Here is a 143188-nt window from a genome sequence, read left to right on the forward strand (position 1 = left end):
TCAGGAGCTGCCTTCTCCTCTGGGGGGCTGCGGCAGGCTGAGGCAGAAGCCATAGAAACCCAAGGGGGTGGCTGGAAGAGAAGGATCGATTCAGAGCAAGGTCATCTTTGTACACCCTCCCTCTCTCTGCTGGAGAAGCTGCTGCCAAATTTGGGGAGGGGTGCAGGGAGGGGCTTGTGCCAGACCCCCCCCCCCCACATTTAATTTCTGGTTTCCCAACAGCTGGGACTGAAAGGAATACTGGGGTGGGGGGGCCTGGCTTGGGGAACGGTGGTGAGATGATGTCCTCCCCCAAGAAACACCCCAGAATAGAATGGTTGGAATGTGGACCCTAGAAGAGCAGCATATAAGCACAGCTGTTCTTATTATTGTTATTGTTTAGAAGTGTGTTGTTTTCTTGCTTGGGAGGGGAAACAAGCTGCAGGAACAAATGGGGGGGGTAAGAGGAGAGCTGAAGGTTTGCAAAAAGGCAAGCACAAGGCTTGAGTGAAGGGGGGGGAGGGAAGCATATGGCCCTGGAGGGAGCAGCTAATCCGCCTTTCTTGTTGGAGGGAGGGGGGCGCATCAAAGGGAGGGCAATGGAGGCAGCAGCTGTAACCTTGCAAAGAACAGGAAGGAGAGACAGCCAGGCTGGGGGGGGGGGGGGAGGAAAAGGGAATGCACAAGACATGGGGCAAGCTAGGAAGTGGGACTGGGGGGAGGTGAATCCCTTCCCCGCCTCGGCACAGTCTTCCCTAGAAGAGAATGCAAAGGAGAAGGGAAGGGGGAGGCTTTCCTGCCTCCCCCCTCCTTCCCTTCCCACTGGCGCGCTCCCTCCTCCTTCCTTCTGGCATTTTCAGATAAGAAGAGGTTCTGTCTCTGCCAGGAACTCTGCAGTGGAGGGGGTGGGGGGGAAGGGGGGATATGGGCAGAAGACAGGTCAGTCCTGGGGCCTAACTGGCTTTCAAAATGATAACCTCCCTCCACACCTGACTCCTTAGATTATTCCACCACCACCCCTCTGCAAGCCACCCCTATATTCCTGCTTGTGGCAGTCTCAGGTCCTGGAAGGGGGGGCTGGATCCAGTCTCACAGTATGCCCTACTCTAAGGTTGGAGGGGAAAGGCATCCTTGCACAGCTGGCATGTCTGAGCTGACCCCCCCCCCCCGTTTCCTCCCAGAGAACCCTGCAAAGGGAAACCAGCTCTCCCCCCCCTGAGTGAGAAAGGCAGGAGGAGGGGGTTGTTCTTTGCCCTCCTTCCTCCTCCTCCTCCTCCTCTGTGGGGCTCTGCGGCTGGTGAGCCCTGCTGCAGCGCTGGCGCAAAGCCAAAGCATCCGTCGCAACGCTGCAGAATAAGGGGGTGGCGGTCAGTCACGACATAGCTGGGGAGGCCCCAGGAGCACCTGGTGGGGTTCAGCACCCCAGAGATGCCCTTACCTAGAGGGGCTCTGCCATAGCAGCCCCACAGTGATGCCACTAGCCTTGGAAATGCGTCTCCCAGAGGCGCATCAGCAGGCTCTCCCCACAGCAGGGAACCGGAGGGAATCCCCATTTCTTGACTGGCCCCCAGATCAAAGAGCTGTTTCCGTCTCTGTCCTGCAATGCACCCCTAGAGCCGAGGGATGGATTGGAACTGTAGTTTGTAGAGTTTGACCCTCTTCCTCCCAATTAGCCATGGAAATTTATTTGGTTCCAGTTCCCTCAAGGCTCTTGGGGAAGGAGGGAGGGAAGGAGGGAGGGAAATAGTTGCGAGTGTGCAGTTTCCCCCAACCAAGGTGAAATTTGGTGCAAGCAATGAATTAGCACTTAAGCAGACAGCAAAATGTGAGCAGGTGATTGTGCAGAGATGGGTGCATACAAGGAAAGGAAGCAAAGACATTAGACTTGTGTATGTATACATATTCGACTGTGTGCACATTAGAAAACCTTGGCGGATTTGGGGCTGCATGGCAGATACACAGTCATCTGTGCAGGTGGTGGTGTGTTTGTGTGTGGATGTGTGCAGTGTGCACAGCACTATGAGGGCTTCTGAGTGTGGGGTGAGCAAGGTTCCAAACACAACTTCAGGGCTTGCCCCCCCTTTGTGTGTGTTTTTATCTTTGGTGAGAATATCTGTACACATGATGATCAGCATGTACAGTATATATGTGGGCGCCTCTTCACATGTCCCTGTATGTTTGTGTGGCTTTGAATGTGTTTATACCAGTTTTTTTCCCTGTATCCCGGTTCCTTGGCAAGAGTTTGCACTGTGATAGGCCTTGCTTGCCACGGAGACAGGAAATGGGGATGGTTGCCCTGCATTTCTCAGGACTCCCTTCCACAATGACCCAGAGGAGAACGTCCTAAGCTTTTGGATCCATATTGGCGCCAGAGCTTTTCACCCAAGGAGGCCTTTTGCCTTCTGTCAAAGCTAAGCTGGGAAGGACATCTCAAGGTCAGTCAAGGTCATGGAGATATTCTTTGGGCCTTACATGCAGAATTATTCATTGCTTTTTATAACCCATCTTTCCTTCTGTTCAGGTAATGGGCAAGGCCAAATCTGTGTAGCTTCAGAGGTGGAACAACATCAGGTGCCTTCAGGCTGCAAAAAACTGATAAACCCCCTCCCATTAAGTCTTGTCTAAATCTCCTTCTGGGAGCTAGAAAGACAAAGAGGGGAAAGAGTGGTTTGTATATAAATGGTTGCTTTCAAAGTCTTGAAGGTGATACGATGGAATCATTGTTTTTGGTATGTGTGGTCTTCTTTTTTGATATGCAGAGACAAATGGGTTTTGCAGGTTTTTGTATTGGTCAAAAAACCTCCAAGACCTCTTTGTCTTAGAGACCATAGTAGGACTTGGTTGAGGAGGGTGAATATTGTGCAGCTGGCAATGATGGTTTGACCATACCACCTTCAAGTCTCTGAAAAATATCTTTATACTCACAACTGTAGACTATGTTCTTCCCCTGATCAGACAGAGACTGCTCTTCAGACTGAGCGAAATCAGAGACAAGAAAAGACCTGGCTGGGCTCTCTCTCCATTCGGTGCCTCTTTTCTAGTATGGGGAATCACATGTAATTTCAGTTGCCAACAGTTATGGAAAGAATTAAATACTTCCATTGATTTCCCTGAAGAGAGGGACAGACACTTTGCACATGCTCATAATGTTCTGTTCCTCACGTGTTCCAAAGGTGAAATGTTCCTATAAGGTAGGCTGTTCTTGATGGAAGTGCAAAGGCCGGAACTGTATGGCTTGCCTAAGACTATTGAATGAGTTCTTTCCTGCTCTTGAGCAAATAGATGCTACTCTGTTAACCTACAATCAGCAAGGGCAGTGGGCGAGTGGAAATTGGCTTCCCTTGTATGCCAGCCAGCTGTGCACCAGGTCCCAAAGACTGGATCGTGGCCTCTAGAATCAGCTCAGTTCTGGAAACTGGTCAGGAAACCTTGTCTTCAGGTTGGAAGAATCTGTACTCCAGGGGCACAGATGTGCTCAGAATCTTCTGCAGAGGAAGAGGTGCTGGGGCAGTGTTGGCAGAAGTTTATATTCCTCGTCCATCACTTGCCATTACTAGTGCAGTGACGGATGTACAGAAACGCCTTCTGCTCCCCCAGAATATAACTACATCTAGCCTAGAAAACGCTAGGCATTTTCTCGAGCAAAGGTCTTTTCCCAAAATGGGAGAGATGCTGAAAATCAAACATGGGGCCACCCCACATTTGGAGCATGTACTTGACCAGCGACCTGTGGTCTAGTCAGCTGCCTAACAAGAGACCTTCTTTTCTGCACCTCCCTCTTATCCCCCAGAATCGAGCAGGGATGCTCTTTCTGAGGATGAAACCAGAAAGTTCAAATTTGTGTCTTTTTGTTGGTGGCTGAATGGAAAGCCGCAAAGCACATGGCTTTTTTAAAATTAATTGATTCTTTAAGAATGACAACAGTACCAGAATTGTAAATAAAGTACGAAGTATGTGGCTGTAGGGTACAAATACCGCACTATTACCAACAATTTAATAGTCCATACAAATAATTTGTTGTGAAATAAAATACAATGATATACCTGTAGTTCAAGCCATCAAAATAATAATAATAATAATAATAACAACAACAACAACATTCGATTAATATACCACCGTTCAGGACAACTTAACACCCACTCAGAGTGGTTTACAGAGTATGTCATTATTATCCCCACAACAACAATCACCCTGTGAGGTGGGTGGGGCTGAGAGAGCTCTGAGAGAGCTGTGACTGACCCAAGGTCACTCAGCTGGCTTCAAGTGGAGGAGTGGGGAATCAAACCCGGTTCTCCAGATTAGAATTCTGCAGTCTTAACCACTACACCAAACTGGCTCTCACAGGTTCCCTTCCTCAAGAATAACATATCAAGTGTAGAAATTCCACATATGTGGAATTCAATTGCTGTTAATATTAATAGTGTTGGTATTAATAGTAATAGTAATTGATATTTAATATTAATTTAATATTTAACATTAATAGTTGTGAATAGTGCGGTATTGGTACCCTACAGCCCCGTACTTTGTACTTTATTTACAGGTCTAATTGTGGCTTGGCTACTGTCATTATCAACAGTACCAGAGAACCACAATCCAATAAATGGATAAACAAACCCAATGAATCTAAAGGAAAAACGTACTAATTCAGTGCCTGCTTATGGCCATAAGAATCACCAGGAATGGGCCAAACCAAGATTCCTTCTTTATTGCTTGGTTCTGCACCACAAGTTGCAGGCTGCAAGACACCTCTGGAAACTCACAAACAAGGCAAGAACTAATGCCCAGGGCTTTTTTTCAGGGGAAACGTGTGGGAACGGCGTTCCGGAACCTCTTGAAAATGGTCACATGGCTGGTGGCCCCGCCCCCTAATCTCCAGACAGAGGGGAGTTGAGATCGCCTTCCGCACCGCTCGGCAGCATGGAGGGTGATCTCAACTCCCCTCTGTCTGGAGATCAGGGGGCGGGGCCACCAGCCATGTGACCATTTTCTCTGAGGGCAACCCACTGAGTTCCACCACCTTTTTTCCTCCCTGTTTCTAGTATTTAGAGGAATACTGCCTCTGAACATGGAGGTTTGGTTTAGTCACCATGGCTAACGGAGACTGATAGATATCCTCTGTGAATGTATCAAATCCCTTTAAACACCACCTACACTTGGGACTATCAGAGCATCTTGTGGAATGGCATTTTGTCACAGATCGGCCTAAGACCTAGTCAAAACTGAGGCCTTATTTATTACCTGAGTAGGTTTGCCAGCCTCCAGGTAATGGCTGGAGATCTCCCAGAATTACAACTGGTCTCCAGGCCACAGAAATCAGTTCACCTGGAGAAAACGGCTATGTTTGAGAATGGACTCTATGGAATTATGCCATGCCAAGGTCCTCCCCCCCCCCCAAACCCCACTTTCTCCAGGTTTCTCCAGGTTTCACAACCCCCCCCCCCCAGATCTCCAGGAATTTCACAACATAGAGCTGGCAACCCTATACCTGAGCATAATATGTAGGACTTATCAGTTAGAAGGGGAGATGCTCTTTCTACAGCATAAACTCCAACAAGGAAAAAAAATCGAGGTTTGAGGCAAAACATCTTTCTAAATTTTATTAAAATAGGATGGCAGCATAGGACTGACACACATGGGTTAGGCAGTTCAAGTAGGCTCCCCCGCCCTTCTGTGTTGAAAATCACACTTTGCCCTTCGTTTAGGGTTGCCAGCTCCAAGTTGGGAAATTCCTGGAGATCTGGGGGGTGAAACCTGGAGAAACCTGGAGAAAGTGGGGTTTGGGGAGGGAAAGGACCTTGGCATGGCATAATTCCGTAGAGTCTACCCCCCACCCTCCCAAAGTAGCCATTTTCTCCAGGTGAACTGATCTCTGTGGCCTGGAGACCAGTTGTAATTCCGGGAGATCTCCAGCCACTACCTGGAGGCTGGCAACCCTACCTTGCCTTGGCTCTCAGAAATTCACTTTTTTCCTTTAAGGAATGAAAAACAACATCCAGAGCAGATAATCAGGTCTTAGCTTGTTCTTCTGTTCCCTAAAGTTTAGACTACCGTGGTTTCGCCAGGGTGAGAAAGTACAGTCAATCTTGGCTTTGTCTCAAGGCTAAGAAACACCATCAAAATTTCCAAACATTTCAAAATAGCAAGACTTCTGACGGACATCTCTCCATCACAATTTTCCAACAGTGAATTATGTCCTGTGTGAACAAGAAGACACTTGTGGAAGATGTTTAGGCTTTGGCAAGGCTCCATGCGAATGGAGTATCACAGCTCCAAGAGTCCCATCAAGTCACTTCTGTTTGCATGGATTCAGCATGCGAAATAGGATGGTTGATCTTCCTGGTTGTGATAGAATTAATGAAGAAACAGTCTGACCACATGGGTGTTAAGAAAGATGGTTACTTTCTTAGATGGCTGGAGATAATGCCTGCATCAGGGGTACTCCCCAAGTTCAAAACATTTCCCCGAACAAATTTTGGGAAATGAGTGTTCCTTTTTGGGATAGATCAGGTCTATCACATTCCCAAGAAGACATTTCTAAACATCCTAGATCCAGAGGAGTTAGCCGTGTTAGTCTGTAGTAACAAAATCAAAAAGAGTCCAGTAGCACCTTTAAGACTAACCAACTTGATTGTAGCATAAGCTTTCAAGAATCACAGTTCTCTTCGTCAGATGCATGGAGGGCAGAAAGAAACTGGTCAGATATATAGGTGGAGAGGGGAGGGCAGAGTAGATGCAAACAGTAGCTTCTGACATGGAAATCAGTTTGCTTCTGTTAAGGAAGTCAGTTACTTCTGATAATGAGATAACCATTCATAGTCTCTATTGAATAGAGACTATGTATGGTTATCTCATTATCAGAAGTAACTGACTATCTCATTATCAGAAGTAACTGACTTCCTTAACAGAAGCAAACTGATCTCCATGTCAGAAGCTATTGTTTGCATCTACTCCTCCCTCCCCTCTCCACCTATATATCTGACCAGTTTCTTCTTGCCCTCCATGCATCTGATGAAGAGAACTGTGATTCTCGAAAGCTTATGCTGCAATAAAGTTGGTTAGTCTTAAATGTGCTACTGGACTCTTTTTGATTTCTAAATGTGTTTGCACCAAGGATGTTGGTGCTTGGGAAATGCTGAAAGGAAGCAACTCTGCACTCCTCATCAATGCCTTGATCTTTGTCCCCCCCCCTTCCTGTGCAGTACGGCCGCTCAGACAGCTATCGTGTGGCGACCACGCAAGATAAAAATGACCAGAAGGACTCGCCTAAAAAGGGCAAAGACGCCAAAGGACAAAAAGCCCGAGACATGGATGATCTTAAGAAGGAAGTGGCGATGGTGAGTGAAAAAGGGGTGCCGGCTTCAGGCTCATACTTGACTGGGACTAGCAGGGACTATGGGGCTTAACCCCTGAGTCATTTAAAGTGCAATTAGATGCCGACTGTCTCAAGTTTAAGATTAGTGAAATCAATGCATAAAATCTGCATAAAATTGGAGGGTGAATCTGGTGGCAGAAGTTTGTAGAAGGGCAGAAAGGCCATTGAATTCTCACTCTACTTTTGCATTTTTTCAGACTGAGCACAAGATGTCCATTGAAGAGGTGTGCCGAAAATACAATACAGATTGTGTGCAGGTAATAGATCCAGAGGAGTTAGCCGTGTTAGTCTGTAGTTGCAAAATAGTAAAAAGTCCAGTAGCACCTTTAAGACTAACCAACTTTATTGAAACATAAGCTTTCGAGAACCACAGCTCTCTTCGTCAGATGCATCTCATGCATCTGACAAAGAGAGCTGTGGTTCTCGAAAGCTTATGCCTCAATAAAGTTAGATAGTCTTAAAGGTGCTACTGGAGTTTTTACTATTGTGCAGGTAATGACACCCTGGCAGCAGGTTTTTCTCCCCCCTTTACTAGGTGCTAGAGTCTCTCTCCTCAGGGACTGGGGGAGGTTTGGTTAGAACTGGAGCACCGCATGATGCTGGTAGTTGGGTTCTATCTTTTGGAGAGGTTTGGGGCGGGGAGTGAACTGGCTGCAAATGACTGCAAGATCAAGCACCTCTGAAACAGGACTTGACAAACAAGTTTGGGAAATCCATTTATACAGGATGAGGATCGAAAAGAAAAGGAAGATGGAATGTGGGCTGTCTGGGCAAGCCTTGTGTAGGACATTTCTGCATGTCACCTAGTACTTTCTTGGAAAGAGTAGTGGTGGTAGAAGTTGTTGTCAAGTCATAGCTGACTGATGGCGACCTCTGCAGGTGCTTTCAAGGCAAGAGACTAATAATAATGATTGCTATGGCTGTTGTGGGTTTTCCGGGCTGTATTGCCGTGGTCTTGGCATTGTAGTTCCTGACGTTTCGCCAGCAGCTGTGGCTGGCATCTTCAGAGGTGTAGCACCAAAAGACAGAGATCTCTCAGTGTCTGTCTTTTGGTGCTACACCTCTGAAGATGCCAGCCACAGCTGCTGGTGAAACGTCAGGAACTACAATGCCAAGACCACGGCAATACAGCCCGGAAAACCCACAGCAGCCATCGTTCTCCGGCCGTGAAAGCCTTCGACAATAATGATTGCATTTATATACCACTCTTCTAGACAGATCAGTGCCCGACTCAGAGCGGTGAACAGAGTCAGTGTTATTATTATCCCCACGATACAGCTGGGGAGCCGGGGCTGAGAGGAGTGGCTTACTGAAGGGCACCTACTGAGCTCAGGGTAGTAGACGAGTGCTGATTCGCAGCCAAACCACTTAACCATTGTGGTCTCTAGTGGTTTGCCATTGCCTACTTCTGCAGCCCTGGTCTTCCTTGGAGGTCTCCCATCCAATTACTAACCCAGACCAATCCTGCTTAGCAGCTTCCGAGATCGGGCTTGCCTGAGCTATCCAGGTCAGGGTAGAAAGATTAGTACACTTACCATAAACAAGCAAGTTAAGTTCAGTGAAGCTGAGCTAAAAGGATACCACATCCCCTCCACTATCTCTATGCAACATCTGAACTTAAGAATTTATGGCCCAGGTTCCACCATGCCTAGACATGGAAAGTACACTTCCTGGTACAGAGTTCAGTTTGCTTTTGGGCCTCTTTTGGGTGGACGAAGGCATGAGAATTTGGCTGTACATAGAAATTGTTGGACAGCTCCGTCCACGTGAGATCACACGTGAGCAAGATGCAAGCAGGCAGCTGCAGCTCCGTTGCAGGCTCATGGAAGAATGAGCTTCTCTGTCTCCCCAACAGGGCCTGACCCACAGCAAAGCCCAAGAGATCCTGGCCCGCGATGGCCCCAACGCACTTACCCCACCACCTACCACTCCCGAATGGGTGAAGTTTTGCCGCCAGCTCTTTGGAGGGTTCTCCATCCTCTTGTGGATCGGGGCGATCCTCTGCTTCTTGGCCTACGGCATCCAAGCTGGGACTGAAGACGACCCAGCTGGGGACAATGTGAGTGCTGGGGGACAGATTTCTGCAGTGTGTTAGGGGTGCCTGGGAGGGCGAACTGGGTAAAATGAGGGAATCCCACAAGGTTTCTGAGATTCCAACTTCCTGTATCTGCTGCTACCCTCTGACAGCTGTACCTCGGTATTGTCTTGGCTGCTGTGGTCATCATCACCGGCTGTTTCTCCTACTACCAAGAAGCCAAGAGCTCTAAGATCATGGAGTCCTTCAAGAACATGGTGCCACAGGTATGAACTGTGAATAAGGAGTGTGCCTATAGAGTTGCTAGCCGATTGCAATGGGAAGAGCATAGTTTCATTCATTAGACTGGCAGTGTTCTATCCAGTAACTAATATTAGGGTCTGAAAAGGCAATAGACTCAAAATTCTGCCAGGCAGTCCATGATCTCACCAAACGATGCCACGTTTCCTGCATAAATTGCCAGGTTCATCCCCTAATGTCTCTGGATTCTAGTTTGGCTCCTCCCCTAATGTCACTGAATTCTAGCCTGGCTCCTCCCCTAATGTCACTGTATTCTAGCCTGGCTCCTCCTTAATATCTCTGGATTCTAGCTTGGCTCCTCCCTAATGTCTCTGGATTCTAGTTTGGCTCCTCCCCTAATGTCACTGAATTCTAGCCTGGCTCCTCCCTAATGTCTCTGGATTCTAGTTTGGCTCCTCCCCTAATGTCACTGAATTCTAGCCTGGCTCCTCCCTAATGTCTCTGGATTCTAGCCTGGCCCCTCCCCTAATGTCTCTGCATTCTAGTCTGCCTCCCCTTTTGCACCCCTCCCCAAATTCCATTTTGACTCCACCCCTGATATGAACAATACAAGTGATTAGAGAAAAGGGAACAGCCCCGAACCCCTCCTGGTTCCCTGGGACTAGATCAAGGGCTGGAGTTGAAGTTGGTACGAACACCTTCACAAGGCTGCCACTTTCATCCTATAGCAAGCTCTGGTGATCCGGGAAGGTGAGAAAATGCAACTCAATGCTGAGGACGTGGTGGTTGGGGACCTGGTGGAAGTGAAAGGCGGAGACAGAGTCCCGGCAGATCTGAGGATCATCTCAGCCCACGGATGCAAGGTGAGGCCTTGGAATGTGCATTTTTGTCAAAGGGCTGTCTGAAAAATGGAACATTTTGTGACCCACACTGTAAGATCTGTGAAGTTCTCTCCCTTCCTTAACCAAAACCAGCGGGGAGGGGAGCTTGTGCTACCAGCCCTGAGACAGATCGTTCACAATTTGTTCGACATCAAGTGAGATGATTCACATTGGCATCAAAATGGCTATTTCAGATATTTCTGTGGAGAATGATCTGGGCCATCTTCACACGATCAAAGCCTCCGGAAGATCATGTGAAACTCACGGAACGAAGCGTCTTCCTAGTGCAATTTCCCGGCACGATCCCGTTTAATGGTGCAATTTCTGACATCATTGCGCCATTAAAGGGGATCGTGCTGGGAAATCAGGCTAGGAAGATGTTTGTTCCATGAGTTTTACGCGATCTTACAGGTGCGTGTGAAAACGGCCCTAGTCTGCAGATATTTCTCTTCCTTAGTAGGAAGGAGGAACTGAGAGGGACTTGTAGAGAACATTTCAATGTAGAAGAATTAGACATTTATTTTAAGTGCATGATACATCAGGAAGCACCACTGTAGAATTGTATCTCACCTTCTGTAGAGATCTTGTAATATGTCATACTGCTCCACTTCAGAAACTAAGGTTCAGATTTGTTATTTGTTTATTCATATATTCCTATACTGCTTTCCCCCATAGAAATGGAAAATTTGAGGCAAGAGGTCAGAGATGCTTGGATTTTCTATAGTTGCATGCTGACTTTGAGAATCTTAAAATCTGAAATGTGAAGTCTTCATCAAAGTTTAAAATGAGAACGTTTGAATATGAAGCTTTTGACAATCCATTTCCAGTTCAGAGCAGTTTTTAACTAGCAGTTTATAACTACATGTGTGGTTCTCTTTCTATCCAGGTGGATAATTCCTCCTTGACTGGTGAATCAGAGCCCCAGACACGATCTCCTGATTGCACCCACGACAACCCCTTGGAGACCAGGAATATCACCTTCTTCTCAACCAATTGTGTGGAAGGTAGGACCAGAGCCTAGGAGGAATGGGGGTATAGATTGATGGAGATTGTGGAAGAGAGCCAGTTTGGTGTAGTGGTTAAGAGCGACAGGACTCTAATCTGGAGAATCGGGTTTGATTCCCCACTCCTCCACTTGAAGCCAGCTGGGCGATCAGTCACAGCTCTTCGGAGCTCTCTCACCCCCATCCACCTCACAGGGTGATTGTTGTGGGGATAATAATAACATACTTTGTAAACTGCCCTGAGTGGGCATTAAGTTGTCCTGAAAAGTGGTATATAAATTGAATGTTGTTGCTGTTTTGATTGATTGACTTATTTTAACTTACTAAGAGTGAAAACAGATATAACATGTTTAGCATGTTAGAAGAGTTTGAATACACACTTGATTTCAGGGCTACTGGTGTGCTGACGGACGACTTATATATTATAAGTCTATATACATATATAAACCTAATATTATATATTAGGTTTCATTACTGGGGCCTGACTGTATTACAGTCCTAAATGGGATTATTTATTTATATCATTTATAGTTCACCTTTCTCTTTGAGACTCAAGGTGGATTACATAGAGTGAGATTAGCACAGTTAGTTTCAAGGCCTTTTCAATAAATGCCATAGGATAAATACATGCAAGTTTACAAAGACATAACATTAGCAAAAATCCAACACAAAGTTGAAGAAATTCTGAAACAGAGCATAAGCAATTCTAGGACTGACATTAGACAACATTGAACTACTCAGTAGGGTTATACTTAAAGCAACAGGTAGTACATAGGAGCATATACTTAAAGCAACAGATAGTACGTAAGGCAACATAGGGGTGAAGTCTATGGTCCCTAACTTGTTAGTGAAGCGTCTCTTTGAGTCATTGTCTTCCCTGGGGAACTTCGGGAGAGATAGGATTCTCTAAAAGATTGTTCTCATTCTTATTAAATTAAAATTCCCAGGATTCTTTGGGGGAGGCTCATGATACTTCGGTAAACGAGCATGAAACCAACGTAAGTTTATAGTGCAGATAGGTTTGTGAACCTGGTCTTTCATCCTACCAGGCACAGCACGGGGCGTCGTCATAGCTACTGGCGACCGAACAGTGATGGGCCGAATTGCCACCCTCGCCTCAGGCCTGGAGGTTGGCAAGACTCCCATTGCCGTAGAGATTGAACACTTCATCCAACTTATCACTGGCGTGGCTGTCTTTCTGGGGGTCTCCTTCTTCGTCCTCTCCCTGATTCTGGGCTACTCCTGGCTCGAAGCCGTCATTTTCCTCATCGGCATCATTGTGGCCAACGTCCCCGAGGGGCTTCTGGCTACAGTCACTGTAAGTGCCTTCGACTGCAGGCGTGCGGGCCGAAGAGAATCCTGAACTCAAGTGGCACAATTGGCCGTTTCCACATGTACTGGCATAGCACCGCTAACCTCTTGCAACAATGCCCTCATTGCGAGAGGTTAGCACTATGTCGGTACGTGTGGAAACAGCCATTGTTTTCAAGTTATTTATTCAAGAATTTTGGTAAAATAAAACATGACAAGTGCCTAACTGCTTTTCAGTCCTGGGGAAGTGGGAACTGGTTGGAATATTGCCTACACATTTCCCTTTATAAGTATCAGGACTAGAGACATACAGAGTTTTTCATAAAAGCTGAAAACTCAGGGAAGGGGGTTGTCATATCCCTGTAGGACCTGGGTTCTGATATCAGGTTGAATATCCAAAGAACAGGAAGTCGTGAGTGTGGGGAATTAACCAGCGTTGTCAATTCTGTCTGGGATCCTATATTCTGTCTGCGCTTGCAAATCTGAAGGAGCCCTGACTTGGATGATTTCCTGCAGTCCATTGCCTCGCTGACTTCTGCCTTCCTACCAGGTGTGTCTCACCCTGACCGCTAAGCGTATGGCTCGCAAGAACTGCTTAGTGAAGAACTTGGAAGCCGTGGAGACGCTGGGCTCCACCTCAACCATCTGCTCGGACAAAACTGGAACCCTGACACAAAACCGCATGACGGTTGCCCACATGTGGTTTGACAACCAGATCCACGAGGCTGACACCACCGAGGACCAGTCTGGTGAGGGCCGTTGGGGGAAAAGGTAGCCTTCATCTGTCTTGGGTGGTGGGAAGTCCTTGTTTCATCTTGGGCAAAAGAGTGGCTATTTCCCCTTTGGGATCGTCTGGTTTTTTTTCTTTCTTTCTTGGGCTTCCACAATCCGGTCTCTAGAATTTCACACTGTGACTTTTTATCTCCCTTTCTCCTCCCTGCAGGCACGGCCTTTGATAAGAGCTCCGCCACTTGGGTGGCCTTGTCTCAAATCGCGGGGCTTTGCAACCGAGCGGTGTTCAAGGGAGGTCAGGAAAACATACCCATTCTCAAGGTGAGAGTAGAAAACCCAAACCTCTGTGAAAGAGTGTGTAGATAGGGGGAAAGGGAGGCGAAGGACATGCTGCAGAAATGTTCTTTCAAGGAGAAAAACGGTGTCAGGAAACCTGCTTCCATTCCTCTTATCTTCTTTCCAAACAAAACAAAATAATATGGAGGTTGGCAACTTGGGGAGACTGTAAGATTTATACACTAAACAGGGACCACAGGTCCAAAGAGACCAATATCAAAAATATTTTTTTAAATTTTTAAAAAATATATATGAAAGTGCAAGCGCTATTGCGCAGTAATTAGAAGAAGATTCTCAATTTTGTTCTACTCCATACATGTTAACAAAAATACAACACCGATGCTTAACAATTCAGTTTTCACAATTGCATCATCTGAACAGGTAATTACTAAGTATATTCATCCCAAAGTCCAGTGATGAATTTGTTTTTTCTGTTGGGAAGAAACTAAGCAATGCTGGGTTGTAAATATATTTATTGAAGATGATGCTTTAAATGAATGGCTTGATAAAGCAAAACAATGCGGAACGGGCTGTTATAACTGCTGGCGCACCCACTGCCAACTACCCGGGAGACCTTCGTTCCATCTCCGGCTCCCACGGTGTCCGTTCCATCTTCTCCAGCCGACGGCTTTTGCCTGCAAAAGGAAGAAAAAACAGATTAATCGTTGGACTTTGGGATGAATATACTTAGTAATTACCTGTTCAGATGATGCAATTGTGAAAATTGAATTGTTAAGCATCGGTGTTGTATTTTTGTTAACATGTATGGAGTAGAACAAAATTGAGAATCTTCTTCTAATTACTGCACAATAGCACTTAGACTTTCGTATATATTTTTTTAAAAAATATTTTTGATCTTGGTCTCTTTGGACCTGTGGTTGTTGTTTAGTATATAGGTTGCTGAGACCTTCCCTCTATCTTGTTGGAGACTGTAAGATTACCACGCCTGAGCAAAAGGGTGTTGTGGGTAGAGATGGGCACGATCCACATTACGAACGAAAAAAACCCACGATAATGGCGATTGCGCGATCGTGACCCGGCAGATCGTGATCGTCCACGGCCAACGATCCAGCGGTTGGGAGAGGCCTAGATCGGGGCATTCGGGCTCAGTTTGGGGATCCAGACACTCAGGTGCCAGCAATCTATTCCCCTGGCAACGGAGCCAGGGGAATGCCTGAGCTCTGTTTGCCCTCCTTCTGTCGCCCTGGAAACCCGAATGGAAGCCCAGCTTTCCTTGACCAGCAGGGCTTCCTTCCAACCACGGAGCAGCAAAGCAGTCACCAGTTGGGAGAAGACACCCAGGGGAGGGAGGGGGAAGGGGGTGTTCTGTAGCCACGGGCGCTCCAATCTCATCCCTGCAAACCCTGATAGGCAGCTCTGATGGCCAAACACAGACCTCCTGTGTTGTTGAATGGGACCCATGCTTATAAATAGCCGTGGTCTCCCAGGCTGGGTTTCATTTTCTGTGAGCAGTGGAATGGAACAGAGCTCTTGCTTGCTACTTGCTAGCCTTTGGAGAGAGAGAGAGAGACTGAGAGAGTCGGCCGCCGCCACAACCCACCTTCCCACATAGCTGGGAATACCAGCATGCCCCACTTTGGCATCCACGATCCACGGTTCGGGAACGGGAGATGATCGGTGTGGATAGTTAATTTGGGATCGTCGCCAGCGCCGAACCACGATCCGCTGGCTCGTTAATTTTTTTTTGGATCGTGCCCATTGCTAGTCGTGGGCGAGTGGAATCTTGTTCAATCTCTGTGTTTTAGACACTTTCCCCCTTCTTCCGACAGCGTGACGTGGCAGGGGATGCTTCTGAGTCGGCGCTTTTGAAATGCATCGAGCTCTCATCCGGATCGGTCAAGCTCATGAGAGAGAAAAGCAAAAAAGTGGCCGAGATCCCCTTCAACTCCACCAACAAATACCAGGTATGGACTCTCAGGCTGTTTGGCCAGACCTCAGAATGAACATAAGAAGACCCCTGCTGGATCACCATAGTCCCAGTTGTCCAGCATCCTGTCTTGCACAGTGACCAACCAGTTGTTCTGGAGGGCCAGCGACAGGGCCGAGAAGCTGAGGCCTTCCTCTGATGCCCCCTCCCAGCACTGGATTCGGAGGTGGACTGCCTCTGAACGTGGAGGTTAATAATAACAACATTTGATTTATAGATCACCCTTCAGGACAACTTAATGCCCACTCAGAGAGGTTTACAAAGTATGTCATTATTATCCCCACGACAATAGTCATCCTGTGAGGTGGATGGGGGTGAGAGAGCTCCGAAGAGCTGTGACTGATCACCCAGCTGGGTTCAAGTGGAGGAGTGGGGAATCAAACCCGGTTCTCCAGATTAGAGTCCCGTGCTCTTAACCACTACACCAAACGGGCTCCCTTTAGTCCCCGTGGCTAGAAGCCACTGACAAGCCTTTCATCCTATTGAAAGCCAGTTCAGTGTAGTGGTTAAGAGCATGGGACTCTAATCTGGAGAACCGGGTTTGATTCCCCACTGCTCCTCTTGAAGCCAGCTGGGTGACCTTGGGTCGGTCTCAGCTTCTAGGAGCTCTCTCACCCCCACCCACCTCACAGGGTGATTGTTGTTGTGGGAATAATGATAACATACTTTGTAAACCGCTCTGAGCAGGTGTTAAGTCATCCTGAAGGGCGGTGTATAAATTAAATGTTATTATTATTATTATCCATGACACTGTCTAATCCCCTGTGCTTCTGGCCATCTCTACATCTTTGAAGCAGCCAATTCCACGTGTTAATCCCTCAGTGAGTAAAGAAATACTTCCTTTTGTCTGTCTGAATCTACTCCCCATCAATTTCATTGGGTGCCCTCAAATTCTACTGTTCAGGGAGAAGGAGAAAAAGTTCTCTCTATCCACTCTGTCTGCCCTGGGCATAATTTTATAAACCTCTATCACGTCCCTCCTTGGCTATCTCTTTTCTAAACTGGAAAGTCCCGCACTCTTCAGCCTTTCCTTATAGGAAAGCTGGTCCAACCTCTTAATCATCACAGGGCCAAACTACAAGTGACGAATGACACTTGAACGTCAAGTGTATTCCTCCCTGTTCACTTGCCCTCCACTTGCTCTCCACTCGATCCACTTGCCGTTCAAGTGTCATTCGTCACTTGTAGCTTGGCCCTCAGTTGCCCTCTTCAAGACTTTTCCAAGCACTGCAGTGTGAACTTTCTAGAAAGGACAACAACGGGTGACATTTCAGATTAGCAGAGCAGTTCCCTGTCCCGAAATTCTTCAATGTACACTTCAGCTGTGTAGCTATAGCACAGTGGTTAAGTGGTTTGGCTGCAAATCAGCACTCTACTGGTTCGAATCCCACTACTTCCATGCGCTCAGCATGTGGCCTTGGGTAAGCTCCTCCTCTCAGCCCCAGCTTCCCAGCTGTATTGTGGGGATAATGATAACACTAACTTGTTCACCGCTCTGGGTAAGGCACTAATCTGTCTAGAAGAGCGATATAAAAGAGCAGTTATTATTATTATATTTGTGCATAGGCTCCTCATGAGGAGTGGGATCATGTTCAATAGTATTGACCCCCCCCCCCAGCCACATTCAACCCTCCATCAGCACAAAGAATGCAGATGCAGGCTCCATCCATGCAGCTGGGTACCCTTGAAAAGCAACATCCTCAGTCGTGTGAATGGAGCGCATGAGCACAGTCTTTAGGTTCTGTAGACAATTGTGCTGATGTGGGGGGTGAATGCAAATAGGTAGGGTGTGCAGCTAGTGGTTGGTAGCCCATTAGAAATGCCAACCACCCTCCCCAGGAATTTCCTGGCTAGGAGTTGGCAACCCTACAGCATATGCTTAGGTCTCTTCTGTGGGGAGAATGGGGTGCAGACATTTTAACAAAGTCCTTGCTGCTCCTTTCTAAGCTTTGCTTTCATGCTGTCTAAAATCTTCTCTCCAACATGTGGGGATGCCAGGTTCCTTGGTGGGGGAGGAGGATCCCCCGTTCTCACCCTCTGCCCCCCCCACCACTCACCTGGTCGGTGGGGGGAAAGACAGGAGCCTTCTGGGTGCGCTCCCAGGACAGTGTGACAATGTCACTCTCGTGAGTCATGTTTTCATGCTGCCCCAGGAGCGCCCTGCACTCCTGGCCCCTGCGCGATGACATCACTTCCCGGAAGTGATGTCACCATGTCATCCCAGGAGTGCGTGAATGCTTCACATATGCACACAAAAACATTGAAGAAGGTGAGTGCCAGGTCTCCCTGCGTGTGCGCTCCCGGCACTGCATGATGACATCGCTTCCGTGACATCATCATGCAGGGCAGAGCGTGCCGCCCGCGTGGCAAGCCGGGTGCCCCGACGCGCCGTGGAGTTGGCAGAGGCAGCGCAGGGGGCTGGAAAGCTGCCTGTGCCATTCGCCTGCCCTGCAAGCCTGCCGCCCCCTGCCCTGTGGGGCAGGCGAAAGGCAGTGCGGGGGGCTGGGAGGCCGCCTGCGCTGCCGCCCGTGCACTCCCGGTGGCTGGCAACTGTGCCCAGCCCCTCTTCCTTGGCAGTGCCGGGGGCAGACTACCCCCCTGCCCCCCCTCTATCCAGCCCTGGGACCTGGCAACACTACCAACAAACCTTAATACATTCACCTGTAAATAACACTGAGGCATTATCTCCTCCACTTCCAGAATCTTCCTTCATGTAATTTTTCTCTTCATTCAAAATGGCAGCCATAAGTTCCCTTCAGCTCTCTCGAAGTCTCTAGAACTTTCTTCTCTGTGAGAAAAGAGGGCTGTGGTCGTGTGTGACCCTGCACTCTCTGGCAGTCTCTAGAAACCTCTATGAGGGGGACCTGGGCCCTTTGTTTTTGATAAAAATGCTGTATAAAGGGGCCTTGTCCGGCCTCCTCTCCCAGCTGAGTCATCCGTCAGGAAATGTGATAGCAATAATTCTGCCCCTTGCTCATGTTATTCTTTAGGAGGAGCCTCCTTAGCCCATTTCGGATTCATATAGAAACAACACATGGAGGAGGGAGGGACTGGGAGCAGAGCAGCAGGCGCCGCCCCGACCCTCCATGCGCCTGATTGTTCTGCGGTGGAGCACATGGTCTGCTTGAGCGTGTATATCTTGCATGTGCGTAGGCACAGAATAGCAATCGATGCATGGCGCTCAGGGACTGGGCTAGCAGGCATAGCTGATTCCTCCGCCCAAACCGCCATGCATTGATTTTGTACACTTGTTAGAAGTCAGAAAGAGCTCTCCTTTCAAGCACCTCCCTGAAGGGATGCAGAACCAGTTCTTTGTTATAATCCCAGCCCCTCTCATGCACTGAAACTCTTGTTCCTCTGAGATCCTCCAAGGAAGTCAGAGCGGATATCCTGGAGCTACCAAGCAGGCTGAGACCTCCGTAAAGTAATTGTCTTTCTGTACCCTCAGCCTAATCTCTAGACAAGACTCTTCAAGCCCCCTCTAAGGGCCAAGCTACAAGTGACAAATGACACTTGAATGGCAAGTGTATTTCTCCCTGTTCACTTGCCCTCCACTCAATCCACTTGCCAGGCAAGTGTCTTTCGTCATGTGTAGCTTGGCCCTAAGTCAGATCTGGGCTCTTCCTGGTCTCCAGCCTCTTCTAGACACCAATCAGGCCCGTCCTGGCTACCAGAACTGTTGCATTCTCTTGCATAGTATTCTTCATACCCATGAAGAAATGCTGCACGTGTGCACACTCCCCAATGGTTGAAAAGCCCAATAGCTTTTCCTTTTCACCTTCTAGACCCTTCCGTTGTGTTCTGCTTATCTTAGTCAAGAAGTACCCCATAAATGTTCCTTTCAATTTTCCCATTGTCCATTTTCCAAGGCTACTCAAACCAATCTTTTTCTCAATTGTGCAGCCTAGTGGTTGATTTTAGGTTGGTAGCCGTGTGGCTACCAAAGTAGAACAGCAGGATTTGAGTCCAGTGGCACCTCAGAGACAAACTAGATTTTCAGTGTAAGCTTTTGAGAGTCAAAGCTCTGAAGAAGGGAGCTCAGACTCTCGAAAGTGTACACTCTGAAAATCTTGTTGGTTTCTAATTTATTTATTTATTTGATTTATACCCCGCCCTCCCCACAGATGGGCTCAGGGAGGCTAACAACATTAAAAAAACACATTAAAATACATTTTTTCTTAAAATGGTACCACTGGACTGAAATCCTGCCACTCCAGTGATTGTGATTCATCAGGTTGCTGGTTCAAATCTCGCCTCTGTGACAAACTCATTGTGTGGTCTTAGGAAAGCCAGTTTCTCTCCCCCATCTGCAGTATGGGACGGGGGGGGGATACTAACAGTGGCCTACCTTACAGGGCCGTGGCAAGCGCGATAATGTGTGTGTTCTTTGAAGTGCTACCCGAATGCGAAATGTTATCATCTCTGATACTGGATGCTAAACTTCTCACTGCCTCTAAAAAATCTGTCAAAAGTGACATCTTCCCCCTTGTTTGTCCCCAATCCTGACACAGGGTGCCTGACTATGGAGGGTTGCCAACCTCCTGGTGGAGACTGGAGCTCTCCTGGAATTACAAATAACAAAGATCCGTTCCCCTGGCAAAAATGGCTGCTTTGGAAGGTGGTCTCTATGGCATTATACCCTGCTGAGGTCCCTCTTCTCCCAAAACCCTGCCTTCCCCAGCCTCCACCCCAGATCTCCAGGAATTTCTCAAACTGGAGTTGGCAACTCTATGGAGGTTCTGTTTGGCTGTCATGAGGATTCACCATCAACATACTACCCATCCCTGAAGGAGTCTCGTGCTTTTGTTAAAGTTGTCTAAGATACTTTGGTGTAGTGGTTAAGAGGGACAGGACTCTAATCTGGAGAACTGGGTTCGATTCCCCACTCCTCCACTTGAAGCCAGCTGAGTGACCTTGGGTCAGTCATGGCTCTCTCAGAGCTCTCTCAGCCCCACCCACCTCACAGGGTGTTTGTTGTGGGGATAATAATAGTAATGACATACTTTGTAAACTGCTCTGAGTGGTCATTAAGTTGTCCTGAAGGGCGGTATATAAATCAAATGTTGTTGTTGTTATTATTATTATTATTAGGGTTTGTCCTTGCATCCAGTGTCGGTGAATCCCACACGCCTAGTTATGCTTCCATTAGACCACCCTGAATGTATTGCTAAGAGAACAGATCTCCCTTTTTTGCATTCTGGACTTTTTGCAAGCACCCTGTAGTTTTTTTAAAAAGCGATTTGTCCTCCCCGGTTCCCGTCTACTCCTTCCTTTCAGCACTGCTGATAACAGAGCAGGAGCTCCCTTTCCGCCCCAGATGGGAATGGCCTGGGACGGCCCTCTTGGAAACCTTTGTAGTAGGGGGATCCCAGCCCGGTATAGCTGTGAACTTTGCTGTTCCCATGGAGAGGATGACATGATCCCAATACAGTCCCCCATTTCTGGATTCTCAGGCCAGTCAACTTTAATCCCATCTCTGTCAATGACAGCTGGGAAGGATTAGACAGGATTCCTGACGGGCAACAGTCCGGAATGATCGGCCTTGGGAAACAGTGCCAGAAAGGGGGGTGGCGGCTGTATTTGCAGGCCAAAAACGTTTCTGCTCTGAAGGGTGTTGAGAATGGTTCTCCCCTCCCTCCGGCTGCGTATTCCCCAGGCACCTGGTCCCCGGTATCATCTGCCTGCTGCAATGTTGATGATGATGCTGGCAGGTTTCATTTGTCCACATTTCCTAGTTCCATTTATTAGCCATAATCCACCACAATATCCAAATAAAGTCGGCCCAAACCAAAGCATTGCTTCCTCGAGCAATAAAAAAGGGAAAACGGAGGGAGTGCGGTGTAACTCGGACACAGATTGCATTCCCCTCTTTCCAAGCGCCTGCATCTTTCTTCACACATTAGTTTTTAAAAATCTACCTGTACAAACAAAGTCAGGCCTTGGTGTATTTTTATTATCTTGACTGGAAATGGCCAGTTAGCAGTTGACAAGGCTGGTCTTGAGGGCGAGTCTGTCTGATCTCTGGTGGCCAAAAGACATTTTAATGAGGAGTAAAAATTAGGCTCACATTTTCACTAGTACAACAAAGAAGCACATCGGAGACTCTGGGTGTAGTTCATATAAATTACTATTGCGGGTCTGACTCTTCAGGGGATCTTTCTAGAAGCAGTTGTTCCTCAGGCCAAGCCCTTGATTATCTCATGCAGGGCTTTTTTTCAGGGGGAACGTGGTGGAACAGAGTTCCGGCACCTCTTGAAAATACTCGGCAATAGTACTTAAAATAATATTATTTCAAAGAATCTCGTGTGTTTCTTCCTCATTTCCTTCTTGAGAGTTCTGCCACCTCTTTTCCCAGAAAAAAAACCCTAATCTCATGCATTCCAAATTGCGCACTGATATGATTCTGAATTGGTAGCAGACTCCAGCGCTCTCTCCCCTTTGGATGTGCCCAAGAAGTATGTGAGCTGAAGGACAATCTCAAGACTTCCTGTCTTGTTGTGTTGCATGTAGAAAATGTAGTACTTAGGGGAGAGAGGTTTAGCATCGCTCTCTCCCTGATGAGCTAACTAACTGCATGCAAGGATTTTTTTTTTACATGGGGGAAAACTATTAAAATATAACACTTTCCCCCACCATCTGAAATGTGAAGTGGAACCATCTGGAATATGCACCTGATTCTGCATAGTTTGCCAGTTTGGTGTTAAGAGTGACAGGACTCTAATCTGGAGAACTGGGTTCGATTCCCCACTCCTCCACTTGAAGCCAGCTGAGTGACCTTGGGTCAGTCACAGCTTCTCAGAGCTCTCTCAGCCCCACCCACAGCACAGGGTGATTGTTGTGGGGATAATAATAAGACACTTTGTAAACTGCTCTGAGTGGGCGTTAAGTTGTCCTGAAGGGTGGCATATAAATCGAATTTTATTATTATTTGAAATGCATATTGCATAGGTTGTCTATCAGTCCCCCACCCCAGTGGAAGGAATTTCTTGGAGAGAGAGAGTCTCCCTCTCAGTTCAGTCTGTAGCATGTGTCACTTGTGGAAGTGGAAGTCCTGTTTGAGTCTGAAGAGTATTTCCCTCTTCCCACAGCTCTCAATTCATGAGACGGAGGACCCCAACGATAATCGCTACCTGTTGGTGATGAAGGGCGCCCCTGAGCGCATCTTGGACCGATGCTCCACCATTATCCTCCAGGGCAAGGAGCAGCCACTCGATGAGGAGATGAAAGAAGCTTTCCAGAATGCCTACCTGGAGCTGGGGGGACTTGGCGAGCGTGTGCTGGGTAGGGAGAAGGCTGGGCAGGGGTGCCACAGAACCTGGGGGAGGGTGGAGAGGGGCTGGAGAGTGCACGGGGGGAATAATGCTGTGCTGATGAGATTTTTCTATGAGATTTTTCCTATTCTTCAGAAGAGAAGCTTTTATTTTTCTTTTTTTCTTCCTTTCTTTTTCTTTCTTTCTTTACGTCATTTATAGTCTGCCTTTCTCACTGAGACTCAAGGGGGATTACACAGTATGAGGTTAATACAATCAGTATCAAGTACATTTCAATGCAATACCATAAGGTAAACAGATACAAGTTTGAAAGACATAGCATTAGCAAGGATCCAAGCCAGAGTAGAAAAAATACTGGAGCAAAACATTATCAATTCTAGGACCAGGGCTTTTTTTCAGCTGGAACGCGGTGGAACGGAGTTCTGGCACCTCTTGAAAATGGTCACATGGCCGGTGGCCCCACCCCCTGATCGCCAGACAAAGAGGAGTTTAGATTGCCTTCCAGGGCAATCTAAACTCCTCTCTGTCTGGAGATCAGGGGTGGGACCACCGGCCATGTGACCATTTTCGCTGAGGGCAATTTAAACTTTAAAAAACTCCAGCTGACCCAAAGTGACATCATTGTGTGGTACTGAGTTCCACCACCTCTTTTCCCAGAAAAAAGCCCTGTCTAGGACTAACATTAGACAACATGGAGCGCTGATTGTACATAGGACTACATATTTAAAGCAGCAGATACTATATAAAGCAAAAATAGTGATGAAGTCTATGATCCCCAACTCGTTAGTGAAGCATCTGAGACCCCATCCCTACAATACAGCCCTCCCATTTGAGTAAAAAGCCTCTTTGAATAGTTCAGTTTTGCATCGTTTATGGACAGCCAGGAGAGTGGGGGCTCTTCTGACTTCCTCAGGCAGGTCATTCCACAGGATAGGGGCCACCACAGAGAAAGCCCTTGTACGGGCTGCTGCTGACTTCACCTGTGTGCAGCCTGGCACCTGCAGGAGACCCTGTTCAGATGAACGAAGCTGGTCTTTGTAGCAACTCAAATGTCAGGTTTTTGAAGAGGGCAATGGCTACTGGCTCGCCTGTATTTTTGCACCCATAAATGCGTGTGTGTTTTCCAAATTCTTAAAGATAAAGGCAGAATCTCTGGATTAGCACCTATCCGAAGCTTTGACGGGCCTCTTAAGATTTCTATCTTCTCCTTGTCCAGGTTTCTGCCATTACTACTTACCTGAGGAGCAGTACCCCAAAGGGTTCGCCTTCGACTGTGATGACGTCAACTTCACCACCGAAAACCTCTGCTTCGTAGGGCTCATGTCCATGATCGACCCACCCCGAGCTGCTGTGCCTGATGCTGTTGGCAAGTGCCGAAGCGCAGGCATCAAGGTAGGGAGGCTGAGCTCATCTGGAAGCCAAATCGTTGGTGTCCCAGTGCTAAAATCCGCTTCCTCCCCAAGCAAAGTTGTTTAGTTTCTTTGCTCAGAGCAAAGGAGTATCTGCCGCAGGGGTTTGGTGCTGTTAATGAAGTCTCTCTGTCAATGCTAAGATGCATGTGTCTCTGCAGAGAGACTCATGTCAAAAGACTCCAAAGTCCCTGACTAATCTACTCCTGGAAGGTTATTCAGAAATCCGTAGCATACTTTCTGGTGCTTTTCAGTTAATCCCAGGTTTTCCATGGTCTGCAGAGCTCAAGGCATCTCTTTTGCTCCATTGTTGTTTGGCCCGAGGCTTGCAAGCCTTCTGTGACATCAGAGTAGCTGAGCCAATGGCAGCTGAGGGGCTGTGACAGCTTGGGCTCTTTTTTGGATAGTCTTTGTGCTAGAGAGATACACTCACCAGCTGTCTGCTCCCTCTTTAGAACTCACATGTCCAGACAGCCTTGGTCTGCCTTGGTCAAAGGTACTTCCCTGAAGAGTTTTGTCTCCAAATTCAGTAAGGGACTCTTGGCGAAATATCAGCTTATGTCAGTTTGGAATTCTTACATTAAACTGCAATTTTCAAGGAGCGGTGTGGAAACCACCCAACAAATTACAATTTTAGGTTTTGGGAATGCACGTTCATTTATGATTGAAGAATGAAACTGTGTTTAGGTGTTAGATCCAGAGGAGTTAGCCATGTTAGTCTGTAGTCACAAAATAGTAAAGAGTCCAGTAGCATCTTTAAGACTAACCAACTTTATTGTAGCATAAGCTTTCGAGAACCACAGTTCTTTTCATTAGATGCATGGAGGGCACGAAGAGAACTGTGGTTCTCAAAAGCTTATGCTACAATAAAGTTGGTTAGTCTTAAACAGGGCTTTTTTTCAGTGGGAACGCAGTAGAATGGAGTTCCAGCACCTCTTGAAAATGGTCACATGGCTGGTGTCCCCGCCCCCTGATCTCCAGACAGAGAGGAGTTTAGATTGCCCTCCGCACCACAGTGCAGAGGGCAATCTAAATTCCCCTCTGTCTGGAGATCAGGGGGCAGGGACACCAGCTATGTGACCATTTTCGCTAAGGGCAATTTAAACTTTAAAAAACTCCTCCCTTGTTCCAGCTGACCCAAAGTGATGTCATTGTGCGGTCCTGAGTTCCACCACTGAGTTCCACCACCTCTTTTCCCAGAAAAAAAGCCCTGGTCTTAAAGGTGCTACTGGACTCTACTATTTTATGTTTAGGTGTGTGTCGGTAAGCAAAAGGGGAGCGTACATCTTCTCTGGCAATTTTTGTCTTTTGGGCTGCTAGGGCCTCCTGAACTTTCTAGCACTTGAAAAGGAACCCAGGCTGGTTTTCTTGGATGGTTTTCCTGGCTTCCTTTTCCTTCAGTGGTTGACCTCTTTTCCCCCACCGTTCTCCTCCACTAGGTGATCATGGTAACTGGAGACCACCCAATCACAGCAAAGGCCATTGCCAAAGGCGTGGGCATCATCTCAGAGGGCAACGAGACAGTGGAAGACATTGCTGCCCGCCTGAACATCCCTGTCAGCCAGGTCAACCCCAGGTGAGGGCACAGGGCGGGGTCAGAGGGGAGGAGCCAAATACGGTGTTGCGATAATGAATCAAAAGACCCACAACAGTAAGGACTAGCAACTTAACATAAAGTCTACAAAGTACAGCACACACTTATGGTGTAAGTTACTAACCACTTTTATGAACAATATTAATCACAAAGGCCACTAGCCTGTTCCTTTTCAATATAAAATGAACACAAGGATTGCACAAACAGAAAGTCCACACTCCCCTACGGGGAAGACGTCCCAAAAGTGTCTCTTAATGAAGCGAGTCACTCCTTTTTACTTAATCACGGTGGTCAAATGATGAACACATTCCAATGACCAGACCCCAGTAGGGAGATTCCACAAAGAGGACGCCAACCCTGCAGGGAGGACGGAAAGCCACCGTGCACGGTGTTGCAGCAAGAGGATGGTGAAACAAGTAGAGTTGCCATCTCTGGGTTGGAAAAGTTCTGGAAATTTTGGCTGGTGGGTGAGTTTGGGAGAGGGGGGATGGACTTCCTCAGGGAAAAATCTGAAAGGGAAAGGGAAAACTTTACAACTTATATGGAAAAACTGCAGCTTTCTGATATAACACCTACAGAACTGCAAAAGACGGCATTACTTGGAACAGTGTACATTTTACACCGATTCCTGGCTGATACTTAGGTTTCTGGTGGAAACTTGTATCAGCTCAGCAAGGCCAATCGATGATAACGTGATCTTTATTATTGATTGTGTTGTGTGAAATTTGAATAATAATAATATTAATAGATTTATATACCGCCCTTCAGGACAACTTGATGCCCACTCAGAGCGGTTTACAAAGTATGCTATTATTATCCCCACAACAAAACACCCTGTGAGGTGGGTGGGGCTGAGAGAGCTCTGAGAGAGCTGTGACTGGCCCAGGGTCACCCAGCTGGCTTCAGGTGGAGGAGTGGGGAATTAAACCCAGTTCTCCAGATTAGAGTCCCGCCACTCTTAACCACTACACCAAACTGGCTCTCATCTATCCACAAAGATCTCTGACAGAGATGCAGTTCTAAGGGGAGAGGGAATGCTATTAAGCCTGTTATATAAACGCACCCTCTGAGTTTTCTTCGAGGAAAGTTGGGCTAGAAATGTAGCCAGAGATGCTAAAATGCCCCCCTCCCTTCACAAGAGTGTGTTGCTGTCCCTCACGCATCACACCTGGATTGCTGAAGATACACAGAGGATTCAAATCGGATTTATAACATCCTTTTGTCAGTGAAGCTGACTATTGCCTTCCCATGCATCTAGCCCAGGCCCAGGCCCTGGGGCACTGAACTCCATTTTTCTTATTTGTTTCAATGGAGGGAGGTCTCTTCTGCCTTCTCCCCCTGTCGTTCTTGAGAAATAGAAGCACCAAGCAGGCCTGAGGAAGCTACATCTGTTAAAGCACTACCCTTTCCAAAGAGTTGCCCTAGGTGGGATTTCCTAGTGGCAGGGCCAGGCCTTGTGCCTGGGCACAGAAAGGAGTATCTCACCATCTCTCGCCCACGCAGGGATGCCAAAGCTTGCGTGATCCACGGCACGGATTTGAAGGACATGACCACGGATCAGATTGACGAGATCTTGCAGAACCACACCGAGATCGTCTTCGCCCGCACCTCCCCACAACAAAAGCTCATAATTGTGGAGGGTTGCCAGAGGCAGGTAGGAAGGAACTCTTTTCTAGGCACATGGTGGAGACCATTTCTATGTTTCTATGTTATCTGGTGAGCCTCCCCCCCCCCAGTATCTTATTGGGAGGGGGTGATAATGTCATCATCTTGGCTTCTCTATAAACGAACTTGAGTGATATGTTGCCCCTCCCGTCCTCTCCCCTGCCTTCCCCTCCCTATGTATTATAGGCAAAGGGATTATTGTTGGTGAAGACCGCTATCTTGGGGATTTGCAATTTGTAATTTTACGATTGTACTTTCTTAATGTGATTTTAACTTGGATTTTATGTTTGATGTAGCTCGCCCTGAGCCCACTTGCAGGAAGGGCAGAACATTAAATAAATAAATAAATAAATAAATAAATAAATAAATAAATAAATAACACCCCCAACTGGTCCTAAGACCACATCTCCCCCTTGTGGGCAACCCCTGTTAAAATTGCCCTTCTCCAAGCAGTGGGATGCACAGGGCTACCCCTGTCAGATTCGACTCTGTCAGGGGAGAGAATATTAATGGCCGTGCATGTTTCTTACTGCCCTGAGCAGGATGGCCCAGGCAAGCCAGATATCATCAGATCTCAGAAGCCAAGCAGGGTCAGCCCTCGTTAGAATATGGATGTAAGTCCAGGGTTGTTACACAGAGGCAGGCAGTGGCAAAGCATCTCTGAAGTCCCTTGCCTCAAAAACCTTACAGAGTTGCCGTCAGTCGCTTGGGTGTTGATGGCATTTTCCACCACTGCCGTGCTTCTTTCCCACACAGGGTGCGATTGTGGCCGTCACAGGGGATGGAGTCAACGACTCTCCAGCTCTGAAAAAAGCGGACATTGGGGTCGCCATGGGCATTGCTGGTTCCGACGTTTCCAAGCAGGCAGCTGACATGATCCTCTTAGATGACAATTTCGCATCCATCGTCACTGGAGTTGAAGAGGGTAAGCCACAGAGGAATGGATCAAGGGCAGGGTCCATTGTGGGAGTATGATCAGCGTCTAGGGTTGTAGGCATAGGGTAGTTAAAATCTCGCTTCTGAGGGGAAGACTTACAACCATATCAGTGAAGAGGGCTTCAGGACAATCGCATTTCAGCCCCTCCCATAAACAAGGATGTTCTTTTTGTAACAACCTCCCATTGGTTGTCTGTCCAACATCCCCACCCCCCTCCGGAAATCTCCACAAAAGAGGATTATATCGGCTTATCCATACAACAAACACACATCTGTTTTGCAGCCATTTAACAGCTGTGGCTTCTCCCAAAGGATTCTGGGAGATGTAGTTTGCGGCTGGTGATTAGACATCTCAGATAGAGACTTTCAGCCACAACCTCTCTTCTCTAAATTACAACTCCTAGCTTTCTCTGCGAAGTGGAGATTGTTGTGAATTCGTTTTCAGATTTTTGTACAGATATGCTCCCACTGACAACTAGAGATGGGCATGAACAGCAATATGAACAAAAAAAGCCATGAACAGCCCAATCCGTTGTTCTCGAGCAAGCTGTTCGTGAGGCCCTGTTCCCGGCGAACATGTGTTCGTTCGAAGCCTTCTTTGGGGCGTTCGTCAGCCGTTTGTAAAGCCAGACAGTCTGGCACCTTTCAATCAATTCCCCTGGCAACATAGGCATGGACTGTCTGAACTCCTTCTGGCTTTCCTTCTGGCTTGTAACCCCTCAAAGTAGCTTCCAGCAGACAGTCCAGTTTTTGCCACTGTGAAAAGAAAATGACAGGAAAGGGAGGGACCCATGGATCATGGCTTTCCCAGGGTGCAATCTCTCTGAAACTTGGGGGGTCTTCAGAGGACATTGAGGACTATGTCCCCTGCAAATTTGGTGGGTATTGGACATTGAGAAGGTCAGTTTGTAACCCCTCAGAGTAGCTTCCAGCAGACAGTCCAGTTTTTGCCACTGTGAAGAGAAAATGACATGAAAGGGGGAGACCCATGGACTCTCCTTTCCCCGGCTCAAATTCAGCTAAGTCCCAAGGGGCCCATTTTGCCCCCCCCCGAACCTCCAACTATGAACATGTTCGTGAACGTGCAATGTCCCTCGATTTTCGTGAATCCCTGTTTGTGGAGGGCAACGAACAACGAACATCGTGTTTGTTTGTTTTTCCTGTTCATGCCCATCTCTACTGATAACCTCTGTAAGTGGCTTGTCCCATTGCCAAAAAAAAAAACTTTCAAAAAGTTCTTCCTACAATTCAATGAACGTTCTGTAGACAAATCCATTGAATTTTTGTCCTGGCCTCCATGGACTAGCTTAGCAAGTTGCTTCCTCCGTTCTTTGTCGGAGGGGAAGCAGATATTCAACCCCCCCAAAAAAGATCAGGAGCAGGTGAGAGAGGAGAGGTGGGGTGCAGAATCTAGCACAGAGTGAGGGAGGTACCCGAAACCATGCTGGGGGTGCCGAGATCTGCCTGGCTCTGACATTTGGGAATCCTGCTTTCCCTGCCCCCTAGTTGTGCCCCCCGTCTGTCCCCTTTATGCCCATGTGTCTCCCTCCTGCCAGGACGACTGATCTTTGACAATCTGAAGAAATCCATCGCCTACACCTTGACTAGCAACATTCCCGAGATCACGCCCTTCTTGCTGTTCATCATGGCGAACATTCCACTGCCCCTGGGTACCATCACTATCCTTTGCATTGATTTGGGAACCGATATGGTGAGTCATCCCTTACCCTCAGCCCTCCCTGTCCAAATGTTCCCCAGATCTTGCTCCTTGGCTGCCTCATTGCCGTTTGTGCCAATGAGGTCTTGACGGAAGTTTGTGTCAAAGCTTGATCCACACAAATGGATGTGGTAAAAAACTGTTCTTGGACTGTACCAAGCAGACTGGAGATGCTCAGATTATGCAACAAACACCAACCAGGCGTATCTGGGCTTTAATTCAGACCACTTTAGGAGGTTACCTTATGGTGGCTGTTTAAGATCTCTGCTTCCTAATTTTAAAGTGTTTATGCGGGGCTATATTTATATTTATGAAAACTGCTATAAGATATGTGATGTATGCTACTTAGATTTTATAATATCTATATTTGTACTATTTTAACTGAAGTTTTAACTTGTATAATTCTTACCAAATAAGGGAATGTCTTATTTTACTTGTTCAAAGCTGGTCGTGAACTGAAATAAATAAATTCAGACTGCAGATGGCATGATTGAATCCATCTACGCATACCTCTCGAAAATAATAAGAAACCCTGCGCATAAAACGTTAGCATATCCAGGGGAAGGCTAGTCTAGATCCCATTCTCCTACACAACTAGATTTCTACATACAGAGTTTTTGACAGTGAGACTAGTTTTCACCTTTAATAGCTTGCCCAGGTAATATATATTTCTTACAAGAGTGCAGAAAATTCTCTTGTTGGAGTGTAGAACTGTAATTCCTGTAGTTCCTTTATTTTGAGTGGGAGAAGACAAGACGTCAAACTGGTTGACATCTGTAGGGTAAGCCAGCTCTCAGGGTGAATGTTGGAGCATTTTCAGCATTTTTTACTATACCAGCATGGAGACAGAGGCTCAATGCCTTATGGGACCAGCTTGACAAAATGGCTGCCTCTGAGCATCCGTCTCATGCCTAGCAAAGAATGCTGACACTTCTCAAGCTTCTTTCATTTGATACAGCCGGAATGGTTCCTGTGCGCAGAAATGGTTATCCCCCTGAGTTCTGCAAGTAACAATGTGATAGAAATGTTCTGGTCCCACCAGACATCCCCCCCCCCCCAATAGGACAACTGGAAACATCTTTTTTTCTGACTGTTCTCTCCCTTTTGCCTGCAGGTGCCTGCCATCTCCTTGGCTTACGAAGCAGCCGAGAGCGACATCATGAAACGTCAGCCACGAAACCCCAGAACTGACAAGCTGGTGAATGAACGGCTGATCAGCATGGCCTATGGACAGATTGGTGAGTGGGGAATGGCGGGGAGGCAGCGTGCTGTGCCACAGAGCTAAGGAGAGTACCTGCTCGTGGGGATGCGAGCAAGGAAGTTATAGAAAAAAACAGGTCATCATTTGAGACTGGGCTTTCAGCTGTAGAAAGACTGGATATTTAGGTGCATTCTCCAGGCCAGAGATAGAAACGTCGCTGGGAGAGGCATGAACCAGCCATGAGGTGGCTGCTCCAGGGGAAATATAATCAAGGCCTTAGTCATCCTGCTGCATCTTTTAAGGGTTGGATTATACTGTGACAGAAGCCCATCCACGGTATGTGCTAAGTTATCTTGAGCTCCCTAGCTAGAAGAATATGATATGAACAATACAGGTGTATTTCTGCTAATCTTCTGCAAGACATTTCCCTTCCCAAATTCATTTATTTGCAGAACTTGGATTTCTTTCTTTTTGCAGAGATGGAGGGAATGGAAGGAAGGAAAGGGCTGGAGATGGGGGGGCAAGTCTGAGGGCAAGAGCAGCCATGGAAGAGGGCAATGAAGGCCCATGAAATACCCACCTCACGGTCCTTTGATTCAAAGGTGCTTGTAAAAATGCAAACCTCACAAATTATTATGCACATTGAAGCATCCAAACTACCAATAGAATGTTAATCGTAACAAATGGATATAGTTATAGTTTATTATTATGGTCAAAGACCGGCACAGAATGTCCAAAAAGTGTTCCTTTGGGTAGATCATGTAAAATGACAAAACATAACTTATACATAAATTACAATATAAAAATCCCCGGTAATGAATATTGTATAATATACTACTTGCTTTTACAAACCGCTGCAAGGAAAGTAGCACAGGGAGCAATAATTACCGGTTTGATGCCTAGAAGAAATTTACTAATAAATGGATATATTTTGCTTATATACACCAGGAATAAATTTTAGCACATTCTTAATCTTTAGGATCCTGGAGAGTAATGCAGATCTCCTCATGTCGCCTGATATGTATCGTTGCAAAACAGGGTAAAAATAGGATATATAGATAAAAACGTTACTGCTTTAGCCACAGCCATAAGAGCGGTGTTGCACAAAATCAAGCATATGTTTAATATCAAAACAGCTCTACAATATCCCCAGCTAAATTGGGCAACAGTTCTACACCTGTATAAACAGATACAAATCCAGTAAAATAGGTTAAATAAAAATATCCATAAAACAAAGCACTCCCCCCCTCCCCGCCAATGACTTGTCAAATTGGCTTAATTTCACCCACAAATTTGCAACTGTTTTACAAACTCAGGTCAGTTAAACTTCTGGAAAAAATCTTAGCAGGTGCATACTCAACCTGTCAGTAGAGATCCCAAAATCTCTCTTCCAAAAGTGTCTTATAAAGAACGTATGAAAATATATTGTGTTGCAGCCTCAGGTGCTTTGACAGGGGCGGATTGTGTTTTTATAAAAGATCTGCCTGTCTCTTCCGTTTCTTCCCATATACTCCCCCAGAGGGTGCTGAGATCAGCCGGTAAGCACCTACTGGTGGTCCCTGGCCCCAGGGAGGCTTGATTAGCCTCAACCAGGGCCAGGACCTTTTCGGTCCTGGCCCCGACCTGGTGGAACTCTCTGTCTGAGGACACCCGGGCCCACCAAGATCTTGTCTCCTTCAGGCGGGCCTGTAAGACGGAGATGTATGGTTGAGGCCATCAGGGTTTCCACCAAATTAGCCTCTCTCCTGGTCTCCTCTATGTCTGTAGGGGGTATTGACTGTCTACCCCTCATATATGAGCGACCATGCATGGTTAAGCTGCACCTCCACCTCTGTCAGATGTTATATGGTTTTTATATGGTGAGCAGGTGTTTTATTAGAAAGCTGTGTTAATTTATTGTGATTTCATCTTGTATATTTTATCTTCTGTTGTAACCCGCCCTGAACCTGCTTGCAGGGAGGGAAGGATATAAATATAATAAATAATAATGATAATAATAATCCATCTCATATTGCAAATTTCATAGTCTAGAGAGTAAGTGCTTATTTTTCTATTTAGATAGAAACCATGTGCCCTAAGCTCCTTGGATAAAAGGTACAATACAAATACGATAGATTTATATCAGCTGAACCTGTGTTTTTTGATCCTAAAAAGTGAACTTGGGACCCTAAGAATACAGTTACCAATCTCCAGGTTGGGCCTGGAGATCTCCTAGAATTTCAGTTGATCACCAGAATACAGATTGGTTCCCCTGGAGAAAACGGCTGCTTTGGAAGGTGGACTCTGTGGCTTTACTGTCTGTGGTTTTACACCTCCCTGCCCCAAAATCCACCCCCAAATCTCCAGGAATCCCCCAAATCAGAGTTGGCAATCCTAGTTGCGATGGAAAGGTATGGAGAATTGGACTTCTCCAACTCATTCTTTTGCAGGGATGATTCAGGCACTGGGCGGTTTCTTCTCCTACTTTGTGATCCTGGCTGAGAATGGGTTTCTTCCCTCGGTGCTGGTTGGCATTCGACTGAACTGGGATGACCGAACAGTCAATGACCTGGAGGATTCTTATGGGCAGCAGTGGGTAAGAAGAGGGGAAAAGTTCCTTTTATACAGTAGCCATTCGGTGAAACGGACAGATATTGAAATATCTCTGGGGTAGTCCTATTAGTCTATTGCCAGAAAACAAAACAGAAGTTTAGCGGTACGTTAAAGAGCAATAACATCCAGGGCTTTTTTTCAGGGGGAACGTGGTGGAACGGAGTGGCACCTCTAGAAAATGGTCACATGGCTGGTGGCCCCGCCCCCTGATCTCCAGAGGGGAGTTTAGATCGCCCTCCGCGCCAGCAATCTAAACTCCCCTCTGTCTGGAGTTCAGGGGGTGGAGCCATCGGACATGTGACCATTTTCACTGAGAGCGATTTAAACTTTAAAAAACTCCCCCCTTGTTCCAGTTAACCCAAAGTGATGTCATTGGGCGGTCCTGAGTTCCACCACTGAGTTCCACCACCTCTTTCCCCAGAACAAAAGCCCTGATAACATCTATTGCAGTATGAGCTTTCGTGTGCAATTTCTGTAATTGTCTGTTTCTGTAATGAATAAAGGAGTTTCTTTCTTGCCATTAAATATGAAGAAGTGAGCTCTATCTCATAAAAGCTCACACTGGAATAAATGTTGTCAATCTTTAAGGTGCTCCTGAACTTCTGTTAAACAGAAACCTAGTACTTACTGAGTACCCAACTTATCGGAGCAGTTGAGGAAGACCTGATACCTGACGGAAATGAGAAGCATGAACAGTTTGGGGTTGGTGCCAAACATGGAAATGTCACAACTCAACATTTTAAATATAATTGGTCACCGTACATTCTGTTCTGGAATAACTACCCTGGTAGCCCAGGAGAGCCTGAGCTCTAAGCAGGGTCAGCCTTGGTTAGAAATTGAATGGGAGACCTCCAACAAAGCCCAGGGTTGTAGGGGCAGGCAATAGCAAACTCGCTCTGTTAGTCTCTTGTCATGAAAACCCCACCAGGGGTTGCCATAAGTCAGCTATGACTAGAAGGCAGGATTTCATTTCAATCAAGCTAGTTGTGTTTCTAACAATTTTTTTCCAATGGTATTTTGTTGAATGGAGGGAAGGTAGCATGTTATTTATTATTTATTGTTATTTATATTTTTTTATATTCCGCCTTTCTCACTGAGACTCAAGGTGGATTACATAGTGTGAGATTAGTACAATCAGTAGCAAGGACAAGGGCAGGCATTTCCATACAGTGTCAAGAACATTTCCATAAACAATGTCATGGGGCAAAAGAATATAAGTTTACAAAGATATAGTATTAGCAAGGATCCAGTATGGGGTTGAGGAATTGCTGAAACAGAACATAATCAGTTCTAGGACTTACATTGAACAACATAAAGCACAGGTAGGATATAGGAGTACATATTTAAAGCAACAGATAATATGTAAGGCAACATAATGATGAAATCTATGCGAAGCATCTGGGACCCCTTTCCTACAATACCACCCTCTTAGCTGAGAAAAAAGGCCTTTTTGAATAATTCAGTTTTGCATTGTTTGCGGAAAGCCAGGAGGGTGGGGGCTCGTCAGCTCTCGAAAGCTAAGCAGGGTCAGTATTTGGATGGGAGACCACCAAGGAAAACTCTGTAGAGGAAGGCAATGGCAAACCACCTCTGCTTCCCACTTGCCTTGAAAGCCCCTTTGCTGGGGTTGCCATAAGCTGGTTGCGACTTAATGGCACATACACTCGCATTTTGTTGAATGTTGTGCTACAATACTGAAAAACAAGAGAGTGCTCTATTTTGTACCAAGGGCAACATAATACCTGAGGTTCATCTTAGCATAAACAACAGCTAGGGTGGCTCTAGGATCACTGCCAGCACCAGGGTTTCTGGTGCCCCCGGAATGCGTGATGACATCACCACGTGATGATGTCACCATGCAGCAAAGCTGGGCCCATTGGCCGGCGGGTGGCTGGGGCGGTGCGCAGAGGCTGCCCGCGTTCTGCATGCTGCCCCAGCCACCTGCCGTGCCTGGCCCGCGGCTGCTGTGCTCACCCAGGGGCATGTGGTGGTGGCAGCAGCAGTGTGGGGCTGGCTGGCTGTGTGCCAGGCACACCAGCTCCATGGAGTGCACCTCCACCCCCGGCACCCCCTCCGGCACCCCAGCACCTGCGGCACCTGCCTCACCACCTCAATGGTGGTGCCGGCCCTGTCTAGGGTTAACGGGTGAACTCTCTGAATGAAACCAAGAAAACTGGTTTGAAGTCATAGGAAGTCTTTTGCACACACCTTTCTTTCAGCCTCAGCTCCCTTTTCTGTGAAATGAGAATCATAATAAGCGAGACCTTCTTAGCAGAGCTTTGAGAAAATCTTGCCAGGCAATTAGAAAACAACTCTATAGAAACGATTCAAAGTTAGAAAAGTTGTCGTTATCTCTCTCAAAAGAAAAGGATATCCGGGAAGCCGCTCTTTCCTTGGCAGCTCTTTGTGGTTACCCTACTCAAATCAAAACTGCAGAATCTGTGATGGATTCATCACCCAAAGATCTTGAATTAATTGTAGGTTTTTGACCTAAAGTGGTTGGACAGTTGGCATTCTGGGAGGAAGAGAAAAAGGCTTGATTTGCCCCCTGCATTTCTGGAACAAAGATCATTTTCTTCATCTGTGAAGCCAAGTTTCCTAGTAAAATTCCATGTGAACACTTCCTAAAAGATGCTTATCACATGGAAGTGCTAAGAACCATCATGGGCTTCTAGACAAAGATTTGCATCGCACACCTTCACATTCAGAAGCAGCCCCCACCCCCCACCCCCAGAAGCACCGTTAGAACCATGCTAGTATCTCCCTGTAACACCTAACTTGGCTGCCAGGGCAAACTGGAATTTTGTCCCCTATTTGGAAGTCAGTTCTAAATGGAGGAAAGATGCTGAGGGATTTCAAACCTGCTCTTGAGAGCAGTGCTCATTTTGAGGAAGAATGCACAGGAACGCAGTTCCAGCAGTTCCCCAAAGAGGTCACATGATAGGTGGCCCCACCCACCTGACTCTCGGCCATTTTGGGCCCATTTCTGCCTGGATTGGGGCTGAAACGGCCCGGATCGGGCCTCTTATGGGTGGTGGATCACTCTCCCGCTCAGCAGCGGCCTGATCCTGACCGTTTTGGACCACTTTTCGGCCATTTTCAGCCCCTTTTTGCCATTTTGGGCCCAATTTCGGCCCTGAATGGCCAGGATTGGGTCCAAAACAGCCAGGATAGGTGATGTCAGGGGGTGTGGCATATGCAAATCAGTTATGCTAATGACATACTTCCAGTGATGGCAAGGGGTGTGGCATATGCTAATGAGTTATGCTAATGAGTCCCTCCAGCTCTTTTTCTACAAAATAACCCCTGCTTGAGGGTATATTAACCTTTACTTCTGTGGGGCATGGATCAGTCCTGAGGGACAGACAGACAGCGATTTTTTGTTCCTGCCTGACTGGAATATTGATTGTTGTCCTCCTCTGCCCTTCTTAGACCTATGAGCAGCGCAAAGTTGTGGAATTCACCTGCCACACAGCTTTCTTCGTCAGCATCGTGGTAGTGCAGTGGGCCGACTTGATCATCTGCAAAACCAGAAGGAATTCAGTCTTCCAGCAGGGCATGAGGTAAGATCTCTGGGGATTTAAAAACACAAACCGAGCGCTGCAGTTCTGTTACCAGAAAATGGATTATGGACGGATGTCGTATGAGCAGGGCTTTTTTTCAGCAGGAACGCGGTAGAACGGTGTTCCGGCACCGCTTGAAAATGGTCACATGGCCGGCGGCCACGCCCCCTGATCTCCAGACAGAGGGGAGTTGAGATTGCCCTCCTCTGTCTGGAGATCGGGGGCGGGGCCACTGGCGATGTGACCATTTTCACCAAGGGCGATTTAAACTTTAAAAAACTCCCGCTTTGTTACAGCTGACCCAAAGTGATGTCATTGTGCGGTTCTACCACCTCTTTTCCCAGAAAAAAAGCCCTGCTTAAGACAGAAACTGGCTAGCGTTAGAACATGATGGTGGCTGTGGGAACCTGTAAAGCTAAGGGGAGGGGCATAAGGCATGAAGGAGACTTCTGAGGATTTGTGGTCCCACTTTATTTCTCTCTCTCCCCAGAAACAAGATCCTTATTTTTGGTCTCTTTGAAGAGACTGCCCTGGCTGCTTTCCTGTCATACTGCCCCGGAATGGATGTGGCACTGAGAATGTATCCCCTTAAGTGAGTATGGGTCAAGGACAGCCTTCCAAAAAGGATGGAGCAGGCTTTCCATCTGGCAGGGGATTTTGGCTTCAGCCTCTGGTCAGAAGCCCCATCCTACCCTCCGCTCCCTCTGGCTCCCATGCCAATCTTCTTTCCTTCTCTCCTCAGGCCTAGCTGGTGGTTCTGCGCCTTCCCATACAGCTTCCTCATTTTTGTGTATGATGAAATCCGCAAACTCATACTACGCCGTAACCCAGGAGGTGAGTGTGTTGCGAAGAAGCATGGGTGTGCGTGTGCATGCATGCACAGGAATTGGGCAGGTATGACATGTCCTTTGTTTGGGATGCTAAATGAAGAAAGTTTGGGGCAGTCCAGGGCTGCATCCATGCATTGTCAGATATTGTGGTATCCAGGGCTGGCCCGTCCATTGAGGCCAGTGAGGCAGCCGCCTCAGGGCGCTAAGGCGCAGGAGGGGTGCCGACCCGGGGGCAGGGGCGTGCGCCATGGAGCTGCTGCCGCTGCCGCCAGCCAGGAGCGTGGCTGCACCTGGCCCGCAGAGCAACTGAATGGGAGGGCTGGAAGGCTCTCCACGTGCGCGCACACACACACAGAGGTAGCATTAAGCTGCCTCGGGTGCCGGCGATGCTGGAGCCGGCCCTGGTGGTATCATTGCACTCTAGCGTCATGCAGAACTCGATTTTTCCTGAGTGAGCAAAGTAATCTGTTTGCCACAGTAAGAATGCAATACTCAGTGATGTGCGGATGCAATAGAACTCTGACTTGAGAAGAAAGGAGATGACCCCGCCCCCAGAGATAGCAAGAACTGCGCTTATATAATGCTCTTCTAGACAGATTAGTAGCCCGCTAAGAACAGTGAACAATAGAGCTGGGGAGTTGGGCTGAGAGGAGTGGCTTAGCCAAGGCCATTTACTGAGCTCATGGCAGTAGTGGGATTCAAACCAGCAGAGTGCTGATTCACAGCCCAACCACTTAACCCCTATGCTACAGCAGATGATAAGAGGCCACAGCTATCCATCGCCCACAATCCAGAGTAGATCAGTGGTGCCCCAAGCACAAAACTAAAAATATGTGTAGAGGCAACAGCTCAGGAGGCTGTTTAATGGTCTCTGTGTGATTAATATTAAACTGAAATTTCATTTTTCTAACCATTTCTATGGATTTCTGCTCACCAAACTGAAGGAAGGGGTTAAATATGGAGAGTTATCATGAGAGCCTGATCTCGTCAGATCTCAGAAGCTAAGCCGGGTTGACCTTGGTTAGTAATTGGATGGGAGACCTCCAATGAAGACCAGGGTTGCAGAGGCAGCCAATGGCAAACCACCTCTCTTAGTCTCTTGCCATGAAAACCCCACCGGGGGTCGCCATAAGTCAACTTGAGGGCCAGATTTCATTTCACCATAAGTCAAAGTTTGACTGAGACCCCAAGATGACCTTAGCTTGGTAGTAAAGTCCCATCTTTTAAAATTACCCCTCGATCCAAGCTCTCTCTGCACTCTGCCTCCCCATGTAGCCTTTTTTTAATTTTAAATTTTCATAGGAAAGTAAAGAAAAACAATAAACAACAAGGACAATAAACAACGGATAAAATAATATAAGCAACATATATAACAATACACAAAACAATAAAATATATAACCGCCTATTATATTACAAAACTATTTCTCCTCTCCATCTCCTTACTTACATACACTCAGCATTTATTATCAAAGTTTTAAAATGTTAATTTTACAGTTGGTCCACTTTAATAATAGTTATCCTTAGTTTTTCTCTTTCACATAGACTTTTAACTAGTTGTAAAACAAAGACGGTTTTCTACCAGTCGTACAATTCAGAGAACAAGACTTCCCTCCCCACTTCCCCCCAACCATTTGGCCTGAAAATCTTCTCTGGTTAGCCTCAACGTTATGGGGAAATCTAGATCAGGAATGGGCAGTGTGAAGAGGGGAATATTGCAACGAGAATTACAACCAGCGCTTAGGAAGAAATCTGGGATGTTTGAAAACTGTTGGGAGAGGTGGCATACAGGACGGGGGAGGGGGCTGGCGTTTTTGAAAATGGGGGTGTTGAAAGAGGATCGGCACTAATACCTCTCTCTTGTTGATTTTTCTTTTGCAGGATGGGTGGAGAAAGAAACCTACTATTGAGCGTCTTCCTTGGTCCATTGCTGGTGTCTCCCTCGCAAGGGGGGGCACACACCCCTCCAAAATTCCATCTATCCCTCCGATTATGAGAGTAAGGCCAGATGTAGAAACAACAAACCCTGTCCCCAACCTCCGTTTCCCCAGCTTTGGGTGGCTGAGATGGGGGATTTGTCTTGTCTCATCCCGCCTGCATTTCCTAGGCTGGAGGCGAGGGGCAGGAATACACCCCTCCCCCCTCCCTCTGCTCTCTGCCCGATTCTTCCTTTTGTCTGGCAGTAGTGGGCGAGGGGAGAGAGTCCTGTGTGCCACAGACAAGTGGGGAGATGGGGCGAAATGGATTCACCCCTTCAAAATGCTCATTTCCACCCCCTCCTCCAACACTTTCAAATGTCCTTCCCTAGCTGGGGTTGAACCTGGGACCAGCAGCCACCCAGAAAAAAAAATGCCTCGGATATGTGAACCAATTGTGACAGGGTGGGGGGATTTGGGTGTTACCGTTATCTGGTTAGCAGTAGTAGAGACTCTGAGGTGACCCCTATTCTCTACCATTGTCATTCTCCTCACCCTGGGGAGGGGGGGGGGTTGAGTGTGCGAGTGCGTGTATGTGTGAGAGTGCGCGAGGGGAACAGAGGCCAAAAATGGGTTAGCCCCCCTCCCCTTCAAAGCTTCCTCGGCCTCTCCCCTATTCACAGCTTTCTGGGGCGGGGGCGGGGGGGGCGCTGAGCACAAAGGGGGGGGGAGAACCCAGCAAGAACAAAAAGCACCAGGATTCCACCCCTCCCCGACTCTTGACTCCTGCTAGATGTGTAAATTAAACTTGGGAGTTTTGAGTCTCCTGTCTGTGCATGTACAGAATTGCTCTTTTAGGACCAAGGCAGCCGCTTTCTCCCATTCTCCCCCCCACTCTGTGCATGGGGAGCGGGGAGTCAATGTCATCCTCCCATTCCAAAAAAAAAAACCCACTGAGGGAAAGGGGGATGACCTGCTGGTGGTTTACACCATCTTCTCCCCCGGCAGCCATTTCCCCAGTGCTCCTGTTTTGCCACCTGGCTCAACGGTGGAGACCACAGCCATAGCCCCCACCCTCATCTATCTTGGGGAGGGAGAGGAGGGGGCTCTCTGTCTCCTGGCAGGGTGAGGGGCTGCACCACCCTGTTTCCTCCCCCCCCCCCATATACCCTCCTATTTTCTTTGTGTTTTGGGGGTGGGGAAGGGGGACAGAAGGTGTCCATGTTTGGAGGGGGATGTATACTGTCCTGTCCCATCTTCCCCTTCCCGTTTCGGGATTGTGTTGTCGTGTGAACCAACCAAAACAAGGAGAAAAAAAAACAATTTAACAAATAAAAACCAGAAGTGGAATATTTAATACGAGCGATGTGGCAGTCTTATTACTGGCAATCTGTGAGGGTGTGGATGTCTCTATCCCAAGGGGAAAAACGGTTTCTGAATTAAAACTGGTGTAACAAAGAGGCCATGTACCCATTACGCAGAATGAAGGGGTCGACTGAGTCCATGAAATTCAGGATTGTACCAATTCAGATGGCAAGGGAAGGGTATTGCCTTCATAATTTAGAACAGTCTCTCATTTAAAAAAAATCCTCCCTACCTGAAGTAAAAATAGCATGTAGAAAGGTTTAGCATGCTAATTTGCTACCTGTAGAAAGCTTGGGTTTAAAAACAAAAAACATGGAATGGCAATAAAAATATGTGTCGTCCCCCCCCCCAGACGCAGTCTGAGGTGGTACATCCTGGAATCTTCCACCCCTCATTTTCAGCAGGGAGGAGTAATGTGTGGCGTAGGAGTTAAGAAAGTGAGCAATGAGCCAGTATGAATCTCACTTTAGCCACGATTCTTAGATCTGTCATAAGGCTTGAATATGAAAGTTTCGGCGGGGGACGGGAAGGGACCAAAACTGGCCTTTATCCCCCCACTCTATTCAGCAAAATCACTCCAGCATAAAAAGCCCCCCCCGCCCCCCCTCCTTAAGTGGCTGTTCTGCTGACAGAAGAACCACTGAAGATGGAAGAAGATGTCAAACTCTGCAAAAATCAACTTGCCTCCCCGAAGCATCCTAGCTGGGGAACTGCTGAATTTTAAAAAATCTGCCTGTTGTACCCTTTGAAATGAGGAATGGGGTGTGTGTGTGGGGGGGGGGGCTCTGCAGCTGTGATGGCAAAAGAGCCTGAAATGAGAATTTAGCTAGAGTTAGCCCAGGGGGATCTTTTTAATAAAAACAAACAAACAAAAAAAGCTGATATAGGGATACTGAAAGAAAAGGGGAAAGGGGAACAAAAAAGAAAAAGTTGAAGATTGTGTATTACAGGGGCTGTCAAAAGAGAATGACTAACATTTAAAATATAGTTTCCAGATAAACAGCACAAACAAAACCTCATTAATTCAGCCAATATTTAGTAAACTATATAGTCAAGTTGACTGAGATGAAAAAATTATTTAGCATTAGGTAATATTGATTATACATTTTTAACATTATATATATATATATATCTTGGCTGCTTCCACACACATTGGATAATCCACTTTCAATACTCATTAGTGAACATTTGAAACCGATTTTCCATGTGTGGAACAAAAAATCCACTTCTAAAGGATTACGAAAGTGCATTGAAAGTGCATTATTCAACGTGTGTGGAAACGGCCATCGTCATAGTTATAATTATCATAATAAAAAGTTAAGATTATTATAATGAAAGTTGAGATACCTCTTACAAAGACTGTTGAAATACACTACAATATAATAACTTTATAGCTTTTAAACAGCACATTCAAATTATAACACAATAGATTTCATTACCGGCTATAATAGATTATATTATAGCCCAGGCTGCTCTTGTTCTTCCGCATTCGGCCACAAGGGGGAGAGCAGCAGCTTTAGCCAACACTGCAGCAGACAGAGGTGAGGGTGGGCGAAGAGGGCTGCGCTTGGGAGGTTCGACCTGGAATGGCCCTACGCCTCCCCTCCTTTCCCCAGGTTTGTCTCTGACGCTTTGGCTCCGTGCTAGTTCCTTCCCCGTCTGGCACTGTCCTCTATTTCAAAAGGTGCCACCTGATGTAGCTAATTTAATCGGATTGTTTTTTTCCATCTGGCTCCCTTGGAGGGGAGAAAGGAGGAAGAGATCGTTGTCGTAGCGACTGAAGGCTGCAGAGAGGATATTGCCATGGTGACTAACGCAGAGGAAATCCACTGATGGTGTAAAAGGGGGAGGCAAGGACCAGAATACAGGGCAAGGGGCAGAGTGTTCTCTTCCTAGTTGGTCCTGCATCAGTTTAAGGTTATAATCCGCTTAGGTCCCTCCCTTTCCCAGGCTCCACACTCAAATCTCCAGGAATTTCCCAATTCAGAGGTGGCAATCTTGGGGTATTCGCTACGTGGCCGGAACACAAAACCCCAACCTAGGCAGCCCGGAGAGAGCTGTAGCAGGTGGCAGAGAGATGCGTCACTTGCCAAATTTTTGCACATTGGTTAAAGGACCAAGAGCAGGCTAAAAGATCCTGGAAAAGGTGGCATTTGTAATCCCTTTTGCCACACAAGCTGTGCAGTGCGTGGATACGGGTAGACAGGGACATGCATCCATGCTGAGCTGCGCTGCCGTTTTTGACAGCTGTGACTCCCACCCACCCCCCACCCCGGCGTCCAGGCACTGTATTGGAGCCCTGTTTTACTCATGTGTAATTGGTCACAGCCAGCCTTTGCTGAGGCTAATTCCAACCTGTATTGGGACTATCCAAATGAGCGATCCGATCAGAGGGCCCTGCAAAAGAAGAGAGGGCGCTACAAGGAATCCAAGGATGTAGCTGGCTGTTGGCAGGAGCCAAGAGCCAATTTCTCAGGCGATGTAATTTAGGAACAACCCTCCAGAAATCAGGTTTGGCAGGCCAGGCTGGTGAGAAACCTGCTGGCTTGCCCCCTCCCCCATACGCATGAACATATAAAGTTCCTTGAAAGAGTCCGGCTTTTGGCAACTCTAGCTCAGGATTTACTCTGACTAGCAGCCACTTTCCAGGCAGAAAGAGTCCTTTCCCATCTGCAGATTCTTTTGATTCATTTATGCCACACCTTTCTCCCCAACAGAGACCCACGGTGATTTACATAATTCTCCTCTCCTCCAGTTATCCTTACAACAACCCTGTGAGGTAGGTTAGGCTAAGAGTGTGTGATGGGCCCACAATCACCTAGCAAGCTTCCATGGCAGAGTGGGGATTCAAACCTGGGACTCCCGGATCCTAGTCAAACACTCTAACCACTACGCTATGTTGTCTCTCTAAGCTTGTCTATCTAATGAGTTTTTATTCAGCTCTTTGTCTAAGGAGCTTCCTTGACACTATGATTTGAACTCAGGCCTCCCACATCCTAGCCTGACACTCCAAACCCCTATGCCACTCTGGCTCTCAGTACATGGAGATCTCAAAGATTGGACCAACCTTCTGCATGCCAAGAATTTTGCCTGCAACCGAGGCTTTCCAGCCATCCAGTCTTCAATATAACTATTCTCCTGCCCATTTCCGATATTTGAGTTCCCCACTGCATCAGCCTCTCCCTTGCAAGAGGAGAGGCCTTAAAGTCCAGACAGCCAAGAGATTTTCCCGGCCCCACAGCCCAAGCGGGTCACGTTACAAACATTCTCACAGCTGCTCCCTTTCATCTGGACCCCCCCCCCCCCGCCGCCCCATTTCTCAGTAGAGCACAAGAACTGTGTAGTTTCTCAGCAAAGCAGCCACATGAAAGGCTTTGAAAGAGCGAGGCAATTTTCCACGAGGAGCAAATCACCATTGCTGTTTTATGCATGGGCGTCTCCTAGCCGAAAGACTGACGTTCAGCCCTATTTGTAGCAAGATCCAAGAATCTTACACAGCTGCTCACCCGGAGCACCACGGACTCTTCTGCTCTTTTGTCTCACCCTAGCCACGATTTCATGTAGATTGCCTCCTTCAGCAGCAGATATTACGGGCCTTAAGAGCAGTGAGATTGGGACCAGAACTTGGTAGCGCCTGCACACATCACGAGTGCCCACACAGGAGAAGTTGCAGGCATTCTGTGAGCTTGGAAGAGTTAAACAGGTTGGTTTCTGTGTCCCAAAGTCCACCGTTAAGCAACACACAGTGGAATTATTTTGGATGCTGGCGAGATGAGACGATTGGGGAATTTTCATTTTGATGCAACTGGATAGAATTTGGGGCTTCTTGCATCAGGGACTTGGGGTGATTTTGCGTGTGCCTGCCCTTGCCAAGCAACGGGCAGGCACGGTGGCAATTTACGAGGCCGAAGGTTACTTCCTAGAGATTCTGGCCAGCCTTGAGGAGCTGGCCACACAGGGCAGTTGTTGGACTTGTGCACTGAAGGCAGGCATAACACAATGTGTGGTGATAACCTCTCTTGTGACATGGATTAAGACACCTGAACAACAATCTAATAACATTTTTTCCCTTTAATGTTACTGGTTAGAGGGGGGAAAAAGAGGCTGCACTCAGATATTGGTCTGAAACCTCCAAGGCTTGGCTGTTATGAAATGAATTCACGTGTTGATGATCTCACCATGGGGGGAAAGTAACAGCAGCGTTACAGCATGTCCCAGAGAAGAAAATCCAAGAGAGGATCTAGGAACTTGTGGAAAGGGAGGGTCTAGCAATGAGATGTTAGTCTTAAAAGAACAGCACCAAGATGAGGTTTAAAGGACCGGAAGGGAGCCTGTAACTTAGGCTCTTGCTGAGAGAAACTCAGTAAAACATCAACAGTATATATAGAGGCAATAGAAGAATAACATCGAGGCAGAGGATGCACTAGGGAGAGGAAGGAGCCAGCTGACGTCCACCGGGCTCTTCACACCGGCTCCATCTGTAGTTCGTCGGTGTCTCCAGATTCCAGCTCGTGAAAGGCAGCGTGGGAGCCGATAACTACCAAGGTGGCACCTGCAGTGAGAGACAGAGAGGAAGGGAGAGCTGTCACAGCCCTATTGCCATCTGTAATGATGGGAGCAGAGAATCTCTCCTCCTCCCTTTTCCAAACCTGGCCGTTGCAGACAGTTTTGGAAACTCAGGCAGGGCAGAGAAAGGGAAGCGGGAGAGAAAGGGTGGGGGGTGCGCAAGTTGGGACGAACAGCCTTCGATCTGCTTCTGCTCCCCAAGTGGACAAGAGCAAGGTGAGAGCTGCCATTCTTACTCAGGGAAAAAGCACATGGGGGGGGGGGGCTCTTGGTCTCCTTCGCTCACAGTGCGAGGCAATGGGGGAACCTGTCCACCATCCTGTTTTAAATGTGTATTAATAGAAATACACTGCTGTTTTAATGTGGATGCATTTTTATTGCATTTTAATATGTTGTTATCCGCCCTGAGCCCACCCGCAGGGAGGGCGGAATAGAAATTTGAAATAAATAAATAAAATAAATAACCTGGATCATGTGCCAAAGCCTTGGCACCAAGGTGCCATTGCAAGACACAGCGTCGCATTAGGGCAGCAACCCGAGCGGCATCGTGCAAAGCTGTCAGCTATCTGAGTACAATAGCCTAGAGAGGGAAACCTCCTAATTACCAGTGAGACCGAGAGAGCAACAACTCAAGCAGGCACAACCGGAAAACGTATGTCAATTTCACTGTGATTATTCAGAAATGATATATAGGTTATAACCACACCGACAATTGAAACGGTTGAGAAAGTATCTGGTGTTAATGACGCTGAATGAAACAAACGAAACTTTGGCCAGATGAAGACTTCTTCGAAACGAGCAAAATGTATTTAGCCGGCAGGCTCGAAGCCGACTACCTTTAAGACCGCTGCAGTCAATCCTAGCTACTGGGAAGCAGGAACCTACGAGCGGCGTTGCGAAAAAATACTGAGGAAATTTCGGACGTTTACTCCAAGAACACCCATAAACGAGACAGTTATTTACTATAGACTTCAAACGGACTTTCCATTGTGAATTACTAAGAAAGTTTGTGTGTTATAACCTATATATCATTTCCGAATAATTACAGTGAAATTGACATATGTTTTCCGGTTGTGCTTCCTTGAGTTGTTGCTCTCTCGGTCTCACAGCTATCTGAATACAGCAGTGGGGAAGAGGAAGGATACCTAAAGATTAAAATGGGGCACGGTGATCATAATGCAAAGCCCATCACAGAAGGTAAGCCCCCCCCCCCCAGGCAAAACATGAGAACTGAATGGAAGGACCACAGGCCAAGCAATTTGCCCCCAAGACTCCTGAGGCTAGACGGCTCATCTGAATTTTGCCATCTTGCAGAAGCCGGAAGAGCCGGCCAAGAGATTCCAACAGAGGTTCTTAAAACACAGTTGTGTTGAATGCATTCTTCTTTGCTTGAAAAGGGATTGGGGGGGATTTGAAAAGCAACTAATGTGATCAAATTAAAAATTCCTTTGGATACCAATGGTCAATTAAGGTTGAAGTATTTTGACTTCACACACAGCGGTACATAAAATTTCGTTGGTGATATGGGACAGAGTCCAACATTCCAAGAATCTCATCTTGCAATAAAAAATAAATAAATAAGGTTTCCAGTCCTTATGATTGCAAAACACAGGTTTAGAACTGTGGGGACAATATGAGGAAGAAGCTTGGAGCCGGAAAGGTGCCAATATTAATTTTCCAGTGCTTTAAAAATGGAGGAGGAACATGCAAAGAGTTTGCATGGCTCCTTGGTTCTCTCCGAAAATAGCAAAAGCAGAATAAATAATGCAAAAGAAGAATAATCTTATGCTTAATTTGCAATATATATATATATATGAATTTAGGATTTAGCAGTTCTAAATCCTTCATAATTTAGTGTGTTTTAAAGCACAGGGGAAACATCGCCATCTAGCTTCTTCCGAAAGAACGGCAAGGATTCTCAGGATAGGTTCACCAAAAGCCAGTCTATTTGGGCATGTATATGGAGACAACAGATGCAGAACAGTCAGATATTCATGCCTGTAATTATGAGAGGCAATAGGGGGCAACACTCCCCCAGAAATATGGCATGCTCCACCACTGACCCTCCTGTTTAAAAAAAATAAGTCTGTAGCCCTTTCCGTTTCAGAGATGTAACAGAAAGTGTGCAAGGAGGGGTTTTTTTTCTTGATTGCCTGGGAAGACAGAGGAGGGGGGAGAGGAAGCTGCAAGCCAACTACAGCTGGGCCAGCTAAACCCTTCTTGGTTCTCACCTTCAGTGCCCCACACCTTTTCTCCCAGGGCCCTGTACTTCTTTCTCGTTTGTTTCTTGTATTCTGCCTCTACAGGCTAACCCAGAAGAGTGAAAATGGGGGCGGGGGATGATGACGATGACAAGTTTGCTTAAGTAGAAGGTCACCTTTATTTATGTATGTATGTATGTATTGCCAGCCTTTCTCACTGAGACTCAAGGCGGATTACACAATGTGAGACCAGTACAGTCAGTTTCAAGGACATTTCCATGAAAATGCCATAGGGTAAATAAATACACGTTTACAAAGACATCGCATTTGCAAGAATCCAATACAGAGTTGAAGAAATGCTGAAACAGAACATAAGCAATTCTAGGGCTGAGATTAGACCACATGAAGCACAAGTAGCTCATAGGAACACATATTTAAGACAACAGGTAGTACGTCAGGCAACATAGTGGTGAAGTCTATGGTCCTTAACTCATTAGCGAAGCACCTGAGAGCCCCTCCCTACAATACAAAAGCCTTTCCACAGGGTAGGGGCCACCACAGAGAAAGCCCGTCTATGGACTGCTGTTGATTTCGCCCATGTGCAGGCTGGCACCTGCAAGAGTCCCTGTTCAGCTGAGTGAAGCTGGGGTGGAGGAACATAGGGAGGGAGGTGTTCCTGTGGGCACGCTGGGCCCATGAATGCTAGATTCTGCATAAGCTGTTCAGAACCAGGCCAGGACACTTCTGGGCCTCAGTTGATGGGAACCAACAAAGTCTTAGCTAAGTGCCAGCTGTTATTTTTTTCCTTCAAGTTGGCTGCTCTATAGTCCTTACTGTAATTCATAATCTCTATTTTTTAATTATCTTTAATATTGTACTGTTATTGTTGAAATGAATAATAAAAATTTTTAAAAAAAGTTGGCTGCTCTAGATTTCCCAGTGTTGTTAAAAACAAACCATTGTTAGAAGAAGTTAGGGGCTTTGTTGCCAAGTATAAAACAGTCTTTCTTAACATTTGCAATGACATGTGAGAATATTAGGCAGAAAACTGGAGTGAGATTTATGCAGTTTTAGGGTTGGCTCCTCTTTTTCTGATGGGAGGTTTGCCTGGTATCTGGTTTTAATCACTAATTGCAAATTACCTTGCTGTAATGTGCCTGTGTAAAGGAATGCATGCCTCTGAGCATGCGCAGAATGCCAATGAAGTCTCAGGGTTTAGGATGATGGGGACCTACCAAGGCAGAAGGGAAGAACTACGTGTGCTACCCTGAGTTCCTTGGAAAGAAGGGCAGGATAAAAATGCAAGAGAGCCTTAACATTGTTTGCTCTCGGTTGTGTGAACATGCCAAAGAACGAGGATCTGTGGCTAGGGAAAAAGAGGGTTATTCAGTGGTCCAAGTGAGAAGAAAGTTACACCCCACATCTTGAAAAGAGTGAATGCTGAAATTACTCACCCAGCACCCAGAAAACAGCTGATCCAGCTCCTGCCAGCCAGAAAAATGGAAAAGAAATGCCTCCAGCCAGGCCATACTGATGGGCTGTACTGAGTTCCCGCCCTAGAGAAAAAGAGACGGGGGGGGGGGGCAGAAGCAAAGGAGCAACAATCAAGAGGAGCCTTACAGGCACCATAAAGACACACAGCTTTCTTGAAGGTGTCCCAACGCTCTGTTTTGTTTTGATTTTTATTCCCCCCTCTCTAAAGAGAGAATCTGCATACAGGGTTTGTTTCCTAATTTTAGAGCCTCTTCCAGGCTGCTTGGGAAAATAAAACACCTTGTTTAAACAGCTGCAGTCCTGAGACCAAGGTTTCCATTCAAAGGGACGGGAGAAATTCTGCCCTTTCCACAGTTTGCAAATTGCAAGTCAGGGCTCTGAAGCCTAGGAGGAGCCAAGACTGAAAACGACATAAACAAACGATCCTCACTCATTCTTGTTGGCACATTGCCACCTGATGGCCACTTTGGGAACTGCAACATCCAAACTCCTTTCTATTAGGTAAAAAGGTAAAGGTAGTCCCCCGCATGGGGGACGTCGCATCATGACGTTTTCTTGGCAGACTTTTTACGGGGTGGTTTGCCATTGCCTTCCCCAGTCATCTACACTTTACCCCCAGGAAACTGGGTACTCATTTTACTGACCTCGGAAGGATGGAAGGCTGAGTCAACCTTGAGCCGGCTACCTGAACCTGGCTTCTGCCGAGACTGAACTCAAGTCGTGCACAGAGCTTGGGCTGCAGTACTGCAGCTTACCACTCTGCACCACGGGGCTCCAAGTATAGATGACTGGGGAAGGCAATGGCAAACCACCCCATAAAAAGTCTGCCAAGAAAACGCTGTGATGCGACGTTCCCCCCAAAGGTCAGTAATGACTCAGTGCTTGCACAGGGGACTACCTTTACCATTCCTATTAAACCCAAGGGAAAAATTACAGACGATCTCCAGGGCCCATATAAAGGACAGATATAAGGAACTGCAAAAGGGGAAGAGCTGCTGCCTTCCTTTTCTTGGCGTACAGTAGCCTATGCGTCATCTTATTTGCTACTGATGATTCATGAAGATGCCGTTTTTTGCAGTCTTCCCAGACTAGATTGGTAATCTCATTCTCACATGCAGTTCCTGGTTTGGTCCTTTTAATCCAAGCCTCCAGCTTGCAGTTCCCTGATTTGGTATTTGGTGACAGCCTGCTTTAGTTTGGCACATTTTGCTATTGACAGGCAGCTTTAATAAAATAATTCTGAGAAAGGGATCTATATGTCAGGATGCTGTCTGCCATACTCTGCAAGGCCCTGTGTACTGCTTGACTATGATGACAGGGGCTGTTCTCTGATTAGAATGTGAAAATCTGCAGGGGAGGGGGCTGCTCTGCGGTTATCTGTGTGTTTTCTCTTTAGCCTGGGAAGCTTGAGAAACGGTGCCTCGTGGCCTTGAAGTTTCCAACACATCATCTCTGCTTTGTCCTGCTGCTCATCTCTTGAATTTAGCTGTTTCCTGAAAGGAGTGGGGACTCTGGGGATTAGGCTGTGCTTAGAATCCTACATATGTTATGTGCTTGTAGAGAAACACCATTCCTGGCAAGGAATGCAGTAGGGGTATGATTCCAGTAGCTTATCAATAAAGTGCTTTAACTCATGCAGTTCCTGGACTCATGCAGCGAAGTCTTTTAAGAGTTATTTAGCATCCATACACTAAAGCAGTCCGGTATGCTGTTGGATCTGAGTCCTTTGGCACAAATGAATTCCTTCTACCCTAAACAGGGTGGCTTAATGCAGATCACAGGGGGAACAAAATGGGGCCATTTCCAAAGAAGAGGGAGATTTTTGTACGGGGTGCCTACCCCAAACGGGCAAAGACTACCTGAGTGTGCTTCACCCCTGGAACTCTTCTAGAATGAGACTGTTCAGCCTCAGGGAAAGAGCACAGAAGACTCTCCCTTCTGTCTCAGGATGGGGTGTGGGTCCCCCCACATACTGTATATAGTTGTTTCCGCTTATGGCCCTGCAGTCTGAGAGTGAATCTCTTTGTCTGGAAATGTGCACTGTACAGTCTCAGAATCAGGGGTTTTTTTCAGCGGGAACGTGGTGGAATGGAGTTCCAGCACCTCTCGAAAATGGTCACATGGCTGGTGGCCCCGCCCCCTGATCTCCAGACAGAGATCAGGGGGCAGGGCCACTGGCCATGTGATCATTTTTGCCAAGCGCGATTTAAACTTTAAAAAACTTTTAAAAACTCCCCCCTTGTTCCAGCTGACCCAAAGTGATGTCATTGTGCGGTCCTGAGTTCCACCACTGAGTTCCACCACCTCTTTTCCTAGAAAAAAAGCCCCGCTCAGAATGCATAATTAAATACTGTTCCATGCCAAAAACTCCCTCTCTGGGGATAGCTAAAACATCAAAATTCTAAATCTGGTTTCCTCTGACGTATGTTTTGTGTTTAAGGAGGTGTCCTATTTTTAAAGTGGGCCATTAGGCATTCGAACGTGCACATGGTATTTTCTCCAAAAGTCTGTACCGTATGTAAAAGTCTAGGATGGCACTAAGTCTGTTTTGTGCAGTTGTTATTTTGCTTCACTCGCTGCGGTGGGACTTAATTCACATAGATTAGGAACTGGCATGAATTACACGCATCACACTCATCCCCAGCAAATCAGAGTCACTCTAGCCTTACCAAACACAACGAGTTGTGACTGCTGTGTTTTCAGGTAGATGATATAACAGGCCCCAAAGAAGACAGCGAGAGCGATCAGGAGTAGAGGGGATGTGATGCTGTGGGGAGAGAGGAAAGCAAGGAGGTTAGATACCTGGGCAAGGGAGAACTTGTGGCTCAGTGGCAGAGAACCCATTTTGCATACAAAGAAGTTCAAGGTTTGATTCCTGGCATCTTCAGTTCAAGGATATCTGGTATGGGCCAGTGGTTGGAATCATATGAAACACAAAACAGTGCAACGTTCCTCCCATTTCATGGATTCCAAACAAAAGATCTGTGAACTTTAGGGCTCTTCAAAATGTGAGTAAATCAATGGAAGATGGCAAATTTCCAAATGTACTTTGTGTCTAACACCCTTTTGCAGTACATGACACACTCAGCAGGCTTTCCTGCAGCAATATCTCTGAGCATGAAAACAGGCAAAGAGAAGCTCCACAGGATGCATCTGTACATCTGTACATCATGCTGCAGGTACAGGATTCAAATTCTTCCCTGCAAAAAAAAAATCCTTTCCCCCACTCCCATCGTTCCAAATCACTGTATCAGTGTTAGCTCTTCAACATGTTCATCTGGGTTAGTTTTCTCATCTGACCAAAATATACAGATTTTAAAAACTCTTTTCAGACATTTCTTGCCCAACAACCATGTTGCAAAATCAAGGGAGGGAGGAAATGTTTCCAGCCATAAGGGCTAGAAATCTGGTTTTTTCATCTGAAAGCCGTGAATCTCAGGGTGCCATGTTTTTACCTAACCCCAGTTCTGTTACTGCTCGGCAATCTGATGGCAAGATGCTCCCACTGCAAAGTTAGGAGGGCTCCCCCTCCACTCCTGCTACTCACAGGCAATAGACGATGAGTCCCAAGAAAACGAAGACGTAGTTGCTCTGGAAATACTCAACGTTGCGCACGAGCCGTTTGCACAGCTCCCCAAAATTCCGGGGCTTCCCAAAGCGGCGCTGGTCCAGAAAGTTGGCCCAGGGTCGGATGGTGGCCCGACGCTGCTCCAGCCATTCCTTAGCAGGGCCTTGGGGCAAGAGAGCCGGGATGGAGATCCTGAAAGAGGGCAGTGGAGGGTGGGGGGGAAGGAGGGCAGAGAGTGCTTTAGAAAGCTGAAAGCCACAACAGGATCCACACCTTTCAAAACATGACCCCTCCCCACAAGCCCTTTCCCTAGAATCAAAGGCCATCACCCACGGCCAAGGCTTGTCTCACTAGCTTCTTACTTGGTACCCAAAACTGTTCCTGCTGCCTCCACTTCTGTTCCTGGATTGAAGAGATGCTCTGGTCCTATTTTGCTAGCCATCACACTCCGGACAATTTCAGGCCAGACCGAGGTGCTGCAGAGACAGGGAGGGAGAGAGAGAGCGCTGGAGCAGTCAAACACTCTCTTGGGTGGCTTGAAGGGAACAATTGTGAGTGGCCAGGCCCTGGCAAGAGGCAGATCTCACAAGCTCCTTGACCGAGGATACAGAAGCAAAGGTGATTTCACACATTATGAAGAAGCAACTCTGTAGGGAGCTCCGGTCGATCGGGTCTCTCCGCACAATGTGTTTTGCATGCCCACAATTTACATTTTCAGGTGCACAGGGGGAAAAAAATCTTGGGTATATGCCTGAAAATGTGTGAAAGACAACATAAGCCTAGTCTCCCTTCTGGAGGGGCAGCACTGCCCAGTTGAATTTGTATGGATTGCAGCTGCCCTCCAGCCCACCAGTGCCCCTGTAAACTGCACGACCACAATCCAGGAATCCCATTGCCGGTTTCTGATGTCCTGTTTTTCTACTTTTGCAATGTTCCTCTTCTTTACGATAAAATCAATGGCAACATCTGACCTATTTTAATTTAGAGGTGAGAAACACGTGGCTTCATTCTAGCCAGCAACTGCTTTAAAAAAAAAAATCCCGGCAGAGAGATTTCCTTCTACGCTTCTGCAAACAATTACATCCTGGGACAAAACCCCAGTTCCTGGTATTACTGAGCAAATCAGAAGAGGATCTCAGTGTGGGAGGGGGGATTATTTTTCTAACATGATTATCATTATTTGCTTAATTATGATTTTTAAAAAAATACGTGTAAAGGCCTGTGGAGCAAGTTATGCTGAGATCAAAGTTCAAATCCCTGCTCACTCAGGGTGACTTTGGGCAAGGGACAATAACCTTTCACAGGGTCATTGTGGGATAATATGGAGTTTGGTGTAGTGTTTTGGTGTAGTGGTGGAGCCAGTTTGGTGTAGTGCTTATGAGCATGGGACTCTAGAGCGGGGTTTGATTCCCCACTCCTCCACTTGAAGCCAGCTGGGTGACCTTGGGCTGGTCACAGTTCTCTGGAGTTTTCTCAGCCCCACCCACCTCACAGGGTGTTTTGTTGTGGGGATAATGATAACATAATTTGTAAACCGCTCTGAGTGGGCATTAAGTTGTCCTGAAGGGCAGTATATAAACTGAATGTTGTTGTTGTTATATCCAGCTTTGAGCTCCTTAGCAAATGGGTGGGATAGAAATGTCATGACATGCACAGACCAGTAAGAGACTCACATTTTCATTAAGAAGATGCTTCCCCCACCCACCCGCTCCCAAAAGACATACTTTGAGTGGCTGATGATCTTGCAGTCAGCCTAGTACGTGCCTCCCAGTGAATATACAATGTTTGAAGATGAGATCTGTATTTGTTAACATAACATGGCCCTGCTACAATTATAATGCCTTTATATAAACCTGGAATACTATGTATAGTTCTGGCCTCTCTCTCTCTCAAAAAAAGATATTTCTGAAAACTTGAAATGGAGCAGAATGGGACAGCCACTATTATCTAAGAGGTTGCAGCACTTTTTCTATGAAGAAACACTAACACTTTTTTTGGGCGGGGGGGGGGGATAATGATGACTAAGGAGAGATGATAAAAGTATGCACAGTCTGGAGGAAGCTGATAAAGAGACATTTTTCTCTTTCTAGATCACCTGGTGGCCAACTGGCAGTAATCGTAGGACATAAAAAGGAAAAATATTTCTTCACACAATACATCATTCATAAAATTGGCAGCCACAAGCAACAGCAAAGTACAGTCAGGCCGTTTTTAAAAAGGATTACACAAATTCATGAGGATAGTTTCAGGTGGGTAGCTGTGCTGGTCTGTAGTAGAAGAGCAAGATTTGGGTCGAGTGGCACCTTAAAGACCAACTAGATTTCCAGAGTGTGAGCTTTCAAGAGTCAGAGCTCCCTTCGTCAGATACAAGGAGCCTACAGACTAAGGGACCTCCACTTCTCTCTGTATCTGATGAAAGGAGCTCTGACTCTCAAAAACTCATACCCTGGAAATCTAGTTGGTCTTTGAGGTGCTATTGGGCCCGAATCTTACAAATCCATGAGATACGCGTCTATCAAGAGCTACGATCTATGGCAGTTAGATGGAACCTCCAGCTCCTGAGGCAGTATACTTATAATTGAATACTGAACTGCTGGGGAAAGGGAGAAGGGGAGGATTCTTGCTTTCCTGCTCAACTTGTAGGCTTCCCAGAACCATCTGGCTAGGTTGTGGAAAAAAGGAGAAACGCTGTGTATTTTGCCCCCACCCCATAATGCTCACCACTAGACCCAGGATGGCACGCAGGGTGGGATCTCCCCAGCTATAGCCCACAGCGCCCTAGGGATGCCTCCCATATCTCAGCATCTCTTGGGTGGGGCTCAGCAAAAAGGGCCTCCCCAGAAGAAGCCTCTGCCTCCTCGCCTCCAAGAAGGTCCAGGCCGGAGCGAAAGATGCCCAGCCGGCGCCGCAGCCAACTGTCCCCCTGCATCCCGGGTTGCCCCTAGCAACAGAACGTTCACCGCTCACCTGCCGCCTTTGAAACCTGGTCCCGGAGCCTCGCCGGAAGCGCAGTGCCTGCGTGGCAAGGAGGCGGGACAAGAAGACGGATGTTGACCTTGTAGGCGCGGAGGCTGCTGGAGAATGTAGTCTTGTGCGTTTGCGGCTCCCCTAGCCAAGGAATGGGCGGGTAGAAGTGGGATTTCGCACGCTCTTTCCAACTGGGATTATTTTATGTAAATTTTGCATGGTCTTTCCAACAGGGCTTGTTTAATGTAAATTTTGCATGGTCTCTCCAACTGAATTTATTTAATTTTGCATGCTTTCTCTCTCCCCAACAGGATTTATTTAATGTAAATTGTGCATGCTGTGTCCAACTGGGTTTATTTAATGCAAAGTGTGCATGCTGTCTTCAGCTGGGTTTACTTATATAAATGACACCGTGTGTTGGAAATCATCAGTGAGCATTCACGTGACATTTAATATGGGAGAAACCAATTCAACCCTTTCTAGTTGGCCCGAAAGAATCGCTGCTTTTGCTGCAACATCAGAGCATCAAGATAGGTAGCCGTTTTAGTCTGTAGGAGTAGAAAAGAGCAAGAGTCCAGTAGCACCTATAAGACTAACAAAATTTGTGGTAAGGTATGAACTTTCGTGAGTCACAGCTCACTTCTTCAGAAGAGAGCATCGGTTTAGGTCCATGCTTTCCCCCCAGCGGCGGCTATTTCATAAGTCTTAATTCTTCAACTCTGCATTACTTTTCTGCTGGTTTCAAATCTTTGCACATTTATATTGCATATTGAAATGTCCTTGAAATTGACTGTACTAACTCACACTGTGTAATCCTCCTTGAGTCTCAGGGAGAAAGGCGGGCTATAAATAGCATAAATAAATAAATGTTCAGTGAATGTCCTAGCTGTTGATTATATTGTATATGTTCACTTGCACTGTGTAATCTGTCTTGGATCTCAGTGAGAAAGATGGAATAATAATAATAATAATAATAATAATAATAAATTGAAATTCATTTCTCTGCCAGCATAACCTACCTCATAGGGTTGTTGTAAACATGAGAAGGAGGAAAAACTGTGCTCCTTGAAGAAAGGGGAGTGAGAAGGGGGAAACGAGGTAGCAGTTCTAGTATCCATGAAATGTACGTTTTCATTTTGCCTGTGTGGGGGGCTGTGTCTTAGCAGGAGAGCACCTGTTTGGCATGCAGAAGACCCTGGGTCTACTCCGTGGCATCTCCAGTTAAAGGATCAGGTAGTAGTGGAATTGGCGGAGAGCGCCCTCCAGTTATAGCTGACTTATAGCGACCCCTGCTGGGGTTTCCATGGCAAGAGACTAACAGAGGTGGTGTGCCATTGGCTGCCTCTGCAACCCTGGTCTTCGTTGGAGGTCTCCCATCCAATTACTAACCAAGGCCAATTCTGCTTAGCTTCTGCGATCCAATGAGATCAGGCTCACCAGGGTATCCAGGTGAGGCAGTAGGGGATGTGACAGTCCTTGACCCAAGACATTGCAGGGCTGCTGACAGACCCATGGTGGAAGGCAAAGTCATGTCGGTTGCTGAAGTGTGTAGAATGTCTACTTGAAATACAAGTGTACCGACCCAGCCCATTGTTGCTACCTGAGAGTCCTAATATTGATTTTGCTTTGCAGACCTCAGCTTTGAGCATAATAAGAACATCCTGAGTATGAGAGTGAAAGAGAACAAGCCAGGTACACCTCACCTTGCTAGTTTGTATGATTGTAGGTTTGGGATCTGATACAGGGGGGCACCTTTAACAATTTTGTCCTGGGCCCAGAGAAACAGCACTGGGGTTCTGATATTACTTTATAAATCACTTCAAGAAGATACCTTTAAACTGGATTTAAAATGGATTTATTCAGGTGCTCATGCTCAGAATTCTGGGAATTGTAGTTTTTATGAAGGTACAAAGATTTCTACTCCATCAAATTAGAGGTCACAGAACTGCTGAGGAGTGGGGCAAATCAAAAGAGAGAAAGATTTTAAATTTGGATGACAGTGGACACATTTATTTATTTAGTTACTTATTTATTAGACTTATAGTCCGCTCTCCCCGCAATATTCATGGGATGCTTTACAATTAGGGCTTACTTGATCAACTGTTTTGAGTTTTTGATGATATTGGCATACATTTATATAGGTGTGGGAATGAAAGCTCTGAAGAGAAATCATAATTTGTATTTAGGAGATGGAGGCATGCTTACCAGCCAAACAGAGATGGGGAGAATGCATCTTCTAAGATGGCACATGCCACCTCCCCCAATTTTGTGTTAAAATAGTTAATACCTTGTTTAAAACTGCTGTCTAATTGAGATGGCCTTTTTAATAAATAGATTTTACAGGGCTTTTTTTCTGGGAAAAGAGATGGTGGAACTCAGGACCACACAATGACGTCACTTTGGGTCAGCTGGAACAAGGGGGGAGTTTTTTAAAGTTTAAATTGCCCTCGGCAAAAATGGTCACATGGTGATCAGGGGGCGGGGCACCAGCCATGTGACCATTTTCAAGAGGTGCTGGAACTCCGTTCCACTGCGTTCCCGCTGAAAAAAAGCCCTGGATTTTGAATTGATTTATCTAATGGGTCAATTAAATGCCACAGCCCTGTTTACAATCTTTAAATCATAACACTTCAAGGCTCTTGACACTGCTGTCAATCTATTTAAGATGACCAAATAAACTCAGAGCCAGCCAAGTCAAAGTTCTTGAAGCCAGCCCTTTCCAGCACGTCCAAGTGCACAGTTGCAGTACATACTGGTTTCAATTCCCTCACAAAACCACAATTCCCGGTTTTCTTTTGGTTGGGAAGCCCTAACAAATCAAATCATTTTCTTTTGTCAGGCAGACATGCTCCAACTCTCTCCAAGGGGGTTGCATCTGTCCTTGGCTGTCCCGCTCTTGATCTAAGAATTCCAAACAAATTAACACCCAAAGAATTCTGAACAAATTAACACCCAGATTTAAAGTTGTTTTATTAGAATACAGTTCCCGTGGTGGGATTATCATAGGGCCTAAAGGGAAGGGGTTCTATTCCTTCATGGTTGCTCCGGCAAAGATGAAAAGTCTTTCTAGTCTAAGAATGTGTCGGTACCATTCCAAAATGGTTCTTCCTTCTTGCCCTTCTGTCTACTTGGTGCAAAGATTCTGCACCTCTCCATCCATTTCAATTTCTGTTGTTCAGTTCTCGTGAAAGTTGGCAGAGACCACAAAGGGGACAGCATGACATGACCATCCAGTCTTCGCAAATGGAGCCCTGCATAGAAACAAAAGTTGGAGTGAGACAACATGGCCCAGTGAATGAAGAATTGGCCTTTTATGTACAAGACAAGGAGATTTGTGGCACCTTAAAGGCAAACAGATTAATTCTGGCATGGGCTAGCCAATGGAAGTTGATGCCAAATGAGGTTTTTTTTTAATCAGGCCACAATACTACTTTTTGGGTTCGCTGCAACCCAATTGACTCAGCTAACCCTCTGGAATTTGAAGGCAAGGACTGAAAGTCATCAGTTTAAGATGGTCATTTCCAGGCTTTTAGCTTTAAGGTTCTTTCACAAAGGCCTGTTCATTCATTCATTCCAGCATCACTGATCCACATGTACTGATCATCATAGAGAAGGAACTTTCATAAACTCCCAATATCTGTTGGAGTGCAATGCTTGTTACTGGAGCCAGCTCACACTTTTGGCAGGGTATCACGAGTGACGCACATGCATATGTGAATCAGTTTTGGAGGTTGCCAATTGGCCAGAAAATGGCAGTCACTCCTGTTCTTGCCCCATAACAACTTAATGTATACAAAAGCAAAAGGTGAAGTTTTTCACAGCTTATAGAAAAGCATTATCACCTGCCGTTGCCTACAAATTAAGATACTGGGAAAGATGCAGCTATAGTGGCTGGTTGATATATTGCCAAACTTGATCAACCTTAATCTGTGATAGGAAAAACCCTGAAAGGTTGACTTCCCCCTTTTCTTTTAACAATTGGCCTTCAACAACTCTATGACAGGCAGAAATTCAACAGGTGCAACCTCTCCATCCTATTTCCCATATCATGAAAAACTTCACCGACAACTTCTGAGCCTATAGTAAATATTACTGAAACATTTTGGGAAACATTTCTTGGACTGGCTTGGTAGACCCATATGTAATTAATGCCTGACACACACACACCCCAACCCCAGTTCCCATGTTTCACCTCAATGTGGTATTTCTCACGCACACCAGTGCGCAGCGCAATCAGAGTGCCCGGAAGACAAGGGAGGCAGTAACACTCGCCGGCCTGCTCCGACACCCGGCATGCAAGGATGCAGGGCACAAAAGTGGCACAAAGACCTGTGGGATGGAAGAGGAGAACATGGTATACAATTAGAGAATCCTGGGAGACTGTTTGGACCCCCAGGGGAAAGAAGTCCTGCCTGCCCCCGCCGCCCTTCTGTGGTCCTCAGTTTCCACCCTTGTAATCCTCCTGACCCAGTTTTACTTTGTACCACTCCTATAGTGGACTTTATAGGAGAGTCAGTGTGTGGACAGGGAAACCCTCAACGGCAGGTACGCACATTCCTCCTCTCCATTTCCCTGGACCCAAGCCCCACAGCTAGGAGACCAAATTCTACAGTCATGGATATTAAAGCACATAAATGGGTGTCCTGCAGAAGAGTGCTTAACTTTACATCTCTCATTCCCAGGGCTTTTTTTCTGGGAAAGGAGGTGGTGGAACTCAGTGGGTTGCCCTCGGAGAGAATGGTCACATGGCTGGTGGCCCCGCCCCCTGATCTCCAGATAGAGGGGAGTGTAGATTGCTGGTGTGGAGGGCAATCTAAACTCCCCTCTGTCTGGAGATCAGGGGGCGGGGCCACCAGCCATGTGACCATTTTCAAGAGGTTCCGGAACTCCGTTCCACCACGTTCCAGCTGAAAAAAACCCCTGCTCATTCCATTTCCTGGAGTTGCATTTTTAATGGGATTCTTCTTTTTTTTAAGGAGTGGAGTTAATACTGAGGAAAGAAGGGATGGAGGGAAAAGGCCATTTCCCAGACTTACTAGTGCTAAAGGCTAGAAACATTTCAGGATGAGAAGTGGGTTTCATGCGCACTAAAAGACACATGCCCTGTATTTTTCTCTGCTGGGGTATCTGTATGCTCCATATGTGCTACATGGGTGATTACAGATTTCTTCTCTCCATTGCTGCTCCCAAAGGAACTCTTTTGCCAAAATATGCCTCAGCCACTGAACCGGCTTCTGGCATCTTCTGCCTTGCAAGAATAGAATTCCCCCAGTAGAATTCAGCTCAGAAATGCTTTGTTGGCCTTAAAAATCTAAAAGGAGGGGGATGTCGAACCAAAATAGATCAGTGCCTGCAATGTTCAGCATCTAGGATCTGCAGCCAAGAGTCCAAGGCTGCTACTTGATAGCTTAGTAAAATCTCAGGTTGACTGGATTTCCAGAACAGCCCAGTACCAGTTAACCAGCAAAATGGGTTCAGTGTGCTATAGCCGATAGAGGAAGATTCATCCTCACCTTGCCATGAAGCTTGTTAGGTGAGGTTGGACAATCACTCTCTCTCAGTTTGGCCTACCTCATAAGGATGTTGTGAGAATAAAACGGGGAAGGATGAACCTCATATACCACCTGAAGCTCCTTGGAAGAAAGGCAGGATAAGATTCTACGAGATAACCCTGGTTTTACTAGTCAAAGGCTGTAGCATGGACCATCCCGTTCAGAAGTGGAGGGGAGCCCATCGGGACTCGGTTACTCACAAACACCCATGTCAGAGCAGCAGTCGCACAGATCTGAACTCCACGCTCCCTGGCTGCTGAAAGTGTAGCTGGTACCCATGGGCTGAGGCTGGGCGTCTATGATCATCTCAGTCTGATAAGCCATGTCTGCCACTGGAAAGGGGAGAGGACAGGATGAATTGCCTACCCCCAATTAGGCAGTCATTCAGCTACAGGAGTTGGGCACCTTTGGCAACAGGATTTCAATGGGCCCTTCTGACAGCTCACCCCACTGGGGACTGTTCCATCTGCAAACATCAGCAGGGGATAGAAGTTGCCCATTTTTAAACTCTTCCCTGTGACTTGTCCCTTTAATATCATCTGATCTGCAGCAGTTATCAGGTGATGTTATTTAGCTCCATGCCTGTGAAAACTGCCCACAGTAGAAAAGTCCAGTAGCACCTATGAGACTAACAAAATGCGTGATAAGCAGGACTTTTTTTCAGCGGGAACGCAGTGGAACGGAGTTCTGGCACCTCTTAAAAATAGTCACATGGCCGGTGGCCCCGCCCCCTGATCTCCAGACAGAGGGGAGTTTAGATTGCCCTCCGTGCAGCAGCGTGGGGGGTAATCTAAACTCCCCTCTGTCTGGAGATCAGGGGGCAGGGCCACCGGCCATGTGACTATTTTCACCAAGGGCGATTTAAACTTTAAAAAACTCCCCCCTTGTTTCAGCTGACCCAAAGTGACATCATTGTGCGGTCTTGAGTTCCACCACCTCTTTTCCCAGAAAAAAAGCCCTGGTGATAAGGTATGAGCTTTCGTGAGCCATAGCTCACTTCTTCAGATACCATTTCTACACATTAAGCCTCTATTCATGGACCAGGATGGTTTTCTCCTAGCTAGTTGATGACCAAGGAAGGGATCTTGCATCTTTCCAAGATGTGAAAAGCTTGACTGGCTGATGTTGGCGGAACCAGCAGATGTGAAAGGCACTGGGGAAAGCTGCTTTCCCACAAAGTCAGTTGGCAACCCTGATCTGAAACCCCAATCAGACCCCTCCCCTTACTATTTAAAAGAGGGCAAAATCCACCAGCAGTGACCCCAGCATGAGCTTGCTTGCAAAAAGCGATGGGGCTCTTGCATAGTTCCAATTCATTTGCAGAGCGCTTGCGCGAGAGACTCTCTGGATGAACTGTGCCCCCAAAGTCAGATCCGTCTCTTATCCGTGGTGGCACCCATTATATCTCCCAGTGCCTCGTGGGAGGGCCTTTGCTGCACAGCTTGGGATGGGAGAATGCAGGCTGGCCTGGCAATGAGGACTTCTGCACCAGTTTGTTAATCAGCACAACCAGCTGCGTGGGGTAGTGGTTACTGTGTTGGGCTTGAAGACCTAAATTCAGTCCCTACTCTGCTGTAGAACTTGCCGAGGGCCATCTCTCTCTCTCTCTTGGCTTAGCCTACTTCACAGGGTTGTTGTGAGCAAGGGCGGACTGGGAGGAAAAAATGGAAAAGGCCCTCCCCCGTCCCTCCCTCCACCACCAACTACTCAGCCAGCCCTGCTTCACCATGACTGAGGCAGGCCAGGCAGCGTTCTGCACATGCCCCATATCTGACGAAAGGAGCTCTGACTCTCGAAAGCTCATATCGTGGAAATCTAGTTGGTCTTTAAGGAGCAACTGGACTCAAATCTTGCTCACATGCCATGTGTGACTCAGCTGACGGTGCCCTTTTTTGTCTCTGGGCTGGGAAACAATTGCCCTCCTCCCAGAAAGTCCCAGCGATTGCTATGGCCAATCTGCCTCTGGATGTGAGGATGAAATGGAGGACGGGAGACCGGTGTAACCACTTTCAGCTCCTTTGGAGGCAGGGGAAGATGAAAATCTACTAAATATTTGTTTATGTATCTCTGCTTCTCATCCACACTACATGTATGTAGGCTGCATTCACACAACTGCTTCCTATTAGGGTTGCCAGCCTCCAGGTAGCAGCTGGAGATCTCCTGGAATTACAACTGGTCTCCAGGCCACAAAGAACAGTTTACCTGGAGAAAATGGCTACTTTGGGGGGTGGACTCTATGGAATTATGCCATGCCACGGTCCTTTCCCTACCCAAACCCCACTTTCTCCAGGTTTCTCCAGGTTTCACCCCCCCTCCCCCAGATCTCCAGGAATTTCTCAACTTGGAGCTGGCAACCCTACTTCCAATTAACAAGTCTCTAATGCCGGGCAGAGGCTATGTTCTCATGAAACTGCCTTTGGCTTCTCTTCCTGGAGAGTTGCATGGTGATATTTCAAAGAGTGACATTTTCACCCAGCCCATGTGAGTATTTTGCCAAAGTGACAGCTCTCCCACCTTCTCCAAACAATCCAGGGCAAGTTCTAAGCTGCTTTGTTTTTCTTTTGCATGAGCGGAGGGGAAGTGCCTGGAAAGGAAAGAAATCTGGAGTTGCCACCCACCCGGCGCTCACGCCCTCAGAGCAAATAAAGTCGGCCCAGGGTAAAGAAGGTTTTCTGCTGAGAAATTCATGAAAGGGAGATGGTGACAGGAGGGAGGGAACAGTACAAGATGAATGGGATTCCAATGGAGAGCGTCATTGGATGGGGGGCCCATAATGGCCAAGAAGCTAGTGGGTATCAACAATGCTGGATGTAACCAAGAAGGCAGAGAGGTGTATGGAGCCCATAGTGTGTACCTTTCCATTTGTTCTTATCGTAAGTTTCGGCCACACAATGTTGATAAATTAATGAAACACCCTGCACTTGCAGGTGGGTTCCAACCCGGAAGAGGCTATTTAGAAGAAGGGCTGGTCCAAACGGAAGGATTTTCCAGCCTGGATAGAGCATTTTTATATCCTCTTTATGAACAAAATGTACCTTGGATCCAGAGGAGTTAGCCATGTCAGTCTGTAGTTGCAAAATAGTAGAGTCCAGTAGCACCTTTAAGACTAACCAACTTATTTGTAGCATGAGCTTTCAAGAACCACAACTCTCTTCGTCAAATGCATCTGACGAAGAGAGCTGTGGTTCTCGAAAGCTTATGTTACAAATAAGTTGGTTAGTCTTAAAGGTGCCACTGGACTCTTTACTAAAATGTACCTTGTAAGTATATTTTGCCCTTAAAATGACTTCTCTCAAGGTTCTTGAGAAAGTTTGGAGTCTAATAGCCAAAAAAACACACACTCCTTCCCCGCTGCTTTGAGACAACATGGTTCCCTATGTTTGGCAGACATTCTGCGATTCGAAAAATGGGGTTGCCTGAAGATGCCCCCTAAAAAAGATCTGGAGGCAGCAAGCCTTCCCATCACAGTGAACCAGAGAAAGTGAATGGCAAATCCTGTTCAAATCAATAGGGATTAAGCACTTAAGCGTGCTCTGGTGCCACCAAAATCAATGTGCTTAAAGTCCAATCCCTAAAAAAAAAACAGCACTTACTTGGAGGTAAATCCCATTGATTTCAATGCAGCTTGCTTCCAAGTATGTATGCATAGAATCACAGGTTTAGTTAGATTTTTGATGATTGCATCCTGGCTTCTGGCTGGAATGGACTGACACGCTTTTGGAATTTGCCTTGAAAGGGCTGGGCCATACGACAGGCAGCTCAGGCAAACTAGCATTTTTTAACTTTTTCGGCTGCTCATCTGTGACACATTTGGTGTTTCACAATCTAGTTCTTGTTTGCAGTCACAATGTAAAGTTGACTCTTACCCTTTGTCTTCTACCAATACATGGAATTGAGGTAAAAGCCAGGCATGTCCTTATGGGTTGGGTTGCCAATTTCCCCCCTTCTAGCCCTGCTCCTCTGCCTTGAATGGCAGCCAAACTCGGGGGGGGGGACTTCCCTTTCCATGGTTTCTCTACATCAGGAAAAGCTTCACTTCTTTAGTTTGTGGGTGTCTGCCGTTAAAAGTGCAGGAATAACTGGGATTTGAACCCAAATTTCAAATCCATTAGTTCAGTAGCTCTATGGTTTTTTCACCCCTGCTGTACCAGCACATCTACCGGATCTCAAATCTATTATGCCATCTCCCTGCTAGCCAAATTTGGTCTCACTGTTTAAGTTATAGCTTTTCTAGTACCCAGAAAGAGTCACAGGTTAACTTTATCCCACCTATTTATTCTATTTGGGGCCCCTTCTTTCGGATGATCAGTAGAAGCTCATTTTAAAAACTACTCTACGAATTCATGCCGCTTCACCCTTCATTTGTTTAAGATGGCAACGTAGGTCTGTCCAGACAGGGTGAAGCACAAATCAGAAAGCAACAGCATCACCATGGAACCCTTGATTGCAAAGTATCCACATACAAGCAAGCACAGAAATTTGGTAAAGGAGCACAGAGCAGTTTCGTATGACCAAATGGCCGCAGCAGGTCCTTCCCCAACCCCCAGCTTTATTAACAGCCCTGCCTAAGCATTCCGATCTTACCTGTATTTTTCCCCCTGGAACTTCAGGTTCTGGGTTGACCAGATGTTGTTCAATAAAGAAACAGGTTGGGTGGGGTGGAGCAGGTGCCTCTTATATGTACCGTAGGAAGGGCGGAGAAGCGGTGGCTAGTTCTGGGGAGGAAGCTGATCCCCTGGCATGTGAGTGGTGGTGGCCTTTCTCAGAGATGGGCTTTCCCAGCACAGAATCAATGCTTTAAAAATTAGTTTTGGGGGCATAGAGCAGTGTGCATGTATGAGGGAACTGGGGAAGAAGTCAAACCTAAGAGGGATTTCACAATGTGCCATTTTCAGCATTTTTGTTTCTGCTGTTGTTGAGCATGTGTGAAAGACCTGGATCCAGGAATAAAGCTGCTTGTACTAGGATTTAAACCGATGGTTTTTCATGCAAGTAGGTGGATTTACAACCACCGCTCAACCATCCGGCTTTTTTTAAAAAAATGCCTCCTGTGAACAGAAGCATTCTATCAGAAATTCAGTTCCGTGGCTTCCCCTCAACTTTGTAAATTTCTTTCCCTGGAGACTTGCCAAATTCTGAGCTAGGCATCTTTTGGAAACGATGTCGAGATCACCGTGTTGCTTTAATGATGTATGGTTTTTAGATTTGTTGTGCATTGTGATTTTTAGTATTTTACTTGAAATTGATATGTAGTGTCTTGGGTATGATTTATAATAGAAATAATAGAATAATAGATAATAATATTATCTATTATTTATAATAGATAATATTATTTATATTATTATTTATAATAGATAATAATAGAAATAGATAATAATAGAAAAGTAGGCTACAAAGTTTGTGATAACTAATATTTCTGTTCCAATTGGTGGCTAGAGATAGGGAAAAATGAGATGGTGATGGGGGTTCCAAACAATGCAGTTACTCAGGGTTGCCAACTCTAGGTTTGGAAATTCCTGGAGATTTAGGGTGGAGCCTGGGATGGGTGGGGCTTGGAGGGGGGGAGCCTCTAACAGAGGCAGGGCCTTTTCAGTCCTGGCTCCGACCTGGAGGAACTCAGCAGAGATGTGATACTGTACAGATCCTTTCTGAAGTTGCCATTTCTTCAAGGAGAACTGATCGCTGTAGTCCGGAGACCAGCTGTAATTCTGGGAGAACTTCCCGGCCTCAACTGGATAATGCTTTCCAAGCTTGTGGGAGGGAGGGGAAAAAAAAAGAAATGTTGGTTTAAAAAACCTCAACCTATTACCCAAATAAACTGACTGCCACCTTGCAAAGATGAAGAGACATGTTCATAAATGGATTTCTTCCATCCCCTTGATCTGGTCACCTCGGAGTAATGGTCAACCAATAAAGCTCTCGTGTTTTCTTTTTGATTCAATGTATGTTCTGATGCATTTTTGTTGTTCAATATACACATCTGCAAAAAAAGAAAACCCTTCCCCCTACCATGTGGAGAAACACCCTAAGCTTGATTCAACTTCCCTCCTATTTGCATGGGTCCAAAGTCCAACGGGAAAAGATACAGCTTTGCAGATGCAAATATTTACCTCTCCAAGTGAACACAGGGCTTATTACATGCTACATCCCTCCGATATAAGGTGAACCCATAATACTGTGGGACAGAAAAAGGCCAGGGGTTTTCAAACAGGTCAGGAGAACCCCTAAAAAGGAGGCATAAATGTCTAGGGAGGGAGACAATTCTGAGGCTGGTGAATACTTCTCCTTTGCCAGCCAAGACAGGGGTACGCTAAATGCTTTTTGCCAAGATCCTCATTCATTCCCATTGGATTTGTGATTTAGGGGTGGTGGCATTCAAAAGTGTTGGATTAGTGTTGGATTAAGGTGTTCTATATTCCTCCTTCTAAAACCAGTGTTGGATTAGTGCCCTTTGAACACAAGAGAAGATTGTGCATACTTTACTAATATTGCGCTTTCCTCCCCAGTGGAGATCCAAAGTGACTTGCAACATTCTCCCTTCCTCTATTTTAATCCTCACAACAACCCTGCGAGGTAGGTTAGGCGGAGAGTATGTGACTGGCCCAAGGTCACCCAGTAGGCTTCTGTAGCAGAGTGGCAATTTGAACCCGGGTCTCCAAGATCCTAGTCCGGTACTCTAACCACTACATATCTGTGTGTGGAAGGATCTCTGCAGATTTTGTTAAGATATAGTTGGCGCTGGATTTGGGGGAGAAGGTAGAATATGCACAGGGCTTTTTTTCAGCAGGAATGCGGTGGAACGGCGTTCCGGAACCTCTTGAAAATGGTCACATGGCTGGTGGCCCCGCCCCCTGATCTCCAGACAGAGGGGAGTTGAGATTGCCCTCCGCGCCGCTGAGCGGCACGGAGGGCAATTTCAACTCCTCTCTGTCTGGAGATCAGGGGGCGGGGCCACCAGCCATGTGACCATTTTCTCCGAGGGCAACCCACTGAGTTCCACCACCTCTTTCCCCAGAAAAAAAGCCCTGAATATGCATGTCCAGGCTCAAACACTTTGAGAAATACTAAGGGAGGCTACTAGAGCCCTGAACACACATGTTTTTTTTTGTATGAGTGGCATGACTGGGAAAAGCCAGTACTGATGTTCTTGCTGGAGAACAAAGGGTTGTTTGTTTGCATGCAATAAGGAATCAGTGAATATTCTGGATCTTGCTCAATTAAAAAAAGTGGTCCCCGTCAGAAATAACAACTGCCCTAAGCCTTAAGGTTCAAGGGGGACCAAAGAGTTGGCTCACTCAGGGTCACACGTTGTGTGCCAAGCTTGTTTGCCACAGAAACACTGGTGTTTATGCTCGTCAATACCATAGAACAAGGGAGCAGAGATACATCGGCACTGGGCATGACTAAGGTTGCCAGCTTGGGACTGGGAAATTCCTGTAGGTTGAGGGGTGGAGCCTGGTGAAACCTCTTTGTTATAGTTACACACTGTGCCCATGAGGAAGTTCCAGCATGAAACGGGGATTGGAAATTGCTGGCTTAGACCCATAGGGCTGTTCTTGGTGTGAGATTCAGCTCAAGGTCGTTCTCTATTCGACTTGACTCCTGGTGGTCCTCGAAATAAGAGTTCCAGTTCCAGGTTGCCTTCCATCGTCATTGCCTCTTCATATGTACTATGGACTCTTCACCGGTTGTACTACTGCCTGTATAGACACTGTATAAACCCTTTAAGTCTGTTCTGTTGAACTACAGTGACTTAAAGGTCACTGTAGTTCAACAGAAACCTTTCAAAAACAAAATCCAGCGGGAAGCTGCTGAATTGGAATTCATATGTAAATTTGACTCAGTCAAGCTGGGATTGAATAGAGACTATGAATGGTTATCTCATTATCAGAAGTAATTGACTTCCTTAACAGAAGCAAACTGATCTCCATGTCAGAAGCTACTGTTTGCATCTACTCCTCCCTCCCCTCTCCACCTATATATCTGACCAGTTTCTTCTTGCCCTCCATGCATCTGACGAAGAGAACTGTGATTCTCGAAAGCTTATTCTACAATAAAGTTGGTTAGTTTTAAAGGTGCTACTGGACTCTTTTTGATTTTGCTACTACAGACTAACATGGCTAACTCCTCTGCATCTATGACTATGGTAATACAGGTAGGGATTTCATGATATTGGTAATATTATAAGGGGACTGAATGGGTTGCTTGCTCCTCTATTTCAGTCAGTCGGATGCCCAATTCAGTTTTCCCTAGAAGGGATGGGTATGATTTTTTAAATCATGATATATTGTATTTTCAGCCCAGTCTTTCCTGGTGTTTAAAGATCTTGGATTACACTTTATGCATTTTGTTGTCGTTTAAGGATGCTTTATTTATTTACTAGGGTGATGGCCAACTTTTAAAACCAGCTCCCCCCCCGTCCCAATAATATAGGTATCTTGATACATGGCCAAGTGATAATTACTCATTTATATGCTGCATATAATGTCACTCTTGCTCATTTCTGCAGCCCGGTGCTCCTTCTGAATGCACAAGAATGACAGCTGATGTCATTCTGGTCAGTTGGCAACCCGATTACTGTTTTCTTGTGAGCTACTAAACTTCGGGGCTTTGTTTTGCACACAAGCACTCCTCAAATAACCATCTGTGCCCACTAACTTAGGCCATCTCCACACATCCTTAAAGGGACGGCCCACTCACCGAATGCTGGCGGCTTTCCCCCTTGACTCCAGATGTCTCCATTTTCAAATCAGTTGCAGGCTGTTTGACTTCTGTTTTTTCGGTGCCTTTTCTGGGACGGCACTTTCCCACGGTCCCAGAAAAGGCGCTGAAAAAACGGAAGCCAAACAACCTGCAACGGTTTTGAAAACGAAGACATCTGGAGTCAGAGGGAAAAGCCGCCAGCATTTGGTGAGTGAGCCATCCCTTTAAGGAAATGGCCTTAGAAAACCAGTGCATACATCTGATGAAGTCTTAACGCCACGATATCTAGAGGCCTAGAATTGATCCGACCCCCTGCTCCATGCAGGAAATTCAAAGCTGCAGCATGTATCTTACATGGTTTTTTTCCTATGGACGATCCATGTGGGCTCTGCCTCTGAAAGTAGTGGTGTTGCTAGCAGGAGATGGGAACTTGAGAAAGTTAAATATTGGGAGAAGCAAGCGATTCCCTAAGGAGAAGATGTTGAAAGACAGGCTGCTCCAGAAAGGCCCCTGTTAGATACCCTGCTTTGTTGGAAGGGACGGTGGGTGAAGAGGGAGGGGTGCAGGAAGGGGCGGGGGCGCTATTGGCAGGAACCAGAGGCACTGTCAAACTGTCAGAGACGCAAAAAGAGATAAATGAATCGCTGGTCTCAGCATGAATAAATGAACTCTCTCTCTCTCTCTCTCTGCCTTCTTGCTGGGCCACAGGGTTATATGATCCAGAGAGAAAGAGAGACCAACCCCCCCCCTCCATGTCTCCCCCATGGGGCCACAGTGTGGGCAAGGGGGGAAGATCTGAGCCAATCTGACAAGGGAAGAAGAAGAATGGCAGATCAAATGAACATGGAAAGCTCTGATGGAAGGGGACACAGAGTGGTGCTTGAACCTGCTGCTTACACCGAGGGCACTGGTGGTGTGCACAATTGCATGCGTTTATTTTGCATCTACCAGTGGCTTCTCTTCTTTTTGCAAGACTATGTGTCCTTTGCACATATAGCCCATTTCTTCTCACCCACCCCCCTATCTACTGGGGCCAGTTGAATCATATGCTAAATACTCCATCCAGATCCGCCTTCACCTCCCCAGTGTTTCCCAATGAGGAATGTATGACCGATTTATCTCTTGTGGGCCATATAGGCTTGCTCCACAGACACAACTTTTTACAATCTGGCCTTGCTCCGATTAGATGTGCAGAAATTCAGCCAGTCAAGTTTTTATTGGCACGGAAGCCGGGGCTCCATTTTCTGCCCGCCAAGCTTGCAGAAGCAAGATGAGTAGAAAAGGGGGACACTTGACTACCCAAGAGGGTTTCTTTTAAAAAAGTCTTGCCACATGACCCAGCAAACATAGGAGCACAGGCTGCCCCCCCCTCCACCTCCGCCAACATGTAGGTGAAATTTAAAATAGCAATAGTAGGACAAGTATCAAGGTGGTTGTGTGCATGCGTGAACACCCTTCTCCGGGGCCCACCTTTGTGTGTGAATGCTGACAGATGGGAAAAGGTGGTTTCTGGGGTAGAAATCCGTTTTCCCGTCTCCTCCCCAGGTCCTACCTATTTATCCATCGGTGTGTCCGCACATCTTCCCCCCCTTTCTTCTTCTTCTCCCCTTTTCTCCTCTTTTCTAATTCTTCCTCACTCGCTCCCCTCCTCTCCCCTTAGCTCCCGGGCTCCCCCATGCATGAAAAGAGCCCTTATTTAATTTAGTCGCCACGAAAATCGATTCTGCCATTCGATACAAAATAAGAATCAAGCAGATTAAGGGACGGAAATTAACTCTGAAAATATTTTTGATGGAGTGCCTTGTACTCTCCCCGCCAAATGGACTGCAAAGTGGAACAAATGACGGGCAGCTAGTGCCGGCGACAGGAGCTTTCCATCTTCCCATTATCCACTAATGGGAAAGGTCCCGCTCTCGAGCCTTGGCCCACGGATTAATCACAACCCAGCCTTTATGAAGATTTATTTCTCCTTGCCTGCAGCCCGCGCCGGGATGAAGTCATAACGCTCGGGGGAGTGTGTGGCTCTCCTGAAAGGAGGGAGGAAGTGCTTAGAAAGGAGAGGAGAGAAGGAAATAAAAAGAGAGAGAGGGGTGGGCTAAAAATATAGAGGAGCAGGCAGGCGCTTCAGTCTGGCAGGCCACGGAAGAGAAGCCAGGAGGGCTGGGGGGACTCAGAAGTCAGGTGGGGATGCTAGCAAAAGGGGGCCTGGGGGACAAGTCTTTCTGCAGAGAGGTGGGATGCAATAGGCTGGGGCAAGAAGCCCAGACTCAAAACCTTCCATGGCTCCTGATGTGGTAGGAGGAAAGTCATGGTGTCTTGTCCTAGGTTGGGCAGTTCCTGGAGAGTTGGGGGCAGTAGCTGGAGAGGGAATTCTGCTTCTCTTAGAGCAGAACCACAAGTGACAAAAGGCACAGGCTGGACACTTGTCAGCTTCCCTCAAGTTTTGATGGGAAATGTAGGCGCCCTGGTCTTGCGGCTTGGCTCTCCGACTGCTGTCCAATGGACTTTTCAACTGTCACTTGTCCAACATTCCGCCAAGCGGCCTACATTTCCTTCCAAAACTTGAGGGAAGCTGACAAGTGTCCAATCTGTGCCTTTTGTCACTTGTGGTTCTGCTCTTAGACTCTACAATATACCTCCAAAGCCGCCATTCCCTTCCAGAGGTAGATTTCCTCTCCATTCGGCTGAATGTATGGCCTTAGATCCAGAGTTAGCTGTGTTAGTCTGTAGTTGCAAAATAGTAACCAGTAGCACCTTTAAGACCAACCAGCTTCATCGTAGCATAAGCTTTTGAAAACCACAGCTCTCTTCCTCAGATGCATATGATGCATCTGACGAAGAGAGCTGTGGTTCTCAAAAGCTTATGCTACAATAAAGTTGGAGAGCCAGTTTGGTGTAGTGGTTAAGAGCACGGGACTCTAATCTGGAAAGCCGGGTTTGATTCCCCACTCTTCCACTTGAAGCCAGCTGGGTGACCCTGGGCGAGTCACAGTTCTCTGGAGCTCTCTCAGCCCCACTCACCTCACAGGGTGTTTGTTGTTGTGGGGATAATAATGACATACTTTGTAAACTGCTCTGAGTGGGCATTTAGTTGTCCTGAAGGGCGGTATATAAATCGAATGTTGTTGTTGTTATTATTATTATTGGTTAGTCTTAAAGGTGCTACTGGACTCTTTACTATTCCCTTTCAGAGAAGTCGTCTGCAGTTGTTCCATGAGAACTCCAGCCCCCTCCTGGAGCTTGGTAACCCCATGGCTGCCCAAACCTTATATCCTGGGCTAACGGCACCTCAGGGGAAAGAGGATGATTTTTAGTGGGGAGAATGAGCCCTGATCCAAATCCCCCTCTCCAGTTGCTTGTTAAGGATAAACACATTTGCCTGCAGAGCTCTCACTTTGACCTGAAAGGAACCTTGCTCTGGCCTAGTTGACATTTTTTGTGGAATTAGAGCTTGGAATCAGGACAGACCAACAGCATCATAAGTGGTGGTCCTTGCTGCTAGTGGGTGAGGCAAAGGGCCACCGGGGTGGGTGGTTTTAGAAAGGATGACTCCGCAATTCGGTTCTGGACTGTACTCTATAGAACAGTAGGAGAGGAATGGCCTGTGCGTGCCACATTTCTACATGTGAAACGGAGAACCCCTGGATGCAAGAACCCCACTAGAGAGAAAAGTATCAAGTATAGCCCTCCCCCTAGTTTATTGCAGGCAAGCAACTCTAGGGCAGCTAGTAAGGTGGGTAGGAACTGTCCCCCCACTTGCCTTGGCTGTGGTTGTGTTGAACACAGGGGTGATTGCCTGCAGTGGCCAGCAGCCGTCTATCAGCCTGTCTGCAGTATTTTAATCCCACCCGTCCTTCAAGCAGCATAGGGTGGGGTATGTTGTTCTACCTTCCCCATTTACCCTCCCAACAGCCTTTTGAGGTTGTTGAGCTAGAAAGTTTCATGGCAGTGCATGAATTGGAACCCAGGACTCCTAGATCCTAATTTGACACTATACTACCCTGGCTGTGTGCATGAGAACAAGGCTGCGAATATTGCTGGTGTGCCTGCCGGTTGCTGCCCTTGGTGTCCTCGAAGTGGTGCACAGCTCCAGCTTCCGCTACCCTAATCTATGTAATGTGTAACACACCAGATCTCTGCTCAGGTGGGCTTAGTGAAGTCTGAGATTTCATGTGCTCCAGCCAGTCTGCCAAACGTGACTGTGCAGGTAGGGGACTTTGGGGGCATCTTTTCTGCTTCCACGTCCTTCCTTGCCAGTATCCAAGCAGAAAAGAAGTCTAGGTTCAAGAGCTTTGGAGTTTGTGGACTTTGGATCCATGGCTAGGGTTTCTTTTTTAAAAGGAGAGTTTAGGAAAGTCCAGGCCTACCTGGAAAATGCACCTTTGGAACGAATAGTTTTGCTCCTAATCTCAGCCACGTGCAGGGGCTGGTTTGGGTTACACAGCAATGGTAATCCATGAGCAGAGTATTTCGACTTTGTACATGCACAGAGTCACTCTTGGTTTATGACTGTAGATGTTCCAAGGCCCAGGGGATAGCCTTAACCCGACTCCTTATGCAAACAGCCTGCTCTCTCCCTGCCTCGTAAACCTTCTCCTTCTCTTTCCCTCCTCTCCCAGGACAGCTTCTCCCCACTTCCCCCTCCTTTTGGAACCTGTCTGCAAACCCGCCTGTAGCTGATCAATGGCTTATTGCTAGCCATTTGCTCCCCCTTCAATTCCCCATCCATCCCTCAGAACCCGCCAGGATCAGAGAAACCGATGGGCCTTTAACCAGACCCCGTAATGTACCAGATGTCCCCAGTCCTCGTTCCCTCCTCCATCATTCCTCTCCCCCCACCCGGCCCTGCTTGCTTCAAGAACAACGGGGCCATTTTTCTTCCAGGTGTCCTTCTAAGTTCCCCCCTCCTGCCAGAGCTCTTCCAACCCCAAGGACTGTCCAGATAGAAGTCCGGGGAAGGGCTGCCGTCTGGCAAAAAACACTTCTCCTGGGCTCTCAGCAGTGGTCTGGTACTACTTGGAAATTTGGGGAAAGCTTCGCCTGCTAAAATTTCATGGAAGGGGTGCAAGGTCAATAAAGCAGACAGCAACTTGAGAGGAAAAGGAAACAGAGAAATTGGGTGGAGGAGTATTCTGGACGTTAACAGGGCACAAGAGAGGGGGGGGGGAAATGGACCTTGAGGTAGTAAGATGATCTTATCGAGTGGCCAGGTGTTCTGAGTACCTGCCTCCTACTCTCACCACTAGACTTTCTCACTCCTGGGGAGCTTAGCTGCAGCTGCTCTAACCACTGCTCCCTACAGCCTACACAGAGACTTGAGAATTGGCTACAGGAGTTTAGGCACCATCCAGCCCCTGGGAGAAAGCATTTTCTCAAAGCTTAGTTATGAATGTGTTTTGAAGACGAAGCTCAAGCTCATTTGCACCGTGTGTAAGTCATGATCAAGATGAGTACAGAATATAGTATGGGCTGCAGAATACAGATTCCTAAGAGTCATAGTAAAGATCTGACAAAGAGAGCTGTGGCTCTCGAAAGCTGATGATGCATGTGACAGAGAAAGCTGTGGCTCTCGAAAGCTTACGCTACAATAAAGTTAGTTAGTCTTAAAGGTGCTACTGGACTCTTTACTATTTTGCTACTACAGACTAACACAGCTAACTCCTCTGGATCTAATAATCATAGTTACTAGTTCTTATGGCTGGGAGAGAAGAGTATGGAAAATACCCGTGAAATTTCAGAAACCAGAATGAGACAGGGCCTTAGAGTTTGGAATCTTCTCTGTGACTGACCGGTATCTGAAGAAGGGAGCTCGGACCCTTAAAAGCTTATACCCTGAAATTTTTATTGGTCTCTAAGGTGCTACTGGATTCAAATCCTGCAGTTCTACTGCAGACCAACACAGCTATTCACCTAAAACTGACCGGAACAGCATAAGCTATGCACAATAGTAAATATGTCAGACTAAATTTTAAGAGCAAGATTTGGGTCCAGTAGGACCTTAAAGACCAACATTTTAAGAGATGCTATGCACAATTATCCTGATGGAAGAAAACAGCTTCTCTTCTCTTCTCTTCTCTTCTCTTCTCTTCTCTTCTCTTCTCTTCTCTTCTCTTCTCTTCTCTTCTCTTCTCTTCTCTTCTCTTCTCTTCTCTTCTCTTCTCTTCTCTCTCTCTGGTTAGTTCAGGGTATAAGTTCATATTATTTACATTTCTGGGACCTTTTACATTCAACTCCTACCCTGGGAATAACTGCAATTAGAGATGGGCACTTTGCATATGCCCAGAGGCTCCCTCTTTGCTATTTTATTTTACCAGCTCTGAGCACATGTGCCTAAGTCTGAAATGCAGATCTAAAACATGTAAATAAGCACTGAATTGGACAGAAGTTCGCAACCTGACTCCTCTCAAACTTCAGCTCTGAATAAAACTGGGCAGGATATTAGCAAATAACTTCAAGGGACCCATTTCCCAGCAGAGGGGCGGGGAGAGGGAAAGCGAGAGACCGAGGGAAGTCCATTTCAGAAGATCAAGCAGGTGCGGCTGCCCACAAATCAGCATGCTAAAAAGAAAGGCCCCAGGCCCAGCTGGTTTTACAACCCACTTCTATCATCCATTTTATCTAAACCTCTGAAAAACGTATGATTTACAAGGCTTTTGAAGAGGAAGAAGAAGACCACAACAAAGCTGCAGATCCCCTCCAGTGCTGAGAGAGGCCAGATGCATATTCTTTCGTAAACCAAGGAAAAAAACTAGGGTTGGCAGCCAGCTGATCAAGGAAGAAGAAAGCTGGCCTGGTGGAAATCTTTTGCTTTGAGTGTCGATGCCAGAAAAACAAGAGGGCAAATGCTACTTTTTCAATCGCTCAGCCAGTTTTGCAAAAGTTTTACGGGTCAGTCGGACAGCCACTGGACTAGCCATAAAAACAGTGAGGTCTGCCCCCTAAACCAGCTTGCAATGGCTGGGCTCCTCTTCAATTCTACCTCCAAACCCATGCTAAGCTCCTCTCCCAGGTCACACCCTGCTAGGGTTGCCAGCTCCAAGTTGGGAAATTCCTGGAGATCTGAGGGTGAAACCTGGAGAAAGTGGGTTTTGGGGAGGAAAAGGACCTTGGCATGGCATAATTCCATACAGTCCACTCCCAAAGTAGCTATTTTCTCCAGGTGAACTGATCTCTGTGGCCTGGAGACCAGTTGTAATTCTGGGAGATCTCCAGCCACTACCTGGAGGCTGGCAACCCTACATCCTGCAAGCATAAGAAGTTTTAAAAGGTATGGCATAGAGATTCTGAGAATGGGGTATGATCAAGGTGGTTCCAGGTTCAGATCTCACCTCTGCCGTATAATCACTAGGTGACATCAACCAATATAGAAAGGAGAAAACTGAAATATGGAGAGAAAAGGACTGTCGTAAGGGCTAGAATACAGGTTGTGTATGGGGATGCTCTGAACAGTGAAAGCGTTTCATAAATGTTGTGTGGTTGCTATTACTCTTCATGCTTCTGGGAGGCTCCCCCCCCCCCCGCCCCTGTGGCATAAGATTAAAAATATTGTAGCAAAATCTGACATGGAATATATTCTCATTGACTCCATTTCATCCAAGCCCCGGGAACAGAAAACTGAGTGCTGCCTCAGGACTTGGTACAAGGAAGTAGTGTAAGATTTAGGAACAGATACAAACATAAACTGTATCTGTGTCCTGTTTTTTGGCCTACCTAACGTTGCCAACTTTTTTTTTACCAGTCTCTGCACTATTTTTTCTGCTGTTGCTGAAGAACACAAGAACAGGCAAGACCAGTGGTCAGTTGGCAACCCGATTTACGTAGGGTTGAAATTCCTGGAGATTTGGGGGCTGGAGCCTGCAGAAGGTGGGGTTTGGGGAGGGGTGGAGCTTCAGTGGGATAAAATGCTGTAGAGTCCACCTTCCAAAACAGCCATTTTTTTCCAGGGGGACCGATATCTGTCACCCACTTTCAACACTTAGAATGTAAAACACTAAAACCACCAGTTAAAAATCAATACTGCAAAGATAAGCTGGGCTACTGCTCCCCCCAAAACTGCATCATGTGTTGGAGGCCTGATAAACTACTTGGGACTGAATGGGTGAGAACACCCAACCTGTTTATGGTACAGTCACACCCAGGGTTTTTTTCTGAGAAAAGAGGTGGTAGAACTCAGTGGGTTGTCCTTGGAGAAAATGGTCACATGGCTGGTGGCCCCACCCCCTGATCTCCAGACAGAGGGGAGTTTAGATTGCCCTCCGTGCTGCTCAGCGGTGCGGAAGGCAATCTAAACACCCCTCTGTCTGGAGATCAGGGGTGGGGCCACCAGCCATGTGACCATTTTCAAGAGGTTCTGGAACTCCGTTCCACCGCATTCCTGCTGAAAAAAAGCCCTGGTCATGCCAGGCCTAAAAGTTATCAGTGAATGAACCTTTTAGGACATTTCAAACAAAAAGGGCCACTGGTGAAAAGGCCTTGTTTCTTATAGCCACTGCTCTAGCTTCCAAGGGCAATAACCTTGGAAAGCTACGGCCTTCAAGCGTTTCAGAAAATGTTTGAGAGTGTATGGTTGGAGGACGTGTGGTCAGTGCTTCATGTATTTAAAAGGGGGAGTCTATTAGAGTTGCCACCTCCAGGTTAGGAAATTCCTGGATATTTGTGGGTGGAGCCTGGAGAGTAGAGGAACCTCAGCTAGGTATAATGCTCCAAAACATCCATTTTCTCAAGGGGGGGCTGATCTCTGTGGCCCGGATATCAGTTGCAATTCTGGGAGATCTACGGGCCCCAAATGGAGCTGAATGAATCCAAAAAGGGCTTCCTCTGGAACCCAAGAAACTGACACACACATAGGGGTAAAGATTGCAGCTGTTTAGTGGTGAGGGAGGAAGTACTCTGTACATGCTCAGAAGCACTTTTATTTCTGATATCGTATCAGTTTGCTGAAAGACAGAGGATGGGTGATGATAGGAAGAGGTGGGGTTCAATGGGCACAGGAAAGGGGGCACAAGATCCGGGGCTTGTTCGCAAGCAGTTTGTTTTTTAATTGGCTTGACAGAGCCGCTATGGCTGGTATAGAGGGTACTATAGTATACTAGCATGCCGTAGGAAAGTGCTAAAGGGAATAGGACTGTAGTCTATGCCATTATTTTGCCACATCGTGCCCAGATTCTGTAATTCTGTTCCCCGGATTGTTTGATACACCTGACACTTTGCATTGTTTCTAAATTTTGTAATCCCAGTCCCATGGTATTGTTTATTACATATCTCATGCTATCGTATTACTTGGTTGCATTTTTAAATACTGTGTAAACTGCTTCGCCACATGGAAGCGGGCAGCCCTACCTCTGGCTGGGGCTGTTAATGTTTGAACAGGCATTGGGGTCTTTAACAACAGATAGTGGTAAGTGATTTGGTCTACTTTTATCCTGCTGATAACAAAGATCAAACTGCTCTTAAAGGTACAAGAACCAGAGTATCAACCCCCCCCCCCCCGCCCCCTGCCATTCACCAGTTGGCAGCTCTACTTCTGTAAAATGGCCCCCGCATATTCAACAAGCGAAACCTTTTGTTTAAGCATTGGGTTGGCAATTTTTTTCTGACCCTGTATTAGGGTTGCCAGCTTCAAGTTGGGAAATTCCTGGACATCTGGGGAGTGAACTTGGAGAAACCTGGAGAAAGTGGGGTTTGGGGAGCAAAAGGACCTTGGCATGGCATAATTCCATAGAGTCCACCCCCAAAAGTAGCCATTTTCTCCAGGAGAACTGATCTCTGTGGCCTGGAGACCAGTTGTAATTCCGGGAGATCTCCAGCCACTACCTGGAGACTGGCAACCCTACCCTGTATCTTACATAGCAGTGCAACATAGAAATAATATTGATAAAGGTAAAGCAGTCCAATCCCTGTGTGTCAAGCTGCAGTTAAAGGCACAGGAGCTGGGCTGGGGGAAAAGTTGGTAACCTTATAGGCCTGACTTCCTCACTTCCTTGTCTCTGCCGGTGCTGTCTTGCAGACTTCAGTAGTACCCACCAAGCTAGCAGAGAAGCAAAGGGGTCTTTGTTTTACTCACAGACCTGGGAAAACCAGCATAAAACCATAGTAAGGATTAGGACAATTTATGCGCTTCCCCTCCTGGAGCACAGATCCACCCCATCTCAGAATTTGTTTTAAAAAATTAGTTTTTTCATTTGTGTCGATGACTTATTAATTTTATTTATTTACTTCTTGCACATCAGGCACTCAAAGCAGCTTGCGTTGCTGTCTTCTCTTCCATTTTATTCTCACAACAACCCTGTGAGGTAGATTAGGACGAGAGCATGTGACTGGCCCCAGGTCACCCAGCATGACAGGCGACTCGGACCTGGGCCTCCCAGATGTTTTGTGTGTGTTGTGTTATGTGCCGTCAACTTGCCTCTGACCCATGGCGTTAATAGACTTGCTCAGATCCTGCAAACTGGAGGACGTGGCTTCCTTTATTGAGTCAAGCCATGTCGTTTTAGGTCTTCCTCTTTTCCTCCTGCCTTCCACTTTTCCTAGCATTATTGACTTTTCCAGAGAATCTTGTCTTCTCATGATGTGACCAAAGTACGATAGCCTCAGTTTTGTCATTTTAGCTTCTAGGGAGAATTCAGGCTTGATTTGATCTAGTACCTACTTATTTGTCTTTTTGGCTGTCCATGGTATCCGCAAAACTCTCCTCCAGCACCACATTTCAAATGAATCCATTTTCTTCCTGTCAGCTTTCTTTACCGTCCAGCTTTCGCATCCATACAGGCCAATGGGGAATACCATAGTTTGGATTATCTTGATCTTGGTTCCCAGAGAGACATCTTTATCTTTAAGGATCTTATCTAGCTCCTTCACAGCTGCTCTTCCAAGTCTCAATCTTCTTCTTATTTTTTCATTGCCATCTCTTTTTCAGTTGAAGATTGAGCCAAGCCCTATGAAATGCTGGTTCTCATTAACAGGCATCACCCCATTTAAAGAACAAGGGCCTATTTTTTTTAATAGGAATCTTTAAATATCCTTGGTGTCTGGAGCTCTTTTTTCTCCACCAATGCTCCAATCTCCAGCAAACGAAGACACCCCCTGCCACATGGGTCAGGTAAAGTTTTTTAGGATCCCTTCACCCTGTTTGTGATTTAGTGATCCTAAAAAATGCCATCGTCCTCTAACTATTGTGACTGAGCAAGGCTGTGTGCTTTTTCCACAAGAGGGATAACTTAAGGCAGTAATAGTTGAAGGAAAGTATTCTTCATAAGTAGATTTAAACCTCTGAAGTAAAAAAAAAAGGTTCATATTCATTCCGGTGGTGCTGTTTTGATGCAACATAGAACCATAGGGTTGAAAGGGACCTTTAGGGTCATCTAGTCCAACCCCTGAACAATGCAGGAAATTCACAAATACCCCCCGACTGCCCCAGTGCCCCCTGCTCCATGCCCAGAAGATGGCAAAACACCATCAGGATCCCTAGCCAAACTGGCATGGGGGAAATTGCTACCTGATCCCAAAGTGGCAATTGTCATTACCCTGAGCATGTAAGAAAGGGCCACGAGAACTAAGCACTGATGTAACCCTTCCTGCCCTCCTTCTCATGATCTGCCCAGGTTCACAGAATCAGCATTGCTGTCAGATGGCCATCTAGCCTCTGCTTAAACACCTCCAAAGAAGGAGAGCCCACCACCTCCTGAAGAAGCCTGTTCCACTGGCTCTGTCAGGAAGTTCTTCCTAATGTTTAGCTGAAAGCTCTTTTGATTTAATTTCAAGCCGTTGGTTCTGGTCCGAACTTCTGAGGCAGTGGAAAACAATTCCACACCATGTATGCGGTTTGTGGGTGCTAAAAGGTACACTGGGGCTTGGTAACAAGCTCTTTGACTCTTTGTTGTAAGGAAATCTCTGATAATCCCCAGTCCTTTTTTTGGATATCCCACCTGGAAATATGGCAGCCCTGAACTGAAATACCAGGTAGAGACAATAACTAGGCCTAAAACACATAGCTGGTTCCTTTTGGGACAGAATGGGACCCGTGTATGTCAGCCCCTTTTTCAACCCACAATTCAATAATAAAATGAAGGTTGCCAACTTCTTTTCTGTCACGGCTCTTGTGCTTTTAGCAAGTGCGAGAGAAGGATATTCCTTTTGCATCGTCACCATGTATTATTTTTTAAACCTGTTTTGGCTCAAATTCTATTTGTCGTACAGTTGGTAAAGAGGACGCGTAATAAAAAAGGTTGGCAATCTTACACAAAACATGACCGAATTGTAACGACGCGTGCATAAGGAGGCTCTGAATAATTCGTGTGATGTTTAACCCTCCCCAGTGTGTGACTCCAGCCGGCCCTCAAGCTTTACAGATCAGGGGTGACTTCCGGCTCTTGGTGAAATCTTTTTTCTTATCTGATTTGCCATCAACAACCACAGGGTGGCAGGCCTCAAGCAAGCCTAAGCGCTCTTATCTGGCCCCAAACTCCGTTAGGCCTCTGCGTAAAAAGACCTGAGTTCATGCCGTTTATCAACACCTTCATGGGAAGTCTGACGCCACTACTACTTGATGGGTCCCACATTTCCAGGTAGGGTTGCCCAAAATTGTTTTTAAGAGACCTTGGTCTTGTGCCTCTTAACAACTTGCTGTGGTATGGATTCAAATCTGGGGGAAGGTTCAGTTGCTAAATTTCTGTCAGAAGCTGCGTTTTAAACCAGAGTCGCCATGAAAAGTGACAACACACCTATGTCTTGTGACACAGCTTTGAGGAAGAATCCCGAGAGTTTAGTCATGACGAATGGTGGCCACTTGGTGGCGCTCCTCTCATGAGTATCAAAAACTAGAAGCTCTAGGGACAGAAAAAGAGCCGAGATAGCTAGCTGGGTGTGAAAAACTGGGGCGGATTCATGTTTCTCACCGTCCCTGTACAAATGTTGACTTTATAGAGGGAAGGAAACAAAGGGAACTGAGGCTCCTATATCTCTGCCAACTTTTGAACTGGACTCTGTGGCTCTCCCTTTAACAGGGAGATAGACCGAGATGTGTAGCCGTGTTAGTCTGTCTGTAGCTGTAGAAAAGCTCAAGAGACTAATAGCACCTATAAGACTGACAAAATTTATGGTAGGGTAAATGAGCTTTCGTGAGTCACAGCTCACTTCTTCAGATACTTCATTCCAGAAGAAGTGAGCTGTGACTCACAAAGGCTCCTAGCCTGCCATAAATTTTGTTAGTCTTATAGGTGCTATTGGACTCTTGCTCTTAACAGGGAGTGGCCAGCATCTGCCGTAGCTAGCAGGTTGTAGGGTAGCACATGCCTCCATACTGCTAAAAGCAGATTTCTGAAGCTCTGACCTCTGCTAAACAAACAGATCCGTTGGAATAGGGTTTTTTTGGGGGGCCAGTTGGCAACCTTAGGAATATAAGAGGCCTGCTGGGTCATTTGTGCCATTTGTGAGATTGTGTATAGTTCTATTCCCCTGGCTGTGGTTTGACCACTCAGGTCCCTGGGTCAGCCTAGATGCCCGCTTAGTCCAACGTCGTGATTCCTGTCGTGATTAAGATGTCCCTGGTAAGCCAGGAAAAAAGGACACCCGCTCTCAGCAGCTGGTAGACAAATCCAGACCTGGCCTAGGCCAGTGAGTTCAATGCTTTGCTCAAAGAGGGGATTAGAGTTGCCAACTGTGGGTTGGGAATTTCCTGGAGATTTCGGGGTGGAGCCTGGGGAGGGCAGGGTGTATGGAGGGGAGGGACCTCAGCAAAGTATACTGCCATAGTCCACCTTCCAAGGCAGCCGTTTTCTCCAGGGGAACTGATCTCTGTTGTCTGGACATCAACTGTAGTTCTGGGAGATCTCCACGCCACACCTGGAGGCTGACAATCCAAAAGAGGACCCATTCATAATTGGTTGCCAAATGACCAGAAACCCGGCTGGTCATCGGTTTCAAAGGATACTGGAGCCCGTACCTTTATTTAGTGCAGAACTGGAAATGGTTGAGAGCCTCTATAGTTTATATCAATATAAGAGTGTTTGAAACAGCCCATGTTAGTTCTGTACCCCACCAATGGAACTCTGTCTGACTAAGAGAACTGTGATTCTCGAAAGCTTATGCTACAATAAAATTGGTTAGTCTTAAAGGTGCTACTGGACTCTTTTTGATTTGTCTCCAGCTAAAGTTACTGAACATCTTTTATTTTGGCCTGTGCTCTAAGGCCTTTCACTGGTGGCTTTTGTATTTTTTGTCTTTTATGAAATGTCTGTGTTTTGTCTTTGTAAATAGTCAATGGCAATTCCCACATATTTATTTAAAAACTTCTATCTTGCTTTCCCTACCATTGCCTATGTTAGGTGCCATCAAGTCGCTTCTAACATACGGTGACCCTAATTGGTGGCATTTTATTGGCAAACTGTTCAGAGAACTTTATTGGGAGGCAGTATATAAAGAAAGCAGAGCTGGTTTTCACACGCACGTTCTCCCATTTATGGCTGCAACAGGAAGCATCAGCTCACATGTGCAAATGAGTATCGAATATGTAAACAGATTGTGGATGATATCCATTGTGTATTCAGCAGTGGGCCTCTAAGCAGGCTGCAATCCTATGCATGCTTACGAAAGAGTAAGTATGGCATTACTGGGTACATGTGTTTAGGATTCCACTGCAACACAACAGCAAGAATATCTGGGCTTTCCTGGTGTCAACTGGTGGGGACTTGATTTAAAGCATTTTCCTTGCAAGCAGAAGAGTTCAGGATCAGTTCTCACCACCTCCAACAACAAGGAGGTGGTATGAGGTGATGAGAAAGGCCTCTACTCAGGATCCAGCCAGCACGAGTAGACAAGGCAGATCTTGATAGACTAACAGGCTGACTTGATACGAGGCAGGTTGAGGAAGGTCGCCATGTTGTTCTGCAGCAGGACAGCAGGATGTGGCACCTTAGAGACCAACAAGTTATTACAACGCTCAGAAACCAACGGGAGAGCATTTTGATCATCACAGGACATTCCACGGCTGACCTAAAAGGGGCTGTCCTCAAACAGAGAAACTTCATGGATCCAGAGGAGTGAGCCGTGTAAGTCTGTAGTAGCAAAATAGTAAAGAGTCCAGTAGCACCTTTAAGACTAACCAACTTTACTGTGGCATAAGCTTTCGAGAACCACAGCTCTCTTCCTCAGAGAAGATTACAACATGAGATTGCTGAAATGGAGTTCATTCACAAATTTGGAACAATGGACCCACACACACACACACAGGTGGAACAGAGACTTATCTCACTACCGATGCTAATTTCTGCTCTAATCAAGTTGTATTGTACCTTGACATCCTGATATCTCCATTTGCTACACCCTTCCCAACTAATCTTGCTGCATTGTACTTTTACATAAGAACATAAGAACATAAGCAAAGCCATGTTGGATCAGGCCAGTGGCCCATCCAGTCCAACATTCTGTCACACACAGTGGCTAGAAATCCAGTGCCATCTAAAGGACTGTCAGTGAGGCCAGGACACCAGAAGCCCTCCCACTGCCTTCCTTCCAGCACCAAGACAACAGAGCACCACCGCCCCACAAAGAGAATACCATCTATCTCCTGTGGCTAATAGCCACTGATGGACCTCTGCTCCATATATTTGTCCAGTCCCCTCTTGAAGCTGGCAATGCTTGTAGCTGCCACCACCTCCTGTGGCAACGAATTCCATGTGTTTATCACCCTTTGTGTAAAGTAGTATTTTCTTCTATCTGTTCTAACCCGACTGCTCAATAATTTCATAGAGTGCCCACGAGTTCTTGTATTGTGAGAAAGGGAGAAAACACATCTTTCTCGACCTTCTCTAACCTGTGCATTATCTTGTAAACCTCTATCATGTCTCCCCTCAGTCGTCTTTTCTCCAGGCTAAAGAGCCCCAAGCGCCTCAATCTTTCCTCATAGGGAAAGTGTTCCAACCCTTTAATCATTTTAGTTGCCCTTCTCTGTACTTTTTCCAGTGCTATGATATCTTTTTTAAGGTGTGGCGACCAGAACTGTACACAGTACTCCAAATGAGGCCTCACCATCGATTTATACAGAGGCATTATGATACCGGCTGATTTGTTTTCAATCCCTTTCCTAATAACCCCTAGCATAGCATTAGCTTTTTTTATGGCAGTCGCACACTGTGCTGACGTTTTTAGTGAGTTATCTATCATGACTCCAAGATCTCTCTCTTGGTCAGTCTCCGCCAGTTCAGACCCCATCAACTTGTATTTATATTTTGGATTTTTGGTTCCAATGTGCATTACTTTGCACTTGGCTACATTGAACCTCATTTGCCACATGGATGCCCACTCTTCTAGCCTCGACAGATCCCTTTGGAGTGCCTCACAATCCTCCCTGGCTTTCACCACCCTGAACAATTTCGTGTCATCTGCAAATTTAGCCACTTCACTGCTTAATCCCAATTCCAAATCATTAATAAACAAGTTAAAAAGCATTGGACCCAATACCGACCCCTGTGGCACCCCACTGCTCACCACCCTCCACTGTGAGAAGTGCCCGTTTATGCTCACTCTCTGTTTCCTATTAATTAGCCAGTTTTCGATCCACAAGAGGACTTGGCCCTTTATCCCATAGCTACTGAGCTTACTTAGGAGCCTTTGATGAGGAACTTTGTCAAAAGCTTTCTGGAAGTCAAGATAAACAATATCTATCGGGTCTCCCTTGTCCACTTGTTTGTTCACTCCCTCAAAGAACTCTAACAGATTGGTGAGACAAGATCTTCCCTTACAGAACCCATGCTGAGTTTTCCTCATCAGCTTTTGGTCATCAATGTGCCCACTAATTTTATTTTTGATAATAGTTTCCACCAACTTACCCGGTATTGACGTCAGGCTGACTGGCCTGTAATTTCCCGGATCTCCCCTGGAACCTTTTTTAAAGATGGGGACAACATTAGCTACCTTCCAGTCCTCAGGACTGATGCCTCTCATAACACCTCACCCACCTTTGGCAGGATATAAAGGCTCAGGGATCTCCATTCTGACTCGTGTCTTAAGAAAGGAGCTCTGACTTGTGAAGGCTTACACTCTGAATATCTTCTTGTTCTCTGAGGTGCCACTGGACTCTAATCTTGGTATGAGGCAGATTCGTGTGTTCGTGAGAAATGAATGGGATGTTTTCCAGACATATGTGGTACCCAGTGAACACTGTGGAACAGTAAAGGGGCAAACGCTCCTCTAATGTGGGGATTCGGAAATTAGATCCCTGAACCTGTGAATTTGCTTCAAGAAGCAGCTGGACTGGGGAAGGGTTTTTCAGACTCTTCCCCAGATTTCTCTTTTCGCCATTCATAATTCTGCCCCCTCTCCCAACTGGCATGTTTGGGGAAAAGAGGTGCTAGCCCATGTATGCTTACTTGAGAGTAAGCCCCACTCACGTCTGAGTGGACCATGTTTAGGTTTGCACTGACGGTATGTGTGCTTCCTTTTTTACCCTTAAGGATAAATTATTGTTGGAGGAAGTTGTAATTCTGTTTTAACGTACGTTTGGGGTGGTGTTTTTATGTAATTAAATGGTTGCAACTTGTTATTTACACCTTGAATATGAGAAGAATGATGGGACATAATGATTTTGAAGTAAATAAATAAATGGAAGACTCGAAGTGGAAGAAATGTGATGGTGCCGTAGGGTGTTGGTGCTCTCTAGCAGGCTGGTATCCTTATTAAGGATTCTTCCATTAAATCCATTCTTCCATTAAATCAAAGGCTAGTCACTCAAAGTGACTAGCCTTTGAAAAATGTGACTAGCCTATTTGCCTCACAGATACCTAGACACTACTCATCCGTGACCTGGAAAGATACCTTGTGTTGCATTCCTTTTTGATCGCCTGGATGTGATCCATACTCACCCTGGCTGAGTGTGAGGTAGCCTGGCTTTGGAAAGAGATTTGGCCTGCTCCTATGCTCGGTAGAAAAGAGGAGGTATTTATTTATTTATTTATTTATTGCTGTCTGTCCTTTATAGTCTGCCTTTCTCACTGAGGCTCAAGGCGAATTACACAGTATGAGGTTAATACAATCAGTATCAAGTACATTTCAATACACTGTCAAGGACATTTCCATAAACCATGCCGTAGGGTAAATAGATACAAAAAAGGCCTTTTTTCTCAGCGAAGAGAGTGGTATTGTAGGAAAGGGATCCCTAATGCTTCGCTAATGAGTTAGAAACCATAGATTTCACCATTATGTTGCCTTACATATTATCTGTTGCTTTTAAATATCCTACCTGTGCTTTACGTTGTTCAATGTAAGTCCTAGAATTGATTATGTTCTGTTTCAGCAATTCCTCAACCCCATACTGGATCCTTGCTAATACTGTATCTTTGTAAACTTATATTCTTTTACCTCATGATGTTGTTTATGGAAATGTTCTTGACACTGTATGGAAATGACTGCCTTTGTCCTTGCCACTAATTGTACTAATCTCACACTATGTAACCCGCCTTGAGTCTCAGTGAGAAAGGCAGAATATACATAAATAAATAAATAAATAATAAATAAATAAATAAATAAAATAAAAGATGTCGTATTAGCAAGAATCCAATACAGAGTAGAAAAAATACTGAAGCAGAATGTAATCAATTCTAGGACTAACATTAGACAACATGGAGCACTGGTGGTACATAGGAGTACATATTTAAAGCAGCAGATAATATGTAAGGCAATATAGTGATGAAGTCTATGGCCCCTCACTCCTTAGCGAAGCATCTTCCCTACAATACAGCCCTCCCATTTGAGTAAAAAGCCTTTTTGAATAGAAGAGTCTTGTAAGTCTGCATGAAAGACGTCAGGAGGTCCAGCAGACGTTCCTGTACAAGAAATCAATCTTTTAGAATCACATTGAACAAGGAGAAAGGAGGAACATGAACGAGATGGCATTTGGGGGAGAGAAGAGTCCTGATTCCAGAAGAGGGGTGTCTCCCTAACCTCCTTGAGGACATGAATGGAGATGTATTCACTGCCTTTCCTGCCCTGCTCACCCACCAGCCTCTGTCGTATTGACTATCCTCTGCTTCTTTTTTCTGTAGGGCAAAATGGTGGCTGTGCTTGGGACAGTGCAGGGGACAGCATGATGGAGCTCACTGGGAGAAACAATAGACCCACAACAGGGAGGGGCAATTAAAGAGAGATGGCTTAGCAACAACCCTCCTCACCAATTCCACAGTGTTATGTGTGCCCCATTTCTCTGAGAGCCAAGTTATAAGTGACGCCTTACACAAGTTGGACACTTGTCATTCCCCAGCTTTTGATGGGAAATGTAGGCATCCTGGTTTTACAGCTTGGCTCTCCATTACAGCTGCAAGACCAGGACGCCTACATTTCCTACCAAAACTTGAGGAAAGCTGACAAGTGTCCTACCTGTGTCAGGCATCACTTGTAGCTTGGCTCTACGCGATGAGATGTTCCTGGGGTAGTGCTTAGCTGGGTTGGAGAGGCAGTGGAGAGAGCAATGGTGAGTTAAGGGGACATCTTTGTAGCATGCCGATAGATCAAGATGGATAGACGTGTTGGTCTGTCTGTAGCAGTAGAAAAGAGCAAGAGTCCAGTCGCACCTATAAGACTAACAAAATTTGTGGTAGGGGATGAGCTTTCATGAGTCACAGTCCACTTCTGAAGAAGTGAGCTGTGACTCACGAAAGCTCATCCCCTACCACAAATTTTGTTAGTCTTATAGGTGCTACTGGACTCTTGCTCTTTTCTATTTGTGGCATGCATTTTTTTTACTCTCCCTCACTAGTCAACATTTATTTTTATTAGCAAAGAGTCGAGTAACCAATTTTATTGTAGCATAAACTTTCAAGAGCCACAGCTCTCTTCGTCAGAAGAGAATTAGTCTTAAAGGTGCTACTGGACTCTTTACTATTTCGCTACTGCAGACTAACTCGGCTAACTCCTCTGGATTTATTTTTATTGATTTATTTTATTTATGTCATTTATAGTCCGCCTTTCTCACTGAGACTCCAGGCGAACTACATAGTGTGATATTAGTACAGTCAATATTGAGGACATTTCAATAAACAATGCCATAGGATAAATAAATGCAAGTTTACAAAAAGTTTGCAAAATGCAAGTTTAGCAAAAATACAATACAGAGTTGAAGAAATGCTGAAACGGAGCATAAGCAATTCATGGACTGGCATTTGACAACATAGAACTAGCCAGTAGGGTCATACTTGAAGCAACAGGTAGTACATAGGAGCACATACTTAAAATGACAGAGTGCATAAAGCAACATAGTGGTGAAGTCGACAGTCCCTAACTCATTAGTGAAGCAGCTCTTTGAGACCCCCTCCCCACAATACAGCCCTTCTATCTGAGTCAAAAACCCTTTTAAATAATTCATTTTTGCATCGTTTGCAGAAGGCCAGGAGGGTGGGGCCTCTCCTGACCTCCTCAGGCAGGCCGTTCCATTGGGCAGGGACCACCACAGTGAATGCACATGTACAGGCAGCTGACCCAGTTAGTTTGGCCCAGTAGAGAATCTGGTGCTGTAGTGACTGAAATGTAATGTGTTCTGCTTTTTCCACTGTCGCCGGGCATCTCTCCCATTGGTGAACAGGAAATCTTGTCAGAAGCCCCTGCAGAGGTCATGTGGCAACAGCATAGCAAATGGGAATGTGACTTCGTTGCTTTTTGCCCTTGTTGGAATTGGCCACCTAGCCCCTAGGGTTGTGGCCTGGAGACCACCTGTGATTACAACTTCTCTGTAGCCTACAGATATCATTTCCCTTGGAGCAAACTGGCTGCTTTGGAGGGTAGACTCTGTGGCTTTATGCCCGCTACGGTCTCTTCCCTCCACAAACCCTACCCTTCCCAGGCTCCACCCCCAAATATCCAAGAATCTCCCAGCCCAGAGTGGCAACTCTACCTGGGGGGGCGGTGTTGGAGGGGACCTGAGAATTTCTACCTTGGGGGGGGGGGACGAATATCTTGATTGACTGTCCCAAACTTGGGAGGTTGAGCCAGTGTAGCAACTAAGGTGACGCAAAGGTCGCCAGGGCAGGTTCACTATGGAAACCTTGACTAAATTGGATGTGTATCCAGAGGAGCCCAGCTAAAATATCTTGTGGGAGAAGCTCTTTTGAACACTGAAGGAACTGCCTGGCACAACATCGCAGCCACAGAACAAGAGCATTTATTCCCAAACATAATTGCCAAGTGCCCCAAGACCCACAGCTATCCCATGCATCTGACAAAGAGAACTGTGGTTCTCAAAAGCTTATGCTACAATAAAATTGGTTAGTCTTAAAGGTGCTACTGGACTCTTTTTGATTATCCCAGCTGGGCATCAGGTTATGAGCTAGGAACAGAATTCACACAAGTACCAATTCTGGCAGCCCTTTGCAGTTGCCCTTTGACGGCTTCGTAGCATTGGGCAGCTGGTGAACAAGCTTTGCCCGATCCGATGAAGAGAACAGCCTTCGATAGGCTTGTGGTTGGCCTCTCTAGGTGAGGAATTGAGGTCTCTGATGCTTTGCCACAGGCAGGGTAGGAAGGAAACTTTCTTCGTCACCCTGCCTTAATGAGCGGAGACGATGCACCGCCGTCGTGGGAGGCTCGGTCGGCGCTGGCTGATTGATTCCTGTTTATTATCTATTAAGAACAGTCGGATAGTTTGGGTAACACATCAATTCATCAAATGGCGCCATCATGCAAATTCCCTAATAAAAACATTTTACTCGTAAATGGTCCCGAACTAATTAACTAAAGTGTTAATTAAAGTGCGGCAGACAGGGATTGTAATCAAGACGTGCTGCTTTATCCATCTTCTGGGTTATTGATAACATCCTTGGCTCATTGATTGATTGGGACTTTCGGCTGTCGAGAAGCAGATGGGGGGGTGGATTGGGGGGTGGATTGGGGGGGTGGCTGGGAGAGATGGAGGGAAGTTTGCAGGGGGGTGGAGGCAAATGAAGGGAGAGAGGATGTGGGGGGAAGGCAGAAGTGGGGAAAAGGAGAAGGCCCAAAGATAGGATAAAGGAGAGAAAGTAAGTTCTGGGGGCATAAAAGATAATGATACAGTGATACACCGTGAATGTGTGGGAAAGATTTCGGGCTGGTGAATTTGGGGGAGGAGTAGTGCCTTAAAGTCCAGTAGCACCTTAAAGACCAAGTTGGTCTATCAGCATGTCCCAACTTTCGGTTAGACCCCAGATGTATCTTCTCCTGTCCACATGGGTTTTGTAGTCTTAAAGAGAATTTGGGGGAGGTACAAATGAGCAGTATGGAAGGCGAGATGGTACTTTCTGCCAGGAGAGTGGAAAGTTGCATGTGGGTTTCCATTTCTGTTCCTCTTTCACAGCCTGGAGTGACAGATTTCCATGGGGAAAATCCACTTGCTGCTTCACATTTCAGCTGATTCAACTTTGCTTCTGTCCTTTCACCTTTCTATCAGCTTTAGGTGGGAAACTGTGTTGGCCTGTAGTAGAAGAGCAATAATCAGGCCCAAATCTTTCTATCAGCGTGTCCCAACTTTTGGTTAGACCCTGGATGTGTCTTCTCCTGTGCACATGGGCTTTGTAGTCTTAAAACTGCATAAGCATCTAATTTTCCTTGTGCAGAGGTGAAAATGGAAAATAGTTCAGTGCAAGAGGAGACAGATATCATTAGAATACAGATAGCTTGGAATGAACAGAAACCAAGGGAAGTTAGACTGAAAATATAACATGGCTTGGTAAGCAATAACAGATCTGAGAAGAACCACCAGAACTTTTTAGCTCAGTGTATAGAAGAGCTAGAATTTCAGTGTTCAACCCAAATTTATAATTATGGTGGTCCAGCCCATATGTTTGTCATACAAAGGCAATTGTATGACTTCTGCAGTCCATCATCATCATCGTCATCGTCATCATCATCATAACAACAACAACATTCGATTTATATACCACCTTTCAGGACAACTTAATGCCCACTCAGAGTGGTTTACAAAGTATGTCATTATTATCCCACAACGATCACCCTGTGAGGTGGGTGGGGCTGAGAGAGCTCCAGAGAGCCGTGACTAGCCCAAGGTCACCCAGCTGGCTTCAAGTGGAGGAGTGGGGAATCAAACCTGTCTCTCCAGATTAGAGTCCTGCATTCTTAACCACTACACCAAACTGGTATCTTGCATCTTGGGGTAGGGTGGGGGGTGCAACAGGACCCATCTGGGAAGGCGTGGCCCCATGGTCTTAACGCATGGCATTTAGGACCAAAGAGGACTCTTGGGGTTAAAGACTCTTGGCTCATCTAGCACCCTTAGGTAGGGTTGCCAGGTCCAGGTTGGGAAATTCCTGGAGATTTTGGGGTGGAGCCTGGAGAGGTCAGGGTTTGGAGAGGAGAGGGGCTTCAGAATGGTATAACACCACAAAGTCCATCCTCCAAAGCAGCCATTTTATCCCGGGGAACGTATCTCTGTTGCATGGAGATCAGTTGCAATTCCAGAAGATCTCCAGCCACCACCTGGAGGCTGGCAACCCTAGGGCCCAATGACAGGATACCTAACCCAGCATCTCCGTGTGCCCAATTCGGGTAACCCCAATGCTATTAATCAAATAGAAGCCCCCAAACATCCTGTATCTCAGTTTCTGAAGTTAAAGCTGCCAGACTTGCTGTTCTCTTCTTGTTGAACTTCATGAAGGTACGGATAATGGGGGAAGTCTGATAAATGAGGTTCAAAGACTGGTGGGATCTATCATAGAAGTAAAAGCCCAGGGATAGAGTTAAGGAGGTAAGGACAACTCTTGACAAGGCCCGGGGTGGGGGGGACGTCCCTCCCCAGATGCAATTAAAGCCACTACAACAGGAGCTGGAGATTTAATAGAAGAAATGATCAATTAACCCAGACAGATACTTAATTAAAAGAGTGGAGTTGGGAGGGAGAAGGGAGCACATTGGGGATTGAGGCCTGGCGCTTCCAAGCAGAGGTCCTGGATTGGTTCTCAACATTGATGTCCTTTTCCTCCCACAGGAGAGGATTTGGACTTAAACCTGACTATTCAGTCATAACCAGGGTGGTATAATCGGGGGCATTTCATATGGGACTCAGTCTGGATGGGGCAGTGTTTCATATACTGAGTTATTCTCGCGGTGTTAAATTATGTGTGTTTTCTTTCCAGAATGGAATGATTAAACATGTTTTCAAGACGATAGATGGAAAGACAGGTTTCGGCATGCTTGGAGGCTTAGTGAGGGCAGTAGACCAGGCAGAGTGCTACTGTTGCTGCTTTTCATATTTCCGGGCACAGTAAAGCACAATTGGCCACTCGGTACTTGCTAGTGAATAGTGCTGAGTTGTGTTGCCAAGGGGCAATGGTTCCTTTTGGATTTGAGGACCATATATACACAAGTGTTGAAGGAAAACAAATGTATTAAATCCCTCTTACAGAAATGAACAAGTACAGAACGGAGAGTATGCTTATGCCCCTATACTGCTGTTGGGAACCCAAAGAAATTACTATGGGCAGACTTCTGATTCTGGTTAGTTGCACAGCACTGCTTCCACGGTTCAGTCTAATCTGAGGTTCTTCAGTAGAGGGAAATAGTAGAATCCAGTAGCACCCTTAAGACTAACCAACTTTATTGTAGCATAAGCTTTCGAAAGCCACCGCTCTCTTCGTCAGATGGTTCTCGAATGCTTAGGCATAAAGTTGGTTAGTCTTAAAGGTGCTACTGGACTCTCTACTATTTTGCTACTACAGACTCACACGGCTAACTCCTGTGGTTCAGTGGAGGGGTCTCCTGAGATGTATATAGAAGATATATGGCTACACTTGTGCACTTGTTTTCCCCTGAACCGGCCTTGGAAAGGCACAATGCATTCAAAGACAACTGATAAGCAGTAAGTGGCACGTGTCCAATATGAAGAGTCCTTTCTAAAAGACCCCCATACTAAGTGCATAGTTTAACTTGTCAACATCCCACTCCCAAATGAAATCACAGGACACTGTGATTAGCTAAGATAGATACTAATGTAAAAAACATGTTTTTAAGACAAAAAACATCTTATGTTGCCAGAACAGTGAAGGATGTTTAGGTCTGGCCTGAAGAGCAATTTGAGTCCAAGATGGAAGGACTGTGGCACACCAAACCTGACTCCTCGAGTTCACAATAGTCTTTTGCATGTACACAAAGAGCCCAAGAACATGTGCCGTGCTTTAGGAGGTTCCTTTTCAATTCTTCCCTCTGCCATAAACTCACCAGGTTGCCTCAGTCAAGCCACTCTGTGTCTCTTTCTCTTCCAGCTGCCTTTTTTGGTGTGTGCATGTTGTGGAAGTAACACAGAAATGACTAGATAGGACACTAAACTTCATTTTTAAAAAAACGCCCTGAAAGCAGACCCAGGCGTCCCTTGAGTTTCTCTGTGTAGAGGGCAGGGTTGGTATGGAAGAAGATACCCTAGATCAAGGATCTTGGTGTTTTAAAAGGTTACCTGTGTTTGTTGATTTTATGATGAACTGTTGTTTTATGAATTGTTTTAATATTTGTATTATATTTTTATAACTGTTGTACCTCACCCTGAGCCTGCTTGCGGGAAGGGTGAGTTAGAAATGTTATTATTATTATTATTATTATTAATAATAATAATAATAATAATAATACCTATGGTGCACAAATGGCATACTCTTTTTTGTAGTATCAATCAGACAAGGCAGAGAACTATAAAAACCCCATGGTCATGGTGTGTTCCAAACTCATGTATGACCAACAGCTTCCAGAGACCAGTACGACACAAAGTCAAGAAGTCCTCTTGACTGCAAACCACACAGTATGGCTTTCGGTGCAAAACCATTCCATTCATTCTTACCACTAATTAACAGAGGGTGTTTCTAGTCCTCATGATTATGGAGGAAAACTTGCCCAGACTAATTGGGAAAGAGTGAGCATTACATACACATATGTAGCATTGCACACACATGGTGTGGATGTAGCCCTTGGGATTCCCTTATTTGTACATCTGCTGCATGCCCAAAATGAAGGCACCTATCACATTTTCTTGGTGGAAAAAGTGTTGCAGGCTTTGCCTTAGGGTGTGAAGAGGGTGTTTGGCCCGTGTGAGCAAACTAGTAGTTACATTTAACGGAGGAAAGCGACGACGCAGAAGCTTTGCACGGTTCGATTGATCGTGGCCCAGCGCATGTGAGGTTTGTAAGCAGGTTAATTAACCTGTATTGAATGGGTGAATTTAATGTGGTTTTGTTAATCTGCGTTAAGCCCCCTGTGTAGACGCACTCTAAACAGATCAAAAGTGCCTTTTCTTTCCTGTCTCTGCCAGTTGTTCCGATGTAGGGTGGGTTTCATTTTGAAACTCACTTTCAGTCGGTATGGAGACAGGAACGGAAGCTTGAGCGGTACTGTACCCTCTGCTAATCCATGGATGGGTAAATTAGCTTATTTTCGTGTGTGGACAAACACATAAAGCTGTGATCATTAATGCGCCTTGGTCTTGTCCACTTTTTGTGCTGGCACAATGGGAACACACAGACACACACATTTATATCTACACATATGAAGGTGCCTTATATACTAAATCCATTTAACTGGAGAGCCCAGGGATCGAACCTGGGACCTTTTGCATGCTAAACTGATTCTCTACCACAGCCCCTTCCCTAAGGAGTGCAGATTAAATAAACACAGTAGCTGACCTAGTTCCTTGGAGGGATAGTTCAGACATACAAGTACCACCTGGGATCGCTTGCCACTTGATTAGGAATATCTGATGCTGTCTCCACTGAACGTTACAAAAAGAGTCCTGTGTTGGTTGAGGGCTTATTCGCATATGCAAGTCAACATTTGATATGAAGGTTAGCAAGACAGACAATATGGTGTAGTGGTTAGAGTGCAGGACTAGGATCAAGGAAACTCAGTATCAGTCCCTGTTTGGCCACAATTCTCATTGGGTTTTCTTGGACCATCCATCCATCCATCCATCCATCCATCCATCCATCCATCCATCCATCCATCCATCCATCCATCCATCCATCCATCCACTCTCTCTCTCTCTCTCTCTCTCTCTCTCTCAGCTGACTCTAAAACAGAGGAATGGAGAAAGTTCTTTGCTTTCTTGAGAGGAAGGGCAGGAGTTTAAAAAGTGTATGCTTATTATCTTGTATGATTAAAACTTTGCAACAGCACAGCACCAATCACTCCTAAAAACCACAGCAAAATAACAATATATTGACTAAAATCACTAAATCCTGCAAGCGGCATTAAAATATGCAGGCTTGAAGCATCTCAAATAATCTGGGCATGTTTGAAAAGGCCAGTTGTTTGACCTCCGGCTTTTTACACAGATAAGAGGGCTGTTGCTTCACTAAAGAGTTAGACTCCACCACTATGTTGCCTTACGCACTATTTGTTGCTTTATATATGTGCTCCTATGTACTACCTGTTGCTTTAAGTATGACCCTACTGGGTAGTTCTGTGTTGTCTAACTTCAGCCCTGGAATTGCTTATGCTCTGTTTCAGCATTTCTTCAACTCTGTATTGGATTCTTCCTAATGTTATGTCTTTGTAAACTTGCATTTATTTACCCTGTGGCATTGTTTATTGAAATGGCCTCGATACTGACTGTGCTAATCTCAATCTATGTAATCTGCCTTGAGTCTCAGTGAGAAAGGCAGACTATAAATGACATACATACATACATACATACATACATACATACATACATACATACATACATACATACATACATACATACATACATACATACATACATACATACAGGGCTCATTTTGAGGGGGAACGCACAGGAACGTAGTTCCAGCAGTTCCCCAAAGAGGTCACATGTCAGGTGGCCCCGCCCACCTGACTCTCAGCCATTTTGGGCCCGTTTCAGCCTGGATTGGGGCTGAAATGGCCCGGATCGGGCCTCTGACGGGTGGTGGATCACTCTCCCACTCAGCAGCGGCCCGATCTTGACCATTCAGCATTTCTTGAAGTCTGTATTGGATTCTTGCTAATGCTATGTCTTTGTAAAATTGAGTTTATTTACCCTGTGGCATTGTTTATGGAAATGTCCTTGAAATTGGCTGTACTAACCTCACTCTGTGTACTCTGCCTTGAGTCTCAGTGAGAAAGGTGGACTATAAATAAATAAATAGATAAATAATAACTGCACTTACATGCTGCTGTTCTAGACAGATGAGTGCCCCACTCACAGCTGTTAACAGTCAGTGTTATTATTATCCCTACAATGTAGCTGGGAAGCTGGGCTGAGAACAGTGGCTTACCCAAGGCCGCCTGCTGAGCTCATGGCAGGAGTGGGAATCGAACCAGCAGAGTACTGATTTGCAGTCCAGCCACTTAACCACGGTGCTACAGCTCTCAGTTTGTACCCTCAACCCGGAACACCTTCTGCTGAATCCCAGAGATATTAGGCACCTGAGATATTGGGGACCAGAGATATTGGGGTTATTCTAATATTAAGGGTGAAAGCAGTAGTAGACATAGAACATGACTACCATCTTTTCATCAGTGGCTGGGCCAGTGCTTTTAAAGAACAGCTATAACATAATAAAAGAACCTCTGAATGTGCACTGAGAGCTTTCTCCTGTCCGTTGGGTGACTGCAACTTGTTCCCATATGCTAAGAATGAAAAAGCAGGGCTGCTTCTGACCTGGGCAGAGCTCCAGAATCGCTCTTTTAAAGAACAAAGTAGCTGACCCTCCTTCCCTTGATGAAGAATACAGTCTAAGCCTTACACAGAAGCTCATTATTTCTGCTTATATTGTGCCACAAGTCAAGAAAACCCGGGCATCATACACAAGACAAGAAAAACCGGGCGTCATATGGGGTTGCCATTGTCAACATGGAGTTGGGAAATTCTTGAAGATCTGGAAGTGAAGTGTGGGGAAGGGAGGGAGTTCCGCAGGGATCTGATGCCATAGAATCCACCCTCCAAAGCTGTCATTTTCTCTAAGATCAGAATCCAATAGCCCCTTAAAGACCAACTAGATTTTCAAGGTACGAGCTTTCAAAAGCCGAAGTCGAGACTCATGAAAACTCATACCTTGGAAATCTAGTTGGTCTTTAAGGGGCTGTTGAACCCAGATCTTGCTCTTCGACTGCAGCCTTACACAGCGACCCACCCGGAACTATTTTCTCCAGGCAAACTGCTCTCTGTAGCCTGGTTGCCATTTTGGAAATACACCAGTACCCACCGAGAGGTTGGCAACCCATCGGTGTAAACTTCATGTACTCTAAGTAGGCCGCAGCCTGCTCTTGAGTTGGCCCATAGCCTGGAATGTGTTTACCCATTTGTAAGGAAAGAAAAAAAAAGGCCCTCAATGTTGAGCTGACCCTATCATTTTGGAAGCCTTCGCTCTGTGCAACAGAACTTTATTTTCATTATATTTCCTGCCTGGGTTCTGGGACTTAAGATTTGGCATTCAAAATGGGCTCTGTGGCAAACTTAAACCCCCAGACTCCATTTTCTCCTAACAAGTCATCTGCCAGCCGAGCGGCAGTCACATAGCTCTCCTCTGGCAAGGAGGCTAATAAAGCCCTAGTTGTATGATTAGAGCAGATTTTAATAGTAATTAAAACAAATTACTGGCAAGATTATATGCCACTATGTAAATCTCTCCTCTCCCCTCCCTTCTCTTTCTTTGTGTTCTTGAAAGCTGCCTCCCTTCAGTGACTCTGATTGGAAACTGTCTGTTTATTTTAAAAGGGTTGGGGGAGAGATATATTTGTGGGAGAAGAGCCTTTTCTTCTAATTGCCTCTTTCCTTTTTGGCATCTTTGTCCCTTTGACAGCCACCATCCACTCTGTTTTTCTCAAACCTCTTTCATGAAAGGGTGTCTTCGTATCCCCCCCACATGCACTTAAATTATGTGAGTGTCTGAAGAGAGAGTGTGCAATTTCTGTATTGGAAACCTAGATTTTATTTTGGAAAGGGGTCCCCCTAACACGCTGTACTGTACCAGCACATAAGTACAAAGAATGAGCTGTACTTTGTCAAACAGTGTGTCTTTTTGTGAGTTTGCTTGATTCTTCCATCTTTTGATGCATGCATATTTTGGGGTGGGTGGGGAAAGGAAGGGAAACAGGGGGAAGGACTGAAATTTTTGGGGTTTTGCCCATATTCTCTGAGGTCATAGCAGGACAAAGGATTTGGGACTGACCTAGGCCAAAGACTGGCACAGCTGTGTCGCCAAGGTGGCCTGCATCCATGCATCCTTGTGATTGCGTACGGCCATTGTACGATCTGTTGTGTTTGAATTTCTTAGCCATCTTGGTGGCCCTGTTGGTGCGGAAAGGCATGGTAAAAAAATCTTGTCGAAAATAATAATAAAAACAAAAATTCCAGGCCAAACATTTGGTGGACTGAGAAAAACAGAGATGATAATAATAATAGTGCCACAGAACTCATTCACAAATGGAATTTTTCTTGAGTAGACAGTCCAGTCCAGTGGCAAACGATGGCTATACTGCAAAGAGGAGAATAACGTGTGATGGGAGCATGCCGGAGATTTCTAAAAGTTGACATGGGGTGTGTGTCTTGCCGCCTGCCTCCCTCTCTTAACTCTTCTATAGCCCCTCTGTTTGCAACAGTCCCCCTTCTCCCCTCTTCAATGCTTTCCTAAAGATCTCTCTCGCCCTGGGTGTCCCCAACCCAATTTCTCCATGTTCTTCCCCATTTCTGTTTTGAAGCTCTCTTCTTACCCCAACCCTCCAAACTGCCTGACCAACGCAATGGAAAGGGGGGAATTAACATGCAACCTAATGCAATTTTATTTGAGAGCTCTCTCTTCTTGCCCCAATCCAAACTGCCTGACCAATGCAATGGAAAGGGGAGTGGGAATTAACATGCAACCCTAAACCAGTTTGTTTGGGAGCTCTCTCTTCTTGCCCCAATCCAAACTGCCTGACCAATGCAATGGAAAGGGGAGTGGGAATTAACATGCAACCCTAAACCAGTTTGTTTGGGAGCTCTCTCTTACACTGTCTGACCAATGCAATGGGAAAGGAGGGGAGAGTCAACAGAGGAATCCTAAGAAGAGTTACTCCAGTCTAACCCTACTGAAATCAATGGGCTTAGACTGGAGGAACACTTCTTAGGATTGCTCTATTAGGCGTCAAGTGGGCACTGGGTGGGGGGTGTCAGATCAGCGCCCCCCGCCCCTCCCCGCCTGCCCCCTTCCTGTTTGTTCAATTGTCCACCGGCTGCTTGTCAGGCCCGGGCAGAGAGACATCACCAGCGGCCCCCTCTCCGCTCCATTCCGCCCCGCGCCCCCCAGCCGCCCCCCCAGACCCGCGATCCGCCCCTCCCGCGCCCAAAGTCCGAGCCCATAAATAATATTCAAGCGGCTCTATTGTTAAGTTGCGGAGAAGGCTCTGCTTGCCGGCGACCCCCGCCGCCTCCCCCATACATCACCCGCTGACAGCTGCAGAAAAGCGGCGAATTAGCACCTAAATCGAATATTGATCAACTCCAGAGAGTCGGCTCCACTTCGCTGCCTGAGCCGGGGCGCGCTCGCCCCCCCCCCCCCCTGGCTGCCCACCCCGGCCAAAGTGGTGGCCGCAACGGCCAAAGGCGAGGACGGGACCCCCAAGCCCCCCCACTTGCTCGGTCCACCGCCGACTCCCGGAGGGAAGTTGGTTTTTGAAAATAAACGGCGGCGCAAGCGAGACTTCCTTCCCGGCTTTAGAGTGCAAGCCTATGTAGAGTTACTCCAGTCTAAGCCCACTGGTTTCAATGGGCTTAGACTGGACTGACTCTGCATAGGATTGCATAGGAGTGCATAGGATTGCATAGGACTGTTTTCAATGGGCTCAGACTGGAGTGACTTTGCATAGGGTTGCATAAGAGTGCATAGGATTGCACTGTGTGAGATTTCCTCCTCTGGTTTACTGTGCAATCTTGTGCAGAATTACTCCAGTCTAAGACCATTGGTTTCAGTGGGTTTAGACCAGAGTGACTCTGTATAGGATTGCACTGTTACAGTGCACTCCTAAGCAGGTCTACTCAGAATCCTACTGAAGTCTATTCAATAGGACTTACTCCCAGTTAAATGTTGTTAGAATTGCACTGTTAGACGCCTTGACTCTTGAATCTTAGCCAGAGAGGGATATAGTAGGCGACAGGGCCTCTGAGCATAACTAGAGGACTTCCTCTTTGAGTTTTGTATTCCTGTGATAAGGATTATATCATTCAATGGAAGAGTGGGGATTTGAACCTGGGTTTCCCAGATCCTAGCCTGATGCTCTAACCACTGCACCCCTCTGGCTCTCCAAAGAAAGAGTGGGGTTTCACTCTTCTTGATCCTTGCAGTTTTTAAAAAACAAGTGCCTCTGTGCATGTGCCAAGTGTGTTGCCCATAGTCCTGGAGATGTTGGTGGCGGGCAGAATATGGCTGCCTTTATTCGGTAGTAAGGGAAATGTGCATGCTCAGAGGTGCTCTCGAGAGCAGGCCCCCAACAAGGCCTTCCTCTTCTGTCATTCTAGACTCTTAATCAGGGCTTTTTTTCTGGGAAAAGAGGTGGCAGAACTCAGTGGGTTGCCCTTGGAGAACATGATCACATGGCTGGTGGCCCCGCCCCCTGATCTCCAGACAGAGGGGAGTTTGGATTGCCCTCCGCGCCGCTGAGCGGCGCGAAGGGCAATCTCAACTCCCCTCTGTCTGGAGATCAGGGGGCGGGGCCACCAGCCATGTGACCATTTTCAAGAGGTTCCGGAACTCCGTTCCCCCACGTTCCCGCTGAAAAAAAGCCCTGCTCTTAATACTTGGTCCTAAGTGTTTATAAGGTTCGGATGAGGCTAAAGTTGGTTTCCAGTTCTCAGTTCCTTAATTGCAGTTCCCAGTTCCTTATTCACAAATCCAACCACAAACATTGATGATATTTGAAATGCTCCGTACCCCAAAATAAGGTTTAGACCACCACTAACCATCCACCCCCATATTTAGGGGACTCTACTCTCCAGGTGGACCTAGGCAGCTGATCTAACCCTTATTTTGAGGGACAGAATGTTTCAATTATCCTTAATATTTGTGGTTGGATTTGCAAATAAGGAACCGGGAACCAACTTCAACCCCGTAAGTTTCATTTGTGTTCAGAAGCCAGCAAAAGGAAATCCCACACATGTTCAGAGGCACTCTTTGGTGCATCTGGTTGCTGAGTGATAGCACTGAAAATAGTTTCTGTGGGTCCATGTGACCTCCTAGGACTTCCTATGTTCAGTTGGTTACTCAACTGAGAAGTCCTGAGGTCGAGGCTGTCAGAAACTTGTGAACGTGAAAGAATTCCAGGCATATGGGGAACGGTTGTGGCTACCCACTGATAAGAAAAACATTGGGGGAATGTGTCATTTTCTCACATCTCCAACCTTTGGGAAATTTTAGTTGCCTCTTTATTTTAGCTGGCTGTATGATGTCCTTTTTGAGGACCGTGTGCAATATTTTTAGTGTGTCCCTCTAGATTCCCTTGCAACTTGCAAATCAACCTTGGTTGGGGATAAGATGGGAGCAAAACAGTATTATGCGAGGATCAGCACTGGAACATGTGAAGTGTGGTATAGTGGTTAGAGTAGGGTTCTAAGTTTAGATCTTCACCCTGCCATTTATTTCACTGTGTGACGTTGGACCCTTCACTCTCTCTGTCCAGTTTGCTTCACAGGATTGTTATGAATATTAAATGTATGCTATCTTGAAATTCTTGGAAGAAGGCCAGAAAAAAACTGAAGGTTTAAAAAAAAAAAGAAATTGAGAAGTTTCCATGTTCATAAAAAAAATCGACCAAGTAAAGCATTAGAGCCCAACTAAATCTGTCTTATCAGTATTCACACTGGGTTTTTAGAAAATGTTGACTGCTTTCTAAATATTTGCCAACTCTCCACTGCACATTGGACGGCTTTATCTGACATCTAGTGAGCAACTTCATTTTGGTATTTTCAGATCGGGCCGAATTTGATAACTGACATGCAAGAACGTTTCACCTTCAATAGGGAGGAGGCTTCGTATCCAGTGCCTGCCAAAATCGACAGAGATGCAAACATCACATTTCAAAACCTGATGTCAGATTTCCCGTTAAAACTAGATTCCGTTTTGGAATTTCTGATTCACACTTGAAAAGCTGGCAACTTTTGTATAGATCTGCAGACATTTGTTGCAGCTCTATTTGGGATACAAATGAAATGTCTGGCATAGATATTCTGTACTGGTGCAACAAACTGCGTCACAGTTTGGATGTGGTGAGCCACGTGACACTCTGCACACATTTTTGCTTGATTCCCTGTTTGCTTTACACAGTGGATTGTGGCTGCCAAGTTTTAAATTCTGCTCAGCAGCGGGAGGTTTCCTGGGGCGAAACAACACCTCTTCCAACTTATCCTGCCCCATCAAGCATTTGAGAGGAATACAAGGAAATTGGAATATAGTGTGGACTGACCTGTACCCTTGAGGTAGGGTGGGATCCTCCCTTCTAAATAATCAATGATAATTACATTTGGTATCCTTTGTGTTATGAGGTTTGGGTCTAGGACACAACAATGGACATGGAAAGACAGGCAATTCAGAATTCCTTCCCCAGCCCTGGGAAGAAGTAAGATCCAGAGGTTGAGTATGTGTCAAGACTGCAGGCTGCTTGCTTGGAAAGGCAAGAGAATCTCAGTTTGGGAAGTTGTCCCATAGGGGTACCAAAGAAGGCTGGTGCTAACTTCATCTTACCTACTATTAGAGCACCCAGGAGTCCCGGCAGACTCCTCGCTTCCCCCCTCCCACATACACACACCACAATCAATCTCTCCCACTCTTCTCCCCCCCCCCCCAAGCTTGTTAAGCACCCATGTAAATCAGCTGTCACGGCTGCGCTAGCAAATTGTAGTGCTAAATTTAATGAGGATGCACGGGATAAACAAAACAGGGACTATCGCTCAAATCCGTTTCTGGTATTTGCTACTACACACACGCACGCACACACCCTTTCTTGCAAGCTGATGCATCATTAGGGCTGGTTTATAAGCCTGGCTGCTGCTGAGGCCTTCATCTAGGGTTGACAACTCTGGTTTGGGAAATTCCTGGAGATTTGAGGGCGGTGTGCACAGTGGAGATGTGAAGCCATATTTGCCGTTTCCTCCAGGGGAACTGATCTCTATAGCCTGGAGATCAGTTGTAATTCCAGGAGAACTCCAGGCACACCTGGAGGTTGGTAACCCTACCTTCATCTCTTCCTGGTGCATCCTGTACATGCTGTCTACACAGAAGAGGAGAGGCAGACAGCATCTGTCCACTGACTCTCTTCTTCACTAACCTTCTCGACTTCCACATTATTTTTTCTCTCTCTCCTGTTCTCAATCTGTTTCTGGAACTTCTTTCCCAAGTCTCTCTTTCATATTCCGTGGGCCCAGGCTTGTTGGCTGGATCACGCATTGGGGTGAAGTTTCAGATCTGGAGTGCGCCTTAGAGGAAAGCAAACTTTTTGGGAAAACCTTGTCCAATCTTTGCCCACAAAACTGAGTTCAAAATATGCCAGCTCCTAGCCTCCAACTTTGCTAATTCCAGACTCTTCTAGCGGCACAGAGGTGTATCCAAGGGGATGCCAGGCACATATGCAGAAAGGTTGCTGTAAACTGGTGCCATCCCGGAGAAGATGGGACTGCCATGAACATTAGAAGCCACCCAGAATTTGCTCCACTAAAATAATGGTCAAAGCGAACCTTGATGCGAGGCAATATAAAGCGGGAGTCCTCCACTGTCATCTTAAAAGAAAATTTGGGGAGGGGTCTGGGTTGGTGGTAGAGCACCTGTTTTGCATAAGAAGGTCCCAGTTCAGTCCCCTGGCATCTCTAAGCTCAGGTCGAAGGTGGTATGAAAGACCTCTAGAGAGCTCCTGCCAGAAACAGTAAACCTTAATAGACCAAGGATTTGACCTGGAAGAAGGCGTCTTGAGGGCCGTTGAATGACTGCCCCAGGATGAGCAAAGAACTTTCAACATTTCTCAGCCAATCATCTCTAACCATTGTACTTCACTGCGAAAGATTTGGTTGCATACAGAAAAGATCATGTCAGTAGCAAACCCTTGCCCTCTGCAGCTAGCCTAATAGTCCTTTCTTATCTTGCACTTTATTTAAATCTCCCACTGTAATTTAAAAATGTATTTCAGCATAAAGGCCTATCAGCAATATCAATTACTGAATGAGGTGTAGAGGGGGGGGACACTTACTTCTGAGCATTTGCTCTCCATTTTGACTGTTAAAAACAGCGATTCCTTGAATTTTGCACCTTGCAATATTCTCTGCTTCTCCAGACACAAGATCCAAGTCCTGAAAGGGCAAATTAATTATTTAAACTGGACAGTTTTATAACATAAAAGAGAATGGGCTATTTTTTTTAAAAAAACTGAGAACTCTGCAATTAACAGTATTGGTTGCTTAGTTTAAATATGTGAAATTCACTCTCTTCCTCCTCTTCTTCCTCAGTCCCTTCTTGCTTCATTCACTCTCTTCCTCCTCTATCCCTTCTTGCCTCTGCTTTTTTCCTCAAAATGTCTACATTCACCTTGGATTCTTGTTTTTCATTTGATTGCTTATTCTAGCCCCACCCCTTTCCTTCAACTAGTTTTTCTGGGCTCCTTACCCTTTAACTTCTCAATCTCTTGAACTCTCTTTACAAATCTCAATGCATCCCAAAAAACTACTCCTCTCCCTAAGGCCTATGTGGCTTTTAATCCCGGCCAAACTGACAATTTCCTCCTCCCTCACAGAAATTTGGTCTGCAAACATTCTAACAATTTTGTTCCATTTGCCTTTGGAATGCTTGGGAACATTCCATGCCACCACATCAGATCAGCTAACTATGAGAAGAGCTTACCAAACTGTGGTGCCTCCAAAGAAGGGGCCCCCTAGGTGCCAATATTGTTTGCACCTTTCCTGAACATGGATAAAGATATACCTTTGAACGTCCAACCCAGATCCCAAAGCTTAGTTTAAACCAGGGGTCATTTCATAGAAAAAGAGCTGGAGGAACTCATTAGCATAACCCATTAGCATATTTATTTATTTATTTATTTATTTATTTATTTATTTATTTATTTATTTATTTATTTATTTATTTATTTATTTATTTATTTATTGCAAATTTGTATTCTGCCCTCCCCGTGAGCGGGCTCAGGGCAGATAACAACATATTAAAAATACAATTAAAAAATTCATGCCACACCCCTTGACATCACTGGAAGTGTATCATTAGCATAACTGATTTACATATGCCACACCCCCTGACATCACCTATCCTGGCTGTTTTGGACCCAATCCTGGCCATTTGGGGGCCAAAATTGGGCCCAAAATGGCAAAAAGGGGCTGAAAATGGCCGAAAAAGGGCCCAAAATGGTCAGGATCAGGCCGCTGCTCAGTGGGAGAGTGATCCACCACCTGTCAGAGGCTGATCCAGGCCGTTTTGGAACCAACCCAGGCTGAAATGGGCCCAAAATGGCCGAGAGTCAGGTGGGCGGGGCCACCTGACATGTGACCTCTTCGGGGAACTGCCGGAACTGCGTTCCTGCGCGTTCCCTCTCAAAATGAGCCCTGGTTTAAACTATAATTTACTTCATTTATATACTCTACCTTTCTCCCCAGTGGAGACCCGAAGCAGCTTCCATCATTCTCTTCTCGTCCATTTTATCTTCACAGCAACCCTGTGAGGTAAGTTAGTCCAAGAGTGTGTGACTGGCCTGAAATCACCATGCAAGCTTCTATGGCAGAGAGATTACTGTCTTTAGCACTTCTTTAGGAAGCAACTTGAAGCTGAGCTAAGAAGGACGGTAACAGGTAACATCGCTGAGTGTGACTAGATAGATGAGACACAAAGGAAGAGGCTGAAAATAATAGCTTTGGGGAACTGCCCGCACCTCTCAAACTCTGATGGAAATGCATAGATTACTCTGGCCGATATAATCTATACACTTACAAGCTTTTCTCAGAACCTTTGAGGACTAGTATACTTGAAGGTGAACATGAAAGTTGAAGATGTCATGAAACAGGAGACAAGACCCTTGTGGCTCTGCTCTGGAGAACAGGGTTTCATTCCTTACTCCTCCGCTTAATGCTAACTGGGTCACCCTGGGTCAGTCAAAGCTCTTCCACAGCCCCCTCAGCCCCCCCACCTCGCAGGGTGATTGTTGTGGGGATGATAATAATATGCTTTGTAAACCGCTCTGAGCAGGTGTTAAGTTGTCCTAAAGGGTGGTATATAAATGGAATGCTGCTGCTGCTGCTGTTGTTGTTATTTCCTTGGGTCTATCTTGAATCAGATTCATAAGGTGTCCCTACATTCTAGCACCATGGAAAGAGAGAAAAGATTTTTTTCTTTAAATATCCATTATCTCCACACCACGCATTGCCTCTTGGGAATCTTCACCTGAGCTTAACACAAAAAGTCCCTTTAGTCTTGCCTCCTAGGGAAGGCACGCCATGCCCCAGAGCAGGGTGAAACATCGTTCTGCCCTTTGAGGAACCCGATCAGTGCGAGATATCCGGGCAGAAAAAAATCCCCCGATCTTCACAAGTATAAATAATACAGGCACCCTCTCCTCCTCTGGCCACCTAATTTATCAAGGGGCTCTGAAATAGTTGAGGCCTTGGCAATTGGTACTATCCATCTCCACCACTTGGGCATCAGTCTTTTAATCATAACTGTTTTCCTTCCCAGCCTTCCTTTTCCCTCTAAGCAAGGAAGCTGGGTCCTTGAATGGCATGCAAAAGTGGCATTCTGCACAACATTATTCCCCTGGGCTTCACGGTCCCTGGGTGACACAGAGGAGGCCGGACTGACTGCGTGGAGGCAACTGGGTGGCCTGTGCCCAGCTTGGCAGGTGGAGGGGGGAAGGTGGAGTTTCCGTCGATTGCACCAGGCTATTTGTATATTCCGAGCTCATGAGATACATTATTCGGAAGAAAATGAATCTTTCATGACTGATTTGTCGCCGCCTCTTCTCCCTCCGTTGTTGTTTAATGTTTCAATTTGGAGGAAGCAAACATTCAATCAGGCGGATTAACTGTTTAATGTGTACCATCACTCAAGCTGTCTGCCGGAGGGCAACGCGCAGCGACACCAGAGCAGGCCGGGGCCTGCCACGTTTAGGCAAAGAGTCAGCATTGATCCACCAGCTCCTTTGTTAAATGATACACTGTGGGACGGGAGCGGCCCCACACTTCTTTCCTCCGGGGAGGACGCAGGCTGGACACTGGCATCTGGTTGGCGACGATGCTGAACTCTGTGGTGGGGGAGAGCAGAACTGGCTCAGAGAAAGAGCTTGGCACCTGCATGTTGCCCCAAAGGCAGGTTTTGACGTGACAACTACATATGGGATACCTGTAAGGGATGCAGCCTTGGGATGGAAGGAAGTATACATTTACAGTTGTGTGGGAAGGTCTGAGAGCTTCCTTCTAGAATATTGTTCCTATATAGTCTGGGAAGGTCTCCTCTGACTGGCAAGGCCCATCTAAGATCTTATGCAAGGGACTCCTTCTTTATTATTTGAGATGGTTTGTTCAGAAAATAAACAGGTTTCAATGTCAGGCCTCGTATATGGAAAATACATGCTTTGCCACTGAGCCACAGGCCCTTTGGGAAATTGCTGGGTCTGAAGAGGGAGTTCTTCAGAAGAGATTCAACAAAAGACGGTTTCCCCATCTCTAGCAATCTTCTCCCTGCATCATGTACCACAAGAGAGCATTGTTCTAGGGTGTAATCTCAAGTTAAGGCAGAAGGAAGGGCCTGACAGGTCTTACCAGCACCTTTTCTGAACTGTGTGTTATTTATTTATTTAATTCATTAATTAGATTTTTAGTCCGCCCTCCCCACCGAGCGGGCTCAGAGCAGAGCGCAACATTTTAATTTGCATAAAAACACATAAAAGCAGATAACACATGACAATAACGTTTAAAACACTACCTAACCACAGCTTCCTTCCATGCTCCAGAAAAGACCCCAGAGTTCAAGGACATGTTGACAATGGCCTCCAAGGCAGTCCGTAGCCCATCCACACTGGCCTTCACCAGCCATGACGGGCACGGGTCCAAGGAGCATGTGGTAGGTCTCACCGCTCGTAGGATCCTGTCAGTCGAATCTCCAGAGAGTGGGTTGAATTGATCTAATATCGGCCCAGTAGATGGCCAAGGGGCCTCTAGTTTACATGCTGTATCAATTGTGGCTAGAAGTTGTGGAGGAGAGACAAGATTTTGTCAGCAAAAAAGCTCGCAAAAGCCTCTCAGCTAATATTTGAATTCGAAGGTCTTAGGACCTTACCCAGTGTCCTTTGCAACAAACAAGGATTCCGAGGTTTGTTGACAAGCACGTTGACATGGGGAAAGTCAGAAGTATTTTTTAAATCCCCGATTGATAGCAGCAGTCTTGAACACATCCGGATTCCTTATCAAATGTCAGACTGCTGGTCCCTATCACAGTGGTCCCCCCCCAAATACCTATTTCCTGCAATCTTAGGGCCCTTGTGCATGCAAAGCGTGGCTTCTACATTTCCTGTTTTCCGCCAGCGGGTCACAAGCATCAAGGCCAAACTTGCTGAATTCAGCAGACCTTCAAAATCCAAATGCCCCCCCATCTCTCTCCCCTTCTTCTCTTGACTCCTTTTGTGGACTTTTAGATTGCATGTTTATTTGGGAGCAAGATTCCATCTTTTTGTAAATAGCCCAGGTGAGACTGAGCGTGCCGGATCTCAGAAGCTAAGCAAGATCAGCCTTGGTTAGTAATTGGATGGGAGATCTCCAAGGAAAACCAAGGTTGTTATGCATAGGCAGGCAATGGAAAACCGCCTCTGCTAGTTTCTTGTCTTGAAAAGTCCACCAGGGGTCGCCATAAGTCGGCTATGACTTGAGGGCACGATTTCATTTCACAGCAAAGTAAGTAAATCAGACCACATTCTGGCCTTCAGGTGGGGGGGGGGTCAACATTTGGGGAGTGGTGTGTGGTTCAGTGGTAGATCACATGTCCTACATGCAGTAGGTGCCAGGCTCAGTTTCTGGAATCCACAGCTTAAGGACCCTAGTTGCAGACATGAGAAAGGACCCTTATTTTCCTGAGACCCCAGAAAATCGCAGCCTCTCAGAGTAAACAATACTGAGCTAGATAGTTAAGAGTCCGGAGCACCTTTAAGACTAACCAACTTTATTGTAGCATAAGCTTTTGAGAACCACAGCTCACTTCGTCGGACAGCTGTGGTTCTCAATAGCTTATGCTGCAACAAAACTGGTTACCCTTAAAAGTGCTACTGGACTCTTTACTATTTCGCAACTATAGACTAACACAGCCAACTCCTCTGAATACTGAGCTAGGTGGACCTATGGCATGACTCGGTATATGTTCAGAGTCTGAGGAGATGCTCAAGGTCAATTTCTGTGTGGGTCAATGCTCTCCAGTGCTGCAGGTCGGGGTGACAAAGCTCTGGCCCCCCCAACACTGGCACCCATTTCACTGGCTCTGAAGCATCTAGCAGTATGGCAGGACCTGCGGTTTCCATGCATTGTCTCTTCCAGGTAAGGGGGCCTTGCCCCAGGGAATCCAACAGCGTGGAGCTAGCATGGAGTGTGTGTCCTTTCCACACAAACTGACTCCTATTTCACACTCAAACTTCCACTTGTCCACATGGAAGGAGGCCCCCAGCTTGCAGAGCTGCAGAATCTGAGAGACATATCCCAGAATCTCTGGCTGACGATATTCATGCGCAACAGAAAAATGCTTAGCGGGCTGAAGAAATGGAGAGCAGCAGGTTCAGAGGCTCTGAAAGGGCTTTGCAATGCTGCGAGGCAGGAGAGGCTAGTTGGTGGCCAAGAGTCCAGCCCCTGAGACTATTTTATTGGGACCCTACTGAATTTTCCTTAAAGCATAGTAAGAAAACAATGCCTTAAAGCAACGAGGGCATAAGCGTTTCAAGGATTAGGGCCTGAATGCACTAGGAAGGAGCTCCTAGAAAACTTGTTGGTTCAGCATCAGAGGCATGTGAGCTCTGGGGTTTGGTTCCCACTGCCTTCTGGACAGCTCCCCTGTTGTTCAGTGGGCAAGTTACTAAGCAGTTTTCGGAAGTTTTTTTGCTGCCAGAGACAGTTCTCAGCTTTGCCTCTCTGTCCTTTTGGTAGCAAGAGTGGGACGCTAGCCTTCAGCAGTGAAGGTGCTTTGCACATGCATAGAGGTGGTCTTCTTTATTATTCGTTTTGCAGCTCCTAGGCTGGAGCTCTGAAAACTTGTTCTGGCCTGGCTCATGGGACGCGGGACCTGGGAGGAAAGCTTGAGCTGAGGACATGTTTCTTGCACTTTCCATCCCCAAATCGATGGCTCAGTTCTGCTTGTCCCACTAGATGGCAGCACAGAAAACCAGTAGACCGTGGCCGTATGGGTTCTTGGCTTATGTGCTAAGATGAGAGAGAAGTGGGGTGGGACTGGACCGTAGAAAAAAACTGGGACAGCAAAGAAACAGTGGCTGAGAGCCTTAGATCAATGCAAAACAGCAAAGATCTAAATATAGTCTCGTATGCTTAAGTCAAAGTTGTTTAACTTCAGTAGAATGGGGTGTGTATGTGCCAAAGGCTTGTCCGTCATCCCAAGAGTTAATGCTCATTGGCCAGAAGGTACACTGAGCAACTTGGGAAAACACTGCCTGCATATTTCCCCCCTTATATCTCCATAAGTCAATGAGCTAAAGGCTTTTGTTTTAAATCTGGAAAAGCAAGGAGGGTGCTTGGGGAAAAAAACATCTGAAGCAGTCTCTTCTCTCCTTTTGAACCTTGCTTCACGAAAGAGAGCAGAGTATAAATATTTTATTTAATTGGTTTATTTAAAAAGTAAATGGTGGTGGAAAGTGCTGTCAAGTTATAGCTGACTTATGTCAACCCCTGCTGGGGTTTTCAAGGCAAGAGACTAACAGAGGTGGTTTTCCATTGCCTGCCTCTGCAATCCTGGTCTTCTTTGGAGGTCTCCCATCCAATTACTAACCAAGGCTGACCCTACTTAGCTTCCAAGATCTTATTAGATCAGGCTTGCCTGGGCTATCCAGGTCAGGACTTAAAGTAAATAAAAAGCCAGAATTCTCCCTACAAGCTAAAATGACTAAACTAAGGCTATCGTACTTTGGTCACATCATGAGAAAACAAGACTTACTGAAAAAACAGGAACGCAGGAGAAGTTGAAGGGAGAAGGAAAAGAGGAAGACTCAACGTGAGATGGATTGACTCGATAAAAAATGCCACAGCTTTCAGTTTGGAAGACCTGAGCAGATGGTTTGGATTCGTTCATAGGGGCATTGTAATGCAAAGGCAACTTGAAGGTGCGTCACACACAAATAATAATGGTTATGGCCAGGGCTTTTTTTCAGCTGGAATGTGGTGGAACGGAGTTCCGGAACCTTTTGAAAATGGTCACATGGCTGGTGGCCCCGCCCCCTGATCTCCAGACAGAGGGGAGTTGAGATTGCCCTCCATGCTGCTCCAGCGGCGCAGAGGGCAATCTAAACTCCCCTCTGTCTGGAGATCAGGGGCAGGGCCACCGGCCATGTGACCACTTTCACCAAGGGCAACCCACTGAGTTCCACCACCTCTTTTCCGAGAAAAAAAAGCCCTGATTATGGCTAAGGTATGAAAGAAGATCTTGGTAAAAGGAGGGGCCGTATCTCAGGTGTAGACACCTGCACTACATCTAGCAGGTTCATCAGGAAGTAAAGATGTAGGAGCTAAGTTAGCTATTCTATCTCCAATGTACCCAATTTTTCCAAATATGCAGTAAACATTTATTCTAGAAGCTGAACACGCACGTGCCTGTGATTCTTTATCGGGAACACTAGAACAAGGCTCACCCCAGAACAAGGCAACAAGGAGAAAGTGGGAAACCCACCCGGGATGAATCCTGAAATGACTTACATTCACTACTGCTGCAACAAATGTGCTTTGTAATTATACAAACATACATATTTATATATATTTTAAGGCTAACACTCTCTAATCAATGTAACAGATGTGTTCAGCATCAAACAGACATACAGTGATTCTTTATCTGCTGTCCAAATCCTACGCTGCAACAATACTTATCCAACAATGTGCCACCTCTACTGTTTCCTTCATCCCTCAAGCTACACGGTATCTGTGCGTATGGCAACTTTGCCACAACCCACAGGGTAATTACAACACACACACCCATACACTATTATGCTCTATGTGAGCATAATATAAGAACTGCATAACCAGAGATGCAACAATTGGGCTAGCTGTACATGTGTGTGTCAAAAATGTGTGTGCAATAAAACCTCCCTCACCCCCCCCAAAGGAAATACTTCAGATTCTGACTTGGCTGAAGGATTTGGAGGGTAGAGAATTGCACGATTCCTTTGCCACAACGGGAGCCGAGCTCTTGGAGAACAGTTCAGGTGTGTTCCTTTCCACCAGTTCAGATTCCGAACTTGAGCACGGATCCCTGCTCTGCTCCCCTCTGCCAAGCCTCCGCAAAGGGCGCCGAGGCTAACAGGGAAGAGGTGCCAGGAGGCACTGCTAAAATGAGAAGGGATTCGGGGTCGCAGGCAAAGCGGCTTACACACTAGACAAGCATTGATCACCCACATCTGCCTGGAGTCACTTGCTGTCAGGGTAGGTGGCAGAAGGCTCTGCTGGAATCATGCAGAACTATGTGTATGGGGGGGGGGACACAGCTGCCTGGGATGGGTGGGGCAATCCATTATCGGGATAAGAGCCTGCAGAGCCTATGAAAACAAGCAGCAGAATCCAGCTTTTTCTTGACCATATTGCTCCACGTTGTCTTTTTCAATGCTCTGCTGGGATTTTTTTTTAAAGCCTCCCTGAATGCAGAAAAGCAAGATTCGGACCTGGCAGCACCTTAAAGACTACTGGACCCAAATCTTGCTCTTCGACTACAGATCAACACGGCTATCCACCTACAGCGATGAGCATATTTAAAAAATATATCCTTCTCCCCAACATTGACTAAGGTCAGAGGGGTTTATCTCCACGTGGGAGGACTGTTTTTATCGTGCAGTCCTTCCCTCGTACACAGGAATTGTATAACCCGGGAAAAGCATTGCCATGTAATCCCCCTGATTGTCTAGACTGGTCAGGGAAGTTGGTGTGCTGTCGGTAGAGTTGCCAGCCTCTGGGAGGATACTAGAGTACTCTCAGAATTGTAACAGGTCTTCAGACTACAGAGTTCCCCTGGAGGAAACTCCAGTGAAACAAGATTTTCAGGGTATATTTATTTTTATTTTATGTCATTTATAGTCTGCCTTTCTCACTGAGACTCAAGGCGCATTACACAGTGTGAGATTAGTACAGTCGGTATCAAGGACATTTCCCTAATGCCATCCGTGTCTGTGTTATGTGCTGTCCTCTCCGGCCTACGGCGACCCTATGGACAAAAGACCTCCAAAACGTCCTATCTTTAACAGACTTGCTCAGATCCTGCAAACTGGCCCTAATGCCACAGAGTGAATAAATACACGCTTACAAGACATAGCACTGGTGAGAATCCAATACAGAGTTGAAGAAATGCTGAAACAGAAGCAATTCTAGGACTGATGTTAGACAACATGAAGCACAAGTAGCTCATAGGAGCACATATTTAAAGCCACAGATAGCACGTAAAGCAACATAGTGGTGAAGCCTATGCCTTTTGAGAATCAAAGCTCCCTTTGCATCTTCAGAGGGTGGACTCTATGGTATCATGTCTCAGCCACCAAAATGAGCCCCAGATGAGCTCCCTATCTTCTACAAACTCCATCCTCCCCAGGGCCACCCACACCTGAATCTCCAGAAATTTCCCATGCTAGAGTTGACAACCTTAGCAGTGAGCAGGGATATTTTGCAGCCAGAACGTGGTGGAATGGAGTTCTGGCACCTCTTAAAAATGGTCACATGGCCGGTGGCCCCGCCCCCTGATCTCCAGACAGAGGGCGCAAAGCGGAGGGCAATCTAAACTCCCCTCTCTCTGGAGATCAGGGGGCGGGGCTACTGGCCATGTGACCCTTTTCACTGAAGGCAATTTAAACTTTTAAAAACTCCCTCCTTGTTCCAGCTGACCCAAAGCAACGTCATTGTGGGTCTTGAGTTCCACCACCGCTTTTCCCAGAAAAAAAAGCCCTGGCAGTGAATGTGGTTGGAGCTGCAGAAATGATAGTTTTTTGAAAGGCGTAAAAGTAGTGTAACACAACCAGCATGGGTAGTGATTGGCATTCCTTTATTTCCCTCCCTGTTATCAGGTTATCTACACACTTATCCTCAAAATGGTTTTAGCGCAATCTTAAGTGGAATTATACCTTTCTAAGTCCATTGAGGTCAATGGGCTTAGAGGGGTGTAAATTTTGCTTGGAGTGGCACTGTAAGTCCCCAAAGAATGAGGAGAATGCCAAGACAAAGAGGGCCGGGGTTCCTGGAGGACAGCGTTGAGATGACGGGCAGTGGCCTGAAACAAGCCTGAAAAATCACATCATTGACAGTTCTTAAAATACTGTTCAATCATGTACTATTGTGTTTTCAATAGGGAATAACTGAAGAGGTTTCAGTAATTTTTCCTTGCTGGTTATGTGAACTTTTTCTGGATAATCAAGTAAAGAAAGTATGAAATCGAACAAAACAATAAGTTAAAAAAAGAGAAAAAAAGACCATATAGAGAACCTAGTTATCATTTTGTGGAGAGGCTTGGTGAGGGCAGCAGGCCAGGCAGAGTAATATCATCGCGGCTTCTCATTGGCTCACTACCTGAGCCAATGACACTGATATATCCAGTTGGTGGGGAAGGATGTGATAGAAGACATAAGGAGTTAGCCGTATTAGTCTGCAGTAGCAAAATAGCAAAGAGTCTAGTAGCACCTTTAAGACTAACCAACTTTATAAGCTTTTGAGAGCCACAGCTCTCTTCGTCAGATGCATCTGGTCTGGCTTCTGATGAAGAGAGATGAGGCTCTCAAAAGCTTATGCTACAATGAAGTTGGTTAGTCTTAAAGGTGCTACTGGACTCTTTACTATAGAAGACATAGACGCTTCGTGTGCAGCTGCAGACAGCAAGTTCACTGCAGAGTATTTACCAATCAGGAACAGTCAGAGAGGACCTGGAATTTCACCAGCAGTTCCAGAGACAGAGCAAGACATTTTGGTGGCCGAGACAGAAAATCTGAATTCCCCCCCTCCCAAGATGTTAGTAAATGTGGGCCAATAAATGAGGCAACTGTCAATTTGTTGCCTTTTAGTGCTATTCCAAAATCTGCTTCCTAAGGATCACAACTGTTCAGCCAATTTAGTGTAGAAGTTAAGAGAGCGGGACTGTAATCTGGAGAACCGGGTGTGATTCCTCCCCCCTCCCTCCACTTGAAGCCAGCTGGGTGACCTTGCCTCAGTCACAGCTTCTAGGAGCTCTCACAGCCCCACCCACCTCACAGGTAATTGTTGTTGTGGGGATAATAATAACATACTTTGTAAACCACTCTGAGAGGGTGTTAAGTCATCCTGAAGGGCTGTATATAAATCAAATCATTATTATTATTAATATGGCTCAGTGCTGGTTTTTGCTGTTTGTGTGGGTCTGTGTATACACACATCTTACAGCCTGCTCCAGAGACAGCAACAACTAGTTACGGCACTGCTTGGGATAACAGATTGTTCGGAACGCATAGTGTGTGTGTGTGTGTGTGCGTGCGTGTGTGAGTGAGAAAGAGACTTTGTTCCTTTAACCCAAAGCCTATCTGCCCCCTAGAACTAATATTTTTGTGCACCCCTTTGGCACATGGATCCCATTTTGCATGGGGAGACATTGTCTACGGCGAAGAAAGAGAAAGGCAGACGCTGTGCTGGTGGATGGAATTGTGGCACTCGGGAGACAGAATAAGGGAAAGAGGGATTGGGGAGGGGAATCTGAAAAAAAAATAGAGCGATATGGGAACATAGAGACAGAGAAAGGCAATTGCTGCCTTGATAGCAGGGCTTGATGGCTGTAGTGACAGGCAAATAGCGGAGTGATTGCAGTCTGAGATATTGCTAAGTCCCCTGACCCCACCAGCACAACCGGTTAGGGAGGCAACGGTGGTTCCTCGTTTCTAGTCTTCACCAGTGCCCTCCTTCACCCACAGGAATGACCCCCATGCCTTTTCTTGCTGATGGAGCTGGAGGTATCGGAAGAAATCTTCTCCCAATAGTCCTCGCCTCCCTCCACAAGGGTGCCACCATCTTTGGCAACAAAGGGACTGTTCCCCCTTCTTGTGTCTTTGTTTTCTGTGTGTTTTCTGTATACAGATCAGAGGAGCCGTTTAGGAGATAGGAATCAGGGTGTTTCACATCCTATGTGAATGTTCTTTGGGAGTGCCCGTGTCTCTGGCAAGCTCATGAGTGCTAGACACTAGCCCTGTTCATAAGTTACAGCGAATGCACATTCAGGCTTTGTACCATCTACACCGGAATTTTCTTTATCCATGTGTTGATTAATTCTCATCTTGCAGTCAATGCATCTGCAGCCGAATGTCTGATTAGAACCCCACATGTATCCATGCACTTATTCCTGTTTTAATTTGTAAAGTGAATGCTCGTTGGCTCTTTCTTACGTAATGGTGGGGTGTACGAGAGTTTACAGTAACATGCGAATGGGGCTACCATGATCTTCGAAGCCAGTGGTTTTCAAAAAATCCCCAGTGCGGTGGAAGGTTATTGGGGTCCGTCTTTGGATGGCGGCTTCACCTCCACTACTAATCTTCTCCTACAGTGCGCAACTACACAGGCAGGGCTTTTTTTCAGCTGGAACACGGTGGAACGGAGTTCCGGAACCTCTTGAAAATGGTCACATGGCTGGTGGCCCCGCCCCCTGATCTCCAGACAGAGGGGAGTTTAGATTGCCCTCCGCGCCGCAGCGTGGCGGGGCCACCAGCCATGTGACCATTTTCTCCGAGGGCAACCCACTGAGTTCCACGACCTCTTTTCCCAGAAAAAAAGCCCTGTACAAGGGCATATTCTGGGATGTACCAGGGTTCAGTTTCCATGGCGCAATGGCAGAGCCTAGCAGGCCTAACCAGTGATCTGGAAAATTTCAGTTTGCACCTTAAAATATGTTTCACAACCTCCTCCAAGGTGCTACGGTTCCACGACAGATGTGCAAGGTTACATCAGCAGAGAAGCTAACGTGGAATGGAATTCCTGAAGGTAAGAAACGGGTACGGGTGGGTGCATGGGAATGCTGTTATCGTTAGTAATGTACCAAAAATGTCTGCCAAAAAAAAGAGACAAACATCCCTTTGTTTCAACAAAGAGCAGTGTCCATCGGGTGGGGCGAGCATTGCTGTAATTATTATGTGATATTAAAAACCAAGTAGCCACAACAAAGTCTTATAAAAGGCTTTTTTTTTCTGCTTGCCAATTTAATCTGGAATGTCTCTAAGGGCTTTTGTGGTTTGCTGTGAATCCCTGAAAGGCGGATTATAAAGTAAAATAAATTTTAAAAATTAAAGATTGCAATTCCTTCACCCGCTATCTCCCACTGAAGTCTAAAATGGCACCCGTCTGGCCTGCCTGCCTATCTGTCTGTCTTCCACCAAGGAGCTCAGAGCAACAGGCAAGAGTTTCCCTCCATTTTATCGTCACAACAACCCTTTGAGAGAAGTTAAGCTGAAAGAGTATGGCAGACCCAAACTCATCCAGCAAGCTTCCATGGCTTACTGGGGATTTGAACCTGGGTTTCCCAAGTCCTCGTTTGACACTACGACCACTATGCAACACTGCCAATTACTTAGGAGTTATACGGGTATATTTGTCAGGGCTTTAGGAAAAACCGTGGTTCTTTTTCAAAAGTACACTTGGTTCCAAGCCCAGGTAGGCTGCTGGGCTGTATGTGAAATGGCTTCTTAGGTTTTCCATCATGCCAATCTGCTTGTCTAAAGAGAAACCGGTTCTGAGACAAAGCAAGTGGTTTTGGCTCGAGGGTTGGGACCAACACCAATGCCGGCCAGGGCTCAAACCTGCTTGGATGTCATTCCTTCTGGGCTCCCAGTCCCTTTGCTCTTATGGCAGAGGCCAATTGAGGGCCAATTCTCATCTTGAACCATGCTTCAAGATCTTACCTTTCTTCGTGTACTGGATTCCAGGCCACACACATGAGCTGTAACAGAATCCAGGATTTGTGCTATTCCTTGCTTCTGCTTTAAGCTCTAGAATCTATTCTTTTGTTGAAAAATGCAGTCCAAGAGGCCTGGTTCCAGCCACTGCACTGAGAAATTATCCACACATCTGCTGCCTTCTGCTCCTGAGCTGGAACCAGGCATTGCCCCAGAAGCACCCGGGGAACTATTATTAACTACAGCAGGAGAGCATCTCGTAGTGTACCACTCGACCTCATTCTCTTTAGCAGCTGCAGCTCCTTCACCCAAGCAATGACCCAGCCAGTCTCTACTTAGCAAAAGCTTGGAGACTGACAGCACTTCCGGAGCACTGAATTCCTGGAGCTGAAGCTGGAGAATCTCTTCAGCCTGGAGAATCCAACCAGCCTCTAAAATATCCTCCTGTCTGCGTCCACCAAATGCCACCCTGTGTCCCAAGTAGGGCTCATTTCGAGGGGGAACGCACAGGAACGCAGTTCCGGCAGTTCCCCAAAGAGGTCACATGATAGGTGGCCCCGCCCACCTGACTCTCAGCCATTTTGGGCCCGTTGTGGCCTGGATTGGGACCAAAACGGCCTGGATCGGGCCTCTGACAGGTGGTGGATCACTCTCCCACGCAGCAGCGGCCCGATCCTGACCATTTTGGGCCCCTTTTTGGCCATTTTCAGCCCCTTTTTGCCATTTTGGGCCCAATTTCAGCCCTGAATGGCCAGGATTGGGTCCAAAACAGTCAGGACAGGTGATGTCAGGGGATGTGGCATATGCAAATCAGTTATGCTAATGACACCCTTCTGGTGCTGGCAAGGGGCATGGCATATGCTAATGAGTTGTGCTAATGAGTCCCTCCAGCTCTTTTTCTACGAAATGACCCCTGGTCCCAAGGACTGGGGGAAAGGGATGGGCTTACTTGTTAAGATACGTATTTTTGTAACTGTGGGGCTACATTAATGTGTCTGCTTCTTTGGGTGGCTGGACTGGGTGGTACTAAGAAGGTCCCAAAGGTTTCCACCACTGTCACCTCAAGCCCTGCTCGCCAGCTTTTCTCCTGTTCTGGTCCGGAATGACCTTTTGGGATAGTCGGTATGTACCTATAAGCTGTGTCCCGTGTGCTAAGACCTTTCCCATAGAAAATTTCTGCTATTTCCCCCCCTGAATGTTTGGTGTGTGGGTAAAAAATAGGAACATTTCAGTGGTGGCATCTTGCTATTGCCTTGCTTGCCCGGTGGCTACCATATTGTATTTTAGGCTACAGGCCCAGATATTTCTTTTTACCCAGGCTTTTGACTAAGGGTATTTGTCTTTTTAGCAGTTTTATGGCCTGGTCTGAGTCCTGTTTTATGGATTTTGTTTTTTTTAAAATGCTCAATTGCTGTTTTATGCTTTTTAAAAATACCCCTGGCTTGTTTCTAATGGCTTATTTTTATATTGATAATGTACAGCATTTATGATTTTATGGTATTTTTACTTAGAAGCCACGGTGAGCATGACTCTGGAGACGTGGCCCATATGTTCCACAAACCAATGAAACACATGTTTTGTAAGTATAAGATCCAGTCTTGGAGTTTCTACTTAAAGGAATTTAGGCAGTAGGGAGGGAAAAGATCTCTGTCTTAGACTGAAAAAGTGGCTGTGAACCACAGCAGACACATCTAGTCCAATGACTTAATGGTCCAGTGTGGCGTATGGCGACCAGTTTTTATATCCTAAATCATTGGAAAGATAGATCCGTGTAGGATACAGGGATCTCTAAAAGGTATGAGAACTTCAAAATGCATGACTCCAACTCCAAGCTAATGACTTAATATTCAACAAGATCTTCAAAACAAGAACTTCAAAATGCATGACTCCAACTCCAAGCTATTCAACAAGATTCAGTAGAGCAAAATTCAAGTCCAGTAGCACCTCAAATTTGTACAGTTTTCATAACTTTGACTTTCATAACTCAGAGTTCCCCCTGATCTAGATAGCTTAGTTGAGCCTGATCTCATCAGATCTCGGAAGCTAAGCAGGGTCGGCCTTGGTTAGTAATTGGATGGGAGACCTCCAATGAAGACGGGTTGCAAAGGCAAGCTATGGCAAACCACCTGTTAGTCCCTTGCCATGAAAACTCTACCAGGGGTCGCCATAAGTCAATTCTGACTTGAGGGCACTCTCCACATATGATGCAAGCACGAGTCAAAGTTCATTTAATCAAATCTCTGATGAAGGCATCAGTTACTTGATGAAGTGAGCTTTGACTCACGATAGCATATACCTTGTAAAACAAAATTTATCTTTAAGATGCTACTGGACTCAAAATTTGTTCTATTACTACAGGTAGACATCTGTTTACCCCACTTTTCTCCACAAGGGGGACCCAAAATGGCTTACGTAGTTCTCCTCTCCTCTATTTTATCCTCACAACAACCCTGTGAGGTAGGGTAGGCTGAGGATGTGTGACTGGCTCCAAGGTTACCCAGCAACCTTCCATGGCAGGATGGGGATTCGAACCTGGGTCTCTTGCATCCAAGTCTGACCTGAAACAAGATCCATTAAAATCAGAAGCGCATGTGGGTCAACCAGTATAATCCCAGGATGGGGAAAGTCTAAAGACTTGGGTTGATCTTGAAGTTCCTCAGAAGCAACTTGGGAATGCAGAAATATTTGTTTTCTGCATTTAGAGTCCGCCTTTCTCATGAACACTCGAGGCAGATCTGCAGCAAGCGGCTGGCAATTGTGAGCCAAGTGCTAGAATGCGATTGCGCGCAAATATGGGGGGCAGCTGCTTGAGCAGAACTTTTGCCATAGTCATAGAGAGTTTCTCTCCCTGGACAGCTTGTTCCTGACGCTCATCCCTCTTTGCAAAAGAAAGACAGACAGAAAAGAATTAAGAGGGGTATCGTGAACCTGCTGCCTCCCCCCCCCAATGGGGTTAAATAGCCTTCCTCTCACAATATGGCTGGGGAAAGGTTACACAGCATGACCTGTCCTGGTGATAAATGGGTAGGTTTCAGACTGCACGCCTGGCTAGCTGTAGCTAGTCCTCAGATCCTGTGAGGTTTCTTGCAACCATCCCAATGGACCTGACCACACAAACGCCTCTCGGTGCCAGCGTGCTAACATTTACACTCCTGTATTCAGTCTCCTGTAACTTAGAACGTCTGTAAAAACAGCAGAGTGTGATGCTGCATGAATGTACACACGGACTCTTCAACGCTCATGTTGCCTGAGCAGTTAGGACAGAGGGGCAAGCTGGCAGATAGATGTCAACATATATGTACATGCGCACCATTGGACGTACATGAGAGCATGAAGCTGACTCTCTGGTAGTGGCTTTCTGGGATCTCTGGCAGAGATTCTTCACATCACTTACTACTTTAAAAAAAAATATCTGGAGATGCCAAGGACTTGGACCTTCGCCATGCAAAGCAGGTGCTCTGTCTCTGAACGACAGCCCATCCCCTGAGCCATAGCCCTCATCTCCCCTTCCACAGCGCATATATACGTTCCCACGTGCATGCTCTCCTATGTATCAACCAACAGCTGCCCATAAAATGGTTCACGTTCTGCGCAAACGCTCATGGTTGTTCGAAAATAAGTTCCAGCACCAAAATAACTATTGCACACCCAGTGCAATTCTATGCGTGTTTTCTCAGAAGTAAGACAGCAGGGTTTGAGTCCAGCGGCACCTTAGAGACCAAAAAGATTTCCAGGGATAGCGCTCCAGTTTTTGAAAGATCATGCCCTGAAAGTCTTGTTGGTCTCTAAGGTGCTACTGGACCCAAATTCTGCTGGACCCACACGGCTACCCACCTAAAACTACTCAGAAGTAAGGCCTCTTTGAGTAGGATAGGCCTCACTTTGAGAAGACTTACTTTGGGGGGGCAGTACTTTACAGAGGTTTGTCTCTTACTTGGTTAACAAAGCAGTGTTGTAGAGTGGTTAGAGTAGCTTCATGTCTCCACTCTGCCATGAAACTGGTCAGGTGTCTTTGGACCGTTTGCCTTCTCTCACTAACTTACCTCACAGGCTTGGCTAGTTGCGAGGATTAGCTGATGGAGAACCACAGAGGGTGATCCGAACTCCTTGGATGAAGGGTGGTGGGATTAAAATGCACTAGATGGATGGTTTGATACACGGAAAGACATCGTGGAAGTTGCCCTTTACGCTTGATGCCCCCCCCCCGTCCTCTCACCCCATCCTGAATATTTACCATCTGTGCTCTGAGAATTTTATCCACTTGTCCGTTTTGCCTGACCCATTCCTTCCCCTCAAAGCTCTCACGCATGCACATTTAAAATTTACTCCACGTGTTACTTCATTCTAACTTCTTCCTACTTTCCCCTGAGGCCCCCTCAATTGGAAACGGGCCTTTGACTAAGACAAATGTCAGACTTCCAGAGCCACCGGGAACACAAGAAGCTGAGAATCCAGTCCCCATTGCCAAATTTTCATCACACAGCCAAGGAAACCCCTTCCTTTGTTCTTGGGAGAAAAAGAAAGAGGCTGGCTGTGGGAGGGATGGGGCACAGTAGTGACCCCACACACACACACTCCAGACTAGGCCCAGAGTGGCTTCAGATGAAATAGTGGGTGGCAACTGAGATGGTGAGGACCCCACAGGGAAATAGTTGTTGCTGCAATGACTATATCCACACGTGTTTTAAAAGGTCACCAACTTGTGGTCTCATCACAGTTCGCACAAGCATTCCCATAAAGGTCCCTCTGTGTCATGCAAATAACTCTCTTGTGGACTTGCCACCTTCCTCGGCCCCTGAGCCAAAAAGGCATCTCCGGATTCCTGCATCAAAAGCCAGACAAGGGCACAGTCCTTGCCAGATGTTTGGGCCAGGGCTTCTGGTTCCAAACCTCTCTCGAGGTAGGCCAGAGATGCTAGTGACTGTGGGAATGGTATTTCTCATCGCCCTCTTAAAATGCAAGTGGCCCACCCTCAGTTTTGGGGGTTGTCACCCACTTAAAAAAAAAACCAGCCTCTGAAATAGTTGCTTTTGTTTTCCCTTAGTCCTATTAATCCTTCTTTCCCCATTTTTTTTATTCCCTCATTCCTTTCTGTTTATCCTACAGTCTTTCTAGGCCACCAACCCAACATATCCCATTTCTGTCCCAACCTTGTTCCTCCCTCTTCCTACCTGCCCCCAAGGGCATGGAATTCTCTTATATGCCAGGATCTTTTCCCTCCCATCCTACCCTAGATTTACCCATTTTACTAAAATTCAGCCTAGACATCCGTCCGTCCGTCCGTCCGTCCGTCCGTCCGTCCGTCTGTCTATCTATCTATCTATCTATCTATCTATCTATCTATCTATCTATCTATCTATCTATCTATCTATCTATCTATCTATCTATCTATCTATCTATCTATCTATCTATCTATCTATCTATCTATCTATCCTCTTCCCTCTCTTTCTCTCTCCTTTTTTCTTCTCCCTTCCTCCTTCTAGCCTTTCTGCCCATGGTTATCCCCCCCTTTTCCCTCCCTCCTTCTTTTCCTTTGTCTCTCTCTCTCTCTCTTTTCTCTCTCAAGTGTTTTCAATTTTATTCTGAGTGGAATTAACTACCCCTGATGTCAAATTGCCGCCGAAATCGATAATAATATCTTTACAAAAGAGGATATTCTTCTCTCTCGGAACGGCCCCTGAAAAATGGAAAATTTAGTCGAAATTGATTCATTACTTGACACTTTATAGGACGGGCCTGCTATTGATCGGAGGCTGTCATGTCCTATCTGCCTTAATCGAAGTTGAAGTCCAGTGTCGATGGTGGGTATTTTTCATAATTCCAGGAGACCAGACAGATACAAAAACACACACACGGACTCCGTTGCCCACCACCCTCTGCAGCCTCCCTGGGTGGAAAGGGGGGGACAGATCTTTCTGACCCCCCACCCCAAACGGATCGCCCTGCACAGGGAAAGATCGTTCTTGAAACACACACACACAGGCACGACCCGTCTCCTGCACACTCCAAGCAGAGGATGACAGCACAACACCTCAGCTCTAAACGTGTGTGTGTGTGTGCTATTTCTCGCCCCCCCCCCAGCTGTGGTTTGTGTGTGTGTGTTTACGTGTGGGATGGGGCTATTTTGTTTGTCGTGGTGGTTTGTAGCCAGGCAGGAAAAGCCATGAATCAGCCCAGATGTGTAAGATGGGGGGGGGGACTTGTGTAACTCCAGTGGTGCCGTGTAGGCACACAGCAGCAAGCAAGCAAGCACAGTTCCCTCGCGTGCACTTTCAGCTTTGCGCGCCCACTTTCTTGCTGCGCGCACAGACACCAGATCCCACACTCACACGTTGGTTGGGCACCCATAAATCACGACAGACAGGACAGCTCGTGTTACACACACACACACAGTTGCCCACAACCTTTCTGCAGATGCACACGTCACAATCCCTGTCACACTCACGTACGCCCATTCCTCCCCCCTTGGCTCCCCTTTTGCGCACCCTTTGCGCCTCCACACTGCGCCTCTTGCCCCCAGAACACAACTCTTCTTCCAGAGTGATGAGCGTCTCTCCAAGGGGAGAAAGATCTGGGGGCAGCCAGTCAGTCTGTGAGATGCTATTGGACCCGGGGCTTGCTCTGCGACTGCGGACCAGCACGGCCTCCCACCTGAAACCGTCTCCAAGGGGGAATTTCTCTGGGGCACTCACCTGTCCCTTTTACACACCCTGGTATTCCCCCCCTTTCAGTGGAACAGTCACACGCACCACAACTCCCTTTCCTTACACACCCCAAGCCACCCAATGCATCACGCGCAGCCCTTTGCGCGGGCGCGCATCTCCGGTCTCTCCCGCGCATCTTCCGCGCAGCACCCCCATTGCTCCCCCCGCCCGCCCTTCACCAGACTTTCCTGGGACTTTCTCTTCTGCCTCCTTCCCAGACTCGGGCACTTGGCTCCCGACGCCACGGGGACACTTTCTCCCCGCCGAGAGCTTTCTCCACCCCATGCGCGCTTTCCCCCCTTTTTTCTTTTGCCTATCCAGGGAAGGGCTGGGAAATAAATTTGCACCCAGGCTTTTCTCCCTTAGTCGCTTACCAATTTAGCCAAGGCTGGGGGTGAGTGCGCGCGCACACACGCACACACACACACACACCATATATATATATAAATAAAAAGCACGAAGGCGCACAGAGCAGAGAAAATACCTTGGGTGCAGTTGGCAGTTTCTCCGGCACCCTCTGGAGTGGGAAAGCGGTCGATATTTAATTGTTATTGCAAGCAGGGAGTGCAAAAGAGAGCGAGCGAGAGAGAAAGAGAGACTCTGGACCATTTGTATTGTGCGGGTGGGTTGCTGTTGGGGGGGAAGCTACTGACTTCCGAGTAGACGGGGGAATCGAGCCCCGGGTCTGCCAAGCGCCCCCCTCCCAGCCAGCTCCCCTGTTGGGCTCAATGGGACTTTCTAAGAAAACGGGCATTAAGACGATGCATTGTAAGGGGGGGGAGGTGCCCGGGAAAGGCACTTTGCACGTGCTCAGAAGCCCTTGGCCAGGCCCCAACGAAGGCCTGGAGATTGGAGAGGGGGATGGTGACAACACGTGATTCACGAAAACGTTCATTCTGCGCTACTCTGCCCCAGCTGGGCTTGTACAGTGTGAACGTGTGAAACCTCAAGCGCGCGCGCGCACAGGGTTCCGTGATGCCAGGGGGTCTGGATAAAGCGGGAATCCCGCGAAGAATCGGAGGGGGCTGTAACGTCGAGGGCTGCTGTGCAGGGATGTCAAACCCCTCTCCCCCCAGGAAGATGCGTGTCGGAGCTGTGTGAAGTGAGACTTTTCTCTCCTGGCTTCCCTCTTCTGGCAGGGGCGCATGCTCCGGTCCCCAGAGCTATCCATCAAAATTTGAGGGGAAAGTCAGAAGGGGGGGGTAGAATTGGAAAAAAGAGGGGGTCTCTCTCTCTCTCTCTCACACACACACACACACACACACACACACACACACACACACACACAAATCCCATTTTCTGCAAACAGGTTGGTGGCTCCCAGCCCCTCTCCTCTGTCTAAATGAAATCAGTCATTTTCATCAAGTGCCCGGCCAAATATTATCCACAGTCCATTCAGAAGGATCGAATCTTATTTAGAGTCGCGATTCGACATCTGTTTTCAAATTTGATCAGCTATGAACTTTATTTTCCGAGTTTGAGGAAAATTATATTCCATCGATCCGAAGGCCCTGGCGTAGCCTACATATATTTTCCCCCCGCTTCAGCCTGGGCTGCCTGGCTCTCCCGCCCTCGCCCGCGACGGGGAAAGACGCGTCTGGAAGAGACACGCGCGCCGGCAGCGCCTTCAGACGCCGGGCCAGTCTCCGTGGCGAGTCTCCCCAGCGCGCTGCCAGCCGCCGGCCGCCACCCTCCCGCCCTCCTCCTTCTGGCCCTTCCTCATTCCTTCGCTCCTCACACGCGCGTCCCCCTCCTCCTCCTCCCTTCCTTCCTCCCCTCTCTCCGCCTGCTTCACTCCCTTCTTCCCCGGCGCGCTCTTTCGCTTGTCTCTTTCCAACACACTTTCCCGGGGCTCGCTGCAGCCTCGCCGGCCCCCCAGCCCCGTTCCCGCTCCCTCCTCCTGCCCCTCAATAAAAGGGGAACTCTTCTGATTCTATTTTTTTAAAAGAAGGGAACCCCCCCCCCCAAAAAAAACCCCATTCCGTTGCAGATCCCCCCACCCGCTGGAGCAGCCGCCCTCCCGAAGCGCAACTGCGACCCGGCGGCTGGATGGTGGAACGCGGCAACTGTGAGTAAGGCGCCGGCTTGGGAAAGTTTGTTGGCCGGGCTGGGGCTGGAAAGTTGGGGGCACGGGGTGTGTGGAAGGTGCCTTGGGTTGGAGGGGGGATCTCTGCTTCTGGCAGGGGAGGAGTTGTGCAATTGAGGGGAGAAAGTGGCAAACTGGGGGGAGAAAGAAGTCGGTGCATCTTTCCAGCCGAGTCCCTTCTCTCCAGCCTCCCCAGCTCGCTTTCCGCCCCCTCTCCTCCCCGCCCCTCTTCTCTCCTTCCCCCCATCTCTCTCTCTCTCTCTCTCTCTCTTCCCCTGTCCTTTCCCATTCCCCTCTCGCTCACTCACCCTCCCCCTCCCTCTCTCCCCCCTCCCTCTCTCCCCAGCTAACTGGAAGCCGGTTTCCGTTTAGATTAAGGCAGGGAACCTAATTCCAGGGCAGGGGATCGAAATTTCTGGCAACAAAGGGAAATAGCGTATTGATCAGAGGCTCCGGAGATTAAGAGACAAGTGTGTGTATCCATCAGCGCTAAACTGCCTCCCTGCGCCGGAGAGCGGGCCGGGCTGCGGACGCGCCTGGCATGGCAAACACGCGCCCCTCCGGGAGGGCGGCAGAGGAGCCCAGGGGCAGCGGGGCTGGCTAGCTGGGGGGCGAAGCTGGTCTGGCACTTGCCACCCCCCGGCCCTGGCAAGTGGAAAGAACAGGAGGGCAGACCCCAGAGGGTCTGATTGGAAAGAGAAGCCCTGCAAAGGGAGGGGATGGGATTAAGGGTGCCAGGCGGAGAGCCCCCGGTCCAGATCTCACCCCTGGCAGGGGCGGATCGGGTGGCCTTACCTGAGAGACCCCCCCCCCTTCACACACACACATCTCTCTTCTCCCACCTGCAATGGGAAGTGGTGGGATTAAGGGTGCCAGGCGGAGAGCCCCCGGTCCAGATCTCACCCCTGGCAGGGGCACATCGGGTGGCCTTACCTGAGAGACCCCCCCCTTCACACACACACATCTCTCTTCTCCCACCTGCAATGGGAAGTGGTGGGATTAAGGGTGCCAGGCGGAGAGCCCCCGGTCCAGATCTCACCCCTGGCAGGGGCACATCGGGTGGCCTTACCTGAGAGACCCCCCCTTCACACACACACATCTCTCTTCTCCCACCTGCAATGGGAAGTGGTGGGATTAAGGGTGCCAGGCGGAGAGCCCCCCGGTCCAGATCTCACCCCTGGCAGGGGCACATCAGGTAGCCTTACCTGAGAGACACCCTCTTCTCTCACACACATGGTTTGCCAGATGGAGAGCCCCCCCTCTCACCTACACACACATCCCTCTTCTCCCACCTGCAACCCAAGGAAGGGGGTATACTGACCTACCTTACAGAGCTGTCGTGACCTGCAAACCAGGTGTTTGTCTCTGCCGCCAACCGCTGGAGGCAAGTCACACTCTCTCAGCTTCCCACGTCCCTCCCAACAATATGGGGATAATAATAGTGATCTACCTTACAGGGTTGTAGTGAGTATTATTGAGACGATGCACGCGAAGAGCAGGATTTGATCCCGGGGGCACCTTAGAGACCGACAAGATTTCCAGGGTGTAAGCTTTCGCGAGTCAGAGATCCCTCCTTCAGACGCACACGCGTGCAGCTCTCTAGAAAGTGCTATCCAAAATAATAAGCATTTTGGGGGGAGGGGAGGGGGGGTCAAAGGGAGATTCCCAAGAACTAAAAGAGAAAGGGGTTGAAAGTCTTTCATCCTCATTTGCCTCCCCACATGGAAGAAATGAAACAAGGGGACTCCCTCTCCCGAAGGAGGCCGTTAAAGGATTTAAGACACAAACCTTTCCCCCTTCTCCATACAAAGAAAAAGGGCTGTCAGCTGTGGGTCTGGGAGACTCCCTGTGTACTTGGACGGGGCTAGTGGTAAGCCGGGGCAAAGAAAATGGGGGGAGCTGTGAGACCCGCCGGACATTTGGAAAAGTGGTACCCAAGAAGTATTTAAGAGATCAGGAAGAGGAAGGGGAGCAGCTAGAACATCAACGGCAATGCGTTGGAGGTGTTCACCCAGCAAGAATTTTTTGAGATGGATGAGAGTCTGGAGTGGGGAGATGGGACGGAAGGATCACAAGAGCGTAAGCATCTCGCAAAAGGTCTGTGGAGGCGACCCTTCTCCTTTCTGCCCTCTCAGCCCCCAGTAAGGAAGCAAAGATTGGCTGGGAAGGTGGGATTTGCTGTGAACTTTGGGGGAGAAATGTCTTCCATCTGTTGTTGACACGCTTCGGAGAAGGCTGACACTGCAATCCTGAGCAGAGTTACTCCAGTCTAAGCCCATTGATTTTAATGGGCTTAGTCTGGAGTAACTCTCCTGAGAATTGCACTGGGAAAGACTTGACCGTCTGTGGGGCTAAAAAGATACCCCCGGGACCCTTTCGGGGAGAAGATGGGTTTGGGATGTGGGTGGCCGTGCCTGGGCTCGAGCAGAGGTGAGGTTTGCGTGGGGGGGGGGGAGCTATTTCCAAAGCTGTGCTGCGTCTACATAACAAGCTGCCTCTGAGCATGTTCAGAGTGCAGTTTTCCTAGCGGCTAAGTAGCTACAATTAATTCTCTACCAACTAATGTGGAGACTGAAATCGAGCGCTCAAAAGAAAGGACCGAAACCCATTCCAAAAACTGGGACTTGTCCAGTACAGGGAAGTAAGAAGATATGGCTGAAGTATAAGGAAAAACACAGAAGGTCGGAGGGAGCAAGGTGTGCACTAGTTGTTGTTGATGATGATGATGATGATGATGATGATGATGATGCCGCAATATAAGCAAGGAAGTTCCCTGCCCCGAGAGCTTTACAAACTGTAACCCTAAGGAAACTAACCGGGAATCAGTGGGATTTACTTCTGAGTAATCCTACATAAGATAGCGCAGCAGCAGCGGAAGCGAATCAGCAAGAGTCAAAGGGGACAAAAATGAAGGTTGGGGTATTCAAACACACACACATCCCAAAAGTGTGTCTGCCTCCACTGACAGCGCTCGATCCCCCGGCCAGTGCAATTGAAGGGAGCTGCATTTCCACCCTTTGCAATGATTTGGACGAGGGGCTGGTTTGGCTTAACTGGTTTGGCTTAACTGTTTGATGGATCACAGAGCAGCCAGCTCCCTGAGCTTGGTGGTTAAGTGCCCCTGAACTCAGACCCGAAGCGACCGCTTTGCAAAACCAATTTCGACTTGTGTGCGCACACGCACACACCTTCGCGCTCCTTGGATTCAATCGTGCGAAGGGCCCCTCGGGGATCGCTCTCATTCCGGGCTAAAGCGGTTGTTGGGTTGCTTCGCTTCTCTCTCCGGGTTAATCATTCAGCCGGGCAGCGCGCTCTTTGCAAGGGCCCATCGTCAAGCCGAGGGAAAGCAGGAACCGCTTTTCCTTGGCTCGTGTAAACACTTCTAACAGCCCCAGGCGAGTGGGTCGCAAGTTGCAAGCCACCGATCGCCCATGCCTTATCCAGAAACCTGGACCTTGCCTTGCAAGGAGAAGTCAGTTTCACTCGACAGTTGGATTCAGCACCAAGACATTCCCACTTGGTTCAGGTGGGAAGCCTGTTGGTCTGTAGCAGAAGAGACCAGTAGCACCTTAAAGACCAACTAGATTTCCAGGGTGTGAGCTTTCCAGGGTCAAAGCTCCCTTTGTTAGATACATTTAGAACCCTGCTTAGTCCCACTTCAAAATGTACCCGAAGAAGGGAGTTTTAGCTCTCCAAAGCTCATACCCTGGAAATCTAGTTGGTCTTTAAGGTGCAATTTCTTCATACCCTCCATGCATCTGACAAAGAGAGCTGTGGTCCTCAAAAGCTTATACTACCATAAAATTGGTTAGTCTTAAAAGTGCTACTGGACTCTTTACTGTCCTAAGCATTGATACTACAGTCTTCACCCACTGAAATCAATAGCCTTAGACTGGAATAGCTCTGCTTAGGATTGCACTGTAAATGTATCCGAAGAAGGGAGCTTTCACTCTCCAAAGCTCAGACCCTGGAAATTTAGTTGATCTTTAAGGTGCTACTGGTCCCGAATCTTACTGCTCCACTTGGTTCAGACATTGTAGTTAGCAACTCTCAAGGGAGGCCTGGCTTTGGTGCTGCATTTCTGGACAAAGAGATGTCCAGATTTGAGCTTACCTGGAAGTCACAGGCTTTGGTCCCACCCTACCCCACCCCAGCAATCAATTCTTGGTGACTGCTAAAACCCTTACCCTTCTATTCTCTTAGAGACTCCCAAAACCCTAGTCCGGTCTACACCTGCAGAGGAAAACAAGGAGTGGAATAGACTGTACCACTTCAGATTGCAAGTGTGGGCACCTTTTTGAATGTGCTCCCCAATAAAAAGCATTAAATCAACCAAAAAAAATCACAGCCTGCTCTCTGTTGTGCTAGTTTTCTGCTTGCAGGGAGCATGCCTGCTGTGCTAGTTTTCTGCTTGCAGGGAGCATGCCTGCTCTCTGTTGTGCTAGTTTTCTGCTTACAGGGAGCATGCACAAACTCATGGTTCCTACACCACCCACCAACCCAGTTGGCAAGACTGAGGTGGTATATCCGATCTTTCATTTCAGGTTTCTGTCACTTCCTCCACTTTTTGTGCAGAGAAACCAGGCCGGTTTGTAATCCAAGCCCGGCATAAGATATTATATGTTTTATTCAAAATACCATTGGTGATAATTAATGTACTGAGCTCTTGTGACACAGCAAGGTATAGAAATCCTATCCAACGAATAAATTAATGTGTGGGGTGTGGTTGCACTTAATTGTGAGGCAAAGCACTCTAAACATGCTCATGGTATATGTTTCTTTTTTCTCTTGTTACTGCGCTTCCATTATTGAATTAGTTTCAAGGCTTTACAAGAAATTCTTGAAGTTAAATTAAAGCTTGTCTGGGGTCAAACTCAGTGATAAACCCTTTGGGTGGTCTTGGGCAAGTCAACGACGTAAAGAGCATGCATAAATAGGACTACTCAGAAGAAAGTATCATGTTATTCAGTGGAACTTACTCCGCAGAAAGTGTCGTTAGGATTGCAGTCTTAGATTCCTGTCTGGAAAATGGACGTAACGGTGACCTTCCTTGTAGTACTGATATAAAAGGAAATCTACCCTGAAACTCTGAGCCAAGGTGGGTTACAAATCTGTAGAAATAGTCTGAGCTTCGGGGGCTTTTGAAAATACTATTTGCTCTCTTATTAGGATGTAGCCAGTATTTCTACGCATCCTCACCAATCCACAGAATACTCGCTTATTACGGTGTTCATACATTAGTAAATGGTGGTGCAAATGTGTGGGAATAACGCCATCCCAGTGATCTCTGATCATTGCCTCTCAGCACATATATTCATTTTATTTAATTACTTCATTTATAGCCCATAGGGACTTAAAACATTCTCCGCTCCTTTATTTTGTCCTCACAACAACTCTGTGAAGTAGGCTAGGCTGATGGAGTGTGACTGGCCCAAGATCACCCAGCAGGCTTCCACAGCTGAGTGAAGATTCTAACCTGGGTGTCCTGGATAGTAGCCCAATGCTCTAACCACTACACACACTATCTCTCTCTGTACAACCTATTGGAACTCATGGGGCACGCACTCCAATCATACATACATTTCTTTTTGGGAAAGTAGGACCCCCGGAGTCTAACAGGGCTTATTCCCAAGAATACATGCACGTAGGCTTGTTGCTTTACTTTTAAGTAAATATTCTCAGACCTGAGGTTGTAATGTGTGAATGTAAGCAATAAATATCCTGAGATCAGAAATACAAGAGAACAGACCCTACAATGTTTATATATTCATGGATTTCGGGAAGAGTGGTAGCCTTCAAGCTGTACACGAGAGTTATCTGAATAAAAGCATCTTTTTAAAGAGACAAGGAGTGACGTTTTCAGATAAACTACCCTGTGCCTCTACTAGTTTAACCCCTAGCCTCCAATGCCTACGAAGAGTGTTGTGGGACCCAGAACATTTTTTAACAAGCAAATCAGACTTAAACTTATTTGGTTGCTGGGGCTGTCAAGAAAAAGACACCGTGATATACTGAAGCTCTCCAACACAGTTACGATTCAGGGGTGGGGGCGTATGATTAAACTGTTTTATAACTGTTTTCAGTTTATAATGTGGATGCTTCCGACCAGTATCCTACAACATTCTTGTTTGAGGATATTATGTATTTGCAAACCATCTAATTCTAAGGGCAAATCTGACGTGAATACTCTACCACTGAGACTGCTCTCTCTCCCTTCCTTCCTTCCTTCCTTCAGTGAAAAAGACTGGGGTGAAGGAAGAGATTGGCAATCCAGTAGTAGTAGGTATGAACTAAAAGAAACGATCAGGTGTCAGTGAAGGCTGACACAAGAGGTTTAGGGAAAGTCTTTCTTGAAGATCTGGGCCTGGAGGAAAAATTCGGAGGAGAGAGAAATGGTTTGATGTCAGTCAGGAAATGCAGTTGTGTGTACTAAGGCTTTATTTTGGTTGGGGTTATAGACAAAGAGGCTCCTTGGCTTTAGGATGTGTTGGAAGGAAGGAAGGAAGGGGGGGTAGCACCACATGAGATTTCTGGAAGGAGATTGTAGGCATAAGGTGTGGGGAACTGGAAGACATCTAAGAAAGCAAGAATATTAAAACCGGAGGGTAAAAGATAGGAGGCAACAAGGGGTAAGAGAAGCAAGAACGAGGGGGAGAAACCTGGAAGATTTTATGTTAGTATATTTTTTTAATGTTTAAATATTAGAAATTGACGCAGAGATTGGCAGACCTGTTGCCGTGAGTTTTCTGAAGCCGAAGGGGCGTCTTTCAGGGATCTTCAATTGAAAAAAAAATTAAAAGCATTTTCCTTGTAGTGCTTAATCTTTTCAGGGCACCAAGGAAAGGCACTTCACAAGGGAAAAGAGTAATCTGGACTCTGTTGGCCAAGGATGTTATCATTATTCTCAAGTGTGTGAAAACCTACATGGAAATAGTAATTGCAACATGGATTTTTTAAGAAGTTATCATTGAAATATACATTGAAATAAGGTGAAGAACCCACTAGAGTTCATCCATTTTCTTGGGTCCTTTGCAGGCCTAACCTTGGAGGGTGAAAGTAGGTTGACTTCTTATTTAAGTCAGAATGCTGCTCCAATTAAAGGGAAGAAGCCCAGAGATATTTCCAGGACTCCCTGGGCTTGGGCTTTGGATTGGATCCAGTTAATTTGCTTATAAAAATCCAGAGGGGAAACACTGTTGGTCTGTTGCTAAAACACAAAAAAAATAATCTTGTTGTGCCTGAGTAGATTTATAGCAACGTGTGCTTTCATGGGCTAGAACCTGTTTCGTTATATGCATCTGATACAGTAGGATATAGCCCGCAAAAGCTTATACTACAATAAATCTGTTAGTCTTTAAGATGCCCCAAGACTCCTGGTTGTTTTAGCTAATTTGGGGGGATACTATACGACAGTCTGGGATTCTTGGTGTAAAACCAGGGAGGGGTAACAGAGCTGAACAAGTTCTTCTGACAGCCCAAATTTATGCAGGTTTAATTGCCATTCCCTCTCCCCCAGTGCACTGTGGGAATTGCAGTTCTGTGTGCAGGAAAGAAGAGTTAGGGCTCTCTTATTTGAAAGAACTGCAACTCCCAGCATCCTTGGGGAGGAAGCCATGCCTATTAAAGTAAAATAAAACTTGATTATATGCTTACTGTGAATATTATATGTCTGTACAGAAGTGTGGCAGAGCAGGAACCTGTTCCTAATCGTTACCATAACTTCAGTTGCAAACAGTGATGATCGCCAAGACTATATAGGGAGCTATCCTAAACTAAGTAGGTCTACTCATAATCCTATTCAGATCTATTCAATGGGGCTTACTCCCAGGAAACTGTTTTTAGGATTGCGCAGATAGTATGTCAAGATGCATACTTTGTCAGATGCATCTGATGGGGAGAGCTGTGGTTATCGAAGGCTTATACTGCATTGGAATTGGATGGTCTAGCTGTTTTGCTGCTACAAACTAACACGGCAAACTCCTTTGAAGCCTCACGCCAAAAGGAGATTTTACATTTACTAGCAAAGGAATGTTTTGGTTGCATCCTCCCTCTCCCCCCCTAATTGCATCTTCTCTCTCCTCCCCTCCTCCCCCCTCCTCTTCTATACTTGACCAGTTTCTGTACCATGCATCTGACGAAGAGAACTTGATTCTCGAAAGCTTATGCTACAATAAAATTGGTTAGTCTTAAAGGTGCTACTGGACTCTTTTTGATTATGTCAAGAAAAGAAGACATAGGGCAAGATGCTTCTCTCTACCAGTAAGCGTAATGCTCTTCTGCTATCTCCTAAGGTCTAGTCCCAAGAATTATTTCTGTCTACCATTCAGGAGAGAGATTTGGGGGGGAAATGACATAAACAAATCTGTCAAATCTGTGCCATGTGGCTAGAGGGACGGATTTGGTGTGGGGAAAGCTAAGTTCAAGTCTCTCTTGGGTCATGAAGCTCACTGGATGACCAAGTTCAGCGTCTATCTCTTAGCCTCACCTACCTCACGGGTTTGTTTTGAAGATAAGTTAGTCCCTCCTCGAGATCTAAATAGGATGGCTAAACCGCAACAAAAAGGAAAGTTTCCTCCTTGCCTAGCATTTATTATTTATTTAAGAAATCCCTACTGCACCTTTTACTACACAAGACCTTCAAATGGGGTTTACAAGAAAAGAGTAAAAAGAGACCAGACCAATAAAAACGATGGAGGGGGGGGAAAACCAAGACTCAAAACTGCAGCAGAATAACAGTAAACCTAGGAAAATCTAACTTAGCTGCTACTAAAAGCAGAAAGAATGCAATCGCCTTCACGGGATGGCTCAGAGGGCCAAGCTACACATGACGAATGACACTTGAACAGCAAGTGTATTTCTCCCTGTTCACTTGCCCTCCACTCAATCCACTTGCTGTTCAAGTGTCATTCGTCATGTGTAGCTTGGCCCAAAGACAGTGAGAGAACCAAGCACATGTGTCTGTTCCACATCTGGGGGGCCGCAACCAAAAAGCCCGCTGTCCCTTTCTAAAGGAGGGGGCAACCAGAATAGGACCTCAACTGTTGATATGGACGGGTTCATATGGAAGGAACCAGCTCTTCAGATACTCTGATCGCAAACCGTTGTAGGGCCATTACTTTACTACTCCCTTTAATACACACAGATCATGCTTCCGTAGTTACTATATGTCATCCTGCTCGTAAAAAAAGAATTGAAGTAAAACTAGAGTTTAATTTGATCCAGGTTGCACCAGGGTTTAGTTCTACAACCTTAAGGGAAGGAGAAGGAGAGAGAGAGAGGAAGAAAAGGTTTTGAGGGCATAATATTCTAAGTACTTCCAATTTAGGATACAAATTGCTAGGTAAGGAGGTATCTTTATGAGATCACCTTCCGTTGTCCCAAGTGCTAGATTCGAATGCAAGTTGCACAGAATGCTTCGGGATGCGGACTTCTGTAGAACCGGAAAGCTTGCATGCTCCTGTGTCAACAAAAGCAGATTTGATGAAAGGCATTACATTATCCGTTTCGTGTTCTGTTATTCCCCAGGACCAACAAGGAGACAAATGTGTATATCTCTTGACCTTTTTTTTTTTTTAAGCAATACTACTTGTCTGTTTTGCCCTCTCTCTGCAGAAGAGGCGAGGGAGGGCCAGGGGAGGGCTATGTGGATGAAATAGGCCAGGATGTTGTACTTGAGAACCAATCTCCTCTTTGACGGCCTCCATCCCTCTTCTTTACAACCTTCATTACTGCTGACTCAGGCAGGTGTGGAAAGGGGCAGACTGAAGCAAGCTGGCGGATTTGTTTGGCACTCTTTTCCTTCCCCGTCATTGTGGCATTTTGTTGCTTGATAGGGTTTCTTTTTTGCATTAGCATTTACACACACACACACACTTTGTGATCCATAGTTTTTGTGGGGTTTGCATTAATACTCCCTCTCCAGTTTGTTTAGGGATAAAGCTGCTTTAGCAATAACAGCAACAAACATGGCTACTCCAGCCAATGAAAGGAATGCAAGATCTAAAATACAGAATGGTTGCTCTGCCCGGACATTAGCTGACCAGAAGGGCTCTCCAAGAGAACCTCGTGCAACGGAGGTCGATTTTGTGCACCTCTAAGGACAGCTGGGAAGAAGACAGAGAAGATATGTCCTGTGGGACACAGTCCATTGGGAAATTGCTCTTGCATAGATCCCATTTGTTTTAACAAGGCTTGCATTGGAAAACTTCCTTGTGAATTATTGGAAAAGAAGCGTTATTTAAATTTCCCCCCTCAGGCATCGAATATCTTGGGCTACTGTTGTGCAGTGGAATTGAGGAGGGGATCTAATGAGGAAACAACACATTCTTTTTCTACATCGTGATCTGATGGAAAGGCCAATAGATTACTTCCTGACATGCTTCTGTTTTTACAATACCCCCTTCCCCCATACAAAGCAGCAACAAGTGGTTTGAGGATGAATGGAGGACTGAACTGGCTAGCCCCATTTTCTTGCCACATTTATCCACTCAAAATTGCACACACACACACACCCCAAACTGTTCCTCCACCCACAGGAAAAAAGATGCAGGCAGGAAGTGTGCCTGCAGGCAGGGAGTTTGCCTTGGGGCAGAGTAGGGAAATAATGCAAAGAAAAGTCATTTTAGGGAAGGATTTAAATCACTTTTGCAAAGAAGACAGAAAACTTTTTTAAAAAACGGATGTGCAGGCCTACACATATCTATCTGTGTTCATCGTCTGTAGCACGACAGCTGAAATACAGACAGACACATTTGGTTACCTCAGAAAGGAAAGTAGTCGAAAAGAACAAGAGTCTAGTAGCATCTATAAGACTAACAAAATTTGTGGTAGGTTATGAGCTTTCGTGAGTCACAGCTCTCTTCTTCAGATACCCTAGTGAGCTGTGACTCATGAAAGCTCATACCTTACCACGAATTTTGTTAGTCTTATAGGTGCTACTTGATTCTGGCTCTTTTCTGCTGCTACAGACAAACATGGCTACCCATCTTGATCTGTCATAAAGGAAAGGAATAACTTTTTGCTTTTGTTAAATTTGGCCATACTAGGTCTACCTGTTGCAAAATTAAAAACTGCTTCCTCTCCTTCGTAACCCAGAAATAAAACCAAAGAAATTATCTTCCTGGACCAGACCAGTGAGGTTTATTCACACAGTCCGTATCTGGGTGTTTCTTTCTTGTGTTATTCTGGAATAAGTGCGAAAACTCCAGAGCAGTCCCTAGAGGTCACCATCCCAGGTGCTTGTGTTTTCCAGGAGACGCTCTGCAGTTGTGTGCAAAGGATTCCGTCAGATGTTACTCGAAATGCTGGGTGTGTGTGCGTGCTGAAATAACAACAATTACAACATTCTATTTATATAACACCCTTCAGGACAACTTAACGCCCACTCAGAGCGGTTTACAAAGTGTGTTATTCTTATCCTCACGACAATCACCCTGTGAGGTGGGCAGGGCTGAGAGAGCTCTGGAAGAGCTGTGACTGACCCAAGGTCACCCAGCTGGCTTCAAGTGGAGGAGTGGAGAATCAAACCCGGCTCTGCAGATTAGAGTCCTGCCGCTATTAACCGCTACACCGAACCGAATTGCTCAGGCTTCTGAATCCCAGAACTTAGGGAAGTATCACATCTGCCACTCCTCACCCCCGATGTGAAATCATTTCAGCACAGGGTAAAAAGAAGTTCTGTATCTTGTGGAGTGTGGCACAAGTATTTGCCATAAATGTGGAAAGTCAAAAAAGCTGCAGTGTGGGGTCCCCTGTCAACCTGCTGCAAAACAGACATTTGCAAAAAGCAGATGAATTGTTGTGCTGGGGCAAAACCAAGGACCTATCCGCTCTTCTGTTTTTAACACTAGCCAGCCCCTAAAAATCTCACAAGACAAATGTTTGGTTAAATAAAACAAGGAAAGGAATAACACAGTGCTAAGGAAAAAAAAACTTGCCACGGCCAGGCCCTGTTGTCATTTCCAACAACTGGTCCTGCTTGGAGGTATACTGCCTCTACTCATAGAAGCTCCATATGGTTGATAGATCTAGCCATGAACTTGGCTAAACCTTTTTGGAATGCCATCTAAGTGCACGGCTGTCATCACAACCTCTTGAGCCAGGTTGTTCCCCCAGTTAATTATGTCCTGGCCCCAACCTGGCGGAACTCTCTGTCGGAAGACACTCGGGCCCACCAAGATCTTGTATCTTTTCGGCGGGCCTGTAAGACAGAGATGTTCCGCCAGGTGTATGGTGGAGGCCAGCGCTGGATCCATCGAATTAGCCTCCCTGCCGGTCTCCTGCCAGTGTGTGTGTGGGGGGAGCATATGGTCCATCTGCCTCCCCATGCTTGAGGAGTTAGAGGTTCACCAACCCACACCTCTCACCCTTTCCTTCCCTTGTGTATGGTGAGCAGGGAAAGGGGGAAGGGTGCCCCATCTGGAATGCGGATAGCCATGTTTGCACTGAGATGCTATATTTACTGGTTTTACCTATTGTACCTTATTTATGATTGTAACCCACCCTGAGCCTGCTTGCAGGGAGGGAGGGCTAAAAATCCAATAAATAAATAAATAAATAAATAAATAAATAAATAAATAAATAAATAAATAATTTCTTACCTCTCTGTGTGAAAATTTCCTACAGCTCCAGGACTCTTACTCTTGTGTAAGAAGCCTTCTTCTGGTGGAAAAGGCTCTTCCTCAGGGCTCCTTGGCCCCCAACGTTTAACTGGGTGGAGTGGTACGATACAACCCACTGTTCTCAACCTAGCGGGGCATTTTTAAAAAAAATAAGTTAATTGGGTCACTGTATTATGAGAGTGGGAGAGAAGAGATTCCCTCTTTCTGCGTGATGTGTAAATGAACAAGCTCTAACGAACAGGGCGTTTATTCTGGGGAAAGAGGGGGTGGAACTCTCAAGAGGGAAATGAGGGGAGCTGATCTCTGTCTGGAGATTTGGGTGGGGGGCAGACACGTGAGGATTTTCAAGAGGTGCCGGGGCTCCGTTCCACTGCGTTCCGGCTGAAAAAAAGCGCTGCTTATGCCATGCTACAAGTGACGGTGTACAAGTGTTTTCTTTCCTGCACAGGGATGGTCTCGATATAGGGATAATGTCATGTGAGAAGCCGTCCTTAAAGTCCTCTGTGAAGCAGGGAGTCACGGAGCTTATCTGCGGTGAAATCCGTTTGCTCCACAGGCCACCTCAAGTACTCAGATGTCACCAAGGGTGAGTTCCATCCATGTCTCTGTGTTTCACACATTATTGGACACCACGTGGGGATCCAGAAACACATCGTTTGCCTGGTTTCTGTTAACGTCCAAATCCAGAGGGACCGATTCACATTCCCTGGAGGTTGATCCAAAAACAGCCCTCCCTCCAGGAGGAAAATAAATCCAAGCAGTGCTCCCATAAATGTGTCCTGACTCTCACGAACACACGAGGTTCA

At 46.6% G+C, this 143188-nt stretch overlaps 3 protein-coding genes across 4 annotated transcripts; 1 reads left to right on the forward strand and 2 right to left on the reverse strand.

Annotated features, from left to right (window-relative positions):
* Positions 1 to 7553: 7553 nt before the first annotated feature.
* On the forward strand, positions 7554 to 38382 carry ATP1A3 (ATPase Na+/K+ transporting subunit alpha 3). Its single transcript, XM_054998842.1, has 19 exons — positions 7554 to 7608; positions 9207 to 9410; positions 9539 to 9652; positions 10355 to 10489; positions 11394 to 11511; positions 12561 to 12829; positions 13373 to 13571; positions 13766 to 13875; positions 15681 to 15815; positions 22927 to 23119; positions 24326 to 24501; positions 25958 to 26094; positions 27616 to 27766; positions 28534 to 28702; positions 30270 to 30424; positions 31545 to 31668; positions 34061 to 34206; positions 37656 to 37786; positions 38277 to 38382. The coding sequence occupies exons 1-19, from the start codon at positions 7561 to 7563 to the stop codon at positions 38380 to 38382; spliced, it is 2820 nt and encodes a 939-aa protein (XP_054854817.1). The 5' UTR covers positions 7554 to 7560.
* Positions 38383 to 45949: 7567 nt separating this feature from the next.
* On the reverse strand, positions 45950 to 56759 carry RABAC1 (Rab acceptor 1). The gene is made up of 6 exons (XM_054999457.1): positions 56693 to 56759; positions 54088 to 54201; positions 53705 to 53917; positions 52827 to 52924; positions 50118 to 50219; positions 45950 to 46448 (listed from the first exon to the last, which is right to left on the reverse strand). The coding sequence occupies exons 2-6, from the start codon at positions 54165 to 54167 to the stop codon at positions 46360 to 46362; spliced, it is 582 nt and encodes a 193-aa protein (XP_054855432.1). The 5' UTR covers positions 54168 to 54201; positions 56693 to 56759; the 3' UTR covers positions 45950 to 46359.
* Positions 56760 to 59645: 2886 nt separating this feature from the next.
* On the reverse strand, positions 59646 to 66889 carry CNFN (cornifelin). 2 transcript variants are annotated; one of them, XM_054999691.1, is made up of 4 exons: positions 66829 to 66889; positions 62445 to 62576; positions 60885 to 61021; positions 59646 to 59943 (listed from the first exon to the last, which is right to left on the reverse strand). In XM_054999691.1, the coding sequence occupies exons 2-4, from the start codon at positions 62566 to 62568 to the stop codon at positions 59854 to 59856; spliced, it is 351 nt and encodes a 116-aa protein (XP_054855666.1). In that variant the 5' UTR covers positions 62569 to 62576; positions 66829 to 66889; the 3' UTR covers positions 59646 to 59853. The 2 variants fall into 2 exon arrangements, with proteins under 2 accessions (XP_054855666.1, XP_054855664.1); XM_054999689.1 differs by lacking the exon at positions 66829 to 66889 and adding an exon at positions 65838 to 65957.
* Between the last annotated feature and the right edge of the window lie 76299 nt (positions 66890 to 143188).

Source organism: Eublepharis macularius, chromosome 15 (assembly GCF_028583425.1).
Source record: "Eublepharis macularius isolate TG4126 chromosome 15, MPM_Emac_v1.0, whole genome shotgun sequence".
Taxonomy (NCBI): domain Eukaryota; kingdom Metazoa; phylum Chordata; class Lepidosauria; order Squamata; family Eublepharidae; genus Eublepharis; species Eublepharis macularius.

What these genes read in the sequence shown, in the direction of transcription:
- ATP1A3 (XM_054998842.1), top strand. Translation starts at nt 7,561, where the DNA reads ATGTCCATTGAAGAGGTGTGCCGAAAATACAATACAGATTGTGTGCAG. An exon ending in ACGACCCAGCTGGGGACAAT is followed by an intron (nt 9,411 to 9,538) that starts GTGAGTGCTGGG and finishes ACCCTCTGACAG; the next exon opens with CTGTACCTCGGTATTGTCTT. An exon ending in AAAACATACCCATTCTCAAG is followed by an intron (nt 13,876 to 15,680) that starts GTGAGAGTAGAA and finishes TTCTTCCGACAG; the next exon opens with CGTGACGTGGCAGGGGATGC.
- RABAC1 (XM_054999457.1), bottom strand. Translation starts at nt 54,167, where the DNA reads ATGGCTAGCAAAATAGGACCAGAGCATCTCTTCAATCCAGGAACAGAA. An exon ending in GGAACAGTTTTGGGTACCAA is followed by an intron (nt 53,918 to 54,087) that starts GTAAGAAGCTAG and finishes GCCCTCTTTCAG; the next exon opens with GATCTCCATCCCGGCTCTCT. An exon ending in GGACTCATCGTCTATTGCCT is followed by an intron (nt 52,925 to 53,704) that starts GTGAGTAGCAGG and finishes CTCTCCCCACAG; the next exon opens with CATCACATCCCCTCTACTCC.
- CNFN (XM_054999689.1), bottom strand. An exon ending in CTGCTCTGACATGGGTGTTT is followed by an intron (nt 61,022 to 62,444) that starts GTGAGTAACCGA and finishes TCCATCCCACAG; the next exon opens with GTCTTTGTGCCACTTTTGTG. An exon ending in GTGAGAAATACCACATTGAG is followed by an intron (nt 59,944 to 60,884) that starts GTGAAACATGGG and finishes GTTTCTATGCAG; the next exon opens with GGCTCCATTTGCGAAGACTG.